Source organism: Bacillus rossius, chromosome 1 (assembly GCF_032445375.1).
Source record: "Bacillus rossius redtenbacheri isolate Brsri chromosome 1, Brsri_v3, whole genome shotgun sequence".
Classification (NCBI taxonomy): Eukaryota; Metazoa; Arthropoda; class Insecta; order Phasmatodea; family Bacillidae; genus Bacillus; species Bacillus rossius.
In genome coordinates this window covers 369,907,817-370,051,995 of record NC_086330.1, presented here as the reverse complement: position 1 = coordinate 370,051,995, position 144,179 = coordinate 369,907,817, and the positions used below count along the sequence as shown (strand labels likewise).

At 40.7% G+C, this 144,179-nt stretch overlaps 2 protein-coding genes across 2 annotated transcripts; both read left to right on the top strand.

Moving 5' to 3' along the window:
- Nucleotides 1-7,286: 7,286 nt before the first annotated feature.
- LOC134528433 (abl interactor 2) lies at nucleotides 7,287-31,138 on the top strand. Its single transcript, XM_063362041.1, has 8 exons — nucleotides 7,287-7,379; nucleotides 8,670-8,836; nucleotides 11,143-11,310; nucleotides 12,362-12,509; nucleotides 13,114-13,370; nucleotides 16,906-17,122; nucleotides 22,075-22,299; nucleotides 27,209-31,138. The coding sequence occupies exons 1-8, from the start codon at nucleotides 7,355-7,357 to the stop codon at nucleotides 27,370-27,372; spliced, it is 1,371 nt and encodes a 456-aa protein (XP_063218111.1). The 5' UTR covers nucleotides 7,287-7,354; the 3' UTR covers nucleotides 27,373-31,138.
- Nucleotides 31,139-42,760: 11,622 nt separating this feature from the next.
- LOC134528432 (disintegrin and metalloproteinase domain-containing protein 10) lies at nucleotides 42,761-132,231 on the top strand. Its single transcript, XM_063362040.1, has 14 exons — nucleotides 42,761-43,085; nucleotides 91,354-91,492; nucleotides 108,614-108,732; nucleotides 112,646-113,062; nucleotides 113,382-113,522; nucleotides 114,179-114,303; nucleotides 115,132-115,260; nucleotides 115,787-115,955; nucleotides 117,549-117,718; nucleotides 121,107-121,274; nucleotides 121,638-121,765; nucleotides 122,900-123,014; nucleotides 124,854-124,988; nucleotides 127,924-132,231. Exons 1-14 carry the CDS (start codon nucleotides 42,998-43,000, stop codon nucleotides 128,959-128,961), a joined length of 3,081 nt encoding a protein of 1,026 aa, XP_063218110.1. The 5' UTR covers nucleotides 42,761-42,997; the 3' UTR covers nucleotides 128,962-132,231.
- Nucleotides 132,232-144,179: the final 11,948 nt, after the last annotated feature.

Genomic DNA, 144,179 nt, shown 5'->3' with positions numbered 1-144,179 from the left:
TAGGGTGACATCTTCAGAGACCAAATTTTTTCCTGGGAATGTTGTTCTCCGTATGGTGTCTCGGTGCACTTTTCGCACCCACCGTCCATCCAGGCGGACTAGGTAGGTGCTCCTACTTAGCCCTTTAAGGATCGGGTGTGGTCCCGACCATCTGGGGCTCAACCCAGCACTGTAGTTCTTCGGCGCGCTGGACAGAGGCAGCGTGCGCATGTATACCAGTTCTCCAGGTTGGAGTTCTGGTGGCATTCGGGTCGTCTGCAGTGTTATCTGGCGAGTATAGGCCCTCTGGTGTTCGCGCGCTGTTTTCATTTCTGTCTCTCGCCGTTGATGGCGCATCTCTGAGTCTTCTTCTTCATCGGCTATCCCGTGGGCTGTCCATTCTCCTGGCAAGGGCAAATTGTGGCCTTGGACCATTTCCGCCGGGGTCTTTCCTGTGGCTGCATTGGTTCTGCGACGGATGCAAAACAGAGCCTCTGCAAGATGGTCGTCCCACTTAGTATGGTCGCTACCAAGCCTTATGCGCATCTGGACTTTCAACTCTTGGTTTCGCCTCTCCGTCGAGTTGGCTTGGGGGTGGTAGGCAGGTGTGGTCCAGTGTTCGACGTGCCATGAGTTGCACATTTCCCGCCACTGCCTCCTGACGAATTGGCTGGCGTTGTCTGTCAGCAGGTCTCTCGGGTAACCCCAACGCGGGAAGAATTCCGTTTGTAATATTGTCCCAATGGTGTTGGCCCGAACGTTGCTAGTGGGGTAAGCTTCTACCCAACGGATGAAGAGATCGGTCACTACCACCAGGAATCTCTTGCCCCGAGCTGTGCGGGTATATAGCCCCATGACGTCCAGCGCGATAGACTGGAAAGGGGTAGTGGGAATGCGAGGCTGTTGTTGTTCCATCCCGTCGCTCCGCCATGCTTTCCGCTCTTGACACATCTCACAAGTCCTCACGTACTCCCGCACGTCCCGGGCCATTCTGGGCCAGTGGTAGTGCTGACCGATCGCCCGCCGTGTTTGGTCCGCCCCAGGGTGTCCGGCCAGGTCATGATCATGCATAAAGCGCAACACCGCTTCACGTGCCTCTGGTGGGACATATATGCGCCACTCCTGATCGGGTCCCATTCCTCGTGTGTAGAGCACACCATTCCTCGTAGTCCAGGTCTCACATGGTTCCGCTATTAACTTCGCACGTCTGTGCTCAGCGTCCTGAGAGGTGCGTTGGGCCTCGTGCACCTGATGTTTCAGCTTGACCAGGTCTGCAGGAGGCGGGTCGTCGTCCACACCTAGAGCAAGCAGGCGGCAGGTTGGGTCCCTTGGGTGGTAGTGATCCGTCTCACGGCCAGATGGCAGTATCCCGTCCCAAGATACCTCGTCCTCCAGGCACGATCCCACATCAGGGTCCCGTGACAGGGCATCCTGCAGCTCGTTTTCTACTCCTGGGACGTGCTCCACAAAGAAGTCGAACGACTGTAGAAACAGCGCCCACCTCACGAGTTTGCTTTCCGCCCCTGGAGGATCCGCAACCACGTGAGGCATTGGTTGTCCATGCGCAATACAAATTGCCTACCCTCAAGGTGGAGACGGTACTTCCTCAGTGCCCATACCACTGCCAGGCACTCCTGTTCATTGCTGTGGTAGTTCCGTTCAGCGCGGTCGAACTTTGTACTGGCGTAGTCGATTATGCACCTGTCCCCATTTACGTCTCGTTGGTAAAGCACCGCGCCCACCCCCTCGGTGCTCGCATCCGTCTGAATGTACAGCGTTCTCTCGGGGTTTATCTGTGACAGAGTATGGCATCGGAGAAAAGCCACCTTCAAACTGTCCAGCGCCTTCTGTGCAGCAGGTGTCCAGTGGTAGCGCTGTCGTGGTGACAACAGATCTGTCAGGGGGGCAGTGAGCGTGGAGAACTGCGGGTTATAGTTCCGCAGCCAGTTGGCGAGGCCCAAGAGCTTCTGCAACTGCTTGCGAGTTATAGGGGGTTCAGCTTCTGCAATTTTCGCCAGGTGCATCGGGTGCGGGCGATTACCCTCAGTATCCACCACATGTCCCAAAAACTCCACCTCTCTCCATCCAATGTGACACTTCTGTGTGGCACAGGTCAGGTGGTGCGTCTCGAGCCCCTCCAGGACCAGGGACAGGTGCCGCACATGGTCCTCCCAGGTCTTGGAGTACACGATCACGTCGTCGAGGTAGGCTGTTACGAACTGGCCAATGTACCCTTCCAGTACGCGGGCCATTATAGCTTGAAATGTGGCCGGCGCGCACTTGAGCCCGAAGGGCATGGCACAGAACTGTATGCGTCTACCATCGGGCACCGTGAACGCAGTCTTTTCTCTGTCACCTGGGTGTATTGACACCTGTCAATAGCCCGAACGTAAGTCAAGGGTCGTGAACACTCGCGCATTGCCCAAGCCTGCCAAGGCCTCGTCCACACTGATCTGCGGTGGTAGAGAACTGATGGTGACACTATTCAGGGGACGGAAGTCCACACAGAAGCGCATGGTCCCATCCTTCTTGGCAGCTAGGACGATGCGTGACTTGTGTGCACTGTTGGAGGGTTCAATGACACCATCTCGCAACATTTCGTGCACTTGCTCACGTATCACCCGTTGCTCGCGGACACCATATCCCCTGGGGGCCTCATACACTGGTTGGTCGTGCATAGTGGGGATTCGGTGTTCTGTCACCGTTGTGTGCCTGAGTGGGTCGGCAGTGGCGAAGACGCTCTGCCTTTCCCTTATGAGCCGCCTAAATGCGTCCTGATACTCTGGGGGTACATCATTGTCCACATCTTCTAACTTCGTGGGCTCTCTCGGGGGAGGTGGTGCTCTACCTAGTGCATACACTGCCAGGCGCTCATGTTTTCCGACATTCACTAGCCCAGAGGCCGGCGCTATCACTGTGTCATGCTCCACCAACCAAGGCTGTCCGAGCACTAGGTCCTCCCTGAGTCCCTCTACTACAACTGCTGCTGTCTGTATAACCAGCTCCCTCACACTCACCGTTATGATGGCGTCCCCGATGGCTGTCCCGACTCCGGTGCTCGTGGCCAGGCGCAGCGCGCAGCGTCTCGGTGTAACGTCCTCTGGCGGTACCAAGTGCTGGGCCACAAACACGTGGCTCGCACCTGTATCTACGAGAGCGGCCGTCGGTCTCCTGTTCAGAGGGATGGGTACCCGCATCAGCCGGTCGTCAGGGGTGGTGAGCTGTCCCAGTGTTATGCGTGTTTCGGCCGTGGCTTCCGGAAGGGGGTTAGGTGGTGTGGGGGGCAGAACTGATGGTCCTACACCCCCTGCTGCCCGTTTCCCGCCGGTTGTTGTTGTTGTTGTTGTTGTTGTTGTTGTTGTCGTCTTGGGCAGTCCTGATGCCAATGGAACGTGTCCTGCGGGCATCCAAGGCGACACTGGGGTGGTGGGCCTCTGTCCCACCGATTCCCCGCGTTCCGCCACTCTGGTGTGGTGGTCTGTCGGCTGCCACTCGGTGGGCATTCGATTGCCCGTGCTACCGTCTGCCGTGGACGTTCGGGCTGCGTGTCTGGGAGAGCGGGCGCTCTGTACTGGTGTCTGGGCTCTCGTCCGGGAGTGGTTGTAATTGTCCGGCGCCCCAGATCGCGTTGCAGGTTGCCCTCCGTGGCTACGGCCTGTCGTACATATTCTTCAACAGACCCATTGCAATACGGCCTGAAGAAGGGTTGTAATTCTTCCTGCACTAACGCGGTCACGTCCGGCAATGCTTGCTCCGGCGCTTCCCCTGGGGCTATGCGACGATAAAGCTGCAACTTGCCCGCCAGGAATCTCTCCACCGACTCCGTGTCCCTCTGTGCCTCGCCATAGAAACGGGCCTTGCAGCTCAAGACTGCCTGGCGGTCGTCAAATCGCTGCATGATACGCGTGGCGAACTCCCGCCACTGCATATCGTATCGCCCCCATAGAGTCCACCACTCACGAGCTCGCCCACGCAACTGTTCACTCGTGCGTTGTGTCCACTCCTCTACTGGCACACTGCACTGTAACATACACCTCTCACACCATCGCACAAACTCCCGTGGGTCTTCGTGCACGAGCCCACTAAACTCCGGCAACACTGTGGCAACCCGCACAGCGTACGCGACTGGCGGCGCTGCCGAGTTCGTAGGTGTGTCCCAATCAATTAGGTTCGGCGACGGTGTATTCTGGTTCAGTAACATCGATCCGATGCGGTTGCCTGAGCAGCCTCTACACTCGTCATATCCCCCTTTTTCCCGGTACACGGCACTCGCTGTGTTCGAGGCTTCCCCATGCATCTGCTCTGATGCTGTATCCCTGTCCCACAACAACACACCTTCAGCAGCTTCTGTCTTCACCTCACTGCGCCTCAGTGGCACGCACGTGCACGTGTTCCGACACTGCCACTCTCCTGTCACAAGGTCCATGCCTTTCGGTAGTTGACACGTTGCGCACATAACTGTCGATCCGCGCGGCAGCATTGTTTACAAACACTGGGCCACGTGGCTGCTCCGTCTGCGCAGCCTGCCCGTGCAGGCTATCCCCGCGCCCGCCCGCCCGAACACCGCAGGCGCGCCACGAAGATCACCGATGGCAGAATGGCGAAAGGGAGGAAAAGAAGGGGGTACCATGGGGCGTTATCCCGTGGAATGGGGAGGGGGTGGGTAATCGACTGGAAATATAATCCGGTTGCGGGACGGGAGATGGCGATGCATTATCAGCTGAACCATGAAACTGATAGGTGTTGGTAAGGTGGGAAAGGAATGGTTGCGTCCTCGCGTTGATGAGATCAGAAGTACTGTCTAGGTGGATAAGTGAATCAATTCATTGTCCCAGGTGGATTTTCACGCTGTCTGATCACTCACTGTATACTCTTTTACTGCACTGCACGCACTCTCTTGTGGACTTGAAGTTCGCCACACGTACGGGCGCCAAATGTCGCGTACCCGTCTCCGTAGAATACGTGGAGACGTGGAGGACGTCTCTCGGCTGTTTTCTTGTATTGCCTGGCGCCAGCTCTCTCGCGTAGAGCAGCCTCCTGCGGGGAGGCAGGGTTGGACTGTCCGGCCCGTGTAGCTGCCGAGGGACGTCTCGCGCGCTGGAGAAATGTGCGGTGCAGGCTAGTTGTGGTTAGTCCACGTGTTTTGGCCCGCGGACATGCCAAAAACAAAACAATACTCATACACACGGTAAAGAAAACGATATAAGAGATTATAACATACTATAGTACATAAAACAAAAGCGATAATAGCGGCGAGTTTATGGAGAGTCTCGCGGCCGCGTCTAGCCTCGAAGGTGGCTCGCACGGGACTGGAGACCCGGACGCCGGCGCACTGCTCTCGCGCGCACGGAGCGGAAGTGACGTCATTCCCAAAGCCGCGGCGCGCTGCGGACAGGGCCGTGATCCGGGCTTTAACGCCGAGGCACGGATGTACGACGTCAACATGAATCCATACTTTTGATGATAGATGATAAATTTTCAAGATATTGTCTTCACACGCAGTTTCGTAGCTGAAACCCAGGGTGAGCCAAGTGGGATGACTGTTTAGTATGGTTGAACTCTATCCGGGAGTCCACCAGACTAGCTTGCAAACTAAAAAATTGCGGTTGCTTGGGTCGTCAGCCCCAGTGTGGTCCACTAGGCTCGCGGCTGCTGGATGTTGTTGAATAAGTACATGCTCCTTAAACAACTCTTTAAATATAATTGTATAGACCGGAACAATTCCCTTGACTTTTCCAATCAGCAGCCTTTCCTTGAATGCATTGAATGCATCACTGCATCACTCGCCACACCTTTTTTTGATTTCTTTTTTCCTAGATCCCCTCACCAAGGCTTTTTCTTAGAAGAAGAAATCTATCTTCTGTTACCTCCTTAATTCTAACCAATCACGAACGAAATATTGAAGTTTTACACAAATTTTAAAATCAGATTTATTAAGTTGGGGTTTGTAAACTACGCAACGACGCAACAGCGCAACAATAACCAACCAATGCAAGAACACACTGTAATCTATGATATGTGACACAGTTCGTCCTCTATCTTTGTAATGCAATTAACGATGGAGTTAGGAACTGCCAGGAGACGGCATGCTGTGGCGTAGGTAAAGTCACTTTTAAACCTCACCATCACCATATTGTATACGCCCAAAAATTCGCATTAATGGTGCTTGGCCACGTCTGATGATGGTTAGTAAGTTTGAATGAGAATCTCCGTCGTTAAATACAGCCACTTTCATGAATAAATTGTCGCGGCCTCGTCTCTGGTGAAGTTGTGGAGACAGGGTGGACGTCGCTCGCTCGTTCAGTTGTTGTGTTGTTTGCCCAGCGCCAGCTCTTGGGTAGTGCAGCCTCACACTCCGAGGCAGGAGTGGACCGTTCGGCCCAGTGCAGCTGACCGAGGACGTGCTGACAAGGAGTGGCTAGCAGGAAGATTGGGAGTAGAAGAGAGGGATGCCCACTGTCTCACAAAGAGTCGCTAGCAGAAAGGATAGAAGTTGTAGAGAGGGATGCCTGCGGTCTCACAAAGAGTCGCTAGCAGAGGATTGCCCGCGGTCTCACGAAGAGTCGCTAGTGGATGGATAGGCAGAGAGAGGTAGAAAGAGAGAGTGAAGGAAGCCCGCAGTCTCACAAGGAGTCGCTAGCTGAGATGAATGGGAGAGAGGTAGAATGAGAGAGAGAGAAGGAAGCCTGCAGTCTCACTAAGAGTCGTTAGCTGAGGAAATGAAGATAAGGAAGGCAAGCCAATAATACCAGGTGACCAGTGGTGGTACTACCAGGGCCATGGCTGGAGTGTTGCGCCGCGGACAGGACTGTGACCCGGTTTTTTGTTTAATAAAGAGGAGGTACGACGTCAAAATAAATAAATATTAAATAAATAAATAGATAGTTTCAAACTTTTCCTTGCTGCAAATACTACACTTGAGACATTGCTTTGGGCGTCTAACTAATATGGCGCAACAATTAGCTGAAGGAAAAAAAGGTTTCACACACAGCATGTAATCATGCAGACATGGCCACCCCCTGTAATTAAAGTTAAGATTGATTTTATTGGTTCGTTCATATGGTTGATGTATATCTGACTTTTGTAGCGTAGTTTGATGCATGCCGGCTTACCTTGCGTTGAGTCCTCGGTTCTAATCCCGGGTATAAAATAATGATGCGAATAATTGATTGGTAACGAAATGATATAGAGATTGCATACGACAAAAACTGACCTATGGCCGTGGTGTTAGAGCCGTAGGCCACTTACTCCCTTCCTCGTTAAAAAAAAAAAAAAAAAAAAAACCAATATAAATCACAGAATACAGAGGTGATAGCATAAAAGTTACCGAAGAAGTATTTGTTTAGTTGGATAATTGTTCGTTTAAACTGTCAAGATGTGGAGTTCCTTTATGACTGGTGGTACGATACAATTTAGTATATTTTCGGCATATTTTGATTTTATTGGAGGGGATGACCATTTTTAGCTGAAAATATCCGTTAAGGGCGTTGTTCTCTCTGTAGTTGAAACTGTACTAAACTAGTTATTAAACAGAATCTCGCTAAATATAATTATGATAATAATAATTATTATTGAGTTTGCGTTTTGCGTTGTTACAGCGTTTATTTAACTTTTTTCTATGTTTAACAGTGCCGACAGATTTTGGTAGCAGAGTATCCGAAATTTATAATTTTTTTTGAGGAACTGCATTTTTGTATCACTTGCTAAAGATCTTTTACCTGGTGGCGGGAAGTTTCAAACCGCATGTTATTTCTCACAAACCCTTCAGGTTATTACTAAAAACGTTCTTCCCAAACACCTCCATTGTTTGTTCCTCCCTCTTTTTTTTCAGCCATACTCTGCTCATAGCTGTCTCCTTCCTGGATCATATTGAACAGTCCTACTAGCCTGTAAACCTTCCTTGTACTCTGCTGTAGTGTTCCTAATGCTTCTGACATCTATGATGACTTGTATGTTTCGCCCAGGGGAGGTGCCAGGGGGGGGGTTTAGGGGTTCCAACCCTCCCCCCCCCCTTAGCACCAAGACTTTAATTAATTTCGTATTCATCACTCAAACAAATTTCATATTAAAATTAATAAAATTTTTACCATTACAATATTTAAATTTAAGTACCGAAAACTGCTAAATTGCACTATTTTACACCTTAAAATCCAAATTTTCCCGGGGGAGGACCCCCGGACCCCCCGCTTTAATACGGGGGGGGGGGGGGGAGGGGGGAGCCATGCTTCTTAACACCCCCCATACACAAATCCTGGCTACGCCACTGGTTTCGCCTCCCTCTACCTTCCCGTACCTGTGACTCATCACGCTTCCTTCTGCCCTATACTGCTGCCCTTGCTATGCCCTTGGCTTGATGAGCATCACATGAGCTCTGTTTCTTGGCCCATCCCTCCCGAATTGTTCTACTGCTGTTAATGTTACCACCTACTAAACTGTCTATAACATTGATAGCATGGTTGTAGTCCACAGTATTTAACATTTTTAATTTGCAAGAACAGTATTTCTGTCAACTTAACTATGTCTTTGGTTAACACTTCAATTTAAAATGTTTGTAGGTTACCTAGTTGAATTGGATAACGAGGAAAATTCTAGCTTTAGCCTATGTTATTAGCTACATATTGAAAATAGTTATGCCAAAATATCCTTATTCCTCACTGAGTTGCCTCACTAAAGTTGTGTCTCGTGCAAAGGGATCATGGACCCCAGCCGGGAGTCTGGCTTGGGAAGCGACTCTGACAACATGGCAGAGTTGGCAGCACTGCTCACCACAGAGATACCGGAGGGCCGCAGCAGCCTCGCTGACAGCCACACCAACCTGGAGCGGGTCGCGGAGTACTGCGAGGACAACTACTTTCAGGTAATTTTTGTGTTAACAGTCGGCAAGAGTGGTGGGGTGTTTGTTCTCAAACAATTTTTACACGTGAAGTGTTTGGCCTCCCTAGATGTTAGGCTATTAGCAAGCAGAACTGGTTGTTTTTATTTTTTTTTCCTATCAATAAATTTAATTACAACAAAAATGCCTAACTGAAATTAACATATTTCTGAAGGGGAGCCACTTTTCTGAAGAAAAAAAATTTCTAAAATACTTTTTTTTCTTTGTGACGTATAATACATGTATGTATAATATAACAAGGTCTTCTCTTAGAAGTAACTTACCAGTAGTTAAATATTTTAATGTGTGGTTAAGTTAGATTTATATATTCAAAATACTTGAGAATTGTGTGAACAATTGGGTATGTTAGGTTTGCCACATTAAAAAAAATAAGTAAATAGTTGATCTGTTGGTTATGCGTTTCCAATTCAAAATCTGGATAAATTATATAAAAAAAAAACTTTCATTTTTTTTTAAAAAAAAAGGGTCTTCTTCAGGATTATTGAAATCAGTAATTTTGTACGCCTCATTTCTGACACACAAATTTGTAGCAACCTACTTTAAGATTCTGCCTTTAAGTTACTTACTAATAGTTAATGTATGTGTTGAATTTTCCATATAAACATATTTTTCATTAAAATTGTTCATATAGGTAAAATATAAAATCAAAAAGATTTTACTAAGCTTTAAATTACTTACGTGTTTTATCAGATATAACCTACTAAATGCTTACCTGTACGTATGCAAGAAGTACACGTGTTTGTTTACTTGCACAACTGCAAATCACTTTGAGTTCAGACAGTCCTCGTGAAGTCACTTCGTGATCAAGTGCATATAAGCTTATATTTCAGTCGAACTTACCCCTTGCGGGTCATGACTGTGGAATTGTATCAGAGGGAGCTCACCAAAGGTTTTAAGAGTTGTGTTTGTGTCTGACAATTTTATAGTTGCACATGATCAACACATTGGTACAATTCACTCCACCAACGTCAATGCTTTCTATGACATGGCAGAAGATGTTGAAACATTACTAAAGGACCATTAAATTTTGTTTTATTTCATTTCAAATTTTATCTAATGGACTCGAGAGCATTAATTATAAATGGTGACATTGTCCAGTGACTTTCCCATTCCTCATTTGACAAGCCAAATATGTAAAATCACCGAAAGGAAAATCATATCCCGCTATCATGAATTTGGTTAACAAATTATAAAGTGTGGGTTTGATACTTTTTTTAGTCATAGATTGCAGTGCTAAAATATTATTTAATTTTTTTTTTGTTCGGCAAACCACAGGATCTAACTTTGTACCCTGGTAAATGCCCAATGTTCATATCCTGGTGTAAATGTTGTGCAATCTAAAGTTGTCAGAGTGAAATAACTCCAGATAGCTCCACTCTGGAGCATGATAATAAAAACCAGGCGGTAACAGTGCAAGCATAAGAAATATTATGTTTGTAGTTTTTTTTATTACATCTCTAAATACCAACGTATGTATAAGGCTCTGAGTGAAAGGCTACACACACAGATAGGTGAAAGTAGATCTTCGACAAGGCTTCCAAAAATGTTAATTTAAGAACCCCACCTACGGTGTGCAGATCTTAGCCATGCGATTTGAAAATTGGTCAATATATCCTAGTGGTGTCTGTTTACGAAAAGCATTTAAAACTACGGTTAGGATGGATGCGTAGTCCATTTTCCACATGTTGTTTTTAAACTTTATTTTCAGAAGATTGAAAATGGCTAAAACATGTGTTCAGAATAATTGTTGGACATGAAATGCCAAGAACAGATTGTTTCGTACTGAAACTGTTACCAGATAACGAGATAACATGAAAGTCAAAAACGATAGCCGGACGTCCGATGATGCCGGTACCAGATGAACCAGTGAGTCTTTCCTGGTGGCCACCAGGATCGCTTGAGTTAATGGCAGAAAAATGGCGCCATATTTGAATTTTGAAGCGTCCAACACTTGGATTAGTTAATATAAATCTAGGGTAAGCACTATTTACAAATCCAACACAGATTCTCAAAAGCACTGAAGGGTGTGCATTATAACGTTGTCTTCAGTTCTCCACTATATAATTTTATGGTTGCCACTCGGATCTCACAGTAACCCTATTCACGAGGAGGAGAATGCGCTCCAGTCCACAGAGGTGACACCGAGCTTAAAGCACCAGCTCGTCCCTCCTCACTGACACAGATGGCCCCTTCAACACCCCGCAGTAGCTGCGGAGGTGGGGGTCGGGGGCAGGGAGCGGGAGTGGAGCTGGCGGGGCGTGTCTTCGCAGTCGGAGAACAAGCGTGGGGCGCTGGAGGACACCAAGAACTACACGACACAGTCGCTGGCGAGCGTGGCGTACCAGATCAACACGCTGGCGTACAACTTCCTGCAGCTGCTGGACTTGCAGTCGTCGCAGCTGGCCGACATGGAGAGCCAGATGAACCACGTGGCGCAGGTGCGTGCCATACAGGCGTACCAGTAAGTTACGGGGAAAAATATTTTTGTACCATCTTGGCAAAAATCGGTATTAAATAATATTAACTAATTCTCGGATTAGCTGAATAATTGCCGTATTGCAACGGCAGCACGTAGTAGAACACCTTTCTGTAAGTGTTTAGTAATCATGTATCACAGCCTAACACTTTTAAAAGCACAAAATCACTAAACATGTGGATAATTACATAAACCAATTTTTAAAATCCAAAAAAAAATTGATTTTTTAAATATTTTGTTTCCACCCAGAAACTTGTTTGGATTAGCAGTGTTTGGATTAACGGGACTCAACTTTAGCTGTTTAAAAAAAAATCACAAGTCATTTGATCTAAAACTTGAGGTAAACGGAATTTAGAATTTCGGAAAAAATAATTAATAAAAGGGACAGGATTAGAAATGCCTTGTGGTTTCAGAATAAATTACAAATTACGTACCTGTAAATCATATATAAAAATAAATGGAATTATGTTGATTTTTTTTTTAAATTATTAGCTACTGCAAGTCTCAACTCTTAACAAATTTTGCTAGTGGAATGTGAAGATAATATGTGCAGAGAACGGTCATATTCCGTCTTAAGGGTTTTGTAGTTTGTTAGTGTACATTTGTGTATTTTATAATAACTTTTTCATTTGTACATTTTATAATACGTAGTTGAGTTTAAGTTTAATCTTTAACACTTTTGTTTTTAGCAATTTCATTAGTTTATTTTTATATCCACACAGTAGGGTTGTGAAATAGAATTAGAATTTGAATTTATTTAGATCTGACTTAAGTCGTGCCGTGTGTGTGGTCATAGTGTCCTGTAGTGTGCGTACATGCATAAACATTAAATGTCAAAACCTTCTTTACCTTTAAGGACATTGTTTGTCAATATCGGAAAACAAATTTTCGTAGACATTAAAAACGTGTATTTTCTGGGTACAATTTATTTAGTACATGTATTGTTTGTGTATTTATTTGCTATGTAATAATGGTTCGCAGGTGGGTGTTGAAGTGTGCGAATGTGTTTCCAGACTGTGATGATCCACAAGGAGAAGGTGGCTCGCAGGGAGATCGGCGTGCTCACGGCAAACAAAACCACTTCTCGACAGTACAAAATAATTGCCCCGGCTAACCCCGAGAAGCCAATCAAATACGTACGCAAGCCGATTGACTTCACTGGTGAGTTTTTAAACTGTTACAATCAAACTTTGCCTTGGAAAATTTGTGTGTGTGTTTTTTTTAAAGCTCAATTTGGCTAGCAGTGATTATTTGACCTTCAAGGTTTTTTTTTTTTTTTGTAATGTTTGAACCAAATCTAATGAGTTAATATATTTAAGAAATGCAGGCAAGTACTAATTGGAATAACCAGTTTTTACAACATTTAACTGTGTTATTTTGTAATTATTTATTTATTTTTTATTGTATGAAGTTTTTGAGAGTCCATTATTTGTATATTCTGTTCGAGCACATACATCAACATTCGAACAAACGCCATGATGATGCATAACTGTCCGTTTAGTCCGAAGATCGCAGCACTGTTCCAAGGTCCAACGGATGGTGCAAGAAGGCACCAAGTCGCACAAATAAAAAAAGTACACAGCAACCCTCAACATATTTTGAGATTAATATTTTTTTTGTTAGGAAATTATATTTTTAATTCTTAAGGAAAATTCCTTGAACTTATTGTATGTGTATTCTAGAACACGTAATGTAAATGTGGAGTGCATGTTCATTGTTGCACGCTGGTAGTAGCACCTAGTTGAGGGTGTGGCGTTGAGCGCAGCCCTGGACGACATCGGGCACGGCGTGAAGAGCGGCACGGGCGGCACGCCGCGCATCAAGCAGCGCGGCTCCAGCCAGGGCAGCATCCAGTCCCTGGGCTCCGTGTCGACCAGTGCTGTGATGGGCGGCGTGGCGCCCGTGGTGGGCCCCGCCCCCACCACCAAGCCCCCCACGCCCCCGCAGGCCACGCGCACTGGCGGCAGCCTCAGCAAGGGGTCCCGGGAGTACCGCACTCCTCCCGCCATCGCCCCACCCCAGGTGCGTCACACCTTGTTGGTTTGGAGCCTCTGTACGTTATCGTTCATCATCAATCTCTTCCCTGACAAGTCCTGTGAAAAATATTATTTTGCAATAAGAAAAACAAATAAAAATAACCCATGAAATAGCGAGTTATCATAATCAAATACAGTAGAACCCCGATTTAACGAAGTGCTATGGTTACCGAAAATGTTTACTCTAAATCGATGTTTCGTTAAATCCGATTTACCGATTTTCAATGACCCCCGCACTCATAATCGCGTCCCTACGTTTCCATATCGTAGACAGGGTCGACGGCGATATCTTGTGCTGCCGTGCTATCTCAGACTTTGTCAACTTTCCGTCTTCAATGTGTTTTATCTCGCTCGTACGGCCCCCGGTTCGTACGAACACCTCAGTCGTACGTACAGATTTTCAGAAAACGTGAAAAATTAGGCAAAAAAATATATGAAAAGTGTAAGAAATACGTTAAAGTTTATTAAAATACAGTCGCAACCTGCAGCGTTTATAACAAATACGAACTACATACACATTGTGTCACAGTAAAAAAATTTTTAAAAAAATGGCCGCAAATTGATGGAAATAGCGCGCGTACGCGGAGAAAGGTAATTAATTGTACTCAGTCAGCTGTTGTTACGGCGTGGCGTAGCCGCCGGCTGGCTCTCTCTGTTCGCTGAGCTGCGCATGCGCTGTATAACTCACTCAACTCTCCGCCCAGACTCGTGACCTTCCATCAGCAGCCAGCCAATAGACGCGAGCTTAGCGGAAAAAAAAAATAAAAGCTCCACCGCCCGTGTCCCAGTTTTGTCCAGTTCTAATACCAGTAACATAAACGAATCGTCAAAAAAACGTAACAAAGCCGATATCCAAAAACAGTAAATAAAGTCATGTACAGTAGAATCCCGCCGATGCACACGGCAGTGTCTAGCTGAGTTCGGCGTTTCCACTATCGCACGAAAAGCCGTCTCAGCTGCCATGTTATCTTACCTGCCCGCACACACGAAAAGCCGCTGTGGTAGCTTCTACCGTCCGGCCAGGCTGGCGGTAGCGGTGGCTTGACGTCATATGACGTGACGCTTACCTCTCCCATCCCCTGCTAATTCTTCAAGGCTCATCCCTCCCAGAGCTACAAACCATGTAACCCCCCCCCCCCCCTCCCTTTTTATCAACTAACATTTCAACAAATTCCCTCCCTTATTACAAACTTCTGTGTGAGAAACTGTCAGCATCCTCCTCCCCTCCCACACCGCGTGCGACAAAAGCCAGGTTGTATAGTCCATTCTCGGTAAAATAAATATTTTTATGGGCTTATACGACTGTCCTTCGCCGTTAATAAATACTTTATAAGTTTAAGTTATTATGATACAATTTGTTTATTAGTCACACAGCAGTTTCTGCTGAAAAATCACTAATACCTCGAATTTTATTGAATAGAAAAATTTAGCAGGGCCGTAAATATATTTATTTTAATGCATAGTTACTTTTCCATCTGCATTCCAACGTTTTTTTTTTTTTTTTTTCCCCCGCTGCGAAGGGACGTGAGAAAGATAATTGCTTGAGCTGTCAAAATAAACATCGTTGACGGCAAGGGCGGGAGCGCATCCTGTCGGTCTGTCGCTGTGATTATCTACTCCAAAACATCAAAGTCCGAACAGCACTTATAAAAAATGTATTCCAAATACTAAACACCCGCACAAAGCTCTTACTGAGAATAATAATGGCGTATTGGTGTGACGTGGTCACAAGTTGAAGAAACCTGGAGGATGGGAAAAGGAATATTTGGAAACGTGTGATTATTGGCTATGCGGGCGTGATTGGAAGATAACGTGGTGAGTCAAGCCAGGGTCAAGGAAGGGGGAGGGGGATGCGGACAAAGAAACCCTTCATGACGTCATGTGTCGCGGACAGTCTATCTGTCCAGGCGCGCGCAATGGCACGCACCTACGCAATTCAGTTACAGCGCCCGGAGTTTTTAAGCAATTTGAACAATTTTTTTTTATTTTTTCGTGATTGGACAGATGATGCAAAGGCACATATTAATATATAGTACCTCCATTCTATTACTGACACCACAGAGTGTATTTTTTTAATAAGTTTCCGTTACAATTTACTTTCATTTTTTGGAAATCTATATTATTATTTTAATAAATTGGTGTTTTTTGATGGTTCCTGAAAACCTTTACGTTAAATCGCTGTTTTCGTTAAATCCGTGTTCGCAAAATCGGGGTTCTACTGTATACTTATATTAGGTACAGTAGAACCCTGTTATAATGTTCCTGCATATAATGTTTTCCTGCTTATAGTGTCATATTTTTAAAGTCCCATTATTTCTCCCATAAGGACAATGTATTTATTTCCTGCATATAACGTTCATAAATAGTGTAATTTCCTGCTTATAATGTTTGCTTTCTAACATTCAATAAATGGGGAAAAAATGTTTTAAAACCAAATTATTCCAACACTTACGATAAAAAGTTTCCTTTATGTATGTTTATGTTTACAATCACTGCCATACAATACATGAAGTTTGTTAAAATACAATTTTATGCAATATACTGAAGGTACACAATGTTCATAGTTGTGTGTCAGTTGGCACCCTTAGTCAACTCTTCTCTTCCTTGCCATTCCAGTGGGTATTCAGATGCACGTACATAGTCCTACGATATTTAAGTTGCCAACCATTGAGCGAGGGCATAACTAAAAGTGTTTTCTATTGCTTACAAATTTTTTTTTTTTTTCATTCATACGTAGGAATCCCAAAATTAAACATTTTCTGGTGGTGAAAGAGTAGACGTTCTCACTCTTAATGTTGTCATCATGAATCGTGAGACAATTTTACAAAAAATGTGGCAGTGTATCTTTAAAGACAAACAAAATTTAACCAGGGAACAAGACGAAGTTGAAAAATTGTTGGCTTGTTTCAGAAAATTCATGTATCAAGTATACTATCTTTGGTTTTAACATTAAAGTTGTTTACATAGCTTGGTGAGTCCATTGGTACAAAGCTCGAACATTGTTAAGTGCTAAATTGAGATTTCCTGCTTATAACGTTTTCCTGCTTATAATGTTTTTTTCTTTTGCTCCCTTGAAAAACATTATAACATGGTTCTACTGTATAAGAATTTTGAGTCTCCAGTTGTGTGTAATGAAGTTAGAGTTTTGTTCACTGGTTATATGTATATCAATAGGGATTCTTTCTAAATGTATGATTTCCTATTTCTATGATAGCTGTCCATTGAAGTTTGAAAAAAGGCAGCATTTGCTCTGTTTTAATTAGATAGAGTAAGTTCAGATCTGTATATAGAAGGAACTGTTCATTTGTACCAAGCACCAGTGTCGTGACTTCACGGGTGACCAGACCATCGCTAACCGCTGTAACCAAACTCGATGGAGAAAAATATTTGAATGAAAATTAAAATTTTGTTGTTATACGCAAGGCTGTATATATGAAGCTTTCCTTTCCGATTGAGAAACTGTGTTCTCGTATGAAGTGTTCTGAAGCTACGGAGCTTGTACTCACACAAGTGCACGGCAGGTTCCGAGCCACTACGCCCCGAACTACCCGCTGGGACATCCGCGGCGGGAGAGGGGCCCCGGCTACAGCACGCTGCCCATGCCGCCCTCCGCTCACCAGCACACCCTGGCCCACCCCTCTCCGCCCATGTCGCCGCCCCAGGTGGGCATGGTGCACCCCATACCGCACCCCCCGCCACCGCCCGCCTCCTACGCCGGCGACCACAGCAGCCTGCCCCGTGAGTCCAGCTGCACTGATACTGAACCATGTTTTAAAAACCAACTGTACTTTTCCTACAACTTTATATTTAATAGTGATAACATATCCATTACATCCAGCAGCTCAACAAATTTTATGCAGATAAGCAATTGCGTGGATTTATTTTCATGCCTGATAGAATCATTTGTGGAAGTATTTTTACAATGGCCTCTTCGTTATTCAGTGATGATTAGGGCCTGGAAAATTTCGGTGTTTTCAGTATGCAAAAAGCGGTACTTTCAAATTAGAAAAGCGGTGGTTTAAAGTCGGTATTTTCGTTATGCAATGAAAATTTTACCGGTATTTTAAATGTTAACTAAATTGTGCAGTTATTGAATATAATAGTTTACATATTTAATAAACAATCCATGGATACTAGGAATAAGACTAATATGCATAATAACAGCCAATTAAATCCAAAACAGTTACACAAAACAGACACGTTGCTATAGATGTTTGCAACTACAAATTTTCTTTTTTTTTCGGCTGCCGATGCCACATGCTTAGCCGAATTTAGGTGTTTGTCAATGGAATTTTTTGGGTTAAATGATACTTTAACCTTACGTGAGTATAAGTGATCTGCAAATACGTAGAATCCAGCTGATGCGACCCCTCACGGTTCCCGGAAAAACGGACTTATAAACGGAATGGCCGCAATAGAGAATTCCGGCCAATTCTCTCTTCCCCCCCCCCCCCCCTCGATATATCCAAATACATAAAAAAATCGCCTTTTTTTCGCATAGATTTCATATTCAAATAGTCTATGGAGTAAAAAAGACAACTTTTTTAAATTCATTTTACACCTCGGACTCGCATACCCTGAACAATGGGTTCCAATAAATACTCACACTAAGTGATTTCACGTCACGTGAGTTCGGCTATGCTAGCCGGCTGGTGGTTATTTTCGTTCAAAACGTGGCGAAGGAACTTGTGTGGATCAGGTAGAAAACATTCGGCTATAAACAAAAGATATAAGAACAATGCTATCCTAAAATGCTGCGACATGTTTTTGGAGTAGATAATCACAGCGACAGACCGACAGGATGCGCGCCCGCCCTTGCCGTCAGCGATGTTTATTTTGACAGCTCAAGCAATTATCTTGTCCACGTCCCTTCACAGCGTAAAAAAAAAAGATGATAAAAACACATTGGAATACAGAAAAAGGAACTATGCAGTAAAATAAATATATTTACGGCCCTGCTAAATTTTTCTATTCAATAAAATTCGAGGTATTAGTGATTTTTCAGCAGAAACTGCTGTGTGACTAATAAACAAATTGTTTCATAATAACTTAAACTTATAAAGTATTTATTAACGGCGAAGGGCAGTTGTATAAGCCCATAAAAATATTTATTTTACCGAGAATGGACTATACAACCTGGCTTTTGTCGCACGCGGTGTGGGAGGGGAGGAGGATGCTGACAGTTTATCACGCAGAAGGTTGAATTAAGATAGGGAATGTGTTGAAATGATAGTTGGAAAAAAAGGGGGGGGGGGGGAGGCGTTGTTACATGGTTTGTGGCTCTGGGAGGGATGAACCTTGAATAATTGGCAGGGGATGGGAGAGGTAAGCGTCACGTCACGTATGACGTCAAGCCGCCGCTACCGCCAGCCTGGCCGGACCAGTTTCTTATGCTCTCGCAGAAGCTACCTCAACGGCTTTTCGTGCGGGCGGGTAAGATAACATGACAGCTGAGATGGCTTTTCGTGCGATAGTGGAACGCGCCGAGCTCGGCTAGACACTGCCGCGTGGACAGTCTAGAGGGGTGGTATCTATTTTTAGCCGTCTTTTGTATGCCTGCCTGCTTACAGTACAGCTCTCGCCAAGATAAACGTGAACACATAGCGCCCAACAAAGTGTAACAGACTTGTTTTTCAGCCGATTTTACTCAAATTTTCGACTTTCTCTGCTCAAATTTTTCACGGTTTCTCAAAAAACGGTTGTATAAACGGAATGGACGCATCAGAGGGGGGTCGCATTGGCCGGATTCTACTGTAATGGTACTTTTCGGGGATATATTCGCAGTGTAATATATAAATGTTGTGGTTTTCGCGAATGTACTTACTTTTCGCGTTTTCATGCGAAATTCGCGCGAATTTTCGCAAAATTCGCGATCGCGAAAAATTCCAGGCCCTAGTGATGATGAATTTGATTATGACTAAATGCTAGCAAAATACCATTAATATTGGAAATACATGATCAGTTTGAAATTTTTAATGCATATTAATTTTGGTTCCTTTCAAGTCTATGATTCTAAAGAAAAGAGGTTTCCGAGAAATAAACTCCCTTGGAAATGTTTTTTTCTTTTCGTTTTTTCCTGTTTTCTGGTTATTCTGTAAGAGGGTATTGTGATACTTGAAAATGTTTATCATTTTATCAAATGGTTTAGTTAGGTATGATTACAAATATATTGATACTGTGAAATAAGTCATTTGGTTTAGGTTAGCTACATTAAAAAAACTGTAAAATCATTAACTTCACCAAACAATTGCTATGAAGAAGCGTTAAGCTTTTTATTTTATTTTATTACTTATACATAATTTCATTTTTAACCCTTGAGACCTAGATTCAGATTTGAGGGGTGAATTTGAGGCACTCTTTGGAATTTGAAATCGAAAAATTTGGGATGCGAACCATTACTAATTGGTGCTAAACTGAAACTTAATTGCAGATATTATTCACTATGTATGCTATTTATGTTCTGAGCTGTGAATTAATTGCACATTTTTTATTCTTCATAATCATAGGCTTCAAAGGTCAGAACTAGCTGAATATGTATTTATTGAGAGTCTATCATGCTGTTCTATGATGTTCTGTTTGTTATGATAGTACGTAATAATTATTTGTAGTTATTGCTATTTTTTTTTCCTTCCCTTGCTAACAATTGTATGCTATGGTAAGTTTTTACATTGTTATTTTGTACTGGTAGTTGGTTTTTTTGTAAATACATTAAATCTCATTATGAATCACACTCAGTAACTTCCATTTTTATACGTATTTGCAGGGAACATGCATACTGCTTTTTTTTACTGAGCCACAGTGAAATGTTAGTTCATATTGAAGTCCTTTTGAATAATGATAAGTATATTTAAACTATTGAGGCTATTTAAAATAATTTTATATTTGAGTTCACCTTACATTACAGTGTGTTTTATTCAAAATCATCTTATACTAAGGTTTTTATATTTGAGTTCACCTTACATTACAAAGTGTTTCATTCAAAATCATCTTGTAATAAGGTTTTTTTATGCTTTTGGGATGAGATCCACTTTGAATTCCAGGTCTCTTATATTTGAAGTGGGTTTACATTCAACATCATTTTACATTTGGGATAGTCTTTCATTCGATATAGTCTTAAATTTCAAATAGTCTTACATTCAGGTTAGTAATACATTCAGAACAGTAATACATTCAGGACAGTAATACATTCAAGATCATCATACATTTGGGATCATCCTATACTCATAATCATCTTAAATTCTTGGCCATATTGTACCATGTTTTATTGCATAAGCTTTGCACATTTTATGCTAAAATCAAGTTCGAACAGTAGGTGTGTGATTTTTATGTGAGAGAAGTATTTTTTGAGGTTAAGTTTTTCATAAAATCAAAACATATTGCATGGAATGTACATTTAATTAAAAAACAAAATATACTTAACCATGCCAAACAAACTAAATTAATTAGCAATGCAACAAAAACATATGTTCAACTTAAAATATAAAACCGAAATCGATGAGCATGAACTAACGTGTGTAATAACTATTGTTGTCGTACTCACCACGAAAGTATTTGGGCTATTATCCTATTAATATTTGACTAAATGTGTGCACTCTGTACGGGCATGAACTTAACCAAACATGAATGATACCAACTAGCGCTGGCTACATTTTTGTATGTGCTATACAGCAGCGACAAACGGAGAAAGGTTATAACGTTTGAAAACGTCTTTAAAAGAACATTTACACATAAGTCAACTTCTTATTTCTGTTAATTAATTAAGTAAGTGGTAATATCCTAATGAATAATGGATTTAAACTTTAAAATACATAGTGTTATACGGGAAAAAACGTTCATGGGAAACATCTTGCATGGGAAAAAAATAACGTACATCTTATGGAGAAAATGACGGGACCAAAACTTTTGACCGTATTGGACGGGAAATCGTTTTGTGCGTGTACATCTTACAATAGTTTTACTGTAATTGTAATTACTGTATTTTCCCATTATAACTAACACACTGCCTGACAGTAACTTGAAAACTGATTGCTGTTGCATGGTGCATTTTCCTGTGTTCAATGTTAAGTGTTTACCTGCTCAAAGTGCTCGGAATTTAACAGCAGAACCAAAAACATCATGTGATTTTTTTATGCAAGAAATTTTGAGGCCCTAAAATAACAATGTGGTGATCATGCGATAAAACCTTTGTATTCCTTATGTGCCTGTATATTAGAGGATGATCTAAAATGCAGTAGACATATGAGAAACTGTTTTGAAAGGCTTCAAAGGCTTAATATTTTATTCCCCATGAATTCTTGCACCACTTTGGATAACACAAAGGTGTGTAGCTGCTGATTGAATGAACTCGGGCAGTGTCTGTGAAGGGAATATCGGTCAGTCAACGCTTGCTAACAGCACAGAAACAAATTTGTGATCCATCATAACTCAGAACTTTTTTTTTTTTATTTATTTATTTTTTTTTGGCAATATGTAACTGTTAAAGTTATTTTGTTTAGCTTGCAGTCGTTTAATCACGTTGCGGTGTCCGAGTAGCGAAGCAAACAACGATTTATAAATTGCAACATTTAACAAAATGATGTTTGACTGTAAGTCTTGAATACCCATCATTTGCAGCTGTTGCGCTTAAACTGTGTATTGGACGGGAAATCGTTTTGTGCGTGCAACTGAACTTAACTGTGTGGTGCTTGCAGCGCCGCCGTCGCCCCTAGCCTCGGCCGGGGAGGTGCTGCACCACGCCCACACGCTGCCGCACCGCGCGGGCCTGCACGGCGCCGGCAACGCCTCGCCGCCCCTCCCCCCGCCCCCCGACGACGAGCACCTGCACTTCGGGCGGCCGCAGCCGGGCCGCATGCTGCCCATCGTGCCCGACGACGACCACCTGCCCGGCTGGGTGCCCAAGAACTACATCGAGAAAGGTATGTGTGCCCCCCCCTCGAGTGCCGGTGGCCCGGTCGCGTGTCGCAGCCGGGAGGTCGGGTTGCCAAGCAGTGGGCCTGTGCGATCCCCCAACGTTTCACTTCCTTTCAAATAGCTGATCAAACACCGAATTTTTGAAATTTTCAGTTTCGGCTGTGGGTTAGTTTGTACTTCTCTGTAACTAATCACTTAGCGATCTGTAATGTTAATCGATGAAAAGGTTTAAGGTGGGTTTACGATTGAAAATTAAAGAATTATGAATTAAGAATTAGTAGCGTACTTCACATATATGCCTCTTGTGTATACCAGTGGAACGGTTTATGATTGTCGTGTAGAAATTTTGACGGGGCGCGCGTGTGTGAATCAAATGATGACTTAAGACTTTAACAGAGATGGGTTTTATTTTATCTTTTTTCCCTAAGAATTAAGGGAAGGGCCAATCAGAGCACAGTATAATGTGTTGTTGGCATTACATTTCACAATTGTAAACAATAGAAATAGTCTGGTAAAATGGTAAACGGAACACATAAAATGGCAATAAATAACATAACATAATCTCTGTATCAATGTACCATTACACCGAAATGCAAGTTAATACATCATGTAAATAAAAACAGTGAGATCAAATCAGCAATTTCACAAAACACAAATTACAACAGTTTTATCTTTTACTATGGTAAATTCATTTAATTTAAGGAATTTAGCATGAATTTCGTACCAAAATGTATGAACCAAATGAATTGTAAAGAAATTATTTTGCACTGCTTGATCTTGCATTTCTTGTTAGTACCTAACACGTTTGTACATAAAGGACAGTAAAACATTTTTCCAGCACACAAATATTTGCTAATTACTTACTTTTCTTTTTTTAAGTACAGTAGAACCCCGATTTTACATTACCGCTTTTTACGTTTTCCCGTTATTTGCACCATTTTTTTTGGGCCCGTTTTAACCTCATTTGATGCAATGCAATTAATTCCCGTTTATTACAACAATCCCATAACCTACTTCCCGCTATTTACGCTGTTTGTTTTTGCAATGACCTCCATAAATTCGTTATTCCCGTGTTTGTCATGGACGTCTTACCTTTGAAGATATAACTTTTGTATGAAATACAAAATCCTAACTGCTGTTGGGAATACTAACGCTATATCTCGTCGATGTTTCGAAGTTCTCTTCTATTAAAAACGGTATTAACAGGCTGCCAATACTGGTATAATCATGGACTTCACGAGAACGTTAGCACGTGACGCTAGCGCTATAGTTTATAGAAATCCCTACTGTTAATCAATAACTTATACATTCAGGATTTCCGGCATGTATCTTTGTCAAGTCTGTTATTGACAACGTGGTCGGCAGTATCGTGAAAGGAAAAACGTATTTTACCCCTGTAATTACTGTGTTTTTAAAAAGATGGCAACAGGTAAAAAATGTAAAACATTATCGATTGACGAAAAACTTAAGTTTTTAAAGTGCGTGGACGAACATGTCGGTACTCGTGTTTCACTCGCTGAGAGGTCAGGCATCCCGATTTCAACACTGAACACAATTGTGAAAAAGTCGCGACATGATAGAAGAAAGTGCATCGCAGTGTGGTAGTTTTTCGAAGAAGCGAAAATACGTTCGTGCATCGAAATACGAGGAACTTGAAGTACTTTTGAAGGAATGGTTTGTTGGTGCAAGGGCCTCAAATGTACCAATAAATGGTGTTTTGTTAAGAGAAAAGGCACTATTTATAGCAACACAGCTAGGAATATTAGATGAGTTTCGTGCATCTAATGGTTGGATTGACCGTTTCAAACAAAGACATAACCTTGTATATAAAGCAGTATGTGGTGAAAGTAGAAGTGTAGACTCTACAACTGTAGAAGTGTGGAAACAAGAGCAGTTACCCAATTACATACAAGGGTATGCACCGAAAGACATTTTTAATGCGGATGAAACAGGCCTGTTTTATTCTCTACTCCCAGACAAAACACTGTGTTTGAAAGGGGAGCAGTGTCATGGTGGAAAACTTAGTAAACAAAGGTTCACTGTTTTGCTAATGAGCAATTCAGATGGCAGTGAGAAACTTCAGCCATTGGTGATAGGGAAGGCACAAAAACCAAGGTGTTTTAAAAACATAAAAACTTTGCGAACAAAATATTTGGCAAATCAAAAGGCCTGGATGACGTCAAAAATCTTCGAATGCGTGCTCTGGATGCATCAATGGGTGTTAATGGAAGAAAAATTTTGCTGTTTCTTGACCAGTGCCCAGCTCATCCTCAAAACTTGAATGTAAGGAATGTACAGCTTGTTTTTTTCCCTGCGAACTGCACCAGTGAGCTTCAACCTTTGGACTTGGGCATCATTCATGCCTTCAAGTTAAAATACAGGAAAAGGATTGTCCAAAAAATGTTGAATCTAATGTTCTGGATGCAGTGCATGAAATTGCCTATGCATGGAAACAAGTTGCATCAACAACAATTTCAAATTGTTTCAGGAAGGCAGATTTCCCAAGCTCAGGAACAGTGTCTACAAATGAGGACATTGAACCAGGCAGCAGCATAGAGGAAGAAGACTGGAAGAAAATTCAGACAGGTAGTTTGTTCAGCGACTTTGTCAATATTGACAGTCATGTGCAAACAACAGAAGTACAATCAATTGATGAAATTGTCAGTTCGCACATGAGGGAACAGCAACCTGAAGATGATGATGGTGGTGAAGATGAAGATGAAGAAATCCCTATGCCTCACAAGCATGAAGCTCTCGAAGCAGTTTCTGTTTTGTGAAACTTTTTTTCTGGGTTAAACTGTCCTGACAGTTTGTTTGACCAGCTGAACCATATAGACAAAAAAAATAGAAGAACTGAGCAGCCAACAATTAAAGCAAACAAAAATTTCAGATTTTTTCACATAATGTTGATATAATTGTAAATTCTTTTTTGTGACCTATACATACTTATTTGCTTTTACTGAAATTAATTTTAAACCTCTTTCATAACCTATATTGTAGTAATTGTAAACTGGAATTTAATATAGTATGTAGTTGTGACTTTACCTTGTGTGTGTGTAGGTAGACTGTATGAGTTGTTTCTTTTTTTTACATTTAAAAATTAAACTTTTGCATTAGTAAACTTTTATTACTATCTGTATTATTTTTATTAATATTCTTAGCCTATGAATGTCTAATGTTAGTATGAATTGCTAGTTAAAGTAAGTAAGTATGTACATAGACTGTACCAATTTTTACCCTCTACAGAATATATATAGTATGGGACTTAAGTGTTAGTATTAGTGGTGCACCGATGCGGATACCGATGAATCGTAATCGGCGATTATGGTTACTTACCGATTAATCGTAATCGGCGATTATCTTAACGATTACTTTGCCGATTATTTACGTCCCGGCGTAATTAAGTAGGTTTTTACCGTGTAATATTTTGTTACACATTTTAGGACGAAATACAGTAATATTTGTATATATTACAAAATTCATCTAACTGCGTCATATCATAATTACAGATATTTCGTTAAGTTTAATAAATCTCATTGCCTCAAACAATAAAAAAATGCATTTTTCGTACACGTTTATTTACGTTTCGTCTTTTGTTTAGTGGCCTTGTACATTACGTACACCCAGAGAAGTAAAATAGATGGCACACAATCAAAATACCACAAACAGTTGCAGTGGATTCTATGACAATCGATCTTTTCGAGTCGTAGTAGCGGTTCAAAATCGTGGTCCCGATACCTTCTAGTTTTTATCACTGCGTTTTACAAACTCGTTATGGGCGTCTTTGGTAACATTATCAGTTTGTTATTTGTATGTGACGTGAAAAGTGAAAAAGTATTTATAATTTTATATATTCAGTCAACATAAATAAAATCACATGTGCTAGAATTGGTTTTTAGTCATTTTTATATAATTATAGTGAGATGGCGAGTAGGGAGAAAAAAAGTGAAGGGTGGAAACATTTTTCTATAAACTCAAATTAACAAAATAAAGCAACATGTTTACATTGTTAAACGGTAATTTCTCGATGCAACCTTATGTGATAGTCGATAATAATGCTAGTTTTCCGCAACAAAAACTTGCCCATTGTAAATTACAATTATTAGACTGTAGTTCAAGTTGTTTACAATAACAATTATTTAAATAGAAGTTAATTTAATTTCCCATTTCAATGACTTAATAGTGTATTTTATATATTTTTATACTGTTTTTATAACGGTATTCTCAATTTTACCTAATCTTGTTATTAAATTCACATGGGAATGAAAAATTTTGTGTGCATTATTACACTTAAAAAAATTTCTTCATTATAATCGGTAACTGAATCGGTATCTGCCGATTATTGCTCTCATAATCGGTAATCGAATCGGTAATCGGTAAAGTCATATCGGTGCACCACTAGTAGTATAATAACCCTTTTTAGCTATGTATCAGACACTCATAATGAATAATTATGTGTATACCAGAATACACTGTGTTTAGGTCTTATAATATAACAGTTCTTCAGGCAAAAAAAAAAGAATTTTACACATTTCCCTTATTTTACACTTTCCCGCATTTTACAACATTTTCATACACCCCCTTGAATATTGTAAAAAAGGGGTTTTACTGTAGTTCTGTTCGAGCCATGCTTATTACTAGTGATTTTATTTAATAAGAGCATTATGTGTCAGTCAAAAGGAGAATTTATTGAGAAATACTTTAGTATCTTATTTTTTTAAATAATACATTGTTTTTTATGAATAAAAGTGATGTACAAAAATAAAATAAAAAATGACAATGAAATCTACTGTTTTAAAAAGGAAACTGCCCTGAAAATAAAACCATGAAATATTGCCCCTAGCAATAAGCCAACATAACACAGGGTTAAAGAGTGGATGCAGGAGCGTGGACGAGCGTGTGTGTGTGTCGCAGTGGTGGCCATCTACGACTACTACGCAGACAAGGAGGACGAGCTGAGCTTCCAGGAGAGCTCCGTCATCTACGTGCTGAAGAAGAACGACGACGGCTGGTGGGAGGGCGTCATGGACGGCATCACGGGCCTCTTCCCGGGCAACTACGTCGAGCCCTGCGTCTGAACGTCGAGGCACTCTCACACACAGTTAGGGATTGTCTTCAGGTTTATTCTCCGGACTGTTGTCGTGTATTGCCGGAGGGGCTGCCTCTTGTTTCCAACTGTCAAACAGCGATGAGTACCATTCTAAGAAAATTCAAATTCTCATTTATCTATTTCAATTTTAAAACTATTTCCATCAAATGGAAACTCAAAACATTGTATTTTGCTTTCGTTACAACATTTTATTTTTTTATAATTCGTATCAATTTTCCGCACATATTTGTAAGGTCTGCGAGTGGCCCATATTATGCAGACATTCATTATGCTCTCATGCAGGTGCTATATTGGCGTATCAGAATGACAGTACCTTATTTACCCACGTATGGGTTGCATATTGTATGCAGATTTTTAGTTTAAAAAAGGTTAGAGCGATTCTTACGCAAATTTATAACTTTGGGTAAAACAAAAAGGTCTGTGTAATTGCGGTGTGTTTGGAGTATGTGTGTAAAAATAACTCTCCTGTGTTGGTTTTTAATAAGCATGTTACGAGTAAGTATAAATTGATTAGTTAAAATATCTCAGCAGTGCTTGAATGGCACCACTGTGGTACGTCTAGATGGCCGCCGCGTCAATTGGCCAGCCGGCATGGTGGCAGCGGGTGACGTAACTTGCTGGGCTGGCGTTTGGCTGAACGAGGGCGAATGTCAAAATAAACCCGCCAGTCTGTGTGTGTTCTCTGTGAGTGCACGTGGCCATGTAGTGGTGGTGACGGTTCTCCCCCCCTCCCAAACATGCTCCACTCTTGTACATGTCCGTGAACTGGCACAATCTTCATGTATCTATTAAGACAGGGGTTTTAAGATGCAACTGTGACTCAACAATGTTTTTTTGCATGTGATTCCTCAGCTTTCAAATGTAACATTCCATGACAAAACTACAGCCATCGTTTCTTTGAAAGTCGCACTTTCTTCAGCTCCCTATGAATGAATTTCTCGTTGTTTGTAATGTGCTGCTAGTTTTTATAAAAGAAAGAGACAAAAAAGGGTAGCTTGCTGCCTTTTTTTTCTATTCTGGAAGAGAACTGGTTAAAAAAAATACAATAGCAAATAGCTGGTAAGGGATACAGGGCTGTCTTTAGTCATTAGGAAGGGTTGTAAAGCAGTAGGGGAGAGGCGGAGAAAAGTGGGCTGGCCTCGCTCCTTTCTACATAGTAATAAAGCAGCACAGGAATCAGACAAAAAGAGGGCTGAGGGTTAACAGAACACCAGTGCCGTATTTATTATGCATCAATAAGCTGATACGTAAAACAAAGACTTTACTTGTACTTTATTGCAGACAGATATATGTTGTGACTCTTACTTGAGAGCAACCCTTACGGGGAAAAAAAAGTTGTATTTTTATGACCCGAATTATAGTTGCGATCCATACGCAGGGGCGACTATTCTGCGGGTAAATACGATACGTTCGAGTTGGTGCGTGCGTAGTACAGGGCAGTTACATGGTAGCTGAGGCCGTGTTGTGCTGGTTGCGGTTCAGTCGTGTGTCTATGTCTGCTACCATTTCTTGATCAGTACTGGAACAAGCACCGTTGTGTAGTGGGGCAAGGCAGCTTCTCAGTGATGGTTTTGTGACCATTTCAAAGCAGAACACCTCATTTATAACCAACAAATAAGAAGTACGTATAAGAACAGAATGCAGGCAGTAGAAATGGGGTTTTTAAGGAGTGTTGAAGGGAAAAAACAACCTGGTGACTAAGGTAATGGAACCGTTGGTAATGATTGAAGGAACAGTTGGCAGTGGAGTAAAGCTAGAAGCAAGGGGTGTATATTGTCCAAGTAGGAATGTGTCGAGTAACATGAGGGATAAAGGATAATACGGAGACAGCAATGGCTGAAGATGTGCATCAACGAATGCACAATGTGTCACAATGAGCAATTCGCTCAGCTTAGGAGTGCAAGCTCTTACCGGGTAACGTAACTCTGAAGGCGCTAAGCATGTGGCTCATGCGGCAGACACAGCAGTCTGAGGTGTCTTGCCTTACAGTAAGGCATGTCTGGAGCGCTGGAAGAAGTACCTTCTAGTTCCGTCCCACTCTCTTAATTATCCAGCTTGGCTGATGTAGGGTGTGCTCTTGTATGGTTCCACCTGGCTTAATACCCAATGTTAAATGAGCAAATTTACTATGGTAATTTTTTGCTTATCATTTTTGGTGTATTAGGGCAAATAAGAAAAACATTTCATTTTAAACTACAACTTTTATGCATATTTTCGAGTCCTTTCTTTGCAAAAAGGTTAATTTACACTTTATGTTAACAATCTTATTTATAAAAAATAACTGGTTGAAGCAATTGACAGACCATTGTGACTAACTGATTACAAAAGATAATAGTCTCTCTACTGCATATTTAACTGACACACTGTTAATATCATATATTGTATGGACAAATATTGTATTTAGCTTGTTCTGAATTAATTGTTTGAAACCAAGTTTTAACATGTTATATTGAATGTCTGGAAATTAAATGTTAATGATTTTCACTTGCTTGTGCAACTTAATATTTGGTCTGTGTGGAGATGTACACAAACATGGTGCTACCTAACTTTTTATTTAAAAATATTTTAAAAAAAATAGAAAACAGTATAATAATTGCTGATAAAAGACTGTGTGTGGGTGTGTGTTTAACTTTATTTTAATGTGTAAATTTGTTTCTTCTCTCAAAGAAACTTTTTTTTTCACACTAATGGAGCATCATTTGTACTGGTACTGGTACTGGTAACTATCAAACCAGTTGAATGCTGTATAATTAATTTTAAAGTTTAAAGTTATTGGTGTATTTTCTCGAGAAGCTTTGACAGCAGGTACCTACTTGTAAGGAGGGAAAAATGTTTAATGAATAATGACTTGTAATATTTATACGTGTCTCGACATATCACGTGAAGTACGAAACAAAGTAGGGCCGGCCTGATGCTACAGTACTGAAGCATTGACGTTGGCTGTCTCGGACAACCGTGGGTATCACAGGGCAGGGGACCAGTGGGGGTTCTTGTTGGACAAGCGACTGAGCCCAGAAGGATGATGGTTCCAGTATGGCAGCAGTGACGGGAAGTATGGCACGGATGATGTTACAGTTGCTGATGATTGTGTAGCCAACTAGCCTTTAGCTACGTACTCATTGTTATCCTGTCTGAAGTCAGGCAAGCATGTGGTATATTGCATTTTATCTCCTGTTCAGTAATTTTATAAACTACCTAAGAAACTTTGATACAAAGAAATAATATGGTACCTTAACATAATTTTGACTTATTTTGCAGGTATGAATGCTGTGTAGAATGTCGAACTGATTTATCTGTTAGTGCCTGGCTCAGCTGTCCAGCTAGATTCTTAACTGAAAGTAGCGGCAGCAGGAATAGATTGCAGTGTGTATCTAGTGTTGCAGCTCATTCTAGGTACCAGGGGATCTGGAAAACCAAGTGTTAACTCGGTCCGTACAATGGTATATTGTTGTACGTGTATCTGTTTGTGCTGGTTTTGCAGCTATATTACTCGATTCGTAAAGTGTGCCGTTTTCATACTTGCCATGTATAATTCTGTATGATCAGCTTTATAAAAAAAGTTTTTTGGCATTGTAATAATGTAAATACTTCTTTAAACTATCATAATCAGTGTAATGTAATCTAGGAACTGCACTGTTTACATGTTGATCCATTTATCAGTTATGAATTGTGAGCATATAATATTTAATTGTGGATTTCTTATGATTATAATAAAATATAAAATGATTTGATTACTCCATATGTATTTATTTTTTGTCTATTCCATGTGTGTTCAGTCACTTCTAATATTAAAATGTTTTACTAGACCAGATCCTATTTTTACAATATTTTCCCATTAGAGAAATGCATACATTTGTGTGTTAAATTTTCTAATTTAAATGTTTCCTGCTTATGATAATTTTTTTAATTGATGCTAAGTCACGGAAGAACGTTTTGTACCTCGTCATTAACGCAGAAAAATTAGGAAAACGTTTGGAGTACCAAAACTCAAACTCTTACCTTTATAGAGAACATCCAACAGTTAAACAGTAGAGCAAGTGAAGAAACAAGAAATTGAATCAGAAAGATGCAGAAGCTTGTGGAAATGCTAGGGGAAGAACTTTACAATTAAATCAGAGCAAGAGAAATTATTTCAACAGTACGTGAATTAAAAATTTATAATCAGAACCTATTACAAGATATTAAAAGTTTTTTTTTTTATTCAAGTAATTGAATTCTTGAAATTTTTTGTATTTTTATTTTGCCAATCTATATTTTATGGCTTCTGTGTTAGACTCACACAGATGTCCAAGCCATTTGCTTCGGAACTCCCCCATATAACTGTTGGTGTAATCAGTCAGACTGTTCACAGTGTTTGTTTTATTATCTTTATTATTGTTTCAAACTAATTTGCATCATTTTGTGATAAATCTTATTTAACGTGATGATTTTGTATGTTAGGAGGACAACCATTTTGCAGTCAAATAGCACAGCACTTCATCTCATAATATCTATTTAGTTTCAGGGTCTTCCGAATTATTATTCCTTGAAATTTCATTCATTTTGCCGTAGCTTTGCACACACACACATTGATATACAGATGGATCCACTACAGAACTCGAAAACCAAAAATCTATTCTAACTATAAAGAAGTGAAAGAGAAGAGAGGTAGCAAAACTATTTTTCTTTACATAGTGGACTCGTAGGCCTAGTGTTGAAGGGTTTTTATTTTAACCCATATTGTTCTCTTGGAACATTCACAACAATCTTAACCGAGGTGGACAGGCTGCAGTGACTGAGTAGTGAAAGAGTATCTTGTTATGCCTGTTGCAGACGCACTGTTCATTTCATAATGCCCAAAACTGAATAGGTTTTTGGTGAACATTATCAGCTACTGCCATGCAGTGATCAGTGGCGTAGCAAGCGGGTGGCAGGAATGGCCCCCGCCAGGGGCGCTGTCGAAGGGGGGGGGGGGGGGGTCGCCACGAAGGTTTTGCAGTTACTGAACCCTCCCCCCTTCTTTTTTAATCCAAGAGGGGGCGCCAGTCACCTTAGCTACGCCACTGGCATTGAGGCACTGTTCTGCAGCATTCCTGGAACTTGTGTGAATAGCAACGGAAACAATACTTTCGTGTACGGTATGTGGTAAGTTGAGTGGTGCTGGTATATTGCTTTTGTGGAGCTGTTCTAAACTCAGATTAGTGTTGCAGTACAGTGAGTGTGAATTATAAAAACCAGAGAACAAAAAGAAAGAGGTATAAACCTTTTTATCAGAGAGTACACATAACTCACTTTCTACTAGGGATGGGAAATATAGTTCTTTGGAAAGAACTAGTTCGTTCGGAACTAGTCACTTCAAAGACTAGTTCTTTAGGAACCGTTCTATTGAACTACATCGGTCGCGGACTGTATTGCGGTTTCCAATGTTTAAACAAAATATTCCATACATGACACCAACACAATCGTTACAGACTTTTTGTTTTATGGGCATTTCTTTTTCTATAAATAAAAGAGGCACACAGTAATCCGATGCTTGTAAACAATATCTCCCATTACAAATGAGCGACTATCATATTGTTTTTCTTTCACACACTTCTTACATTTTTGAATGTGTATTAATTTATTTTCTGCGAGTAAAGTGCTTATTTTCACATGTGTACAAAACAAAATAATGGTAGGAGTGTTTTCTCATCTGTGACAACCTAAGCTGATTTTTTTCGTATTAGATAAGTTTTATTATGTTTCTTTAAATTTTAGTGTAGTTTTGTAATGTGTGGTCTATGTGTTATTAAAGTTTAATTTCAGATTGTATAGGCTATCTGAAATTTAACGTAATTACACTTATTTATGTGACACGTTTTTTAATGCCAATATGTAATGTAAATGTCTAAAGAATATTAGATAAAAATTTAGAGTTCACGATACATCATTGCGCAAGAAAGAACAAAACGAAAATAATGACCGACAGCCTAACTTACTGTGTGAACTATCTATGTCTTTGAACTAGCTAGTTCAGTGTGTATATGTACTCCCTTTCTCTTCGGTCTTCGTAGTTCAGATGAGTACTTGGAACGTCTCTGCTTGGAACTGACGAAGCGATGGGGAAATAATGATGGTAAGGGGGGAGATGAGACAAAATAAAGAACAAACGTAAGAGAGGGAAGAAAGCAAGAAAGAAAGACGTGGCATATTGGGTGACAGTGGTTGGCTGGGGGGGGGGGGGGGGGGGGTTAATCGTTTGCGCATGCGCAGTAAGGACCAAACAAAGTAGGAGAAGAGAGACACGCAAAGAACGAAAGAACGATTGTTTTTGGTAACAGCGAACTAGTCACCTAATTCGCTCGTCAGAACAGTTCCAAATGAACTGGTAGTTCGCGAACTACCCATCCCTACTTTCTACCCTGCACGGTGCTTGTCAACATATGCAGCCATCCCAGATTGGTCAGGTAAGTCAGGGTAAAGCCAGGAAATTTTATTACAGATTTGCATGGACATCTTGGTTGTATGTTCTAGTAGCTTAGATAATTTAGTAAAGTGTAATCTCCATCAGTGGCGTAGCCAGGATTTGTGTATGGGGGGGTGTTAAGAAGCATGGCCCCCCTGTATTAAAGCGGGGGGTCCGGGGGTCCTCCACTGGGAAACTTTGGGTTTTAAGGTGTAAAATAGTGCCATTTTAGCAGTTTTCGATTCTTAAATTTAAATATTGTAATGGTAAAATTTTTATTAATTATAATATGAAATTTGTTTTAGTGATGAATAAGAAATTTATTAAAGATTTGGTGCTATGGGGGGGGGGGGTTGAACACCTAACCCCCCCCCCCCCCCCACCACCCCGCAGGCTGCGCCACTGATCACCATACACTACTGAAGTGGTACTGACATTACTGAATCATTAATTGTAATAAACAGCAAAACTGAACTGGAGTGACACCAACTGCCTGGCAGGTGGCTGAAAATACTTACATCACTTAAAACAGCAGGGGAAAAAAAAACACTCACTCACTAGTGTGTGTTTTTGTGTATGAAAAATTATATTAAAAAAATTATGTAAGTTTGCACCGTGGAAACTGCTTCAATAGGTATTCTTTCTTCGAAATATTACTTTAAAAAATATCAAGGAGTATATTTTACATGAACTTCGGAGGCTACCTGGTTTTCAGTCAACAATGGACTTCCCAGTTTGCCGGTGGAACAAGTTTTTTTAATTTATATTATTTAAAACTTAAAAAAAAAAATTCAATAAGGTAGTCATTTTTTAAATGTAATTCCTATCGTACAAATTAACTGCAATTACTAATTTATTAAAACTTAATTTTGTAGTTACGATCTATCTGTATGACCATTTAAGCTTTAAGGCTTTGTCACACTGTCAAATGTTCGTTTCCAACACCTTCCAATATGTTGTTTCAAATAAGGTTGGATGGCTATGACGTCAACGAAAACGTCATTAGCGTAATCATGTATGTTTGGCAAGTTGGATGACGTGAGTTTTCATAAAATATTTTGAATTCAGAATGGGTTTCAAAATATTATATTGAATGTAGGATGGAATCTGCCAATCGAAATTGTGTGTAGCAAAATTGGAAATGACATGTTTCCGACACAACGAATCTTTAAAATGGCGAAGAATGCATGAACGATTGGTTTTAAAAGAGAAATGTCATGTTGATAATAATGTCGTCTAGGAAAAAAAATTGTGAAAAGGCAATTATGATTCTAAAACTTTTTAAAACCACTGACTATTTATTTCATTATACAGCGACTATTATTGTGAATTAGCGTTATACATTTAAAAAAAAAGTGCACAAGTTCTAACATTTTATCCAACACTGTGATGCATTATTATATTTCAAAGTTGTAATAAAAATTAAAAATTTGAAATACCTCTGACCAGAAATAAACTTTGATGGTGTGACATGATTAAAATTATATTTGAGGTTATCTGTCCAAATATATTTGTTGGAGAAAGTTGGAAACTATTTTCCGTCCAATATTACCCCCTGAACTTTGTCAAATATATTGTTGACAAATATTTGACAGTGTAACATGGGCCTTATAAACATCTTAAAATATTAATTCGTCATTCATTTTATTGGTTCGAGTAAAAAATTAAAGTGTAAATAATTTTATGAGGTTAAAGTTAGAAGTAATGGCAAATACCTTGCATGGCAACATAGCATTATAGCCATCTTGACATTTAATATTGTAAAAAAAAACTATAGAGTTTCAAAAACATTAAAGAATTAACAATTTATCTTATTTATTTACAGGAATATTTCGTTTTCTAATTTTATTAATACTTTTACTTAGCTCAATAAAAATATAAAATATTTCGAATCACTACAAAGCAAGCAGCAAATTTTTTTTAAAATCGGTTAAATATGTGATGAGTAAATCTTAACATTTTTTTTAGATATGTAATATATTTCCCTCAGTTTATAAGTTTTTTAATTTATTTTATCGCCGATAAATCTCTTCTGCACAGAGAGAAATGTTATCTACTGACGCCGACCGCCAATGCTCCTCTATGTCGCATAGACCGCTATGCCTCATCAACGTCTCGCAAAGGCGTGTGCACCGAACACACTCGTGCGCGCACCAAAGTGTAGATCGTGTAACGAGGCGAACGCCAGGCAACAAGTGCTACGTCGGCGGAAGGATCCTGCCGGGTGTGGCATATCCCTCCGCCGAACTACAACAAATGTAACTATGTATATTTTCCACAGGTTTTTATAAGACATTATTTTCATCATTTAATATTTCAGTCCTCTCAAAAATTATGTTTCACTGTGCGCCTTGTCCCGAACCTGGCCGGTTCAGTTTCCCGCGAAAATCAAACGTTTCCGGGAGAGGGCCGGCGGAGGAGGGGGGTCACGCGCGGTGTAAGCGGCAGTGTCCTTCTGGAGCTCGGAGAGGCCGGCAGCTTCCGCGCAACACGGAACCAGCAACTTTTGTTTTCACCGACATGTAGTTTCAATAGTCGTAATCCTTCTCAATCTTTTTCGTTCAGTTCCGTGGTCGGCCTCAATTTACCATGTGGTATTTCACTTAAATTATTCAGTGCTCCAAGACAAGTGTTCAGCATTATACGTAAGTACTGTGGGGAATCTACGAGAAGTCACGTCGGTGCTTCACGCAACAACCTAGCCAACCGGCTAAATAGTTTCAGCCCGCACGGGGCAGCCAGTAGGCGACACATGCCACCAAATTTACTAACGAGTCAATATCTGGGACAAGTCTAAGAGTCAGGTAGAGTCGCCAGAGTTACGGGCCTACGTGTCATTAGCCCAGTGTAATACGTAATGCCGTCACCGCGGTCTCGTTTTCGAGATCGGGCGCAGGTCCTAGCGGGGTGGCTGGCTTTCTTAGAGATTTCTGTTCCGGGAGGGCGCCAGGCTAGCTCGGTGTCTAACCGTGTGATGGTCGTGGGTTCGTTGCCCCAGCGTGGTCCGCTAGAACCGTCGGCGGTGATGGAATTTGTTTCCTGATTAGGTTGGGTTGTTTAGGTTAATTTACATACACTGTTCTGGTTGTTCTACGGGTCGCACGTCGAGCACGGGGGGTGCGGGGTGGACTTTTTATTGTTCATGATTGACACTGGTTCGTTACATTGGGCGCGAGGTTTACTCGGCGGTACATGACTGCCAATGAGGCGTCGGAACACGTAGAAGTTTTGATTACACTATTATTACAATTACACTTGATAAAACGGCACTCTGTGGTGCTTTTACGTACACGATTACACTGCACACGTTATCAGAGAGGGACACCTGCGTGCCTCTACGTGCGTTTACTTAAGTCCTCACGCCAGTTGCAGTCGAGGGAGAGCGTTCGATTAGCATCGGCTAATCTCGTAATCTGTAACTTGCGACGCGCGGGCCCACCTGTGCGGACCGCGGCTCGCTACTAAATTAAAAATACGTTTGAGCCTGAATGTAGCCTGTGCCTGTGCACTGGGCGATTAAATAAAGTTCTGGGGTGGCGGGAGACGGCCCGTACCGTATGCTGCACGGCCCCACGTAATGCTTTGTGTGGGGCGTGTTAAATTGACGTGGCTGGGTTAGGCCCTACACCGGAAAAAGACCAGGCGCACACGGGGAGTATTTAAAAAAAGGTTTTGGTTGTGACTATAATTACCAGATGGACGTTCAGTGAAACAAAGAAATGCTGGCTCCCCGTGGGACGTGCGTCCGTCCCGGTCCGCGAGTCGAGCTGTACTGGCGTGCAGCCCTGGCGCGAGGGGAGAGGTGAGCTCCCTGTCGCGCCAGAGTTTCTAAAGTTCCGTTATTCGTAAAAATCTATATAATTAACTAAATTTAAGTGGCTCTAAATTCACATAATAAAACATAATGATTAATTTAATATCTATATATGTTATAGAATTGACATTTAATAAGTTTGTCTAAAATAAGTTTGAATATTAGAGTCAAGCTGGAGACTGTCTGTTTCTTGAAAACTACTCCAGTGGCGAACGATAATGCTAATTTGGGGTGGTTTGAATTACGTCACACGTTTCACTACTGAATTTAGGCTGAAGGCCGCAAGGGTTGCACTCACAGCTGTTTTAGTAGAAAACTACACGTGAGTGACCCGGGCACTCCTACGTCGCACTTTATTAATTAGGGGCTTTTGTTTGTTTCTGCTTACTGTATTATTATGTGGGGGATTTTATAGGCACGGGGATTGCGTTGCATGCATAATTAAAAATGGTTCGCTATTCTCTACCTTGGGCTGCGGTCCACTCACTTGACTCAGGTGGGCCATGGCTAGGGGTGCTTTCCGTTAGCGGAGCCGAGTACTGGCGGGTGCAGGTCGGGCTTTGGGGTGGCCTTCGGCCGTACGATGTCAGTAATATGTAATAGTGAAGTGTTTTATTCGTCAGGGTACAATATGTCATATTAGGGTTTATTCTGTAACCGCCGCACGGTATCGTGCCACCAAACTTACTAACGAGTCAATATATGGGACAAGTCTAAGAGTCAGGTAGAGTCGCTGGAGTTACGGGCCTATGTGTCATTAGCCCAGTGTAATACGTAATGTGTAATAGTGAAGTGTTTTATTCGTCAGGGTATAATATGTCAGATTAGGGTTTATTCTGTAACCATCGAATCATGTGCAAGAATATGTCCTTCACGCGTAGTAAAATCGTGAGACACCACTGAGAAAGTGGTTGCGCGTGTGACTATTCAATTCGGGACAACCGTTACGGCCAGGACGGGCAGCATTATGTATAGGGCTGTGCCATAATAAATTCATCATGCGTCAATCAGTAATTTGATGTTCTTCTTCAGGCATCCCGAGTGGCCATAATAGCTCGGGGGGCCCTTCTGCGTTATCCCCTACCTCTAGCCACAAGGCCGAACCTACCCTGAGATCACAAACCATATAACAATCACGTAAAAATCAATGGAGGTAGTGGGGACGGCATCACTACCTTTATAATAGTTGATGCCGCCATCGGTGCTCCCTCTGAGAGCACAGGCCATTATGTGAACCAGTGTCAGTGCGACGAACACGCCCGTGCGTGTAGCATAGTGCAGTGCCTCGAACAGCATGACGTCAGTCACGGCCGGCTAGGTGTACAAAGCGCCCGGCTGGGTGTGGCGATGCGCATAAGGAATCCAGTGCATATGTAATTCAAATAACAAACACAAACTAAAACTTTTAATAAGCCTAATAATTCTTGTTAATTAATTAATGATATTGTAAACTATTTCCGTTCACAAAACTGGCCGGCATCATCTTCCCGTGCTCCGTCGTTTTCCCGCGTGTTTTCCTCCCCTCCCTGGCCCGGTTGCCAGGGAGAGTCGTCAGTAGCCTTCCAGCACTCACCAGGAACTGCAGCCCCGCGCACGGGTAGCATCCAACTTTCGCGCCAGTTTCCACATGCAATGTCCATCGGTAATATTTCTGATCTTCTTTCGTCAGCTCCACGGTCGGCCCTAACCGGCCATACGATGTATCGTACGGTCCTTAACTAAAATGTGCGACTCGACTACGAGTCTTTCACGTGGTATACGTAAATGGTAGTGTTTTTAGGCAGCCCGCCGAGGTGCCTGCGCTCCACGCTTTTTTAACTCTCTACGGAGAACTTGTACATTGCCCACGCAGGGCGGCATTGTGGCTAACACGAAACTGAACTTGAGAACGCATCATTCCCTGGGACGTGCTACGGTCGCGGTTGAGATACCACGTAGCCGCCGCGCCCGTACCCAGCTTTACGTGGCCCACGCCACCACGAGGACGAGTCTCGATTTACGTAATTTCTCTGAGCAGGGGCCTGAAACTACCCCGAGCCCGGGACTTGCTCGCAGTGACTTTAGTGTTAGATTTCCGTGTTAATGTTAGTGTTCGCCATCAATCTTACGTACGTGTCAATTTCAGTGTTATGTGTAATTCACTATTCAGTTATTAGGGTACCTTCTGTGTTACGCACCATACAGACTGCCACGTGCTAAGCACTAGCCTTGCCACTCACTCGAATCATCGTCACCGTAGCTCTCAGGGTAGCCTGCACCCCTCGATGTGGTAGTCTCCCGGAATACCGTCAGACGCTAACCAGTACCGCCATTCGAGGGCCATGTGGGCGGAGTGGAGGTCGACGATGATACTGCCAGTCAGGTGAAAGTGCCTTATGCGAAGTGAAGTATTGTAACGTGTGCTTCCCTAATAAATCAGTTAAATTCACGTGTGTCATTTTAATAGCACGGCGTCCTGGGTGGCCTTAACAACCCGGGGGGCCATTCATAGACGCGTCCCTGCCTGCAGCCACGAGGCAAAGAACCCCGCCCTCGAGACCAAATTTCCTTTCACGTAATTTAATTATCATCTTTTCAGGGCAGGCAACGGGGACGGCGTCAAAGTAACTACCATTTAGTTCTATAAAAATGTTCTTGATTTTACACTAAATTGTATAATCTATTTTAATAATGTATTATAATTTAACTATATAATATGACGCCGTCCCCGCTGCCTGATTTGAATTTTGTGTGAATTAGAAATGTTTTGATTAATTTTGATCTCAAGGGCGGGGTTCCTGGCCTCGTGGCTGCAGGCAGGGACGCGTCGGCAAAGGGCTCCCCGGGCTGTTATGGCCTCCCAGGACGACGTATTAATAAAAACACACACGTACTTTTAACAGGTTTATTCCGTCGCACACTTTACACTTGACACGCTCACGCGACTGGCCGCTTCATCGTCGACCTATGCTCCACGCACGCCACCCTCTATTGGCGGTACTTATTACGGCCACACAGTAACCCGGTGACTAGTACGTTAATAGGGGTTGTTCCCGGCGAGTTGCGAGTTGGATGCTCGGGTGAGCGGTAAGTCTGTTCCTACCTACGTGAAAGTTTGCGGAACACAACGTGAAATACGTGGACGACTGGTCATACAACATTACTTAATACAAAACACTACACTACAGTCGCTGTGGTTAGTCCCGGGTTCGGACCAGGTCCGGGTGTCCCACACAGGTGGTTACACAATGGCGGCTACTCCGCGCGGTGGCTAGGGCCACGTTATGATGGGTACGGGCGCGGCGGAATCCGGCAGGATATCGCACCCGCGACCGTGGCACGTCCCAGTTAATGACTCGGCTGAAAACTTAAGTTCGCATTTGGCGTAGTGCCGCCCCGCGTGGGCGATGAACTAATTCCCGATGTGGGATTTCACTAGCGTGAGGTGCAGGTGCCACGGAGGGTCACCTAATTAATTACATAGCACACGAAAAGCCCGGTGTCGGGCTACACATTATATTGAAGGACCGTACGAAATCTCGAACGGCCGATTCGGGTTGACCGGGGAGCTGAGTTAAACGGTTTGACTATAATTACCTATTGCAGTGAATGGTGAAGTTGGCGCGAAAGTTGAGAGCTCCCCGGGCGCGGTCTGCCGGCCCTGGCGAGTGCTGGATGGCGACTGACTAACCTCCCTGGCCACCTCGGCCAGGGAGGGGGGAAATTCAGCGGGTAACTGCGGAGTGCGGGAAGATGATTTCGGCCAGTTTTGTGAATGATACCAATTTACAAAATGATTATTGAATTACATTAATTATTAGTTATCTTACAAGTATTAGTTTTTGTTTGTTTTATCGAATGCATGAACAAATTATTTAGTTGCGCAGTGCCACACCCGGCCGGGCGCTTTGCACACGTAGGGGGCCGTGACTGACGTCACGCCGTTCGGGGCACTGCACTACATTGCACGCACGGGCGCGTTCGAGGCGCGGCACTGATCAGGTGTTGAGGACACATAACGGCCTGTGCTCCCAGAGGGAGCACCGACGATGGCGTCAAATAAACTCTTAAAGTTGGTTTTAGTAACATTTTTTGCTTTTAATTTTGTATTTCATGTCTCAAGGGCCATGTCACACAGTCAAACATCTGTCTCCAAATATATTTGACAATAGAGTTTAAAGATAATATTGTAAGGAAAATGGTTTTTAATTTTTCCATCAAATAAATTCGGCCATATAACTTCACATAATGTTTAATATCATCTCACACAATCAAAGTTTATTTTTTGTCTCAAATTTTTCAATTTTAAGCTAATATAAGTTAGAACAGAATAAATTTAAATCACAACCATATTCGTTACATAATGAAATAAATTTTCAGACATTTTTTAAAGTTTTAAACACATAATTTCATTTTTACACATATAATGTTTTCGCATCCGACATTTATATATGAACATTATTTTAGTTAGGTATTTAACTTTGTTAACCTCTTCAATTGGCAAAATTGCTCATCGCCATTTTAAAGAATCGTAGAAAAGGAAAGTTTTCGCTAGGCAAAATTTTGTTTGGCCGATCGCTTCCAACTTATTTTAGATCCCATATTTTATGCAAAATATTTGACGCAAACTGGATCCACCCAACTTGTCAACAAACATGGCTGCGCTATTGAAGTTTTCTTTGACGAAATAACCTTCTAATTTTATTTGACACAACATATTGGAACGTGTTGGAAGCGAAAATTTGACAGTGTGACAGGTACTTAAGCGAAAGTTTAAGAGCGTGACAGTACCTATACCAGGAATTACATTAATGACAGTATGATGCGTGATCCAGGTCATCATAAGGAATAGTTAATAGCTTTCAAAATATTTAAAGTCAGTAGAATGTTTAACTTAAAGTTATAAATACTTTTAAATCGAATGAATATATCTCCTGTTGAAAGTGAATGATATTTTGGACATATGTCTTTTACTCTTTTAGAAAAAGCGATGTTACTCCTACCATAATTTTCTCTACCATTATACAGCGTATGTCTATCGATATATTACCATCGATTAAACCTCAGTTCGCCCATCGATCGTTGGTGCGTCGTGTGGGTTCTGTTTCGTGACTGTAGATGGCAGCATCTGGTAGTCACTGGAGCTGGAGTTATTTTCTTATTCCCGTTAGCTACTGACACAAGAGATGAGGCGGCTTGCGCGTTGAAAATCGGATGTCGTCACGTCAGTAGAGGTGCTAGAGCGATCCGCATAGGAAGTGAGGATGGCGTTTTCACTGGTAAATGTTGACACGGGAAGCTAATGCAAATGATAATACCGAGTGTGGATCTGTCAGGGGATGATGGTGTGAGATCGCGCGTTTTTATTGCCCCGCGATGCTTATACGGACGATATGTGTGGTGCTTGTGACCCAACACCTGGCTGGGAATGTGACTCCTATCCCGCTGTCTCCACTGCCACCAGGTAAGTGGATTATCCTGTATAGCGAATTCAGTCTCCACGTTTACAAACAATATTATTTCAACTTAAATTTATAATGTATATATTACAAATACTGTGTACCCTGTACCGTAAATTCTAAGTATTAATGTTTAGTACAAGTGATTTCTCCTATTTGTGTAGGTGTTCTGCTGTAATAGACGTGGCGTAATATCTCTGTAGGACGCAAACGTTATTTTTATTGTTAAGATTGAGTGTAGTAACTATATAATTTTATATTCATTTTTAATTAAAAACTACCCTTATGTATTTATAATAGTTTCTCAATTGGGTATGGAAAAGATTTGTTTTCCTTCCAGGTAGGTATCGTATTTTCATAATATTAAATTAGTATACAATTTTATTTAGGTGTTTTTCAGGGTCATTGATCAATTTGAGATTTCATCGAGGGTTTTTCTTAAATTCTGAAGTGCTATGTTGTCGCAAACACGAATTGGAAATTAAATATTTCGTTTCTAGGGAGAAGTGTGAATATTTACGTGTTCTTACCTGACATGCAGAATGGCTGCGCACTCAGATGACCAACCTGCGGTAATTGCGTTCATCGAGATGTGGACAGCACTTTTTTATCATATTGAAATGTTCCGATACTTATCTAGTTACACTTAAGGTATTTTCTGATACTGCAGACAATCAGTTTGCATTTGCCGAATAATTAAATACTTACATTTTATATTGTGCACTAATGAAGCGGTTTGTGGGATGTGCCGTACATCCGTAATTTAGCCGCCGAACGACTTAGGCCCCTCTACAATAGGGATGTTCCAAATCGTGTACCTTCGAATGGTCCACGTAAACCTCTGACGTCATGGTTTTTTTTAATAGCTATTCGGAGAAGGCAGTCCCACACAGCTGAAGTGTTTGTGGGCCCTATTAACCAAATTGGGAATGATTTTAATGGAGTTTGTTAATCCACGCCAGGTGGAAGGTAGTACGGTAAAATAATCGTCGGTAGCTGTTCCCCTCCCTCCATTAGGAATGCGCGTGCGTCCGAGCGCTGATAATCAGACACCAGGGGCTGCCAATGACGTCCCTGTTGGGGTTGCCTGTTGGGGTATAGCAAGACTTGGTTGGTTGCAGTGAACAAATTACTCGAAAGGAAACCTTTAGCCCGACTGCAGCAATGCAGCAAAGTCAGCGCATCGTGTGACATTTGAGTGTGCTGGGAGGTTCAGAGGGTAGAGCTCTTGCGATGATGTTCATCGTCAGACCGTACGTAGAGGCTCGGTGGCCTGTGGGGCGACTGGTGCGTCTGAAGTGAAGTAGATGAGTCCTGGACGTAACCGACGTTAAGACACACGTAAATGTAACACGAAAGGATGTGTGTGGGCATCCTGTTCGATCTGTCTGCTCCGAGTGTGCGAGGCCAGTAGTTGTGGGTTGGTGTATTTGGCATCGGGTCTGGCATTGGGAAGCCTTCTTTTCACAGACGAAAGAGCCAAAACCCGAATTTCATGCTTTTTTCCGTATCTTTTATGTAGCTATCCTAACCAAATCAACCGTCCACAATGTTTTAAAGTATTTATAATGTAGCTAACCTAACCTAATTGACCATTAGTATCCTTTTATCAACACCGCCATATTTATTTACAATGAACAAAAAAAAACCGAAGATGCACGATCTGACGTTTGTCTCTCTCGTCTGTGAAAAGAAGGATTCCCAAGCATTCGTTGCGTGTCAGCTGGGGTCCTCTGGCAATTGGGGGTGGGGCGAAAGCCGTTAATTTAGACACTTAAAGGGATATTATTAATTGCAATGACACTGAAACACTCGGGTGGCGACGAGAAGTGAGGGGCAGTGCTGCGTTGTGTGGGCACGCACTGTGGCTGTCGTCCTCACAGGTTATTATAGAAGAATTATAATTTTTATTTATTTAGATTCTTAAGTATGTTTACTCAGGTCGGGAAAGTCTAGTGCAGACGCGTCTCTCCATGTTCCCTCGGGGCATTGTTGCCCCCACTGCTCCCTCGCGGCTGACGACGGAAGTCGGGTGAGGTCGTGCAGTGTTGCGGACGGTCGGAAAACTGTTTCGATTGGAAATCGCCGCAGCACAATTTTCTTTTCGCCAAATTTTGTAGGATATTAGTCCGGTTAAAATAAACTTGAAATTCTGGCGAAGCAGGGATGTTGCCTTGTAGATGAGAAAATTTCCGCAGCTGGGGCTGCGGTTTTATGGTTTGTACAGACTAAAATAATAGCCGAGAGCAGTTTCTCGGGTGTTTCGTTAGGTTTGCAGGTTGTTATTTCGTAGTGCGCCATGTTGTTGTGTGTGTGTGCAAGGCGCTTGTTTCGTGAGTGCACCTAGTGTAATTAAGAGGCCGTGTCAGTAAATGTTTATTTCCAATATTCTGCTCTAGAAGTTCTCTCTTTTAACAGTGAGATTTAGTGGCTTTTTCAACCGAAGGAACTGTAGCCGCAGCGCGTGATAAAGCTACTATACCCTTATCACAGGATTAGTGGGAAGGTTGACAGCTCGAGTTTACTCGACGAAAAATGTATCTGGTTCCTCGACAATCTGAGAGGATGACAATCTGACCGGCGGCTCACTAGGAAATTGCAGATGCAGGGATTCAGAATCAAGAAACCTCACTTTAACAAATGTAGTATGAGTCGTATCTAAAACTAAAACTAAAAATTTTAATACTTTAAACGTATCGGAATACAATTAATCTTCAAACATGTGGTAATTATTCTTTATCTGGATGTAATAGTCCGTGAAAAATAATGTTAGTTGACATTAAAAAGTCAACGAAATTCATCATGTAACGTTTTAAAAGGATAATAACATAAATGCATATGCTTAGATATTGCATATGCATCACACACAATCTAAATACAATCTCACTTAAGTCAGACTACCTAATTTTTTACAATGCACCATCATACAGTTTAACAGAGGTAGGTGAACCTCTTATCGACGTTGTTTCAAAGAATTTAAATTTACAAATATTACTATTTATCTTAATACGATATGTAGCCTACCTTTATGAATACGAACATACAAAAAAAATATTGAATTTATCACATTACACAAGACTAAAACACTAACAAAACTTAATTTTATACATTGCTGTAGCATATTAGAAGACGAAATAACTCACAAGACTAACATTAAGAGGGCTGCATTACAAATTTACTTTACAGAGAAGAAAATATCCTTTCAGGATATTTCATTACCTCATTGATTACATAATACTGCCGTTGATGTGATCGTAGATATAAAGTATTTAAAAAATATATTCCATTATGTTTATGTAAATATTTTGAAAACGTTATTGCTTAAAGATGCTCATTATTTAAATAATAACGAATCTTTTACTTTTATGTACTGAACAAACAAAATACTTATAAGTTAATAAGAATAAGCTTAGTTGAGTAACATCTTCAATTTGTATTGAATTCAATGTACATATCGAAAATCATGTACAATGAATGCAACAGATTGAATTCAATAAATATTTGATCTTGTGAAACGGCCATAATATTGATGTAGATTAGGGACCGGAAAAATTCGCGGTTTCGACGGCCTTCAGGATAGACTGCACATTCCCCTGTACACTCGGGCAAATAACGGCAGTTCATTTGCTGCTGACTTGTTAGTCGTCTCAGCTTGTTTGTCTGTGATTCGATCCTTCTTTGGTTGGTGTTTTATAATTGGTTGAGATTCGTCCAGATGAACAGTAAGCCAATAGCAAAATCATCTAAAAGGTATATGTATTTGACTTCTAGCCTATCGCCGAATGAATCCGCGAATTTTTCCGGTCTCTATTAATTATAGATGCTCACATGCATCGTGAGAGTCCGTATAAAGCCTATTACAATTCTATAAGTATACATTAAAATGCTTTTAAAATATACATGTGTAATATAATTAAAACTTGTTTAAGTAAGATCATCACAAAAAAAAATGAAAATCCTTCAACAGTAAGTGATGTTTTATAAGATTTTAACAAAACACATCTTACAATAAGAGAATACTAATCATACCACATAATTCAACACAAAATATACATTCCAGTAGGCGCTACGTAAAAACAACTTCTATTTTTATGCTGATTACTCTGCATTGTTTTATATATATATATATATCATTATTTCTAACTTTTAATATTCTCTACACATTAACTGAAATTACTTATTTACAGAGTCTTAGCTAATGTTGGTCTGTACCACATACAGTTCGTACGATATCTCTACGCAAAACACATACAGTTCATTATTAGTAATATCAATTATATTTCATGAACATAATGAAATTAGTATAGGCCCTAGGTTGTTCACTGTTAATTGAGTACTTCTGAAGTATTTTCATTGTGAGTTAACATACATACCAAATGCCATTCTTCCAGTAAAGTTACAAAGAAGACAACAAGATAATATAAATATGTATGTAGTACCATATTTTAAACTCCTATTAAATGAATAATAACTCAATCTCTATTCTGGACTATTAAGTAATAATTTTTATTACTGTTATTTATAACTTAAATAAAATGACAACTAACAAATTAGTAAAAAATAGAATTACGTGCGATATAGTGTGACATTTGTACTTGGACGGCAAACGAATATAATAAAATGTCTATGACAATGTTAACTTTACTCATTATTATGGAAAGAAACAAAATGGGCAGATAAGCATATTCTACGCTGACATTTAAAAATGCTCAATTCAAAATGAACATTCCCTAGCAAGAAAATTTATTTTATATCACCACAAAAAATCAAACTGCGGCGTCATTTTCCCGATGACAAACAAAAAATTTGTATGGTCGCGAATAATACATTCGTATAGCGTCACATCAGCGGAATATTCCCTTGGCATAAATGTGTGAAGTCTGTGGCACTTATGGAGAAGTAAACCTTCGCTCGAACACAAAAACAAATGAACGAACAGCTTTTTTTTTTTTTTGATAAGATGTGCAATCGGAGACCCCTGGGGTGGTTGAAGAGTGTCAGGTCCGTCGCCAGACCAGATAGTAAAAGCTCAGGGGCTGAGGATAGAAAAGGCATATCTCCAAATTATTAAGTATAAATGTTGTCATGTAATTGTTAAAGACTTGATTACACCCAGGTTTATAAACCCATCATGATCATGAAGACACTGATCGGAAGGTAATGTGCAATACATTTCAATGGCGTTTTCAGTTTTTGCTAAATAATTATAAATATAAGCAAAATTTCAATGTATCTGGACAAATCAAAATATTGATAATATTATTTTCATCACAGAAATAATATATGATATGATAACTAAATTTGAAAAAAGCGGTTATGTTAAATGTATTGTATACTTTCAGTAGGCAAAATTTCCGGCCCCTACCTCTTATAGACTTTGAGAAAAACTGCCTTTTAAAATAACATTGATATAGATAGGAGCGCAAATTTGTGACACGGCCTCTTAAGGGGGTGCGGACACCAGTAGGTAATTCGGCCTCTTGTGCTGCGTCGTACTGCCCGAGTGCACGAATGAATGGGTTTTCGTGCAGCGATATTTGTTTGTAAAAGTGTGTGACTAGCTTGATGGTTGCCGGGTAGCTCTGTTCTGCGCTATTTGTAGTCTGCCCCATGCTGGGGCTGCGTAAGTCATAATTGGCTTAACACAGACAGGTTTTGTACAGTAGGGTACAATTTTGCTGGGATAGAGCACTGTTAGTTTCAAGCAGCGGATACAGTTGTGCCATCCGTGTGTACGTAGATGCTATTTTAGTGTTTATGTGTTTTTTATCCATGCCACTTTAGACATGATCGGCATTCAGCTTCATAATAAAAATAATTTAAAATACTTAACAAGTGAATAATTATTCAAATTAAAGTAACAATGAAAAACAGCATTTGATAATGTAGCTACAAGCACATTACCATATAGAAAGTAAGGGTATGCAAATTGCGGCATGCCTTTGATGACAAGTATTTTATCCTCGCGCACGCGCAGAACAATGCAGCCATCACACAGTCCGCTCGCGACGAAGTTTGAGCTAACATTCGATGTTGTCGCCTCGTGTCTGATCGCAACATTATTTGAGGCGTCGGGTCGCGTCTGATTCTGTGTGCATTGCTTTTACGTAAATACACGAAATTCAACTTCTATCAGACGAAATGTCGCGTCGTGCGTCTCTCATTCCGTTTGCGCCCGGCTTTACTGTGGTTGGCTGAGTGTCTTACTGTGATTCGAAACAAAAAAAAAAATCTGGTTTCAATCTGTTATTAAAATAAAAACCCGTTAACTCCTCCATAGAAGTTAAGGTATTTTGGCTGCTCAAATTTAAACTGTTCCTGCACCCGCATTAATTAATCATGACTAAAAAACTGTATTAAACAATGAATTTAATCCGCCCGTAATTCCTGAAGAAACAAGTATCCAATGTCTGAACTAAACCGTCACTGTGGAAGATTCACGTCTGTCACAGTGAATCGTGGAAACAGCCTCCACTTAATCCGGACACGACAGTGGTAGCCGATGCTTCGTATCCTGTGGCATTTTCCGCAATGTTTTCTCGGGGACCGCCTTGTTCACTCGGAGCAGCAGGGGTCTGGTCTGGTCCTGAGCTCGCCTGCTTGTGAGGGCCATGTTACGCCATGATTTTGAAGGGGAAAAAAAGTCTTCCGTCAACTTGTTGAAGATTCGTCCTTAAACATGGCTGTATACTATTACGTTGAAGAGATTGAGGCCGGTGTAGGCACCAGCCCAAGGGCCCGCCTCGTCAGGGGCATGTGTGTTACTGAGGCGGGATGATAAGCGCGACGCTCGCTGGTGCTTCTAGCGCGGTGACTCCTCTGGACTGGCGCGCAGTCTTCACGTCGTCACAGGACAACTGTGAGATTTGAGCGGTGACCTTAACATTATATTGCTGAGAAATGAAGATAAAGGTGTAATGCAAGTCCCTTAAGTTCTTTCAAGAATCTGTACCGGTTGTTTTACGCCTAAAAATTACCCCGAAAATGCGCTTTAGCCATGTTAACTCTTCTAAAAATACAGTTAAAAAACTAAATCCAAAATCAAAAGTACTTTTCGGCCCTCCGTGAACTCTTAAATGCTTTTCGTAAGCAGACCCCACTCGGATATCATGAATAGTTTTGAAATCGCGTTGTTCTTTTTGAAGCTCTGCGCACCATGTGTGTGCCCGGGTAGGCGGAGCCCTTAACCTCTTGTGAATGCAGGTGATTTTAGTGGAGAAAATAACGTGATTCACAGCTGAACAATAGCTTATCTTTTGGGAGTTATTGCAACCAGATAGGTCGTCCGTAAACCATGTATGGCTAGAATATTAGGTAACGCTCATGCTTCAGTAACTCTAGTTGCTTCAATTCCTCGACAGCAACAACTCGGTGTGTTCGCAGCGGGGGTTTCTTTGCTTCCCTCTGGCATGTTCCGTATGAATAGTCTGTCTCCTGGCCTGATCTGTAGTAATCAACTTTCACATTGTCGAAACCATTGTTGGCTTGGTTGGGAGCATTCCCACGCCGAATTCTGTTAGATATGCCTGTTTCGTTTTAAGCAAGCCAATGTGTAATCCAGTGTTGCTACAGCACATGGTTGAGCTTCCTACTTCACGTTTGCTAATGCGACGAAGTCGTCTGCTCCCAATAACAACGGATTATAAATCTACAAAGCAACAATTCCAACAACTCGGCCTCGGCCTGTGTGCCTGCGAAATGCAACTGCCCTACGGCGATCACCAGAGACCGGGACTGCAGACTAGGCGTGATGATTGTGTTCCTTTCAACCAGTCAACTGTTCATAGACTACTGTCATCGAAATATATCATTTAAGCCTTTAATGACCTGAGTGTGATTCGATCGCCTAGTTGTTGGTTCAGCAACTCGGTCTCATCGAAGGCTTTCAAGGCAGGTTCCCACACACATTATTTGAGGACTTCTCCTGTATTTTTACCTCTATATATCTCTTTCATTTTATGTTTTGTTTTGTGTCCAATTGTCTCAACAGATGTTTACCAAAGGTTATCTAATAGCGGTAAGAAGTCACGCAAGTCTCTAGGATTTATGGGATCACTCACGCGACCTTTCACAGATCGAAAATAACGTTTAGTAAGTGTCTAGTGAGAAGACTTGTGACAGGAACAAATGCAAGAGAGATATCGGAACATATTCGCGGGGAAATGAATCAAGAATAATGCCAAGAACGCGGAACAACCACAGGCTCATGTGGCCCCGTGCCTAACCGGGGAGCGTATTTACAAACCCTAGGTTGACTCGCGTGCTGGTCCATGAAGCGCTCTGGGATTGGCCGAGGCACTTTCTTTGGGGGGGGGGGGGTGTTTGTGTGTTTACGGCTAGGGTCACGTGGAAAGGGGGTCGCGCTCTGGTGAATTTTTATGATGGTAAATGTTTTGATTTTGTAGGGGGAAGGGGAAGAAAGGTGCCATCATGACGTGGCTAAGGAGCACAAAGCCAGAGTCTGCTTGAAAAAAAAAAAATACATGCAAGTTAACAAATAAGTGAGGGCGTGTACTGCTGCAGATTCTAAAGTAGACTTCAAAAAAAATTATTTCAGAAGATTCCGAGTGCTATTTCCAACGCCGAGGAAACTAAATGTGACGGAAATTTGGAGTGAGAAAAGCAATTGTTAGGTGAAGAGATTCTCAGACGTTACTAAACCAGATTGTATTTAAAAATAAATTCAAAACGCACTTTTTTCAGAATTGGTGGTTTATTTTTATATATTATTGATTCAAACAAACAATTAGTTTTTAATCTGTCTTTTGAAATGGAAACATGAATCTGCATGAAAAACACAATATTCACAACTTAAACACACGCGTTAGAATTGATGTAATAAAAAAAACTAACTTTTATATTGCGTGCAAATAATAATTATAAATAAAATAATAAAAGGATGGTTAGTAAAATATAAATTCAATCAAAAAAACTTTAAATAAATACTCAGTAGTCAACATTAACATAAATTAGTGTAAATTTTAATTTATAGTGAAAATCCAAAGATATGACGAATACATATATTATTTTATTATTTTTTTAAAATTTTTTATTAATTAAATATTTTTTATTAAAATTTTTTATTAAATAATAATGTATTAATTTATAATGAAAATAAATTATACAAACGCGTAAATAACCTCACAAACACTCCCACAGGAGACTACTACACCTTCCACAGACACTCCCTGACAACGACAATGGAAGCTTACAAGCAGATGACATCTTTGTACATACGGGAACATAATCTCACTTATATAAATACCATTTAAAAAAATTATAAGCACTATTTGTATCATTAATATTCACAATAAATAAATGTGTTTAATTATATGGACCAGTATTCATCATCAATCACTAAAGTATAATATTTAAAAAATTATATATAACAATATAATTAATTATTTGTAAGTACTTTTATTTCATGCTGTCGATATTTGATGTGCAACATCTTAGCTCTCGGCATACGACATTTAATGGGTGTAATTTCGTGAAATGAACGGAAAAGTGATCTGTGGCGGACGACAAAGGAAAATGTATAAAATGAACTGTTTAATTTTAATAAAATTCACTGTCGAAAATCATGTTCATAGCCGGGGTTTAGTATTTTTTCATGTCTTTATCGCTTTTATCGGGGCGATTTCATTATATAGTTTAAAATTTAGCTCTGAAAATGGAATAAGCTTCTTTACTAGGGCTCCCCATGCGGAGGCCATTAGGGGGTTTCTCCAGGGTCGCGGAGTTTTGAAAAAATGCCACCATACTTATTTTTTATTCAAGACAGTGAACTGGATTTATTGTAACAAAAAATTATTAATTATTTTATTCAGTAGAATAATTGAGTTAAGTTTAATCAGTAAATATGGTGAATGTTTATCCTAATTCACTAATTGATAAAATTTCTAATTGAAACTTATATAGATTTACTGCCATAAGATTATAAACACATTTTCTATTACTAATATTCACAATAAATACACAATAAAAACGAAAAAAAAAAACCTTGAAAAATAGGCTACTGTTCTTCTAAAAAAATAATACTTAATAGTTTCCGCACATGTTTGACTATATGGTTTCTATGTAATAAGAATTATTATTAAAGGATGGTTGTAGAATAAAGGATATTAGAGGATAGTTTTTACCTATGCGAAACGTAATTCATTTAATATTACTTTAATTAATGAACTGAGCTAAGTATTTAATAATATTATAGCAATATGATAAATAAAAATTAATCTGCAGTGTAAACAAAATTTTCCACCACCGAGTTATGAACCATGTTCCTATAGCTTGTGACGATTGTTAGGTTTTTTAAAAACAACTCTTTACTATGACTATTTTAGTTTACCAAATATATTTCATTTGGCACACGAATACCTTTAGTTCCTTGTTCAAACACGTGGATACGCCATCTTCCTATGAAAATTCCCTTGCACGTTACTTTGCGTGCGCTTGGTACAAATACACTCTCATTTTTCCATAACGCGCCTAAAGAAATATAACTTCAAAAAAATTTAACAACCAAACAGCAGTTTTTTTTTAATTTTAAATTTTATTTTTATTTTAATAAAATATTTTTATAAGCTTTTGTTCTAAATATGTGAGTTATTTCTATGAAGTAGACAGCTCAACCTGAATTAAAATGATGGCATTTTACGTTACAAGCATAATTAAAAGTATTAATTTATACACTTTTCTTTTACAATGTCGTATATTTTATACAGGATGTTGTATGGGTTTATAGTAATGTCAAAAAATCCAAGAATCCAAAAATAATCGTGGCAATTGTTGCTCTTTGAGATGACTTAACAATGTTGCATTGTTCTGAGGGTATGCCTACTGGTTATGCACTGAGTGGACCGAGGGAACTCTCCTGGAGCGAGCCCCAGCAGTCGGGCCGTCGGTTAAATCATTTGAAAAAATGTAAATTATTGTGCGACAAATACTAAAGTCAGTTAAAGGCTAAACTACTACATAAATGCTGCGGCATGTCTATGTTAAGCATTTGAAAGTTATTGTCGAGGTTTGAACCCCGCACTTAATCAGATACCTACTCATTTCTGTTACTGTGAAGTTGCAGAGATGACTAACATTATGTTATGTAAATAGGTACATGCATATATACAAACACATATATGTATATTGTTATATTCTCGTCGCCTAGCGGGATTGCTTCTACCCGACCCCCTTCCCTCTTGTTGCGTGTTCCCCCCACCCCTCGGTCATCTTCCTCCCCTCTCCATCCAAGGCGCGGCCAATAAGAGAGCAGTTCAGGCACGCGTCGGCGAGTCATGTAGGGGCCCAGAGTGGTCGAGGCCTGACCACGGGGGGAGAAACTCTGATTACCGAGACTAAAACCTAGTTTTTGAAAGTAGTTTCAGACCCGTCCGCTAGATAGCAGCTTTCATAATATTATTTCTGTAGCTACATTTATGGTGAGAAGTAATGCATAAGCTGTTATCATGCAAACAAACCAGTGAACATTTATTCACTCTAGTTTGGTAGTCATATTTGTAGTGTGGCATAACAGAATTTTTTTGTATATCCTATTCATTTATATGTAACATGATATTTTTTATTACAAAAAGATATTAAGTGTTTTCCGCAAAACAACAATGGAAAACTGCAGTGTTTGGTGTGCATGCAAATAGTGTCAGTGCCGAAGAAATGTAATGTGAAAAGACATTACGATGCGTAAAGAAAAATATAAGAAATACGAAGGACAGTCTCGAATTGTGTTGAATCAAGATCTCAAAAAGAAACTCAAACAACAGACAGTTATGCTTGATAAAATAGCGAAGACACAATCCTTAGCTTTGCATGCATCATATGCAGTTTCCCTTGAGCTTGCTAAGGTAAAAAACCTTTCTCTGGTGGTAATATTGTTAAGAGGTGTGGTGTAGAGATGGCGAAGGCATTTAAGGATGCCAATATGGCAGAAAAATTTTAATCAGTGCCCCTTTCACACCAAACTGTGCAAAGGAGGATTACAGAAATGGGGGAACGGGTAGCATTAACTTTGTCTGATATAATACAAAGTAACACTCATTTTTGTTCGTGTTACTGGAGAAGATTTTTCTACAAAAGAAGAACTGTTGGATCTTTGTTCTCTTCACGGAACAGCAACAAGGAGTGACATTTATGAAGCAGTAAAAAAGTCAGTTGATAAAATCGGTGGTTTCGGCAAATGTTCAGTGATTGTGACAGACTACCAGCAATGGTAGGAAAAAGGAATGGCTTGGTAGGACTTCTAAGAGAAAGTGGTGTGAATTGTCCCTTTTTTTCATTGCATCATTCACCCGGAAGGTGGAAAATCGGTGAAACAAAATGAAGTTATGAAAACAGTGCTAAAGGTGATTAACATGATACGCCTTGAGCGTATTTTTTTTTTTTTTTTTTTTTATTAAGAAATTACTGAATTTCTTCATCATTTTGTTTCATCGGACACTAAAGAACTGGAAAATGATCTCTGAAACTCAGATTTTATTCGGCAACTGGCGTTATCGACAGATATTACTGGTTATCTGAATGAAATCAACTTGAAACTTGAAGGCAAGGATCATTTGGTGTCAGATTAGTAAGCCACATAAATGGATTTCGCAATAGTTGAATAATTTTTTTTTCAACAGCTTTGGAGAAAAATGACTTGACACACTTTTCATGTTGCAGGAAACTAACAGGGAAAATTGAAAATGATGAAGCACTGGATTTTTCTGAGTTCTGTGTAAATATTCAGAACATCATGGCCGAGTTTAAAACAAGATTTCAAGACTTCGAAAAAATTAAGAGCAGTATTGTGCTTTTTAACAATCCACTTGGAGTAGCAGTACAAGAACAACCAGCAGACTTACAACTTGAGCTGTGTGACCTGCAAGCTGATGCATTTCTTCAAACGAAAACAGAAAAGGGAGCTGATGCATTCTTCAAACTTATTCCCCACTTGTGTGATTTTGGACGTAATATGACATCAATGTTTGGGAGCACATACTTGTGCGAAAGTGTTTTCTCAGCCATGAAGTACATCAATAATAGCTACAGGAGTTCTCTCACAGATTCTTCTCTGCTGCATCTTTTGCGGCTAGCTACGACAGATATAGGTGTGGACATTCCTACTCTGGTAAATGATTCTGTTCGACTTTACTGGTCACATTGAATATATTTTTGTTTCCTACTTTAGCTGTGTTGGTGTACCTGCGATTTTACTAGTAGATAAGAATTTTTTTCGGAGAACATATTATTTTTAAATTTTTGTATATATTTAAAAAAAAATGTTATTATTGCCGCATTTATTTTATTTAATACACAACCAGAGAGTAAAACCTTAATTATCATCGTTGTCATTTATATAAATTGTCATCAGCCAAAAATTAAACAACGTGTATTATATGTGCGGCCCTTCAACCCAAAATCTGTCTCACATATACGGCCCTGGGCTTACTTGTGATTGGGCAGCCCTGGTGTAGAGAAGAGTGATAGTCTGGGCAGAAGAGTCTAACACGAGGTTGGATTGGGTACTTGGGACTCTTGGTCCGCTATAACAGTTTTATCCGGGTCTGGATTCTTGTGTGTATTCATTCACTCGTGAACGATTTCGCGGGAATCCCCGGATGTGTCGATGACTGAGCGCGGAGGCCGGAGTGTTGCTTCACCGGTGGCTGAGCACTCTCTGCTGTACCGCCCGATCTGGCCAGAGTCAGGGTATGTGAGGCGTCAAGGGCGCACGCCGTTCCGACAGGAAGCGGTAACTTCCACGATGCCTTCACGGGCGTGGTTCCGGGTCGTGTGGCGTTCTCTCCTTTCCCCTCGTTGAAATAAAAAAAAGCTTGTATGCGAGCGTGCGTTTGTAAAGTTTCTTTATGTAAAAAGAGGAGTGATATGTCTCCACTTGGGAAAAACGGGAAAACATCGGTTAAATGATTTTTAAAATATATATATTCACTTGGTAAGTGGGGCAGCAGGATACACCACGCCATGTGTTAGTGGTGCACTCGAGGCCCTGTGAGGCGTCGCCTCGTGGCTGTGTCTGTGTCTGTGGCTGTGGCAGTGGCTGTGGCTGTGGCTGGCTGCAGCCCGCTGACCCACTTGCCGGCGGCGCTCTCCCCCCCCCCCCTCCCCCTGACCGTCACGGTGCCGCATCCAGCACATTGTCTCGCGCTCTCACTGCCTGGCCTCTCAGCGCTCCAAGTGTCATTGCTAGAGACCGGAAAAATTCGCGGATTCATTCGGCGATAGGCTAGAATCCAAATACATATACCTTTTAGATGATTTTGCTATTGGCCTACTGTTCATCTGTACGAATCTTAACCAATTATAAACCCTCAACCAAAGAAGGATCGAATCACAGACAAACTAGCTGAGACGACTCACAAGTCAGCAGCCAATGAACTGGCGTTATTTGCCCAAGTGTACAGGGGAATGTGCAGTCTATCCTGAAGGCTATTGAAACCGCTAATTTTTCCGGTCCCTAGTAATTTTTCATTGTAACGAGTTTTAAAATCTGTCCAGCAATACTGTTTGTTGAATTTTCCAAGACCATAAATTAGTTTCCTTTTGACAGTATTATGATAACAGTTGTTTATATTCCTAAATTCTAAACACCAGTTATTATTTCACAGATGAAACTATTTCTTGCATGGGGTACTATTAATAACAAGACATTTCGTTAATATTATGCACTATAGTCCAACAGAGCCAAAATTTTGATTATTAAATGGTATAACAATTTTTATTGAAAAAAAAATTTGAAATCAAGATGGTGTCTTTCAACTACATTTTCTTTTAAAGATAGAATTGAATTTTATCAGACCATGCTTTTGATGAAATAAAAAAAAAGTATTCAGAAAATTCTCGTTCCAAATTTTTCTTTTAAAAAATAATGGTATTTTTATATTTATCAATTTTTTTTATTACATTATAAAGTTGTGTCTACAACTTTTGTGTTCTTTGGATACGTCTGGCAACAGAGTACACCGAAATAAGGACAGCGCTAGTAGCAGAGCGTAAACACCACGCAATCTGGATGAGACGCTATACCTCCGGCCAGCCTCGCTGTCGTGTGGCGGGACAGGGCTATCTCAGGCTAGCGAGTCAGTGAATTCGCATTCTTTGACTTAATAACCACACTGTAAAAAAAATCGTAAAATTACATACGGACAGGTTTAGTAATTTCACATTTTGGTAGTGTAATTTTTAAAAACTTGTATATTTGGTGTGATTGTTCACAGATGTTTCTAGGAAACAAAATTTTGCTAAATGCTTCAGTAAAAATACACGACTGTAGCTTACGTGTTTTATTTCAACAACTAAGGTGTTAAATTACACATTTGATTGCATATGTGAAATTATACATTCAAGTGTTAAATTAATCCATAATTTTAGGTAGATTTCGAAGAAATACTACCTATTTTTGTCCGTACACTGTAGTTGAATATGCACATTTAATTCTTTGCAGAAGTGTACAATATTTGTAACGACTATGAAACTGCTAAAATACAACGTAGTTTACAATTAGTACTGACAAAACCCCATTTAATTTACATTGATTTTCGAAAGTGTTACCGTGTACGATGATCAGATGTTAGGAAACTTACACTGTTAGTCATCAGGGTGTGGGTTGGATACTCCGCTAGTTCACTCAGATTTCGAGAAGTGTATACTTTATTTAGCAAGTTAAGGTAATTACATAAAATGTAATTAAAAGATAATCAAAAGAACTCGGCTACAAATATATATTTTTGGAAAGTAACAAAAATAAACATTTCCACTGTTAGTGTAAATCTACTCAGTGACGCAGTGATATTAACTGACTGTCGAGGTAAATGTACACATGAATATACACGTAAATTCGTATGCCACAGAGTAACAATACACCGATAGCTATTACATATTTGCCAAACCATAGCAGTTGTACTTCTATACTTTAGAAAGAATTTTATATAGGTACATGTGTAAATAATAATTAAATAAAAAAATTTAAAACTGTTTTTAAAAAATACTAAAAAGATTACAATAATTTCTCCTAGTCCCGTACAGATTTATATCCCCATACAGATGCCTAACCCGTACAGATTGTCCTGAAAATTTGTGATGGTTGATTTTTAACACCCATGTATTAACTTGTAAGTTTTAAATAAAATAAAAAAAATTGGCCCGCATGAGATCGATAATAGTAAGGAGTAGTTGTCGTTGGTAAAACACAAACATTTGAGTGTAATATAATATTAGTGAACTATTCATGCACCAATTATCTATTGCAGTTAATATCATGCAGTACAATAAAATTTTTAGTGAACTATTCGCGCATCAATTGTCTGTTGCATGTGCCCTACGTTTTTCCTTTTAAAAATTACCAGTTAATTCATAGGGGTTTATAAACAACAATCACAAATATTCAGGACAATCTATATGGGGCTAGGAATCTGTATTGGGTAATAGATCTTTACGGGGCTAGGAGAAATTATTTTATACTTTTTAGTTAGTTTTAAAAAACATTGTTTGGTAAATATTATTTTTTATTTTATTATAATTCCAGTTTTTAGTATTGTGTGTGAAATTTTACATTTAATTTAATTTTTAGTACAGATTAAGTACGCATATATGATTTTATTCGTAACCACATACAGATAGTAATGAAAATTTGTGATTGTGAATTTTAAATACCTATAAAAATATGTGGAAGATTTAAAACTAAATATGAGGGGCGCTTGCAGTAGATAAAAGTAAGGGGACAAGCTGTAACGTACTCACCAAAGGACTGTACATGTCAAATTCAATGCAACGCCATCTATTGATAAAGTTCTAATCTAAACCTTTATCAGCGCCATTAGTTCGCTAGTCGCCGTGAGTTTTGCTCAGCGGGCGGGCCTCGCCAAGGAGAATAATAGAAAGTTGCCTGAACTTACTGTATGGCCGCGTGGCGGACATTTCTCGTAGCCCAGTATGCGTGATATAGGCACCGCCTAGGAGTGCTGCGTTATGTATCCCGCAACACTGTGCTGTTCTGCTTGTAACCTAGTGCCTCGAATTCGGGGGTTTTGAAAACGAACCCGTAGGAGTTTTGAAACGATATAGAAAAATTTGAAAGCGCAGTGGTTAATGATTGGAAATGAATGGCGTAGAATCCAATAACACGCGCGATATTTCGAAGATTCTTTCACCGGGAATCTATGATTCGTGACAAAGGTCGGATTGACGTCACTTGTCGACGCAGACAATGCAATGGCATCTGTCCATCATTCATCCACGAGTCAACATGACTTTTATTTTTAAAATTTTGAAGTTAAGCTGTATGCAATTTTTTTAAAATGTTTAATTACTCTCTTCATTTGTTTATGCAGAAAATGTTTAAAATATTATTATTAAGAATTTAGGAAAACCACAGTGGTGCAGTGATTTCACGAATAGTTATGAGGGTAAGAAGAATTTCATTTGTGGAAGGGGAGGGGGTAATAGAACCAGCTTGCTTGCTTTCAAATTATTTCCTTTTATTGGTTGAAATGATATTTTTTTTGGGGGGATTTTGGGGGAAGGGGGATTATATCCTTATATCTACCTCCTGAGCACGGCTATAGAACACACTCACAGGAGTAGTATTTGTTTGTGGTTACGTGCAATTTGCTTTTTTTCTACTTATTATTATTATTATGTTACTGTGTGTTTGACAACCAGCGGCGTATGCACGTACTCTGTTGTGTTGGTCTACGTTGCAAGGCAAACACAGACCCGGAGAGCAGGGCTGCAGGCGGCCAGGAAGCGGGCCCGGGACACGCAGCACGCAGCACGCGCCCCTAGCTACGGCGGGGGTGTCGCCATGGCAACACGCGTCTCCCGGCGTGCACCGCGCGTCGGGGCCGCCCGCACCGCTCACCTGCCACCACCTGCATGCCTTTACGCTTAGCGTACACAATACATTATTACACAGATACGCTAAACGTTCGCATTGTTATAGTGAAGATGCATATGCATACGTGTAAATGTATTCACAGAGCATGATTGATGTAAACTAGTGTGCTCGTGTGCTTCCGGTCACGAATTTAGGGTTTATCCGCGTTTTAACGGTTATTTTTGAGCGAACAATTTTCACAGGATATTTTTTATGAGTCGTGCTATAAATTGAGAGTTTAATTTTTTTTTGTTAATTCCTGTTAAAAAAATATGACACTAATAATATTTAAATCATGCGGCAATCAAACACACATAAAGTTGTATTTTGCAGTCGATTATATGCCTTAGTAAATCTAAAAAAAATACAGTCATGTAAAGAGAATTATGCAAACCATCAAGGCAACTCCTTGAGACGTATCGAAGCTCTCCTCGTTCGTTCGTGAGAGAGTATCTTGGCATCTAATATTAAAATAATAGAAAAGAGTAAATATAATTTGAACAACGTGTGGTGAAATCTGTTGTTAAGTAGCGTAAATACTCGGAACGCGTATTATTTTTAATGAAAAATTAATCCTCGCTGATGAATTATTAAAAATAATATTTAATTATTTGTTTCAATTTAAAACTCTCAGTATGCATGAGGTATAAGTCGTAGAAGCTAATATGGATTCCAGATCGTTTCCTGCTACGGTATCGAAAGGTCAGCGGTGTAGTTATCGAAGCAAGGAGTTCACCTTGAGAAAAAAATGCCAAGCGCTATGAAGAGACCGAGTGTATTTTGGGTTCTTGCCGAAAATCATTTAACTGCAGCCAGTGCCAGAAATCCTGTGGTCAAAGATATATCTCGAATAAACATCGCAATATCTTCACAACTGACTAACGATGACGAGGACGAGTCTACGTCACCAAAGAAGTGGAATAAAGGCAAAATATTAGACGACTATTGTGATCTCGAAGAATGTGAAAATGCCGATGTTAACAACACTTTCTCAGGTCTCGCTAATGAGTTGGAATTGTAAGCTAACGAAGAAAGTAGCATCTTCATGGGAAATTAAATAACATTTACACTAAATTCTAGTCGCCTCCGCGAAATTGAGAACAGTATAGAAGCTGACAAGATTCAAGACTGTGATGAAGCTCTGAGACCATAAGAATGGAAAATACGAGTTAAAATAAATTATCTTGATCATGATTATGATGATCACTGGAACGATGGCGATTTTAATGACTATGAGACTGGCATAAGACAGAAGACTTTAGAGATTTTAAGATATTAATAACCAACAGTTAAGTAAGATGAGATTGATTACACTTCATGGGAAGATACTAATATATTGGTCGAAAGGTTAACATTAATACTTGCTTCGCAAAATTCCCGGAAATTTATCCATCACCAAAGAATGGACTAAGAAGTGCGGGCTACATACTATAATGACTTTATTACCTGCATGTTTATAAAATTGATAAATAAATTATATTTTGAATTAAAAAATAATAATTTCTAATAACTCAACTTCTAGCTTAAGGCTGATTCTAATTTATGAATGTAAAAAAAAGTTGTAAATGACTAACAAATTGGAGATTAATGAGAAAGCAATTGTGTTTATATTTGTCACAGTTTGTTTACTTACTGGTTATAACGGGTGAGAAAGGCTTTTCCACGCACATAGTACCAATGAGATCGCTGTTGATGACTTACGCCCATTGTTCGTCTTAAGATAGCTACGCCCGCATGTCAGACATTATTCCACCAACCATAGTAAGTGATGAATATCATTACACGAAACATTTTCGCGATACTGGAAATACTTCCTAAAAAATACTGTAATTTTACCATGGCTCTTTTATTTTTTACTTGCCTTCCCGCTAACAGCGGAAATTTTTTTTTATAAAAATTTATTTTAAAAGTTTTTTTATTGTTATTTTATTCACGTTCTTTCACCATTTATTTTGTTCGTGGCTTGCAGGTATAAACAAAATATTCTGAAATTCGTTCAGTATGTAGGCCTACCTATTTTTTGGTGAAGATATTCACTAGCAGCTAGACTATAATTAAATTAGAAACTCCACGTAGTTGCAAAAAACATTTTGTGAGTCGACTGGACTTCCACGCGGAACTCTTTTAACGCTCGTGCCCGTCTGAAACCGACCAATCACATAAGCCGAATAGCGCTGCAGGGTTTTGAAGCACAGCTAGGCGATAAATATTGTCATCAAAAATCAGGGTACTGGCCATAGTAAAAAAATAATTTTAAGATCCGAAATGTTTTGCCACAATTAATGTGTTGTAAAATGCTTGGAGAGGGTTTTGAAAATAGAGAGCCATTTGGAGCATTATTCCAAACGTCCTTGTCTAATATCCCCATTACAACCAACTTCACTTAAGCCAAGGAGGAGATACGAGAGCGCAAGGGGTGTGTTTTTAGGGGCGGTTTACATTACGGCCTGGCATTTACATACCTACCGTTTGAAATGTCAGGGGTGGGACTCGGCGGAGCAGAGCATGCCTGCCAACCTGCGTTTCTTCCGACCGAGATGGCGGCTGTGATTTTCGGTAGTTTATGTTAATTTGTCTTCTAATGAAGGGCTATATGATAGACACGGAACAAAGTCATCTGTGCATGCTGCGCCCTTCTTGATAGTGGTTGTCCCGCTGTTAGTTCCTGGAGCGTTGCGTGAGGTCGCTGTGGTCCTCGGGACTGAGGACTGCCGTGAAACGAGTACATAAACCAGCGTTTAATGTGTTACTGCCATTTAAACTGCTCCTAATACTGACCGTTTTTTTATACTCTTCAAACTGTATTGAAACAAAGTCACTCGATATTTGTCTGGAAAATTAGACAAACGAGCTCAATAATGTTCGTATACAGTAGAAACAAAAAACCTACCTACTTAATAACTAAACTATTTTGATATAACTATTAATGAACTTTTTTTGTATCGTTTATTTTGTCTGTTTGAAAAAAAATATCGGTATTTTGTTTGCTAGCGACTATCAGTGACCTGTGCACTGCACACTCGGGTGAATGCACATCGGGAGATCCTGTGACTTTGTCGCCTAATGATCACTCACTCTGGTCGACAACTGGTTTTTACTTGTATTGTTCTGTGGGAATGTTGCATTATTATCCTCACTGTCTGCACTTTTAGCGCCGCCTGTGTACGGATGGCCACGGGAGTAGATTTCTAAAATTTTATTTCAGCCTGAGGAGCCCGACTAGCCAGGGGTGTGTGGGGGTTCATGAGGCGGGATGACTAGCGACCGGAAAAATTCGCGGGTTCAGTGACCTGCAGGATGAACTCCACAGTTCTACATACACTCGGTCAAATGTCACCCACTCATTGGCTGCTGTCTTGTGAGGCGTCCCAGCGTAGCAGCCTGTGATACTTATAAAGCTTTGGTCGGGCGTTTCTAATTGGCCCAGAGTCACCCAGGTGAGTTGTGAGCCAATAGCAGAGGCAGCACCGAGGTATAACTATTTGTATTTTAGCCTATCGCGAAATGAATTCGCGAATTTTTCCGGTCTCTAAGGATGACAAGTGCGACACTCGCTGGTGCTTCTGGCACGATGTCGCCTCTAAGCGCGAGGCTGTGGACTGGCGTGCAGTCTTCTCGTCGTGCACAGTGCAACTAAAAGATTTGAGCGGTAATCATAACATTAGGTGGCGGAGAAATTAAGATAAAAGTGTAATGCAAGTCCCTTCAGTGCTTTCAAGAATTTGTAACGGGTGTTTCATGCTTTAAATTCATACTGAAAACACGCTTTTTAGCGTTTTTCACTTTTCTAAAAATACAGTTTAAAAAATTGGTTGTCTGTAAAGTTGGTTTACGGACGATAGTTTAACGTGACAACTTCGTAACAAAACATTGATGAAATGATTGCATACTTTATGAATAAAATTGAATCCTTTTTATTTTAATAATAAAAGAATAAATACTTGAAATTATACTAGTAATCAGATTTTTAAAATGCAAGAATAATTAACTTTTATTGCCGAAATTGTTGTTGTAATAAGCAATGAAAACCACATTAACTTTTCACTTCATTTTATAAACAGTCGAGTGGAAGAGAGATAGATGCGGCGCAAGCGTACAATGAACGTAACGGGACATAGCGTAACGGAACAATTTGCCTAACGGGACACGGCGTAACGTAACAATGTGCGTAACGGGACACTTTTTCGTGCGTGCAGCCGGCGTTCATCGATTTATTAGACGTTGTCACATCAAAAAAGAAACACGGAAACATAACTACTCACCCGCCCTTTGCGTATTCTTAAATGCTTGTCGTACACAGGGCGCAAATACGTAGGATTCGTGGGTGAAGGGCGCCCGAGGGTACTGCACGTGTACCTGGCATACTGTACTTGCAGTAGGCGGAATACTTTATATTTTTTTTTTTAAATTTCCCTTAAAACATAGTTTTGGTGGTGTGTTACGATAGCTTTCACAGTGAGGGGCAGTTTAATTCCCGGGGGAAGGTTTTTTTTTGTTTGTGTTTGCCAGAGGTCATTCATTGATAGAGACCGGAAATTTCGCGAATTCATTTCGCGATAGGCTAAAATACAAACAGTTATACCTCAGTGCTGCCTCTGCTATTGGCTCACAACTCACCTGGATGACTCTGGGCCAATGAGAAACACCCGACCAAAGCTTTATCGAATCACAGGCTGCTACGTTGGGACGCCTCACAAGACAGCAGCCAATGAATGGGTGGCATTTGACCGAGTGTACGTATAACTATGGAGTTCATCCTGCAGGTCATTGAACCCGCGAATTTTTCCGGTCCCTATTCATTGAACCAAATTCGCACTTTCGATGACCTTCAGGATGGACTACACAGTCCTCTGTACACTCGGTGCAGTCTGCTGATTTGTGCGTGGTCTCAGCTGGTGCGCCTGTGAGTCGAGGGAGTGTCATTGGCCCCGGAGTCGTCCACGTGAACAGTGCGAGCAGCGAGCCGGTGGCAGAAGCAGTTGGCGAGTGTCGGGTGAGTGTGCTGGCGGATGGTCGCGTGGCTCGGGCGGCGAGGAGGACCGGCCTCTCGGCGCGCGGCTATCGATTGTCCTCGGCCTCGCCTCCACTGCTGGCCACAGTCCTGCCGCACTCGGCCACTCAACCCCTCACACACTCGGCCACTCTGCCACTTGGCCACTCAACCCCTCATCCACTCGGCCACTCTGCCACTTGGCCACTCAACCCCTCATCCACTCGGCCACTCTGTCACTCGGCCACTCAACCCCTCATCAACTCATCCACTCAGCCCAGCCATTCGGCCACTCAGCCCAGCCACTCGGCCACTCAGCCACTTGGCCACTCAACCCCTCATCCACTCGGCCACTCTGCCACTCGGCCACTCAACCCCTCATCAACTCATCCACTCAGCCCAGCCATTCGGCCACTCAGCCCAGCCATTCGGCCACTCAGCCCAGCCATTCGGCCACTCAGCCCAGCCATTCGGCCACTCAGCCCAGCCATTCGGCCACTCAGCCCAGCCATTCGGCCACTCAGCCACTTGGCCACTCGGCCACTCAGCCACTTGGCCACTCAACCCCTCATTCACTCGGCCACTCAGCTACTCGTCCACTCAGCCCAGCCACTCGGCCACTCAGCCCATCTACTCAGCCACTCGGCCCCACAGCCACTCGGTTCTCAGCCACTTGGCCACTCAACCCCTCATCCACTCGGCCACTCAGCTACTCATCCCAGCCACTCGGCCACTCAGCCCATCTTCTCAGCCACTCAGCCCATCTATCAGCCACTCGGCGACTCTGCTCCACAGCTATTCGGCTACTCAGCCACCCGGCCACCCAGCCACTCGCCATCATGTTCCACTCGTGACGGTAGCTGTGCAGACTACCTGTGATTCGCGGGTTCCTTTCGCGACACGCTAGAAGCCAAACATGTTTACCTTATTCCTGCTTCCGTGATTTGACCACTGTGTGACCAGATAGACCCTGAGCCAATGGAAAACCCTCAACTCGGACAACAGGTCTCACAAGTCAATAGCCAATGAGCAGGTGGCATTTGTTCGAGTACGTGGAGGATTATGGAGTCTCCCTTAGATATCAACGAAACCGCGAATTTTCCAGTCCCTATTTATAATGGGTTTTTTTTTTTTTTTTTTTTACATTTTTCCTCAATCACACTAAGGTTTTTGGTAAAATAAACTCTGACAGAAGCAAGTTTGTGGGTAAGTGATACTAGTCTCTTTATACTGCGTGCCTGATATTCAGTATATTATCCCATGTAATAAATAAGAAAAAGAAGTGTTACAAAAAATACTAAAAAAAATTAAAATAAAATTAGTTTTAATACTTTTTTGAAGAACCAATAACTAAAGTAAGGAAAATCCCAGCATTTATTTGTCTGGAGTGAATCGCTTCGGTATTCGAATTCAAGTTCATAAAGTCCCCTAATATAATCGCTACAGGCGTTTCACATTTTTCGAAATCAAAAAACAGTTTACTGAGACATCCCATTTCTGATTCTCCAGGTAAGAATAGAAAACGTGCCACTAGGGTCGTGCGTTGTTTATCGCCAAATGTTTTTGTCTCGTCTCGTCTCCCACCCTCCGATTCAAAAGCGGGTTTTCTGCCGTTTCCAAAGCGTTGAGCACTGAGAATATGCTTGCGGCCTGGAGCGACTGGAGCTGCCCGTGTTGTGCCTGTGCTGTGCCATAGCTGTGCCTGTGCTGTGCACGTGCTGTGCTTGTGGTGTGTCACGGAGCCGTAGGTCTGCTGTACCAGCCCTTGTCGCCCTAGTCCTCGTCGGTGTAGGGTCACGTGGGACGCCAGAGACTGCCCCCAGCTGGCCAGAGACTGCCCCCAGCTGGCCAGAGATTGCCCCCAACTGGCTAGAGACTGCCCCCAGCTGGCCAGAGACCCCCCAGCTGGCTAGAGACTGCCCCCAGCTGGCCAGAGACTGCCCCCAGCTGGCAAGAGACTGCCCCCAGCTGGCCAGAGACTGCCCCCAGCTGGCCAGAGACTGCCCCCAGCTGGCCAGAGACTGCCCCCAGCTGGCCAGAGACTGCCCCCAGCTGGCCAGAGATTGCCCCCAGCTGGCCAGAGACTGCCCCCAGCTGGCCAGAGACCCCCCAGCTGGCCAGAGATTGCCCCCAGCTGGCCAGAGACTGCCCCCAGCTGGCCAGAGACTGCCCCCAGCTGGCCAGAGACTGCCCCCAGCTGGCCAGAGACTGCCCCCAGCTGGCCAGGACTGCCCCCAGCTGGCCAGAGACTGCCCCCAGCTGGCCAGAGACTGCCCCCAGCTGGCCAGAGACTGCCCCCAGCTGGCCAGAGATTGCCCCCAGCTGGCCAGGACTGCCCCCAGCTGGCCAGAGACTGCCCCCAGCTGGTCAGAGACTGCCCCCAGATGTCCAGAGACTGCCCCCAGCTGGCCAGAGACTGTACTAGCTGGCCAGAGACTGCCCCCAGCTGGCCAGAAACTGCCCCCAGCTGGCCAGAGATTGCCCCCAGCTGGCCAGAGACTGCCCCCAGCTGGCCAGAGACCCCCCAGCTGGCCAGAGATTGCCCCCAGCTGGCTAGAGACTGCCCCCAGCTGGCCAGAGACTGTACTAGCTGGCCAGAGACTGCCCCCAGCTGGCCAGAGACTGCCCCCAGCTGGCCAGAGACTGCCCCCAGCTGGCCAGAGACTGCCCCCAGCTGGCCAGAGATTGCCCCCAGCTGGCCAGAGACTCCCCCCAGCTGGCCAGAGACTGCACCCAGCTGGCCAGAGACTGCCCCCAGCCGCCGGAGGCTGCCCCCAGCTGGCCAGAGACTACCCCAGCTGGCCGGAGACTACTCCCAGCTGGCCAGAGACTGCCCCCAGCTGGCCGGAGACTACTCCCAGCTGGCCAGAGACTGCCCCCAGCTAGCCAGAGACTGCCCCCAGCTGGCCAGAGATTGCCCCCAGCTGGCCAGGACTGCCCCCAGCTGGCCAGAGACTGCCCCCAGCTGGTCAGAGACTGCCCCCAGCTGGCCAGAGACTGCACCCAGTGGCCAGAGACTGCCCCCAGCCGCCGAGGCTGCCCCCAGCTGGCCAGAGACTACCCCAGCTGGCCGGAGACTACCCCAGCTGGCCGGAGACTACTCCCAGCTGGCCAGAGACTGCCCCCAGCTGGCCAGAGACTGCCCCCAGCTGGCCAGAGACTGCCCCCAGCTGGCCAGAGACTGCCCCCAGCTGGCCAGAGACTGCCCCAGCTGGCCAGAGACTGCCCCCAGCTGGCAAGAGACTGCCCCCAGCTGGCCAGAGACTGCCCCCAGCTGGCCAGAGACTGCCCCCAGCTGGCCAGAGACTGCCCCCAGCTGGCCAGAGACTGCCCCCAGCTGGCCAGAGACTGCCCCCAGCTGGCCAGAGACTGCCCCCAGCTGGCCAGAGACTGCCCCCAGCTGGCCAGAGATTGCCCCCAGCTGGCCAGAGATTGCCCCCAGCTGGCCAGAGATTGCCCCCAGCTGGTCAGAGACTGCCCCCAGCTGGCCAGAGACTGCCCCCAGCTGGCCAGAGACCCCCCCAGCTGGCCAGAGACTGCCCCCAGCTGGCCAGAGACTGCCCCCAGCTGGCCAGAGACTGCCCCCAGCTGGCAAGAGACTGCCCCCAGCTGGCCAGAGACTGCCCCCAGCTGGCCAGAGACCCCCCCCAGCTGGCCAGAGATTGCCCCCAGCTGGCCAGAGACTGCCCCCAGCTGGCCAGAGACTGCCCCCAGCTGGCCAGAGACTGCCCCCAGCTGGCCAGAGACTGCCCCCAGCTGGCCAGAGACTGCCCCCAGCTGGCCAGAGACTGTACTAGCTGGCCAGAGACTGCCCCCAGCTGGCCAGAGACTGCCCCCAGCTGGCCAGAGACTGCCCCCAGCTGGCCAGAGACTGCCCCCAGCTGGCCAGAGACTGCCCCCGGCAGAGACTGCCCCCAGCTGGCCAGAGACTGCCCCCAGCTGGCCAGAGACTGCCCCCAGCTGGCCAGAGACTGCCCCCAGCTGGCCAGAGACTGCCCCCAGCTGGCCAGAAACTGCCCCCAGCTGGCCAGAGATTGCCCCCAGCTGGCCAGAGACTGCCCCCAGCTGGCCAGAGACCCCCCCCAGCTGGCCAGAGATTGCCCCCAGCTGGCCAGAGACTGCACCCAGTGGCCAGAGACTGCCCCCAGCCGCCGGAGGCTGCCCCCAGCTGGCCAGAGACTACCCCAGCTGGCCGGAGACTGCCCCCAGCTGGTCAGAGACTGCCCCCAGATGTCCAGAGACTGCCCCCAGCTGGCCAGAGACTGTACTAGCTGGCCAGAGACTGCCCTCAGCTGGCCAGGCTGCGGCGAGGAAGTGTCGCGAGTGGGCGAAGTCTCGTCTCACCGGGCGGCCTTGGTTGCCAGTGCTGCCACCTTGGGCGCCTGAGGCCAGCTTTGTAAACTACGCAACAATGCAACAAATGCCAAACTACTCTACGCTCAAAAACGTTAAATGATAATTTTTTTTAAACACATGTTGTGAAAGGAAATAACACTTGCAATTATTTTAATTTATAATTTTACATCTCATGATAAACGTATCGAAAGAAGCCAGAGAATAAATTCCGTTTTTACTTTTTAACAGTTTTAAATTGCAGGGGTTTGTGACGTCTTGTGTCTTTGGTGCTTCATCAACTATCGCGATCTTATTGCGTTGGTTACGCGTTTCGTTGTTGCATTATCTAGTTCCTTGCGTAGTTTATACACACTGACATACACCTGATACCTTCGGGATAGAACAATTGAGTTGCTATTAGGAAATATAGTTTTTTTTTCGTTTTTAATCTAGTTGTTTTGGTGTCATAAAAAATACGAATAGTTTTTGCTTATGTATGTCACTTTCGGGGAAGCTGCTTGGTTAAAAATTATGCATACAGTAGGATACAGAGGAGGAGAACTCCATTGGCTTAAGTGCACGAAGGAGAGAGAGAGAGACTCGCGTATACGGTATGCATAATGCAGAATTGTTTCCTGGCAACGTTCGGCCGGGGGCAGACGGAAACAGCTGAGCTCAGGCTCTGGTGGAACAGGCGAGGATCACATTAGCACCAAACTGTGCCTTCTGTACACTTAACAATACTAACCACTTTAAGAAACTGGCAACTTGGGACAGAGGCTAGCAGCAGACTGAGCCATATTCAGAATTTTAGTGGAGCTTAATGAAGCAACCCCCAGCAGCCATTGCTGACCGACTAACCGGGATATCATCATCGCCAGTAGCGGACCCAGGGACCCAGCACCCGAACTGGGCATCGAACCCCGAGGTCCCACGAGGAGTCCCAGGCCGCTGAATGCGACCCCTAACCTCCTGTCTTGTGCCCATAAACAATAGGTTTCGACGGGGATTGTGAAATAACTGACTTTGAAAATGTGTTTACGTACATGTCTGAGCTTGTTATCTAGGCAGGGGCTTTATAGAGAGACTGATCATATTACCAGGATATAACTTCCACAGTGTATTGAGTTTGTCGGGAGCTATAATTTACCATATCTGTCTAACTTAACCTTCAAGCTAACGAATCTATGCTACCTACATCCACTCAGCTTATTTGAAAATTACTTACTTAGCCTACAAAGTGCATCACTAGTGTCACTTTTGACGGGTGTCGTTTATTTCATCACACCTGACAGTTAAGTAATCGATTCTCCTGTGCTTTTTTACTTCCCACAGATTAAAAACACAGATTATGCAGTTAGGCACAAAACTGCTACAAATATATGGTGATACTTGTTTTGACACATGACACATAAAATTGACGAACACCCTCAAATATGTCAAACACGTTTAGATAATGCACGTATTATTTTTCTCTTTCTTTTATTGCCAAAATCTCTGCCATATCGTCATGTCTGTGAGAGTGTACCGTACCAGAGAAAGACTATACATAGTTTCAGGTTGGCTTACTACCAGTATGTAATTCTGCCTGTTAAAATTGTTAAGTAGCGTAATAAATAGTGCGTTATGTAAAATAAGAACGGTACAACCTATTTTTGTGAATTTTCAAATTTTTTTAAAATTAACACTATTTTAGAAAACTAAATTTAGAATTTCCCACAATATTTTTTTGAAATTTTTTATACAGCGATCCCTATCAAGTTGTATGCCATTTGAAAGTTCATTTAAAAAGTTTACAAATGGGACCAATTCTAACAACAACTGCTCCCGAATGACAAATATTTTTGTAGATTAGAACCATGCAAAATTTGGGTTATTTTGTAAATTTCGTAAATTAATTTTTGAAAAACACTTAGCCTACTTGAAAATTTTCCAAAAGTTTTTTTTTTCTTTGTACTTTACGCAGGTAAACTATAAACCAAAAATCATTTAAATATTAGAGGGTCAGGTTTAATTTAAATTTAAACTGCGCTGATTTGACATGGAACTATCCGTCTACTTGTGTAAATCTAAAGTATTTTTTCTGGGATATACGTGCTAATTTATCAGACTTAGAACGATTTTCAGTCTTTGAGACAGTGATTACGATATAATATGAGTTAGTAAAATATCAATGATTATTATAATTTAAAAAAAATTAAGTAACTTATTTACAATGTTAGAATTTCTTGAATTATCACCTTCTAGATCAGATCTCTGTTAAGGGTGTACTAGGAGTTTTTCAGTTCTTTGGTTTCATTTCTGTAATTCTTATTTATCATTTATCTTTAATATGCTTGGTTTTCATTCGGGTGGCTGAGCAGGCCGAATCTAATATTTCAGTTATATGGTCATAGCTTGGTCCTTTTGTTCTTTGAATGGTTCTTGCATCGGGGGAGATAAATTTAATATGTTTTTGTGGACTGAAGCAGTCGGGTCCGCTGCTTTTGAACTTCGCGCGCCGCGGCGGGCGTTGGCGCTTCCTTCCTCCCTTTCCCTTCCCCTCTAATTAGTACATTGTCGGTCTTGGCCTCCCCTCCTGGGGTTTGGCGCATGCGCGCTGCATCATGCCGATCATTTATAAGGCTTGGTTAGCCATTTTTCGACCTTATTCTCATAGGTAGTCTGGGTAGAGCTCATTTGAGAGCTAGAACCAAATAGGTATCATGTAGTCAACTTTCTGTAATGTAGTAGTGAGAGCTTCTTCGGGGAGACGGAAATGTAAGTAGGGCGGTGACCCTTACCGTAATGTAGATTGCAACGTAATTCTTAAACGCTCCTGTTTTCTAAATTCTCTTTCGGATGTCAGCTATTGAAAATTCCTTTGAGTTAAATTATCTTTTGCCCTTTTTTGTTTGTGGGTTTGTTTAACCTCTATTTGTTAATTCTGGATCTCCCCGAGACGTTTAAAATATTCAGTAACTTTGTAATTTTGATAGTTATGTATAACACGTATATTATAATTCACGTGTTTTGTTTAACGCATAAGTGAATGATGTCTTAGTCTTTCATTGTGTCTTATGTAACGTGTCCCTACTTTGGTCGCGAGGGGTCAATATAACTCATACTTCTAGTTCTTATAATTGTTTTGTAACGCTTGCTAGCATTTGTTGTTTCGTCTTCTTGTTTATCGGGAATAGTTTCCCCTTGCAGATTAACTATTTGAATGTGTTCATAAATTACTGAATCGCTGCGGCGATAGTTTGTTATAATGCTCTGTTATATATTTTGTGTACGCTTGGTGCGTTTGAAACTTAATAACGTGAAACATTGCTACATTGTTAATCATGATCATTAATATATAGTATTGGTATTATTTATAATGTTGAGTTATACGTAAAGTATTACTTTTTTGATACTTATTAAAAATAAAAGGAATTGAATACCTGTTAAACCAGTGTTTCTCTGGCTTTTTTGTGGAACACATAGGTATAGCACCCAGTTATTCCAAATTCTAGTATTTGGCCCTCCCTCTCTGTTAGGATGTGCCTTCATTGGAGATGCCTTCAGGACATAGGCCAGCAATTGCGTTCGTCCAAAAAAAAAAATCTTAATTAATCCTTTCGCTTGAATATTTTTATCAAACATGCACTTTGTTTCTCCTAAATATCTTTTAATTCTCTTTTCTTTGTTCAGACATCGAGTATTAATTCTTAAGGGCTCGGTTCAAGGTCACGGTTGTGATTCTGTCCCGCTGGAGAGCGCTAGCAGTCACGATCAGTTGAACACTCGTTATCACAGACATATATTCTTCCCGGGCGCCGCTGTCATCCGGGTAGAAGCGGGGGGACACGATAATTACAACGCGGTGTTGCCAAGCGTTATCTGACCCGTGACGCTCGCACCAAGGGCTATGGGCTACCGAAGACAGGCGGTTCCGCGGTCGCTCTGCTGGCTATCCGAGGGCAGCTAGGCAGTGCCTTCTGCTTCCGAATGGGCCCAAATTGGCGGCTTGTGCTATTTGCTTTCTGGTTTAACCATGGATATATTGAATAGCAGTCCGTGGACCATTTGGCTGGCTGGTGGGAAACGCAGTCTGGTACGATTAAGGAAAAGTTAAATAGAATATTACCTACAAAATTATATTCAAATAAAAAAAACCACAGAACTAAGGGCAAAATCCTAATAATTAAAACAGAATTATTTGTTTGTGTATGCTCAGTTTAAAGTTATTTCCATAAAGGACATATATATTTATTTCAATGGTTTCAATTTTGGCAAACAATATTTTGATAAGTTAACGTAACTTTTTTTTTAGTTTCCTGATATCATCTTCCAAACGGTTTTACAATAAATATTTGATACATTCAGCAAAATACGTACCGTTTGTTTGATTCAAATGTTACTATATCTATATAAATTTGAAATTTTACGTTATTAGACTAACGCTGGATTGAAAAGAATATGTTGTGTGACAAATATAAATTCTTCAATGCAATATATACTAATCCAGGCTAATACTTTGTTACCAATAAAATATTTATATCTTTGAGACCTATTGACTCGCGTTTTGATTAGGCTGGGATATGTTACAAAACGCAAGCAGAATTAATAATAAATAAACGACATTTTAGCATTTTTTCTACGGTTTATTTTCATCTCGTAATTCCGGGTTATAAATGTCCAGAACATTTAATGCAATACCTTACTTGACCCAATATTTTTCACCCAAGATATGTGTAGATAGCGATTGCCTTGAGATCCTTACAATCTAGAGCCTCAGCTTATAACTTATATTAGACACAAAAATATTTCCTTCATTGCTGCGATGAACCTCCCCGTTTTTCACAGTCATTCGAAAGGAAACGACATTCGACTACTATAAACGTAAACACTGCTTTATATTAACATAATTCCATGTAAACAATTTAGTATTTATTGAAATATTTAGGTATTAAATGAATAACGCCCAAAAGCACCTCCTTTACTTTGAACCTCGGGAAAATCACGAATTCTACTCATTGAAAACAGAGACTTTACCACTCGAATCGGAACTACACATGCAGGTTTTATTTAATTCCAATACATGATTGATATAAACTTAACCACACAATGTAATGATTTATTTTCATTACCTACTTTCATTTTATTACTAAATAATGACTGAATTATTCACAAATATTCAAATACCGTAGTGTCACGTTCATCTGACCTTTTCTTATCCAACATTTCGTATTATCCGACATTTCACAAAATATTAACTATTCTATCGGAAACATAAACGACAACTTGTGTCATAATAATTTTTATTGATCCCGACTCTAGGTACTGCAACTTATTATTCAGCCAGATTATTTTTTTTTGGTTGTAAAAATGTTTATTAGGTTTGAAATGTTTAAAACATTAGCAAATTTTTACGTTTATAATATTTTTATATCATTACTTTTCTGTCGTAGTTTTCCCACTATTTCGAAACACACACGACCTTACAAATCGCAGTGAAAACATACAGCTATAACGAACATTTCTCTGCTTCGTAAAAATAAAAGTAGCTATTTTGTAGTGTTTTTTTCCCTGTGTAGAAAAAAATAATTAAGAAGTTGTGGTTCCCAGATAAAAAGGGAAATAGCTTCACACGAATTCTTAATTCACACCTTTTTCCAGCACTATTTAATTATATTTTAGCTTTTTAGCTAATTGCTTCAACTCTTTCAGCTCTAATAAGTATTGCAGTTGTATTTTGTATGCGCCGGCTTGAATGTATGTTATTTTTTGGGGGAAATCGTTATTTGCACTGATCTGACCTGAATAATAAAATTTAGAATACATTTAGATTTTAAATGCTCATACACATTATAAAATGTTCATAAACTAATTTGATCAGTTAAATAGTTTGCTCATGTTTATCTTTTTCAAATACATGGTGAACAGCGTGCGCTGTGGATGTAATAAACAACATTTATTATTTTATTTAACAGTCTGAAATAAAAGATGGAAATATTCAGTTTACCTATCTATTTACAATATTAAATGAGTTGTACAATTTGTCGTGCTTTGCATGTCATTTAAATGTTCAGTATTTTGTGTGTGTATATATATATATATATATATATATATATATATATATATATATAAATTAAGAGGTAAAAAAAATCGCTGCTACTAATAACTGTCCAAGCAATGTCACAACGACTCATCCATCTAGTTGCTCACTCAATGGTCCTCAGAAAAGCACTGTTCACCGTAGCTTAAATTGCTAACAGCTCGGCTGTAAGCAGACTATTACCAAGATAACGACTGTACATTGAGTCAGAAGTTCTTTGATGTCGTAATGCACAACATCGCGAAAATTCGCCCGCTAAGAAGTTTGGCACAAATTATACTGAAGATTATGGGAGAAAATAAACGTAATTGCAGTTACTAAGTGACAACTTCACTACATAAACCTAAATGTAACTTTTATATATATGTATATTCCAGCCTCATGAGCCATCTGAATTAACTTACAATTAACTTTGTCCAACGTATGCCTAATCATTGGCTACAATATCAAAATTATTTTCAAGGGTCTGTCGAATTACCTCAATTTCGTAAATATAGTTTGTAAAGAAAAATAATTTTTTCCTGTTGTTCGAATCAAATACAACCATGTTATAAAAAGAGCAGCATAATAACATTGTGCGTATTATAATTGTAGTCATTGGCATGTTGATAGTATTACATTCTCTTCTAAGTAAGAAATTGTTTAACTGATAACAATGTATTAATATCCTACTTAGTAATCTTCATTTTAAAACATCCAATATTTCAACTCCATTAATTTCAGCACTGACTAGTTTTAAAAACTTTGATACCTTATTTTATTTTACAGGTTCCCGTGTGCCGGCGGGTTTGTTAGGGCTCGGCGTATCAACTACCTAATCTTAGGAACACTAATGCCTAAATTTATTGGCCAATAAATGCAAGACAATGGCCAAGAAAGCCGGCGGAATCTTTATTACTAACGCCTAAAATTTATTTCAAAATCTCTGATCCATAGTTAGAAGTCCATAGGTTTTGACGTGACAACGTCTAATAAATCGATGAACTCCGGCTGCACGCACGAAAAAGTGTCGCGTAACGCACATTGTCCCACTACGGATGTCCCGCTACAGATGTGTCCTGTTATGCTCATTGTACGCATGCGTGGCATCTCTCTTCCAGTCGATTGGAACAACCATCGATTTGACTTTTCAATCATATTTTCGTCGTTTGAATTATTAATATTATGTAATTTAACGATCGTTCACCGATTTTCAGCACAATCGGTACGGTTATTAATAACCCGCCTAACACTATAAGAAATAAACATGGCGGACTACATACGTTTTCAAAACTTCCACAACACAAAAAATTTTTTATGAATATATATATATATATATATATATATATATATAAACATCTGAAACAATAGTTTCTAATATGGCCTCGTGGCCGTGCGGTAAGCATCGATGACTACCAATCCAAAGGTTGACGAATCGAAATTCCGGCCACTGCGATACCTTCACTTTGTACTTGTCAAAATAAATACGGCTCGCGCGACACTACAAAAGTAATAAATTTATTTGAATTAATGAATGCAAATAAAAGTAAATTTATCAATTAAATTGTAGATTTCATTTCACTCCTTCTTTGTATCCATACAATATAGTGTTAATTCAATAAAAATGATTCAATTTTATTCATAAAAGTATGCAGATGTAGATTTTATCATACAAAAGATAGAAAAATTAAAAAAAAAATTCTTCCTCAAAGAATATATTTTTAATGCCTAAATGGTTTGGTTGCAAAAACCTATTACGGCTCAGTCTCAGGCCGAATATGATATTTCATTTTCTTCTGGATCAATCATTTCATCAATGTTTTGTTATGACGCCACGTTAAGCTATCGTCCGTAAACCGACTTTACAGACAACCAATTTTTTTGATTGTCTTCTGCATTCCATATATGTATATTCACGTAGGTCAAGGATTTCTGCGACAAACAAATGCCCTACAACGACGTATGTTCGACATTGCTTCCATATAAACCTTAACAGCAGGTATGACGTCGCTCTACCTTCTTGGCTCTGGCGTAGAGCGTCTGACTTGTAACTCGTAGGACCCGGGTTCGCGCCCCGGCTCCTCCAAGGCGGATTGATCAGACAAATGGTGGCATTTGTCTTATAGGAATACAATCCCTTGTAACAAGTGAGGCTTATCCAAGAGGCGGTTTGGGTGGAAACAAAAAATCTGCTAAATTGGCTTCCATATGGGAGCACGTTTCTTTATGTGCTCCCATATGGAAGCAAATCTGGTAGGTTTCTCTGGGGTCGTGGAGTTGCAAAAAAAAATTTTTCATTTTAGATTATAAAATTTTAACGTTTGATACATTATCGCGTTGGAAAAATATTAACCACTTTTTAAATACGAGACAATGAAATGTAATTTTAAAATAGTTGTATCAAACGTAATAATTCCTTTTACAAGTTAATATTTACGTTACATTGCATTACGATATCTAAATCAAAATCTTATGCACGGGATTTGTAAAATTTATCTGTATATTATTGATTATAAAATCCTTGTATATTTTGATTTTTGTCATAATTTTTTTGATAGTTTAAATAGTTTAATCGCATTTTTATGCAATAATTAAGCTTAGCTAGTTTCTTGTGAAATTGTTGCTTTTCAACGCTCGCTCTTTACGTCTACCAGTCCGGGGCGGATGGACAAAGAAATTATATAAAAAAATTATACAATTTTACAAATATTCATGGCACACCCGGAATTCTGATCCAAATTCCTTCCAAAGGTACATAGCGACTTCAGCTACTGTCACCTGAAATAATACTGTTGAATATCGCATAGAGTGGTCATTTCATGTTGCACATTTAAACGGTATTGCTTGCAATCTTTTAAAAAGGCTTGCTGAATTTATAGGCAGGCAAAATAATAAAACTTACAATGTGTATTGTATTTCTTGTAAGGCTGTATGTACCATACACAACATATAAAGCCAATAAAAACATTTTACGAATGAATAATATATTGATTTCCCGCTGGAAATCTTTAGCCCTAAGCCGGTTGTAAACTACAGAATTATATACTGTACTGACTGTGTTACTTTAAAAATCATACTCTAGCCGTTAAACCCATAAAAATCATATGGACGAGTGGCCGCTATGCGCGTTAGAAGTGATGTATCAATATATGTAAGTGATAGGGGAATAATAATGTCTACGAATGTGTGGAATGTGTGCAAGTATGCAAGTGAGCAAGTAGACAAATGCGCAAATATTCAATTAAGCGAGTGTGCTATAATGCAAAAATTTCATTGAGCACCTCACTCCTGAGCCCCGTTCCCCTATCCTCCTTCGAGTACGACACTGCTGATAGTTACCCTGTAGGCATTACGCTTTTGTTATGCTGATTACAACATCGCCTTATCTTACTTTACCAGCTGTAAAAAAATTACAATTAAATTTTTTAAAATAATTGTTGCATCATATAATACATACCATTTACTTTGACGTTTAGATGCTAGCAGAAGCTTTATTAGATTTTTCATGGACTTTCTACGGTGAGATAAAGGTGGCGAGATCTTGGAACACTTACGCCAATTTGTTCCCATGGCTGTAGCGTAGCAACTGGAGAATTGAACCGAGGAACAAAATCACTTGAAGTGCGGGTTTACTGTCGCGTGAGAGCTGAAGATAAGGGGTGGGTGAGGGGGAGATAGACGAAGTGGCAACTAGGCCGTTCCTTCTCTCTTCCACGCGGTCCTTATCTCTTGTCCGCCGCCGGCGGAACACGTCATATTACCAGCGTGCATTGCAGCCTATACATCAGGCACTGCCACAAAATACATTTAAAAAAATTGGTGTTGCTTGTATATTTAACCAGATACATTGCCATAGCCAAGGACTTTTCGTGAGATTGAGATATGACCAACGTTGTTACGAGATGATTAAGGGGGTATAACATACTGACTGATAATTGTGACAAAATTAAAACTTAATTTTACAATATCAAACTTAAAAATTTAAATTAAATTAAAATTGTTTTCGTAGAAACATGTATGCTTATAATATCTACAATTTGGTGTTTGTTTTAGTTTTCTATTACAATAACTGACAGAATCGCGTGCATTTAAGTTTAACCTGTAAATCCCTATCCCGCCATTCGGCTAGCATGGGAGTGAACCGAGCTCTTAATCCTGAATTTTCCAGATCGTACACCATCCTGTTCTCCGACTGATTTCTTGTTTAACCGAACTTTTCTATCTTCTCGCTTCGTTTATCTTCTTTCCGTGCATCTTCTGCGTTTTTGGCTGCAAGCATTCCCCCACTTCTCTTAACTACCTTCAGCATTATTTTTTATCTTTATCTTCTTACTCCTCCGAGTCGCTCCTTGTTCCCTCTGTCGCAGCAGTTGTCTCCTGTTCTTGTGCCAGTATCCTCCTGTTCACCGCCGAGCAGGGTGTCCACAGTTAGTACTTTCGTACTAGATCTAGTACTTTTATAAGTTTTTTAGTGGTCTAGTACATTTACGCTCAGATCTAGTACTTTATCTTTAATATAATAATACTACAGTAACTCCAATATGTTTTATTATTAAGCGTAATTATTTTTTAAAAACTATGGAGTGTATGTGTGTGTGTGTGTGTGTGTGTGTGTGTGTGGTGTGATATTTAAGTTATAGCATTGCAATGTCATAATAACTTCCCAAATTGTTAAAACCATAACAAATTATAATTTAGTACTTTTTTTTTTTCAAATCTAGTACTTTTTTTCTCGCCTATGTTGGTACGGAATATTTTTTTTTTCCTTGTGGACACCCTGCCGCCGAGATCACAGCGGCTCGCGCGGTAACCCCCTGTGACGACGCGGCGCGTGTCTGCCCGGGCAGGGGTCGACCCCACGACCCGTCGAGCGAGCGAGTCGTCAGCGATACCCCCGAGGTTCCTTCTCGCTTCGTCTTCTTTCCCCGCAGATGGAACCTGTGTGTGTTTGTCCGTACACGTGGGAGATGTAAACAACTCCCGCAAAGAATCCGCACAGTTCCCTTCAGCTCTACTCTGACGTGCGGACACGACCCTGTAGGACCCGGCCGACGCCCTTGGTAAGGTCCCCGCCTACCCGGGCACACAGACGGTGCGCAGAGCTCCAGGAAAAACAACGCGATTTCAAAACTACTCAAGATATCGTGAGTGGGATCTGCACACGAAAAGAATTCCAGAGTTCGCTGAGGGCCGAAAAGTACTTTTGATTTCGGATTAAGTTTTTTAAACTGTATTTTTTTTAGAAGAGTTAAAATGGCTAAAAACGCGTGTTTTCAGAGTAATTTTTATTCGTAAAACAACCAGTACAGATTCTTGAAAGCACTTAAGGGACTTCGTTTCTCCGCCATATAATGTTACGGTCGCCGCTCTGTGACGACGAGAAGACCGTGCGCCAGTCCAGAGGAGACACCGCGCTAGAAGCACCAGCGAGCGTCGCGCTTATCATCCCGCCTCACTGACACACATACACCCCTGACGAGGCGGGCCCATTAAGGCCCCTGTCCACCCGCGCACAGACACACGGCGTGCATACCTTCATTCGAAAACTACTGAGGATATCCGAGCGGCGTCTGTTTACGAGAAACAAAGATGCACTGAGGGCGAATGAGCAGTTATGTTTCAATTTTTTAGTTCTTAAACTTTACTCTTAGGAAACAAAATGGCTAACAACGCGTGTTTTCAGAATAATATTTAGGCATGAAATGTTCTGTGCAGATTCTTGAAAGCACTCAAGGGACTTACACTAACTATTTATCTTCATTACTTCACATATAATGTAATGGTATCCGCTGAAATCTCATACTTCGCATTTCCTCCAGTCGTGTGACTAATGGTTTAATATTTATTTATTTTATTATTTTTTCAAAATTTATCCCTGTAATTTCTTGTTTTATCTCTTTGAATTTTTTATAGTTACTTTGTCTGCTTTAAATTAGCATGAAACGTTTGTTTTGGATCTCTCTCTCTTTTTTTAGATTTTTGCCTAGTGAACAATAGCAAAAAAAACGTTGTGATTTAAAAACCTTTATTTTTGAAGATTTGCAATTAATTTAATAATTTCGAGGTTTTTATGTATTGGAAAATTGCATATTTATAGAGATATAATAGTGTTTAGAAAATTGATAAATTTTTTAATAATTTTTGTGAATAATCAAGGATAGTTACTATGTGCGGCATATTTCCCAGGACAGTTTCTTGGAAATATCAGTTTACGAATAGCTTTAGTCAGAGACAGTTAATGCACTGCCATCTTCTTCAAATTTTGTACAATTTCTACGACATGAACGAATTGAAACTAAGTGAATATTGGCTAATAAGAATATATGTGCATTTATTGAAATAGTTGAGTGCAGAAAATTACATTTTCTATAATAATTTGTAATCGCACTGAGAAGATAAAAGGAATAACTTCACATTTTGAAACTAAAGCCATTTGACGTTTTCAAGAAGATTCAGTGAGAGGGAAGAATAAGTCTAGTTTGATTCTACAAACTACTGAAGCCAAAAGTTCATAAACTGGTGCAGAGTCCTGTGACCGTCCAACTAGAAATTGGACTTCAAGGCCTGTTTTTTTTTTTTTTTGCGTTATTCTTTGTCTTCAGGACTGAGCTGCGGAATTAGACGTAGCTGCGTTGGAGAAGTATCACCGGAGATTTGCTTCTGATCGCGGGAGTTTGGGACAACGGTTAGCCAGCGGGATAAATGTCATGAAAGAAGTTTTAACGTAAAAAAGAGTTACTAATTGGTGAACGTAAGATTCAACTAAAGCGTGGTATGCGAATGTAATATGTTAACGTGTTAATAATTCGCGTTTTGCAATGGCCATCAGCTCAGTTCGACGCCCAGAGCGAGTGCCAGTCGACATCTCGAGCAGCGCCGTGGCACAGTCGATCATCGAGACTATCGACCAGCGCCGGAGAGCGGCGAGGGACTGCAAACGGCCGCATTATGCAGACACGGGCCACGAGCCCCTGGGGTCATCCTCCCCCCTCCCTTGCCCCCTCGTGCCGTGGCTGCTTCAGAGAACTGCTTGGGAACATGCGCATTTGTTACGGATCACTTCATATCCACACAGGGGGGAAAATTCCGTACGTTTGAAAAAGATTTTTCTGGAAACCAGTCGCGAAAAAAAAAATTGTTGTAATACAAGAAATATATTGTAATTTTGTACAGCACATGGCTGTGGTTATTTTTGCATATATGGAATACGTTTTTCGAGATATTGAATTGATATTTCATTCAAGCATAGTAGTAGTATAGTTTGGGGGCTCCGGGGACAAAGTGTTCAGGGTGTGGTGGGGTCAATGACCGACCGAGCTCTGACGTCACGGCGGCCATATTGGATGACCTTGACCTGGAACCTTTGCCTTCAAAATTAGCCAAAATAAAGTCAAATATCGTCAAAATTAGCAAAAAAATCGCCAAAATTTCAATTTTTTTCGAAAAAAATCCCGCCAAAAATTCTCAAAAAATTTCACAATTCAAAAATTTGTCTTTCGAAAACCTCAAAATACTTTTTGCCTTAGAAAGAACACATTGTCCTAAAAAAGGCTTAAGCATCCATTTCTAAAGCCTCTGATAAGCCTCTGACATCATCTAGGATTATGACCGCCATATTGGATTATGACGTCGCCGTTGCAATTTCCGTTACGGTCGCCATTTTGAAAATCCGTAATTTCTATGTTAGAAAATCGGGATTTTTTTAATTTATAAAAAAAATTAAATAATCCAGTTTAATAATAAAAATTTAATAAAAAAATATTTAAAAAAAGTTAAATATACACTTACGCCATGGAGCTCGGAGTCTTGGTTCAAACCCGGTGAGGTCAAAAATTAAAAAAAAAGACCTATCTTTCCCCCACGGAAGCCGCTGGCAGACTAACCTCCCACCACTTATGGCAAGGTATATATGTATATCGTCATCGAGTATGACGTCATGTACGCCATCTTGGAAATCTTTATTTATTATCCGTTTTTAATTAAAAAAGTTTTAAAATTTATAAAATAAGGAATTTTTTTTAATAAAAAATCTTTAAAAAACCGTTGCATGTTTCGTTACGACCGCCATCTTGAAAATCCGTAATTTCAATGCTAGAAATTTCAAAAAAATTCCAAAAATTGTTTTAAAAATTGCCTACTTCAAATGGTTACTTATTTAAACGATTTCGGTCCTCGGATAGATTTCCAGCGAGAGTAAACCAGTAATTTAAGAATGTATTTAAAAAATTCTCAATAAAAAGTAATAAAAACGTCTTACGGCACACCCGACATTTTGAATTATGTCACAACTGTATCAATTATCGTTACGGATGCCATCTTGAAAATCTTTATTTATTATCCGATTTTAATGAAAAAAGTTCAAAATTCATCAACAAATTAACTTATTAGAATACTGATTGATTAGATCCATTCCCGTCCTTGGTTCGAAACCGGTAAGAGCAAAATTAAAAAAAACGACAGATCCTTCCTCCGCGGAAGCCACCTAGACTGACCTCACACCACCAATACCAAGGTATATATCGTCAACTGGTATGAAGACATGTCCGCCACCTTGTCTTCGTCCGCTGAAGGCCACGTCGATTACGACGTACATGAATTTACTCCCTATCCAAACCTTCCCATAAAGGTTTTCACTTCAAAAATAGAGTCTAGCGGTGCCCACGACTCGTGGAAGGTCCTTCCCAGGTCGGTCAAACAAGGCAACGACTCATCGACCTCCAATAAACAAGGAAACAAATCGCTGGTGCGGGTATAGGTACCTTGTGGCAGTCTAATAGGCGTTCAGATTTATTTATTTTTTCCCGCGCAAAGTGCATGCCCCTACTGATACGCGCCATACTCTCAACACATCTCCGTGGAGCCTCCAGTGTGCGTGCGTGTGACTAGCAGACCACGCCACTGCCTGTACCCTGGGCTCTGCACTGAGACCCCACAGTGGCCCTCCGAGGTCAGCCGCCTCCAGTCGCGCCTGTGTGTGTTGGCAGCCTTGAAGAAACCACCTATCTGTATCGCACTGTTCTGTAAAGCTTTATTGTTGTTCTACCACTCGGACGTCTACTACGTTAAATGATTCTCGCAATGAGGGATTCTGATTTAAATTCTTTGGACTTAACGTCATTGCAGTTTTGCACTTTATCTCGGGGATATAATTTCAATAATGCGGAATAAAAAAAAATTGGTTGTCTGTAAAGTCGGTTTACGGACGATAGTTTAACGTGACAACGTCATAACAAAACATTGATGAAATGATTGCATACTTTTATGAATAAAATTGAATCATTTTTATTGAATTATCACTATTTTGTATGGATACACAGAAGGAGTGAAATGAAATCTACAATTTAATTGATAAATTTACTTTTATTTGCACTCATTAATTCAAATATGTTTATTACTTTAACGAAGAGATTATTTTAACTATAACTTTTACACATGTTTGCTATTTAACTTCTTCCAATCTGTGTTATTCTGTTAAGGATAGGACGATGATAGGAAAAGTAGGAAACGAATGGGAGTGTTTAAAGTTTAATGTGCCTCGAAAAAGTCAAATCGATGGTTGTTCCAATCGAGTGGAAGAGAGATAGATGCGGCGCAAGCGTACAATGAGCGTAACGGGACACAGCGTAACGGGAAAATGTGCGTTATGGGACACTTTTTTGTGCGTGCAGCCGGCGTTCATCGATTTATTAGACGTCACGTCAAAAAGAAACCACGAGCCCACAGAGAACAAACCTAAATCAGCTGATGTGATCTGTTTGTGCCTGACGAAGGATGTCAGTTAAATGTTGAAAATGTCTCGTCTTGTGTTCGTCTGTGCTGTTACTTTTTTTCATGACTTAGTTCCTTCCCCGGAATATTCTGTGCTGCCTGTATCCAGTATTTAAAGTTTGACATCAGCTGAATTAGACTTGTTCTCTGTGGCTTTATGGTTTCATTTTGCATTATTGAAGATTTTTCATGATAAACAGAGCAAAAATATGAGGTTGTTCAAAGAATTTTATTAAAACGGATGCTTCCTGTGTTATTTCAATATGACGGATGTAATGCCATAATTCAATTTGGTGGGAAGTTCTAGAAAACCAAAATGGTGGAATCCTAGAAGGCGGAAAGTTCTATAAAACAAGATGACGGAATTAAAAATGGTGGTAATTTGTAGAAAACAAAATTGTGGAATCCGAAATGGACGCTGGCGTCAAGGTCATTCAAGATGGCCGCCGTGACTTCACAATCCGAGATGGCAAATCGGCTGCACAGTCTGAAACCTGGTGCTGTTCGTACTAAATTATACTACTCGGTGAAAAAGGCTCAAATGGGTGTTTTCATGGACGTTTTGAGGCTTGAAAAATTCTTAACACAGGGTTTTGGGTGATATAGAAAAGTGTAGGGAGCCTTCATCTTTAATATTCCAGCATAAAGCTATAAGTGCCATAGAGGCGCTTTACGGACGCGAAGCCTGTACGCCGGTTCTCTACCTGGCGCGTAGAGGTGCCTAAGTGTGTCGTGTACGAGCTAGTGTCGCCCCTATCGCCTCCGCGCTTACAGAGCCCGGTCGGGCGGCCTCCATAATCATATTTTTTAAGTTAGGTATATTTTCGATGTATTTTAGGTGTGGTTTTCGGGTAGGTGAGTAGTCTATATGCGATAATACGAACGCAAAGGATGGAAATAGTGATTGTTTATCAAGTAAAGTACGCTACGTTAGCTGAAACTGAATTCTTGTTTTTTTCATCCTCGATGAGGCGGGGCTTGTTGAATCAGATTATTTTGCTTGTAACCGGTTATAATTACGTTATACGGTTTCCAAGTGCATTGACTTCAAACCAGGAATTTTTTAACTTTACATCAATAATTTTCTTCTCCTGTTGGAAGGTCATAAAATTGTGACTTAAATAACCAATTTGTGACTTAAGTAACCAAATTATGCAGAAATATGCAATGGGATTTTTTTTTAATATCAAAAGATTTATGACACTTAAAGTCTGCGAGTTAAACATTGTTTCACGTAAACTACCAATCAATGAGCGGAGGAGATACGAGAACGGCTGTCGTAAATCAGGGGGAGGGATTACAGCTCTAGTGCGCTACTGCGAACCTTCCCGGGCTATGACGTCACACAGCGAGGAGCACCTACAGCGGTGTGAGGGGTAGCAAGCGGTCTGATCAACTTTTAGACTTTTCCAATTGTTTAACTTTCACGAAATGAAAAATATATACAGCGCTTACTTTTTGCATAATTAGCTGCCAAATCTGCCATTGTTAACGTTTTTGGGTTGTACAAATAAGGAGAATTTAATTTATTGCAGAACTGAAACTTTTTTGGTTTAACTGCAATGCCGCTGGCTACTTCATGATATGGTTTGCACTTCTATCACCAAAAACTCATTTCATGTTTCTTGGCTGTCAAAATCGTAAAAAAGTTGAGAATTTTGAAATGCCAAGTAAAATTAATTAATATTTTCTGAAAGAAATTCAAACCATTTCTTGAAGTAGATATTAGCATTGCAGTTAAGTCTAAAAAAGTTTCAGTTCTGCAATAAATTAAATTCTCCTTATTTGTTCAACCCAAAAACGTTATAAATGTAACTTTGGCAGCTGATTATGCAAAAAGTGTGCGTTGTACATATATTTTTTCATTTCGTGAAAGTTAAACAATTGAAAAAAGTCTGTACGTTTATCTGTAATTACTGTAAATGTAAAATCTTGACCTGAAATGGGAGGCACCCCCTTAAAGAAGAATAGCTGAGCTAGTAGGAGGAGGGCGGGGGGTTGTTCAGCAGCGCCGTCTCGCCTGTAATGGAGCGCGGCCATGCCTCACGGCGCCCTCTGCCGCCCGCCAGGCAGCTTTATCGCCGCGAGGCGCGCCCGGCGGAGAACAAATGCAATTATTCCGGCGAGCAGCGGCAATTATCTGCTCGTCGCCAGACGGGGCGGCGCAGCCGAGTGAGCGAGTGCGCGCACTTGCGCCCTTCTTACCCGCGGCACGTGCTGGTGAAACTGGGCAGCTGTCGCGTGGTCCAAGAACTGCGCTCTCGCGCGAGCCGTGTGACGACAGCAGCAGACGTGTACCAGCACGTGATGCTTTACCTGACAGCAGCACAGGGTGGGTGTGGGGTACTCTCGGTGCGATGTTTCACGGATACTTCTGTTGTCTGCGTTCTGCAAGACTCGCAGTTCGCATCTAGCACCTGCGCTTGAGAGCGAGTCTTGTGCTTTTGAGAGAGGAAATATAGTCGTTCTAATAATCTTTTCGGTAATAAGTAGGGGCAGGCATTTTTCGCGAAAAGATTTGAACACTTATTAGACTGCAACTAGGTATATCCGCACCTGTGGTTTCTTCCTTGTGATTGGCGGTCGTCTACGAGAGAAGTCATTGACTTATTTGACCGAGCCAGTCAGGACGCGTTAACTTCCTCATTGAATCACTGTGATTGATGTAGTTACAATCGATAAGTACGTGGGAGAAACTCACCCAAGCACGAAACACAGACGGTGCTATAGTGTTTTAACTTTCATATGGTCTCAAAATCTTTTCGCGAAATCTGCATGCCCCTAGTAATGAGTAATCAACACTCTGTAGACTACCATGTTATGAATATACCTTATTATTACGCAATGCCGTAAACACTTGTCGAAAGAAATGTAAAATTGGTCTAGAATATGGCATTGCTGATAAGGGGTAGAAGGGTGGAATACGAGAATTATATGGACTTGCTCAGCATGTAAGGACGACAGTAACGAGTATGGACGATGATAGCACAAACCTGAGTGAGAGCACTTTGGGTAACAGTAGTTTATAAAGACGTGGCTTGAGTTCAGATGTAGTTCAATGTGCTGAGAAATTAAATTTTGGTATCCACAACCCACAAGGACTTCTACTATAGATAAAATTATCTGATTGGTCGTTGGCATCACACAACTGTTCCTGCAACGCACGTTACTGCTTTAAACTGTGAGTTGAACTGTTATGTATGTGCATCATTCTTTTGCTTGTGAACGTGCTAAGGAACTGCTCTACTGTATTTTCTCTGCTCGTCTATCGCAGCGTTCTTGCTTAAGTGTGTGCTCTTAAGTGCGAGCCCTGGCGCTCTACGACACCCAAGTGCGAGGGGAACCTACTCGCTGCTTTACTGTTGTCCATGTCGTTTAGTTAAGAGGAGGGTTCATAAGTCTAATACACTATATTTGATCAACACTTTAATTTAAACGTCATGATGATGTTCGAACATTATAAGTTAAAAATGTTCGCAGGCTTTCGCGGCCATTGTCTGAAGTAGCTTGGCTTCTGGGTAATTCGCCGACGTTTCGGTCGACATTGAAACAGTAGGTAACTGCTCCCTGATGATGGCGACTGCAATGTCGACCGAAACGTCGGTGAATTATTCGCCAAGGACACGGCTACAACCCAAAAGTCAAGCTACTTCATTATAAGTTGAAATTGATTTCTTAATGACATATAACATGATTTAATGGAATGTCTTAAATTAGTGTTGCGCTGCTAAAAAATATTTTCCCTACAAGTACATTCTAAATGATGACTTAAACTGTAATAATACGTACTATCGATAGTCACTCTTTTGTAGTCTCAGAAAATTAATTTTATACTGAAACATTGTACTTACCTTAAAAACTGCTAGATCCTAGATCTACCTAGATCTCTCGCACTTCCGGAACTCGCGGAACCCCCGCGGAGGCCAAGGTAGTTTTCCTGTAACCGGCTGGAGTGGTTGTTGTGACGTGTCGCTTCATCCCGGACCGACCCGAACGCTCGTAGCATCCAGGATAACGGCGCTTATTCACGCCACTCCACGCAGTGGCCTCGGAAAGCCCGTGGAATTGCCAGGTCGCCAGAGGATGGATAGCAGCGCCGTGGGAGGATGGAGCATTGGCAAGGGGAGGGGGGGGGAGTAAGGGTGGCGAGGCCGAGCCGCAGTAATCCTCGAAGGTATGCGTGTGACGTCAGTGCCCGTTCTCCCGGGTACCTGGCGCGCGTCGCTTTCGTAACAGTATGTACATTTAGTTTTCATTGGTTTATGGCATCATTAATATTGTAAAGCAGTCACCTCTTAAAAATAAAATGTTAATATGTTTATTATCTTTGAAAGATTTGTGCAATGATGTAAGCTTTTGGACATACGCCATATGCCATACGTGTTTGTTCCGTCTTTTCGTTTTGTCGTGTTTTTGTCTCGTTTCAACTGTTGTGCTGAATTTTTTTTGGGTTCAATATTTTTGTTCTGTCGTCATTTGTGTTTTTTTTTCGTTCTGTTAGTCCATTTTTATTTGTTTTTCTTTGTTTGTTGACCATATTCCTGTTAGGGAATATTATGTGGTGTTTATATCCTGTTGAAAACAGCAATTTTTTTTTGCTTAATTTGTGTTTTTTGTCTTTTTTTTTGTAGTTTTCTTCTACAGACATACGTGTGCTTAGCAATGGCGTATGTCCAAAAGCTTACATCGAGTCGTTAATATGTTTCCCGTGATCGAAGCATCAGTGGAAACCAGTATGAAGGCAATTATTAAAAGAGAAGCCACGCAGCACTTAACAAGCATGTGCAGCGGGGTAGAGTGTGAGCAGGACCGTGGTAGTGGCAAGTTTGAGGATCTCTCCTCCATTTTTGATAACCCAGCCTTCATATCCTATAAGAACGTCCATGCTGGGGCCCCCATGGGCATGGATGCAGATACGCCGCATACGCAACCAGGAAGAGCGTTAGAGCTTTTAGCTATACACAGAGGCTGAGGCTACCCATCCCAGCTTATGCACCACCTCCGGCCCCCTACTCCACTCAGCTCACCAGCAAGTTGGATGCTCCCTTAGCCCTCTGGAGTTGTCATCACTTCTGGCGCCTACCCCGGTCTCCCGCCTCACACCGGGACCCCTCAATCACCCAGCGAACCCGCGGTCCGGTGGAGGCCTACCCAACCTCTTCCAGCTGACCAGGCTGGTAACCGGAGTAGTAGTGGCAGTGAGAGTGTGAGAGTGTGAGAGTGTGTTTGTGCCCGCAGGCCCGCCGCTGAGCGAGCTGATCAGGCACTACGAGCCGGCGCGCTACGACCGCCGCGCCCTGGCCGAGCACCGCCGCCCCAGGAGGGACCTGGGGCGCCCGCCCGCGCCGCTGCGCCTGCACTTCTCCGCCCTCGGCAGGTACCGTGCGCCCTTCCTCGCCCAAACCACGAGACATTACATACAAGGACGGCAAACAAAGACAAAAAAAAAACAATTGGTTGTCTGTAAAGTCGGTTTACGGACGATATAGTCTAACGTGACAACGTCATAACAAAACATTGCATACTTTCATGAATAAAATTGAATCATTTTTTATTGAATTATCACTATTTTGTATGGATACAAAGAAGTAGTGAAATGAAATCTACAATTTAATTGATAAATTTACTTTTGTTTGCACTCATTAATTCAAATACGTTTATTACTTTAACGAAGAGATTATTTTTTAACTATAACTTTTATACATGTTTGCTATTTAACTTCTTCCAATCTGTGTTATTCTGTTAAGGATAGGACGATGATAGTGAAAGTAGGAAACGAATGGGAGTGTTTCAAGTTTAATGTGTCTCGAAAAAGTCAAATCGATGGTTGTTCCAATCGAGTGGAAGAGAGATAGATGCGGCGCAAGCGTACAATGAGCGTAACGGGACACATCGTAACGGGACAATGTGCATTAAGGGACACTTTTTCGTGCGTGCAGCCGACGTTAATCTATTTATTAGACGTCACGTCAAAAAAATAACAGTCTAGGACAACACCGCGACAAACAGACGAACCCAAGGATGATACTCAACAGAACGACGACCCAGAGACACACACGGGCGAACCGAGATATTCTGGACAACACCGGTGTCTAGTGTCTTCTATAAATCATTGTTGCGCCCGAGGACGGAAACAGATGCCAGTTCCCGAAACGTAGCATCTGTTGTCTTAGAAGCCTTCTGTGTTCTTCTGTGCTGTCGACGTTGTGCTGTCCAGAATATCTGTTCTAGTCACATCGCTGGGTTCGCCTGCTTTTTTCTCTGTTGCCCAGAGTAGTTTTTTTGTCCTTGTGCGACTGTCTCGCCTCGTTTCAACCCACTATGACCGCCTGTGTTGTAATAATTTTCTGACTAATTCCCTTCCACGGAATTTTCTGTGCTGCTTATGTTTTTTTTTAACACGCTTTTATTTGCTTTAATTATAACTTACTAACAAACAATGTAAACAAATCTTGGTGGTCGATTTTAACCTACTTCTGATTGTTGTATTGTTTTGAAACGTGCCCGTATATGTAATCCGGATGACAATACAATAATTTGGTACCATCGAACTGATCTGATGATGGAGCTAGGAGGTGGACAGTGGAACTATTCAGTGGCTACTAGTAAACCGCTTAGCTCATTTGGTTTCTTTTGACGAGTCCCATACATTACACTTGGTAGAGTAAAATGTTTTGTTTTTTTGCCTTTCTTAACTTGTTTTTTACACTAGATAATACGGCTGGTCTTATTGCTACCATTGTGAATTTGTAACAATTTACACTCTCAGAAAACTAAAGGATTATGCGTTTTTTCAAGAATAACCTTTATCATTCAAATTCTGCCTGTAGCAAAAAAAAAAATACAAGTACCTTCACTTAAATGTCAATATTCTTACGATGTTTGAGAACTTTCACTCTTAATAAAATTTGAATCTATGTATCTGTAATGAATCCCTACTAATGTTATGAATGCAAAAGTATGTTTGTTTTTTGTCCTCTTTCACACAGCAACGGAGCGACGGATCAAATTTTTATTTTTTTTTTTGCAAATAAAGAGTTTATGGGCCTGAGATTGAGATAGACTACAATAATTATGAAATTCCATTCCTAAGGGAGTGAAAAAGGGGTAAATTTTTATAATAAAGTAAAGTTTTATAATAGAACATCATAGGAGGTAGGTCGTAGACACACGAACAGCGAGTTTGTGACATTTCTCTATGTCCGCCACACGGTCATATAGTAAGGTCTGGAAACTTCATATCCTTATTTTTGGCAAAACCCATCCACATAGTGAAGCTCGCAACTGCTAGCGAACTAAAGGCGCTAAAACAGTTTAGTTTAGAATCCCGTCAATAGACAGCGTTGCCTTGAATTTGTAACGCGCTATCGTTTGGTGCGTCAATCGCGTCTTGCCTAGGGGTTACATGCCTTCCCACAGAATGACGATGAAAATTGGCGTCCCGGTTTTGCCGATGCGTAGCCTTGGTGCACTGATATTGTGAAATCAACGGGACTTTAAAATCAAAAAATTTCCCGTTTTTTAAGTATATGTCCCAAAGACTTGAAACTCGGTAGTGATGTTCCTTATGTAATCACGTGTTTTGCCCGGGCGACACATATACATACACATATGCCATAAAGTAGGTAGTAGTATTGAATCATAACCAGGGACAGGAAAAATTCGCGGCTTCAATGACCTCCAGTATGAACTTCATAGTTCTACGTACACTCTGTCAAATGTCACCCACTCATTGGCTGCTGTCTTGTGAGACGTACCAACGTAGCAGCCTGTAATTCGTATAAAGCTTTGGTCGGGCGTTTCTCATTGGCCCAGAGTCATCCAGGTGAGTTGTGAGCCAATAGCAGAGGCAGCACTGAGGTATAACTATTTGTATTTTAGCCTATCGCGAAATGAATTCGCGAATTTTTCCGGTTTCTAATCATAACCTGCAAAGAAGCGGGTTGTGGTCGATTTACAATTCAGTTCTCATCTCGGACAGGCAGGTATGTGAACGTGAAGCTCAGGCGAGGGTGTCAGCTCGTGTACAGCCCTCTCCATGTGATGCCGACACACAGCGCGCTCGAGGTCTCTGTGCTGGCAGTGCTGTACCCGGGGATCGTGCGAGAGAGCAGAAATCCTGACCTCGGTGATGGATTCCAAAGTACTGTACGAACACGCTGCAGTTCGCGAGCACGCTGGTCGTCGTGACTGCATCACCGTGGAGAGGAGCGATCAACAGAACAGTGGCGCAACAGCTGGGGTGGGCGCGGGAGGCGGGGGAGCCCTGGAATGGAGAATTATGTGCGCCTCGATCCGTCGAGACGACGGCAATTCAGTCCACTCTCGACACCAACATCGTGGTGAATGCCTGAACACCATCGATCTGCATCGTAGTTTGTGAATAACGACTACCTACTACTACTTTAAAATGCTTGGAAAGTTATTTCAGATACAATAATTGTACAATTTCTACGTGTTACAATTGTTTAAATATTGGTGTAATGTATGTTACATGTAATAGGAACTGGAATAATTCGCGGTTTCGATGACCTTCAGGATAGACTACACAGTCCTCAGTATAGGTACTCGGGAAAATAACGCCTGTTCATTGTCTGCTGACTTGTGAGTCGTCTCAGCTAGTTTGCTTGTGATACGATAGTTATTTGGTTGAGCATTTCCCATTGGCCCAGAGTCGTCCAGATGAACAGTGAACCAATAACAAAAGCAGCTTTAAGGTATATGTATTTGAATTTTAGCGTATCGCGAAATGAATCCGCGAATTTTTCCGGTCTCTAGTAATAGGAAAACTAGCATAGTCAATCATTAAACTTTTAATTCGTAACCTGTGATTAAATAAAGTGTATTTATCTCCCTCAACCTCGCTCCTAGTTCCGGTGTCATCATCAACACATATCTGGTACGCATTACAACCATTTCTTTATCTATATTATGCACGATCCGTTTAGGTGTTGAGTGTGTTGGTGAGGCGGGATGATAGGTGCGACGCTCGCTGGTGCTTCTAGCGCGGGGTCGCCTCTGGACTGGCGCGCAGTCTTCTCGTTGTGCTGAGATCTGAGCGGTAACCGTAACATAGGAAAATTTCGCGGATTCTTTTCGCAATAGGCTAGAATTCAAATACGTGTACAGTTAAGCTGCTTTTGAAATTGGCTCGTGTTTTAATCTGGACGACTCTGGGCCAATGAGAAACCATCCACCAAAAAAATTTATCGAATCAAGGGGAAACCCAGTTGAGACGACTCACAAACCAGCAGTCAATGTACTGGCGTTATTTGCACGAGTGTACAGAGGACTGTGTATTCTATCCTAAAATAAAAGAAATGTGGTAGCGTCAATCGTCAGCCGTTAGGAAAACTGAGGAGTAGACAAAAACACAAGGAGCGTTACGGGCATTCCGTAGCATCACTGCTGCGTCATTCCCTACCTCGCCTATCGTCTCCGCTTCCGGCCGTTACTACCAGCTTATAGCATGCCACGCTCGGAAACAATCCCCTTCCCTTGGTGTCTTCCCCGCTGGTGCTTGCGTTGAAATGGCGTCGGCGCTGACGCATTCTTCTCTTCCGGTTCCCCCGCCCCAGCATACCTATCTATTCCTCTCATGCGGTCGGAATTTTCGTAAATCTCGAAAATTTATTTATTTATCGTCTTTATTGGTGGCGAAGTTAAGGCGGTACGCCTTTTCTTACACTTAACAACTTTTCTGCAATTACATCAAATAGTGGAATATTAAAAATTAAGCATGATATAAGCAGATGTTGACTAAATATTAAGAGAACAAATTAAAATTTTAACTTAATGTTCAAAATTACAAAAGATTCAACCATAACTAATTTAAAGTAATTAAAAATTAAGCATAGACATACACATAAAAAGGAAAGTAATTAAACATACAGCAAATAGTATCAAAAAATAATAGGTGCTACTTACTACATTAAAACCAGTCACTCGCACATTCACACACAGATTCAAGCAAAATTGTAGCCTCCTCGAAAAAAAAGTAGTTTCACTTCAAAAAGGCACATTTACATTTCGGTACATTGTGCAGATATTTTGAAGATAGGATAGCCTCCACGACCATATTCCCAACAGGGCAAATCTCCCTGTGTATTGACTGGGATTCGGTGCTTCTTTGTTTGACGGTTGAACGGCCCAGTCCTCCAGATGAAACGGGCCGCAGTAGCAGCAGCAGCACAAAGCCAATAGAGTTTGCATGTAATTTTCCCTTTTATCATTGCGGTCGTATTATTTTTTGAAGGTGGTTCACGCTAAAATACAATTTTTTTAGGCCTTGTTTAAGACCTACTTTCAGTATCCTCCCGCCGCGCCGTGAGTGCAGATAGTGTCACTGTTCAGGAACTCGGTTACGTGTCGTTGTTTCGCCAAACCTTATTTAAATGAATGTCGACAACAAGAAAACCATCGGCCCATATGCGAAGTATAAGAATTTTTTAAATACGTAGCTTTTCCTTGGCTGATGTTCTGCTACCGTACCTGGTTATGCATTATGCGTACCAGACAAAGAAAAATATATTTCTAGTTAATGAACTATGATAACCGCTCCCCCCCGCCCCCTTAAAAGGTTGATTGAGATGTGTTGAAATGAGCGCGGATACTCTATGACGCAGAATCATTGGAAGTGACGTCGCGTCTGCTACGAAGCTACAACGCTCGTAACCAGAAGCGGCCGTTCAGTAAAAACGAATTGATTTGGAAAACCGTTTGTCGCAATGTGTGCATTGTGTGAGTCATTGTTAAAAACTGTGTTGCATCGTCTGTGTTTCTTTCTGGTACCTACATGTCTACTGCCAGCACACCAATCACAGCCAGTCCGTGCGAACTCAAGCGTTTCCTGATTGGTTCGGTCAAACAAGGGCAATATAAGTATTAACTGAAATGTTTATGACGGAATTATAATTATGAATTAAATAATAAATAGCACTAAAATAACAAATTATTATTTGATATTATTTTCTGTTGAGTGTGTTTTTTACAGTAATATTTTACCACCTGATTGCTTCAATAATGACTGAAGAAAATGAAACTAGTGGGTATAAAATAGTCCATTCAAAAATTTTATCGAGTTGAGGCATTTATTATTATTAATAGTCTACAATGCGAGACTGATAGTTGTTTAGTGCCTCCGTTCGAGTATAAAGAAACCCGTTGACAACAGATTTTTTTAAAAAATACATTTTAGCGTCCCACACTTTCGATCACGTTACTTCATTTGCAGGTTAATGGCTGGCGGTGTAGTTGGCTATGCAGGGTTGCCGGTCTTGTAGGAATGTGACCAGCGGCGGGCAAGGCCGGGCCGTGGGCGTGCGGCGGTGACTCAGCGCCTGTCAATGGGCGGGCCTTGCACCGAGACATGGCGACCGCTACCTTCTCCCCTCCTCCCGCTCTGCCAGGGATCTCGTCCGCGCCGTGGCTTGCCGTGGCTACATTCGTGATGGGCTGAGTTTCAAATGCATATACCTGGAGGCTGAACACCTATTCAGCTATTCAGCATGATCACTTCCCTACCATAAGAATGTGTGGGAGATTTGTATTATCATCACACTATATCATATTGCGTAGAGACCGGAAAAATTCGCGAATTCATTTCGCGATAGGCTAAAATACAAATAGTTATACCTCAGTGCTGCCTCTGCTATTGGCTCACAACTCACTTGGATGACTCTGGGCCAATGAGAAACGCCCGACCAAAGCTTTATACGAATCACAGGCTGCTACGTTGGGACGTCTCACAAGACAGCAGCAAATGAGTGGGTGACATTTGACCGAGTGTACGTAGAACTATGGAGTTCATACTGGAGGTTATTGAACCCGCGAATTTTTCCTGTCCCTACGATATTGGCAACTTATGAATCTTAACCTTCAATTACATTTCAGCAGGTGTGTGTGTGCGCGCGCGCGTGCCAATTTTTCGAGTTAAATACAAAGTAGTTTTCTGTTTATCTTTTATCTTTGTATGCTTGGTTTAGTTCAAGTTTGTTTTGTATCAAGTATTATTTTATTATGCTTTTCTATCTTGTTTTTAATATGCAATGTTAATGTTGGAGAAATGTTTAATGTGTTTTAAGTGTGAAAACAGGCGTATCGCCTTAACTTTTGCCACCGATAAAGTCGATAAATAAATTAATAATATAGAGGTGCGCAAGTTTCGCGGATCCATTTGGTCGCGAGCTAGAATGCAAACCTTCATATCCTTGCACAGTGCTCATGATTGGACCGCAGTTACTTGGTCACGTCCCTCTGCGACCGTGAGCCAAGATGCCCAGCTAAGAGTAAGCGAATGAGGCCGTGCCGACTGACGGGAATTAAACGTTTCTCGCTAAGGAATCAGTCAATGTAAAAAAACGTTGGCAGAGCAAACATGAGGTTTTAATTTTAGCCTGACGCCAAAAGAATTCGCGATATTTCCGGGTCTTTACATATACCTATAACATGCGTGTGCTATTGGCTCACTGTTCACCGGAATGACCCTGGGCCAATGATAAACCCTGAACCCAAGAAGAATCCAATCACAGGCAAACAATTTGAAACCAAGTCAGCAGCGAGGCGCGGCGCTTTGTCGTGAAGGAGGAAGCCATTGATCCATTTTTTTTTCTGGTCTCCGATTCACAAGCAAACGCATTGCTCGAAATCCATGACCCGTGTTGCACGACACATACGGTAAACACAACCTCACTTGTCCGGTTCTGGAAGCCGACTTGTTCAACCTTGTCACTGACTATCTTAGCGGATCAGGCATCGTGCTTATTACTTCAAATAGATGTAGCGCCAGCAGTTGCCAATATAAAAACTTTTTCCCCGTATTTTTTGAGCACACTTCGTATAACCACATTGAAACGAAAATGTAGAAACTTAAGTCAGTGTACAACAAATAACACGTAATCAAGTAGACACTGAAATCACCAAACCTTAACTTCTAACCATGTTTAAATGTGTTCCAACTGAAATGTAGGAAGCGAATGTATTTTCAACTGTAGTTCGTCAGCTCATTACTAGGCAGCGCTGCTGAATGTCACCTGTTTTTGACCGGTTGTAAATGAGTTTCACGTAGAAATATTTAATAATTCACTAGAACGGTAGAGGTAAACAATAAAATCCACAATAGAGGTTCATATTTGTGGGTCGAAAAATCTGTGAAGAAGTTCCCTTTTAAAATATTCATTTCAACTATTAAATAAAATAATAAAATACAAAGTTAATGTTAACAATTGAAACAAACATGGCGACGAAAACTTGCTAAGAGTTTTACATTTGTCTATTCGTTATTCTCCTCCAACACTTTTTTTTAACCCCATCGAGCAATGTTCGTTACGTGCATTACACACGTTGATTATGTTAACTGCTCACTTTCGTCACCCTGTGATTCTGATAATACTATACCGGCTGCAAAAAGATTTCACGGGCCGCGACGCGTGTGAACCAGGCGAGAGGCAGCGCCGCGCCAGCGAGGAAGTGTTTCCTGGAGCGAGCGAGAGGCGCTGCAAGGACGAGTGAGTCACAGTCGCCCGGCCAGCTCTTTCTTTCTCTCTGGCCGTCTGCGGCAGCCTGGCAACGGGAAGCTTTCATTTCACAGACGAGAGAGCCACACCCGAAGTTCCCCGAAGTTCATGCTCGCTTTCCCCCCCCCCCCCCCCCCCCCCCGTTCTATCTCATTGTATAAACCGGTGTGGCATTAAATTTTGCGGAATAGGATAGGTTAGCTACATTATAAATACTTTAAAACATTGTGGATGGTTGGTTATATTAGGTAAGTATAGCTACATTAAAAATACTGTAAAATCATTTTATGGTTGCTTAGCAAATAACTTTTTAATATGTAGCTATCCAGGGCTAGGAAACCGTTTACATGATTTCACAGTATCTTTAATGTAGCTATCCTAACCAAATCAATCGTCCACAATGTTTTAAAGTATTTATAATATAGCTAACCTAACCTAACTGACCATTAGTTATCATGAGTTACAATGAACAAAAAAACCGAAGATGCACGATCGGGGGTTTGGCTCTCTCGTTTGTGAAAAGAAGGCTTTCCGCCTGGCAACAGTCTTCGTGCGCTGCATGGTGCAACTGACAGTCGTTGCTGTTCACGTATATCTATAACTCGGTACACAGCGGTAATTAGCGATCATTGCGTTTGCAAACAAAAAAAAATGGGGTGTGGCTGTGTCATGGACACGGCCGTGTGTTGTACGTGAATACGTGTACGTAACAGGTAATATTTTCTATACAAAATATAAAATACGCTATTTTATGTATTTTATAATCTTGCTTGAACACAAAGAAGTCATCATCCACTTACATAATTTTAACCGCCCCAGCTGCAGATGTACTGGCACCGTCGTTGATCCGCTCGTCCGCATTCATTCTTTTACGTTCCCGGCACTGCTTCACTCGGTCATATGGTGTTTTATTGGTATCATTCGATTGCTTTTGGGAAGCGCTTTCCAACCGTATACGATCTCTGTATTTGGATTTGACTTTTTGACGCATATAGGCCGACATTATTTTTTATTAGTTTATTTTAACACCATATATATCTATTCACTGTAACTATTTTACACTAGTGTTTTATATATGCAATCGATACATTTTGACGAGAGCTGGCGATTAAAACTCAAACGAACATCGCGTAGCTTCTCCGAGTTGAAAATTATACTAAATGGAAATCTCGAAAAGCAGCAAAATGACCTCAAAATGGTGGCGCTTCCCCCTCCACTGCGCGCGATGCGTCACAGTTATCACTTAGCGTAACGAGTTCTTTGATCGTTTAGCTATCCAGTGGTGTAATGAAATTTTGTATGGAGATGATAGATATGTAGCTGCAACACCAAACTGTATCCCCCGGTTTTGTTATCATTCGTTTTTTTTTTAATTGCCTCCCACTATGGAAGCAATTTTAATGACGTATTCACGTCAAAAAAAACTTGTCCGAAAATACGATTGAATTTTGCAATTTCTGCGTTTCTTCTGAATGAACATACAGTATTTAGAACTGCAGGTGACTCGAGTTAAACACCAAACTAAGCGTTCCGCAATTTCGTGGATGTTGGATCCAAAATTTTTGCTTAAAGCAGAACATGTCGTCTTGTGCTGCAGCTGTGATACAATATTGTTGAAATTTATAATCTCCTTAATCTGAAAACTTTTGTAATCTACATTTACTTAAACATTACTTTATATGAATCCAATCAAGACCAGTAAATTAAGAAGAAAATTGTCCATTTTATTATAAGAATAGTATATTTAAGTTGCTGTCCACTGAATTTTTTTCCCCTTAAACTGCTCTCGATATACAGCATTTGGTTGAAGTAATTTCGTGAATGGAACGTAAATGTGACACGAACGTTGGCGGACTCACGTGCATACCGAACGTAATGGTGTGCCAAGTGAAACTTTATATAGTGAAAATACCCTGTAATATGTTCGGTAAATTAAAATAGTCATAGTAAAAATTAATCCCAAGTTTTAAAAAAAATTGGTTGTCTGTAAAATCGATTTACGGACGATAGTTTAACTTGACAACGTCATAACAAAACATTGATGAAATGATTGCATACTTTTATGAATAAAATTGAATCATTTTTATTTTTTAATAATAAAAGAATAAATACTTGAAATTATACTAGTAATAAGATTTTTAAAATGCAAGAATAATTAACCTTTATTGCCGAAATTGTTGTTGTGATAAGCAATGAAAACCACATTAACTTTTCACTTCACAAGCGTACAATGGCCGTAACGGGACACCGCGTAACGGGACAATGTGAGTAACGGGACAATATGCGTAACGGGACACAGCGTAACGGGACATTTTTTCGTGCGTGCAGCCGGGATTTCATCGATTTATTAGACGTCACCTCAAAAAAAAACCTCAGGCGATGATAATTCCTGTTTAGGGGAAATGTCCCATGTTCACCGTCCAGGCATTTACATGCGACATGTATTTATGTCAGTCCTGAGCAATCAGTAGTTCCTTAATAGTTGTTAAACAGAATTGTAGTTAGTTTTTAAGAAAGGGTATACAATTTGGTCACTTTTTCTCTCTTAAGTGAATACTTTTCGTATATTTATCACTCTCGGCATTATTTTAAAGAATTGTTCGTTAAATTTGGTGTCGCGAGTTTTTTTTTATCGTGAGTTTATTTGCAACATGAACAACATTAGAACACGTTAATTTGCTCGTTCACCGAGGTGTAGATGTTCCCACATCACCAGCGAGTGCTGGAAGGCTCGCTCACATTCCGCACGCAAGGCTTTGTGAGTTTCTCTCTCTCCAGCTGGTGGGTGCGTGTGCTACTCCTGTCTGCAGTCCGCTGGAGACATGTCTCCTCTGCCGGGAGGCCCCGAGAGACGCTCCGCTCTTGTCCGGTGCAGTGCAGTCGTGGCCGAGTTGTTTCAGGAAACATCGCCCGGCCGCGTGTAGTTTATTCCCCCCCCCCAGAGATGGAAAACACTGCAGGAAAAAAAAAAAACAATTTCTACCTCATCGCGAGGTAGCGGGTGGGCGGGCTGGCCAGCTGTGGAGGGAGCAGGGGGAGTGTTCATTAGGCGAGGAAGGGAGGGGCATATTTTCCACTTTTTTTACCCATCGAACCAGGGGCCATCTCTCCAACTTCTCGCCTTTCCCCCCCCCCCCCCCCCGACGTGCAAGGCCGCGAGGGATCCATCCATCCCCATTGGTCGGCCCGCACCTTGCACACAGCTCACTCCAGCAGCAGCACAGTCCTCCGTGGTCGTGAGCAGGCTTCTGGGCTGCTCAGCACTGCCAGTGACTGAACGTGTAACTTATTGTCAGCTTGGTCAGCGAGGCAACATGTTCACTGTATTTTTTTTATAAGTATAACTAGAGACTGGAAAAATTCGCCCTTTCGATGACCTCTAGGATAGACTCCACGATCCCCTACACACTCAGGCAAATTCCACTTGCTCATTGGCTATTGACTCGTGACACCCGTCAACTGGGACGCTTGCGATTCGATACTTTTTTCTGTTGAAGGTTTTCCATTGGCTTAAAGTCCTTCAGATAAACTGTAAGCCATTCACAGAAGCAATATAAACGTACAGTTGTTTGGATTTTATCATATCGTGAAATGAATCCGCGAATTTTTGCTGTCCCTAAGTATACCGTTTTTAATTGATGACCGTTGAAACCAGGTCACATTATATATAATATATATTTATTAAAAATCATTCTCGTGACAGTAATGAAGTGTATTGTAGCGACAGAAGCGACGAGCTATTAGTCACGTGACCCATGCCGGTGGTTGCGGAAGGATACACAATTTTTATTTAGTTTTTTTTTACCTTAATAGCTTGAATGAACCAGTTAAAACTGTAGTTTGAGATTATAAGAAGTTCTACACACTGCAGTTTAAAATATTGAATGTTGTGATAATTGTGCAGTCTTTAAAATTTAAGATATTGTATCCTATTTCAATTAACATGAATAGTTGTGTCACAGTAAAATTTAATTTCTCTGTTACTTTGATCAGTTGTATGCAACAAATAATTGGTGCCACGGGATATTGTCATACGAACATACGTGTTTTAATTCTCACCTTCTTTGTCCCTCATGTTTAGTTCGCGATTTTAATACGTGGCTGCGTCGGAATCTTTCACACATTTGTGTTGCTTCAAGCAATTCTGGTGGGTAGATTCTTCCAACATCCAACAAAGTTAATAATCTGTCCCGTCCACAAACCATTGTTGGAACTTTTGTCATTCAACTTCTTCGTGCCTATCACTTCCCGAAGAAGGCATTGAACACATCTGCTCCACCGAGCAACTGTCACCCGCGGTCCTCGTGTCCCCTCGGCGCCATTAGCCTCCGCCCCTGAAGCTACCAACCTCGCAACAATACCATTATTAGAGCCGTTCCTCAACGTTTTCAATCACAATTACCTATATTTTGCTCGTAAAAATTTTCGTTTACTAAAAAACTTTTTTGACGTGACAACGTCTAATAAATCGATGAACGCCGGCTGCACGGACGAAAATGGATGACTCATTGTCCCGTTACGCACATTGTCCCGTTACGCACATTGTCCCGTTACTCACATTGTCCCGTTACGCTCATTGTCCCGTTACGCTCATTGTCCCGTTACGCTCATTGTCCCGTTACGCTCATTATACGCTTGCGCCGCATCTATCCCTCTTCCACTCGATTGGAACAACCATCGATTTGACTTTTTCGAGACACATTGAACTTGAAACACTCCCATTCGTTTCCTACTTTTCCTATCATCGTCCTATCCTTAACAGAATAACACAGATTGGAATAAGTTAAATAGCAAACATGTATAAAAGTTATAGTTAAAATAATCTGTTCGTTAAAGTAATAAACATATTTGAATTAATGAGTGCAAATAAAAGTAAATTTATCAATTAAATTGTAGATTTCGTTTCACTCCTTACAAAATAGTGATAATTCAATAAAAATGATTAAATTTTATTTATAAAAGTATGCTATCATTTCATCAATGTTTTGTTATGACGTTGTCACGTTAAACTATCGTCCGTAAACCTACTTTACAGACAACCAATTTTTTTTAATAAACGAAATTATGTTTTTTATGGTAGGATTGGCGAAATCTTATAAACAACAAAACTGCTGTTGTTGTTGTTGTTGTTGTTGATGACGATGATGTTGTTGTTCTGCCAGCCAACGACACTTGAACCGATAAAATATTTGAATTTGGTCAGCAAAATGTATGTTAAAACGAGCAAAATTGATCTAGTTTTTGCTTTTAAACAATTTAGTTTAGTCACTCAGACAATTATATATGTGTTATTTCAATATATTTAACATATAAATCTTAAAAAATAGTGCTCTGAGTTCTGAAATAGTTTTGATTTCTCCAAACCAGTGGAATTTTGCTGTGTTTGTGAGGTTATGTTCCCTTATGAATAATTAATTTGCATTATAAGTATTACATTATTATTTAATAAATAAATAAAATTAATAAATTAGGTAAACATTTATAATATTTATTGAATTTCATTATTAATTAAAATACATCTCGATTATTTCACCAAATTAAATAATTAATTCTATAATATTCTGAGTATTAATTTCAATTTTTTAATTTCCTTAAATTTATAATTACTAACCGTATTTATAATATCTGTCCAGTCATTTTATTGTTTCATTTCTATTAATTACTTGCATGCAAAATTAAATGTTAGTTTTTTATAATGCCAAGTAGGCCTAAGTATAACTTCCAACGCGCACACATAAGGACACACGCACATTTTTTTTTTATTTAAAGTGAATACGCAGGATCCTAACTGCAACGGAAATAGGAGTAGACATTTGTGAATATGTTTAGCAGTAAATATTCAGTGAGGTAAAATAGAGCCCGCTGTTTACAGTGTCTAGCTGTATAACATAGAGAGCCCAGAGATCTAGCGCCGGGAGATAGCCCAGAGATCTAGAGCCGAAATACTCTGTTTCTAGCTGTTATTTGTATCATGCATATTTACTTGGTTCGCATTCTCAAATAACATTCTGATGGGGTTGCTATTAAACAATAAAAAAAAAAAAGAATTTTATGTGTTTCAAATTTAAAATATCACGCTGTTTAATTTCATACAACTATCAAATGCCGCAAACACACGTGTTAACTTTGCCGCTGAAGATTTTAATTTAAATAAACGTTAAAAAATATTTAAATAATGTATTGTGACCTACAGCTATTTCTAGAGACTGGAAAAATTCGCACTTTCGATGACATCTAGGATAGACTACACAATCCCCTACACACTCGGGCAAATGCCACCTGCTCATTGGCTATTGACTCGTGGCACCCGTCAACTGGGACGCTTGCGATTCGATACTTTTTTGGTTGAAGGTTTTCCATTGGCTCAAAGTCCTCCAGATAAACTGTAAGTCAATCACAGAAGCAATATAAAGGTACAGTTGTTTGTATTCTAGCATATCGTGAAATGAATCCGCGAATTTTTCCGGTCTCTAGCTACTTCTAATTTCAGTTTCTATCACAACACACGTGAATACAAAGTAACTGGTGAGATCGTAATTGTGTATGTCGTTAAGTTTCTTTGAATACACTAGTTTCCGATTCACGTCAGTGAACTTCACGACTCCGAAGTGTGCCAGTAGGAAGCTGGTGAGGAGTTGGTGGGGGGGGGGGGGGGGGGGCTGTGCTGTTCATATGTTCCACTGTTCGCTGTTCGCTGTTCCCGCTCGACCTGGCGCGGACAGGAGTATCGATTGTCACCTGTCCGCGCCGTGACGTCACGCCGGAGATCGTACGGGTTCGCGCTGCGGGAGTCCCTGGAGGTCTTCCCTGCGTCGCTGCAGTCAGAGCTGAAACAGCATTCCACTCGATATACCTGCAGCTGTTCCCTTTACTTCATCTGCAATTGTAATAGTTGCCTTTTATATCCGACGAGAAAAAATTGGTTCTCTGTAAAGTCGGTTTACGGACGATAGTTTAACGTGGCAACGTCATAACAAAACATTGATGAAATGATTGCATACTTTATGAATAAAATTGTATCATTTTTATTTTAATAATAAAAGAATAAATACTTGAAATTATATTATTAATCAGATTTTAAAATGCAAGAATAATGAACCTTTATTGCCCAAATTGTTGTTGTAATAAGCAATGAAAACCAAATTAACTTTTCATTTCACTTTATAAACAGTCGAGTGGAAGAGAGATAGATCGGCGCAAGCGTACAATGAGCGTAACGGGACACAGCGTAACGGGACACTTTTTCGTGCGTGCAGCCGGCGTTCATCAATTTATTAGACGTTGTCACGTCAAAAAAAACTCAACGAAACATGTACTCGACTGCAATGTCGACCGAAACGTCGGTGAATTATTCGCCTAGGACACGGCTACAACCCAGAAGCCAAGCTACTTCAGACAATGGCCGTGAAAGCCTGCGAACAGTATTACTCGACAGTTAATCTCAAACCGTCAATTTCTTTCGTTCAACCAAATATAGTCTTAGAACTAAATTATGTTTTTTTTTTTTTTTTTCCCTTCAATAAAATCGATCGCTACAAATGCATTCGAGCCATTCTGCCTTCCAAGCAGCAGATGGAAAGTGAATTGTTAAGAAGTGGAGCGCCTAATCCGGAACGAAAATACTTGAACATCAACCATCCGCGATGACGTAGAGACCTGCAAATTCGCGGATTCATTTCGTGATATGCTACAATTCAATTAATTATGCCTTAGCGCTGCTTCTACCACTGGTTCACTGTTAATCTGGAGTAATGAGGGCCAATTAGAGACCCTCACTCATAGAAGTGTCGAATCTCAGACACTCGGTCAAGACGACTCGCAAGTCAGCAGCCAATGAACAGGTGGCATTTGCCCGAGTGTACAGGGGTATGTGCAGTCTATGCTGAAGGCCATCGAAACCGCAAATTTTTCCAGTCCCTACTAATAGCTAGAGACCGGAAAAATTCGCGTATTCATTTATGGTAATATTGTTGAATGTTTCATCTTAGTGGGCAGTGCAGGAAACGTAAAACTGCTGGAAATAAGTTAATGTATGCGAGTGATCATATCGCTAACTTCATATTTTTTAGCTTTAGCGAATGTCGGTTGGTTGCCAGTAGAAATTTTTTGGTTATTTCGATTTGTTAATAAAATGGTGAAATTTAGTATGTTTGATAAGATTCATTCTTACTGCGCACGTACAAGTTCCATCCCTTTCACTCCGTATTTGTTTTGGTGAGAATCTGCCAACATCTTAAAAGCCAACCGAGAACTCTCTGTGGCCAGTTGGAGACAAGCGAGGTTGGTAGTTCTGGAAAGAAAACACCGTGTTCTGGATCGCTCCTAGAAAGGTGGTGAGTCTGCCGCGCCACTTCAGAAGGGGGAGGGGTTTCAACAAAATGTAAAAATTAAAAATTTATATATATATATATATATATATATATATATATATATATAATTCAAGATTGAGAGTTAACGTACTCATAATTTTAAACGGGATCTGTAAAAAATGGAATACCGGGTAAGGTTCCCAATGAATTTTGTTAACAATAGTATTGTAATTTTTGTCCTAGTATCAGGGAAGACACAGGCATTTCGGAACTCAACCGAACCCCCCTTTGGGGGTTATGTTCCCCCCTCCACCATCTCGTCTTCTCTACGGCCCTGCGTGCACGCAATGTCATCAACGTGTTGATGTCTGTAACAATGGTTTGGTTGAGTTACATTAGTAGTTCGCAGATAATTAGTAACAAGAGTGACTTTGTATGTTGTAAACAGTGATGGCGTTCACCCGTGGGGGGGGGGGGGGTGTTTGCGGTTTGATGTCAAAACTATGTATTATGGAACAAACATTCTTAATATATGAAAGTTTGCTGCTCATTGCATGCCCTGCAGGGCGAGACACGGGCAAGCGCCGTGTCCAGGGATGACTGGTGTGTGTTAGCCCCGGCTGTGAGCCAGCTGGCGGCGGGGACATGGCCGGTGCAGCGCGGGCGTGTGTGCAGGCAGTTCCGGCTGAGACTGCGGCCCGCGCCGGACGTGTTCGCCCAGGACGTGGTGTTCGAGAGCACCGCGGGCCCGCTCAGCTTCCCGCGCGCCGCCGCCTGCTCCGGCTCGCTCGAAGGTACCGCGCCTGTCTGCCTGTCTGCCTGTCTGCCTGCCTGCCTGCCTGCCTGCCTGCTTGCCTGCCTGCCTGCCTGCCTGCCTGCCTGCCTGCCTGCCTGCCTGCCTGCCTGCCTGCCTGCCTGTCTCCCTGTCTCCCTGTCTCCCCGTCTCACTGTCTCTGTCTTCCTAGCTCCCTGTCTTCGTATCTCCCTGAATTACGGCCTTCCTGTCTCCCTGTCTCTGTCTTCCTGTCGTCCAGTCTTCCTGGCTTTTTTTATATCTCCCTGACTTCCTATCTTCGTGTCTTCTCCCTGTCTTCATATCTCCCTGTCTTCGTATCTCCCTATATTACGGCCTCCCTGTCTTCCAGTCTCCCTGTCTTCGAGTCGCCGTTTTCTTATCGTTTAATTTTGACAATTTGCCTTCTTCAAAGCATGTTCAAAATCGAACGATGGAAATTGTTGAAACCAAGATGGCACCCTTCGGTTCCTCTCTCTCTCCCTTGATCGGCCGTCCTTGATACTTAAATTACTACATAATATACTGCATTCCAGCAAATCTGAACGTCTGGGGTTTCATTTCCCAGCCTAACTGAGGACTAGCCTGCCTCACGCCTGTTCCAGCTGATAGACATGAGAAATGGTTTTATTATGTTTTTACTCCTTCTGGACCGAAAGAAAGCACTGATGGGAACTCTTCAGTATTCAGTTTTAGCTGGTCGTTTGTGTGCCCGACTATCTTCTCCCGTATGCAGGCTACTTATTTAAACTTTTCTTTTCCGATGATATATTTTGTCTTTTATTTTTGCGGCACTTCCATATATGATAGTAAAATATTTCATTGCACGTGTGTGTGATTTGGAAACGTGTTTGTTGAGAGTCAGTCATACTTGGGCACACTGACATTAATTCTTTCAACGGTCCATAGATATATGGAGAAGGTAAAAATATTATGGAATAAAGATTTGAAATACGTACAAAAATGAAGGTGCTACTAAATAAAAATATGAAACAACAGTGAATTACATATATCACCCAGTTACTTAAGCTCATGTCTAATAAGTACGTTAATGGCGGGTAAGTGAATGAAGCTAGTATGTAATAAAACATGATCAGTGACGTCCTAGCCGGCTCAGGACGTGCAGACCATAGAGAAGGGAAGGTGCAGACATCCGGGCAGCTGCTAGCACTCTTCGTTGCCAACTTAGCGCGCACAACTTCCCCCGCGCCGCGTTAATGTAACACCAGCTCGTAAATCTCGGCCGGCGCGGCGAGGGGTTTGCCGTCGGAAGAGCCTGGCTGGGGGGCTCTCACTAGCGTTTCAACCGCGGTACGGCGCGGATATATGACGTCGTGTGCACAGAAGGCTACGATTGCCCCTTTTTTTTTATCGCCCGTATAACTTTTTCACGCATTAAACTATCGCACAGTTTTAAATTCATTATTATTAGGGCCTTGTCACACACAAATATTTGTCTCCAGTATATTTGTCAATAGAGTTGGAGGGGAAGTATTGGACGGAAAATGGCTTTCAATTTTCTCCATAAAATAAATTTTGACAGATAACCTCAAATAATTTTTTAATCATGTCACACTGGCAAAGTTTATTTATGGTCTGAGCTCTTTCAAACTTTTCATTTTAATATCAATTTTTTTTAAAATTAAATAATTATAGTTAATAAATTATAATAAAAAGTAAAAATTTGTGCATTGTTAACATTTTTTAACATGTATAAATTAGCGTGTTGCGTCGTTGTGTTGTTACGTTACTTGCGTAGTTTATAGGCCTAAACCCGACCCCAATATTCAAACGGGCCAGCCAGTTGTTGATTCGCGGGAGAATTTGATGTGCAAAAACATCAATATGACAAAATAAGACAAAAAAATTGTGAGGGACGGGAAAATAATATTTTAATGTGCGGTATTGATTTAAATTAAAAAAATTGCATGTCAAGGGGGAGTGTTGGTTTATACTAACTATTGCAGTGCGCTTAAAAATATTAGGCCTTAAACCTAATACTTTAGAAATATATTTAAAACTCGTTTAACAATACTGCAGTATAATATAACTTGAGTAGTATGATTTGGTATGTCCGGTGCCAGGCTTCAGGCTGTGGTGCCTGTAGTACCGACCGCCATCTTGGATTGTGACGTCACGGCGGCCATATTGAATGACCTTGACCACGGCTGCCATTTTTGATCTGCCATCTTGGATCCGCCATTTTGGATGACGTCATTTTGTTTTCTCGAATATTCCGGCATTTTGAATTATGATGTCACCGTTGCAATTTCCATTACGGCCGCCATCTTGAAAATCTTTATTTATTATTTTAATGGAAAAAAATTAAAATTCATTTAAAAAATTCAATAAAATTTTTATAAAAAAATATTTTAAAAACATACATTTAAGACTTGTAATAATAACTCTGAACGCATTAAATATCAGTGCAGCAGGTGTTTAAGCAAGTTTATACACTATGGAACATTAAAACGACACCTCAGGAATTGTGATAGACTGGATGTACATTCATCAGAATCAAGCTGTATATTTTGTAACAAAACATTAGCAAATATTCAAAGTGCAAAACAACATGAAATATATCACTGTCCTTTTAATGAAATCGATAATTCGTCTTTGTGTGAAAATTGTGGTGTACCAATATGTCGACCTGATAAACTGAATAGAAATTTACAATCATGTAAAGGACTTACTTCGTACAATATGAAGACTGTTTGAATCGAGAAATCCTCAAGACTTTAGTAATTTGTCTATGTTTTTTTTTGTACTTGTATAAGTGTAGAATTTATGTAATTGATTTTTTTAAAGAACATGTGTTATTATTTTCTCAAACCTGTCACTTTTGTGGTAATTTTTTTTAAATTAAAGTTGTTTTTGTATCACCCAGGGATCGAACCAAGTATCGATTCAACATGTAAAGTAATGTGTGATTTTTTCGGTGTGTTATGGAATTTTCCCCGAATTTCTAGGTCAATAAATAAAAATTTCCCAGATGATGGACCTAACGGCTTACTGGAGGCTGGTAGTATAGGATTTTAAGCCTCCTTAAGAATTTTGAACATGATTTATTGAAATTATTATATTTACATAAAATTACAATGTTTTGCATCGGCCAGGTAACGAACCAAGGACAGGAATCGATCGAATCAATCAGTATATTGATTACAAATTTATTAAATTAATTTTGGAAATGTTCCCGAATCTCTAGCATTAAAATTACAAATGTTTAAGATGGCGGACATGACATCATGCTAACTGACAATATATATGCTATGAACAAAGCGGTGGGGAGTCAGTCTGCCGGTAGCCACCATGAGGGAAGGATCGGTCGCCAATTTTATTTTTTGCCCTCACCGGGTTCGAACCGAGGACTTCGAGCTCCATGTCTTAAATGTATGTTTTTTTAAATATTTAGTTAAAATTTTATTATTTGAACTTTTTTATAAATTTTAAACATTTTTTCATTAAAATCGGATAATAAATAAAGATTTTCAAGATAGCGGCCGTAACGGAAATTGCAACGGTGAAGTCATAATTCAAAATGGCTGAAAACAAAACGTCGGAATGTTCGAGAAAACAAAATGACGTGTCCAAGATGGCGGTCGGCACCACAGGCACCACAGCCTGAAGCCTGGCGCCGTTCATACCAAAACAGACTATTAACTTGTTTTATTACGTATAACAGCCGTATAAATCAGCAACAACCGTTTATTAAATTTAAATAAGAAATAAGACCAACGACCTATGTCTTTGAAAAACCTTAGTTTTTAGTTGCATAATGTGCTGTTTTAAAGCGGATAGTAAGTAAGGTTGAATTTGTAAAACTGTGTGATGTGGGAAGTGGAGGGCTAGAGCCCACGCCGGGCTTCATGCAGTGTGGGGTCATGCGTGGAGCGGGGCCGGGGGCTGTGCAGACGACGACCAGGCGGCCGTGGAGGGCGTGCTGACGGCGGACGGCCTGTTCGACGGCGCCGTGGCCACGGCGGGAGAGCTGTACTACGTGGAGCCGGCGCGCCGCTACGGGGACCTGGGGCGGGCCGTGCACTCGGTGGTGTACCGCGCCTCGGACGTGCGCGCGCCCCCTGGGGCCCCGCTGCTGCACGAGCCCGACGAGCCCTACGACGCCGTGGTCGCCCCGGGGGCGCGCCCCACGCCCGCCTCCTGGCGCCAGCACGTGCAGCGGCGCGCCGTCGTCGACCCCAGCAAGACCACGTGCATGCTGTACCTGCAGGCCGACCACCTGTTCCACCGCAAGTACGGCAGCGAGGAGGCGTGCATCGAGGTGATGACCCGCCACGTGCAGCGCGTCAACGCCATCTACAAGAGCACGGGTGAGTCCAGTCAGCCTCTATCCTCTAGTCCTAGCTGCCGCAGCACCACACCATTACATTGTTGCTGTAATGTATTCAGTACATTGGGGGTAGAGCCACTTTTCCCGCTGTTTGATTTTAAATTACTTCTATTAGTTGGTGGGAAGTACAAGTTTTTTTTTTAGTATTTCGCCTGAGTCCAAATCCAGGCATGTAGATGTTTCCTCACAGGAAAGAGAATTAGCGAGGAAAAAAATACAATTGCACCTTGTACGTACATCTTGCCACCAGAAACAGCAGTGGCCATACGTGTATGAATGCTGTTTGTGGCTGAGTGCAGATTTCAACCAAGACGGGAAGCCGGACAACATCAGCTTCATGATCAAGCGCATCAAAGTGCACACGGAGGACGCCCTGCAGGATCCCACGTACCGCTTCCCGCTCAACTACGGCGTCGAGAAGTTCCTGGAGCTCTTCTCAGGTACATGCCTCGCTCCGCACTATGTTGGTCATGTAGGTTCCGCAGTGCGCTGTTGTCCCCATAATATGAACTACTTCTGATTAGTATTATTGAATTTGAAATAAGTCATGACAATTCACTTACATCAGAATAATGTCGTTCTTTACTCATTGCTTAGGATATAACAAACATATTTTACAAATTTATTATTATATCAAATTATATATTCATAAGTAATTTGTTTGCTATTCCAGATATTTTTAGTAATTCACAACCAATTATAAAATAATTTTTAAGAGACCAAATTGTTTCATATCAAGCATGTAAACCATTACTATATATAATCTTACATATGTTCAGGGGTTATGTAAGTAGGTATAGTAAATTTTTATGTTATTTTTAATCAATAATTGTAGAAGGGTTTTGATGTGTATACTTGTCCATTGTCCATTGTGTTTGCCCTTATTTTTTTGTGTTTTGTATTGTCTACATATGTATGTATTAGTTGATTGTTTTTATGTCATGCACACCCAAAATTGTTTTTCGACTGTTGGTGTGCATGATACAAATTGTAAATAAAAAAATTATTGTTCTTTTTTAATAATAATTTTTTTAAATTTATTTCTTTGAACTTGATGTTGGTGGGTTAAATAACGAAAGCACTGTGCAACTTGCAGAGGAAGACTACGATGCGTTCTGCCTGGCCTATATGTTCACGTACCGGGACTTCGAGATGGGTACCTTGGGGCTGGCGTGGACTGGAGATCTGAAGAATGCCGGCGGCGTTTGCGAGAAGAACGGGGTGAGGGCTTCACCAGTCTCGACTTTCTAATTGAGTGTGTAGAAACAAAACTATAGTTAACATTGGGAAATAAGAGTGTATCCTGTAGAGAAGTAGCACACCACTTGCCCATTTGACCGGCAAGTGGCTGCTGGCTGACGATGTGGCAGCTATAGGTACCGCCTTCAACTGTATCCACATCTGGGGACCATACTGAGGATGTATGCTGTAACTCCTTTTAAATTAGAATTTCAAAAGGCAACCTTCGTAACAAAAATTGTTAATCAGTGAAATAGTGAAACATTTGTTTTTGGAGTGTATCATCTTTTTGAATTTTAATCTAATAAATTTTTTTGCTCTTTTATTGCTCTTCTAGTTTGAAGTACCTGTAGCCGTACTGGGGTTGGGCATGGCCCATCAGATGAAATAACTTTCAAAGTTCAAACATTTTTTTGGAGGAATTGTCCCGAGAAATATGTCGTACTGTCGTACCAGAGGTGATGGGGATACCATCTTTTATAGTTTTGAATCTGGAATCATAAAATGCATAAAAATATAAATAAAGTGATATGTATCATAAAAAATAACAATAAAAATATAATTTCAAAATATTCAAATTATAAAGTATTAACAGAAGAAATGATATTGAAGTAAATAAATAAGTACGTATATGTTTTATTTTAAGTATTTTCAATGCAGAGGGCATTGAAATGCTAAGGCAATCTCTGAGCACCAATGTGAATGCGCTGGCGAGGGTATACTGAACAGTAACAGCATAGGCTATTGACTGACTGGGTTTCCCTCGAGGGAGAAGTGGCGAGGTCGATGCGAGGGGTGTCGTGTTGGCAGCACTACCGCGGGAGCATGAAGAGCCTGAACACGGGCATCGTGACGCTGCTCAACTACGGCAAGCACGTCCCGCCGGCCGTGTCCCACGTCACGCTCGCCCACGAGATAGGACACAACTTCGGCTCGCCGGTGAGTCCCGCACGCCCGTCACGGCAGCTCGCTCTGGTAATGATACATGCGTATGTTTACATGTTATGATTACATGAGTCAGAATGACGCAGTTGTAAGGCACTGGACTTGAGTTCCAGACAACACAGGTTCTGGTCCCTGACGTTGGTTTCCTGTGGTTCCCCGAAATGTCTCCAGGCAAGGCAGGCATGGTCACGGTGGACCACTTGGCTCTCGCCGTCTGCATTGTGTCCCATCTCTGCTGGTGGGACGTTGAGCCTAATCAAAATTAGAAATGAATAAAACTGGCATTTCAAATTTCGATAATTTTCAGATGCAAAAAAAAAAATGTTACTAATTTCTTGATTAAGTTAAAATTACTCATTAAATTTCCTAAGGTTAATCGACTGGAAACTTGAACACTGGTGCGTGCTCATGACACGATCATGCCCGTTGGTACGAAGGCAGGAATGGCACCGCAGAGTGATGAAGCGGACTGCCGCGAGGAGACATGACGTGACGTGTGGCTTGTGGTGCCGTGTCGCAGCACGACCCCGAGCAGTGCACGCCCGGGGGCGAGGACGGCAACTTCATCATGTTCGCGCGGGCCACGTCCGGGGACAAGAAGAACAACAACAAGTTCTCCCAGTGCAGCTTGAACAGCATCAACCCCGTGCTGAACGTGAAGGCGCGCAGCACCAAGGGCTGTTTCACAGGTACCGCCTCCTGACGCTGCTTCCTTCTGGCTTCCACGGCCAGAGGGGTCGTGCGTCCGTAATTAATATCTAACATCCAGCTGAACTTGGCAGTTTGTATCGTAAAAAAAACTAGCACCGAATTATTGTAGGCATTGGGGATTCAGTGATCATGGCCCTATTCTTAACACTGTTGGAATAATTCTACTAGAGGAATGACTGAAATTCAATAGAAATTTGCTAAACCTTATTTTTGAACACTCGCTACCGGAATTATGTATTGGATTACTTCACAAAGGTCGGAATTATTCCACGGAATCGCGATTCCGCTAGAGATTTGAGAGTTTGTTGTTTTTCTTAACTTTGATTTGTAGAAAATGGAGGCTCTGTCGGGTTTCTGTGATACTTTAAAATGGTTTAGATGTTTGGTTAAGTTAGGTTAGCTTCATTTAAATTTTGTAAAATATTGTGGATCACTTTAAGTTACCTAGCTACATTTAAAACCTGCAATAACTTATTCACTTCGTTATATTATGTGATGTAAATTAAGATAAAAATATGCAATGATATACTGTAGTAGGTAGGCCTATCACCAAGTTGTAGGTTATTTTATTGAAATTTAATTTAATCCCAAAGAAAACAAAAACATTATTATTATATAATCTCATAAGCAATGAGTACCATTCCAGCATTTAATATTTGTGTGTTCGTGAGAAATAACTTGTAATTGAACTACAATTTAAAGTCTAAGAATATTTATTTGTTTCTGTGATTGGCAATGTCAAACAGTTTCTTAAAAATTAACTAATAATTAATATTATATTTGCAATTTTTTGTTGCTTTACATTTTATCTAGGTACTGTACATGATAATAATGGAAATTTTCGATGTGTAGATATTTTATATGTATTTGTTAATTCTGTTTTGTGATAAGTACTATTACATAGTTTCCCTATAACGTAATTCATTTTTCACACTGAATATTGCACAAAATATGTCATGCTTTGAGTTGGTAGGCTTATACATATAGTCTATTCAAATTCATTCGTAAAAATGTATACCTATCCTGAGATTTAAATACACTCAAAATGAGTCCAGTTGTATATGAATTTCGTTCAATTACAATTGATTGTGAAAGTAAAGGTTGTCCTTTTCACCCCTGCCTATCTCGCAGACCTAGCCAACATTCCTGCAATGCAGGTAGACAGACACGTGTAGAAAAATATCCTTGGAAACAACATACTCCAATAAAAACCCACACTAGTATTATTGAATTAAATATTGACAAACAAGAGTCAACAATTTTTTTTATATAATTTGATTGGCTCTGTTAAGCGTACAGCACATAATTTAATAGAATGACTTGTTACTGATAGTCGCAGGCCAATAATATCTCCTGGAAAAATAGATAGTATTTAGCATTGAATTATTATTATTATTATTATTATTATTATTATTATTATTATTATTATTAGTTAGAATGACTGCAACTTTAATAATAAATACTGTCAATAGAAAACTCAGCAATCAGTGAAATAAAAAATAATTATTAAAAGTAATTACGGTGAAAGATGTTAGCGTCGGCACGGCAAGTAAGCGACAGCGTGGTTGCAGAGCCGCAGGCGTCGCTGTGTGGCAACGGCGTGGTGGAGCCGGGGGAGGAGTGCGACTGTGGCTGGGAGGAGGACTGCCGCGACTCCTGCTGCTACCCCCAGAGGAAGCACGCGGCCCCCGACGAGCCGCCCTGCCGCCTCACCCCCAACAGCGTCTGCAGTCCCTCGCAGGTCGGGCCTCCTCCCTTCCATCATTGTTGCCATTCAAACTGTGTTCATGACAACGTCATTGGAACAATTATAAAGCTTACAAAGAATTGTTAACTTGTAAATCTGGAAAAAAAAAACCTGAAAAATTTCAGTTCGAGCACTCAAAAACATAAAATATATTCTTAATAAGTTGGATATAAAATAGGATTATTTACATTTTTCTGTATTTAAAGTATGTATTATTTTCGAGATCATTGCATTTTGTGTTGTTCTAGTTCACCTTACATTCAACATTGTCGTATATTCAAAAGCTTATTATATTTCGTATCATTATTTATTAATTTTTTTTTTCAATATCATAGTATATTCTAGATTGTCTTACCTTTTAAGGTATGATACTAACATCAAAAAATTATAAACCAGGAGTCACAACGTGTGTTCATCCATGATTACCGACCAATATTGAATGACATTGACAACAGTGAAATTTAATCAGACACCTGACTATGACTTTGAATGAAATATAAGCCAGTAAAGTACTGGGATTGATTGATTGATTACCAACAGTGGCTGAATGTAACTCTACCAAGAGATCCTTAAGTTTAAGAATACAGATAATTTTTTCGTAGGTTTGAAATAAAGAAAAAATTAATAAGATTGGAATCTGTGTATTTAAAAAAACTTACATCAAAACAAGGGGTTTTGACTGTTATGATTCCATTCTCAACATGAGCCACTTCCTAATTAGCTTGCTGTTCCAGGCGTTGCGACAGCTCACCCTGCATCACCGAAACTAACTCACCGCCTTCACCGAAATATCACAAATGTTTCCAAAACTTTGTGCTCGAGGGGACAATGTATCCCTTCCCCCGCCCCCAATTCCTTTCCCCCCCCCAATTCCTTCTCCCCCCAATTCCTTCTCCCCCCCAATTCCTTCTTCCCCCCCCCAATTCCTTCTCCCCCCCAAATTCTTTCTCCCCCCCTCAATTCCTTCTCCCCCCCCCCCCCCCATCTTGCACCAGCACCATGGTGATCCTGTAGCACTTTCTACATACAGAAACTTTAAATGGTTTCACTGCTCTGAGCTTTTTGAAGTTACACTTCTTTAGGCGCGTTATGAAAAAAATTATGAGTGAATTTTTACAATGCGCATGCACCATGCAGCAAAATTTTCACAGGATGTATAAAAGGCTACATATAAATAAAAATTATGTGCATGTGCTTTTAAACTTATACTTTAGTGATTTATATTGAATACTGGTCCATATAATTGAAAACCGTTATTTATTTTTAATATTAGTGATATAAATTGTGTAATCAAGTGTATTTGTATAAGATAGGTTATGTTCCCATATGTATAATTTATTTGCATTATCTACTTAACAAAATTCTTAATACTACTGACTGACAACACAGCTTAAACGTAGAACCATGTAATTTTCCACAGGAGTTCTTTATATAACATATGTGAGCACTAAGAAAGGATTTTTAAAAAATTATCTCCTAAGGGGGGTGAAAAGGGGTCGTAAAGTTTTTGAGATAATTAATTTTATCTCCGAATCTAATCAAGTATAAGATTGGGTACCCAAGAATAAGCATACGAAAGCTACCAACCACAATTTATATATTTTCCTTATTGCAACCCCTAAGGGGTAAAAATGGTTTTATTTAATGTAATTAATTATATCACTGAATCTAAACAAGTATAAGAAATTATATTGGGTACCAATTATAAACACAGAAATACTACCAACCACAATTGTACCATTTTGTGAAATTCAACCCCTAAAGAGGTTAACAAAAGGTAAATATTGTTTTAGAAAAACAATGATATCTCCGAAGCTAATCAAGCATAAGAATATATATTAGGTACCAAGATTAAGCATACGAAATCTACCAACAACAATTTTACCATTTTGTGAAATTCAACCCTAAAAGTTCGAAAAGCATTAAATATGATTTCAATATAATTTATTATATCTCCAAATCTAATCAAGTATAATTAAAGATATTGGGTACCGATAATAAACAACTGCTAACAACAATTTTGTGAAATTCAACCTCTAAAGGGGAAATACTGTTTTTAGTTCATTAATTATATCTCAGAATCTAATTAAGCATAAAAAAAATGTTAGGATACCAAGAATAAGCACACAAAAGCTACCAACCAATAGTTTTCTTTTTTTGTGTAATTCAACCATTAAGGGGTGAAAAATGGGTAAATATGGTTTCAATATAATTAATTATATCTCTGAATCTAATAAAGCATAAGCATACGTACTACTACAATTTTACTATTTTGTGAAATTCAACCCCTAAGGGTTAAAGAAGGAGTGAATATGTTTTTAAAATAATCTTTAGTAATTATAAAATAGGACCGTCATTGACTGCACCCCTTTTACCGGTGACCCTAAAGATTTGAATTTTGGAGCAAAGATTACATTGTCTTTACCTTCTGCATCTCCTGGTGATGTCTTTTACATTTTAATTCTTTACTCACTTTCAGATCTTAGTAATCTACCAACGCAGGTTGCGGGGTTGCTAGAGATCAAAAATTTCCCATCTTTCTAGTATATGTCCTACAGACTTCAAACTATCCAGTGATGTTACTTGTATTAAATAGCCATCAACCTGAGAACGGGGTTTTCTGAAAATCAGCTCCAAGGGGTGTTTAGCCCAGACAATGCCAGGTACTTCAGCTAGTACTTAATTATAAATTATTACATTATTATTTAAAATTAATAATTTAGAACAAACAGTCAGATATTTATTGATTTTCATTGTTAATTAAAATTTATCTAGATTATTTTACTAAATTAAATAATTAATTTTATACTAATGTTTATATTAATTTTGAATACTCAGTATTTATTTAAATTTAATTTAAATTGATTGAATTTATACTTTACCTACCATATTTATAATATCAGTCCAGTTCTTTTAATATTTTATTTCTATTAATTAATTGCATCAATAATTGAAGTTAGTTTTTTTCATGCCAATAGGTATAACTTCTAACACGCGTACATAAGTACATGTAGCCCTTTTTTTTATTTATTATTTATTTATTTATTTTAAAAAAATAATGCTGTGTCATTGGAGACCACTTCATGTTTGGTGCGGTACTGATTTTTCTTTGTTGCTCTGCAAATTGGTAACAATAATGAACCATTATTATTATTTTATTTTTTTTATTTGAGTTTTTCATAGTCTGATGTTGTAAATAGAGTATTGATTGACAATGGTGGGGTTAAACAGTGAAATGTTTTTTTTTTTTTAAATTGAATTATATAGAAGTTTCATCTTGATAAATAAAGTTGTATTAAACTTAAAGGTACCGTATCGCAAACATAAGCAGATGGTTGCTACTATAAATATGGTACCGTCAATGGCGTGTTGTGTCGCGCAGGGTCCGTGCTGCACGGCCGAGTGCCAGCTGAGGTTCGGCGACAAGTGCCGCGACGACAACGGCTGCCGAGATGCGAGCTTCTGCGACGGGCGCGGCCCGCAGTGCCCGCCCTCCGTCAACAAGCCCAACAAGACGGTGTGCAACCAGGAGTTCGTCTGCTTCATGGGGGTGAGCCAGTCGCAGCGTGCGTTCAGGACTACCCAACCCTAGTCGCAGTACTGATGATAGTGCATAGTTTTTTTTAAACACATATTCGTATAATGCAAGTGTTAGCTTTCAAGGTGGGTTTGATATTTTAAGAAGTGATACGAATTTTGCCAGCAGCTGTGAGATGCACACCCTACGTTTGTGGCATTGGTAGATGTGTTTATTCCAGGAATATGACTAAGCAAACACTTTACACATGAATTTTAATTTTCTAATTTATGTTAATGATGTATCAGAGCATGGCGTGAAGGTGTGCTGGAACTGTGTAAGGGAGCACCATGAACACGTGACATGGGGCGGAGGTGACGTGCTGCCGTGTTGCAGGAGTGCACGGGCTCCATCTGCCTGGCGTACGGGCTGGAGTCGTGCCAGTGCATCCCGGCGCCTGAGGACTCCAAGACGAAGGCGTGCGAGCTGTGCTGCAAGCTGCCCGGCGAGGGACAGCCGTGCATGTGAGTCGCGCCGCCCGGCCACTTGGCTGCCTCGCCTCCGCTTCACGAGTCCTCGCCAAACAGTGTTATCCCGTACGAGCGTTATTCGGGACTACGGTGGAGGGGGAGGGGTGGTTGTACTGTGTTTAATGCTACAATAATTTCACAAGAATAAATTTTAAGATTAATTCAAGCTAGAAAAAGTTTGTTTCTCTAGCTCAGGACAAGCAAGCTTGCCTGAAGTCATTCTACGAACGCTCAGTTTGTAGCGTGCTCTCTCAAAGCAAAGTACGTAAGTGGCTTGATCGGAGCTTACATCAAACTGGCCCTGGAACACATTAACGCTGCTAGCTGGGTACAAGCCCTGCAGTGAACAATTATGCAATGCGTTAAGTGTTTCGCGTCTTTCCCGAGCGCTACAGGGATGTGAAGATTTGACATGAACTCACATAAACACAGGAAGCCAACCTAGATTACACTGTTAATCATAATATATAATTGAACATGGCTTTCTCGTTGATAGTTGTTCATTTTATACTTTTCTTTTTGCTTTCTTGATTTTCTCCTTGATTGTTTTCTTCTATGATATTTATCTCAATATTTCACAATAATTACCTTTTTTTTTTTAATTCTGTTTTTGTGAGATTTCATGCCAAATCCTAAGTTTTGTCTTTCATACTTAATAAGAATGCATTGGCGTATAAATAAATCTTCTTTTATATCATGTAGTTTTACTTAAAATTAAAAATGCAGAAAAATATATGTGCAAATGTTATTTTTTTAAGTATTAGTACCTACTTGTGATAATTATTCAACATATCCTTTCCAAATAATGGGAGAGCATTTGTACTTGTGAACTACATACCTGTATTTATTTACATACAGTTATTGTTTGCTACTTTCAGAAGCTTTTAGACAATGTCCACCTTCTAATGTTATTTCTCCCACAGCCCTTCCTACCTTTCTCTCGCTCTATCTCGTTCTCTTTATGTCTTCACTTCTAGCCTCACCCCACGTCTTTCAGTCTTCATTTCTTATCGCACTGTCGTACATCTTTTCATGTCTAAAGTTCTCAACTCTTGCACGTGCAGCGATGTGATGTATTTGCACCCGGACCCTCGTCATGCGCTGTAATGCACGTGACCATGTCTGCAGGTCCTCGTTCGCCTGGAACGCTGCCCCCTTCGACATCCCGGACATGTTCTCCAAGCCCGGGACGCCCTGCAACAACTACAACGGCTACTGCGACGTCTTCCAGAAGTGTCGCGAGGTACGTGGCACAGGATTCCCGCCCGGAGAGCGGTGGTCGCCGGCTCGACGCCCGGTGCTGCGCGGTGCCGTGTGGCCGTGCCGGGCGAGCACTGGGCGGGACATCACCTGGGGCAGTGGGTACCTCGGGCTTCCCCCTCGCATACCTGCTGCAGGGATCAGTGGAGTACACAGACGGAGCGTTAACCTCCTGAACAAAGTGAAGCCACAGTTTTATGTCATGGCCAGTTTCGATTAACTTGGTAAGACTGTCACACAGCAAGGTGCTCAGTCAGGCCTTGTACGACTGGGCGTGTCCTGCAGTTCCAGCTGTTGCTCTCGGCTGCCAGGTCACATCACTATGCTGTGGTGTTTTAGTTCAGTCAGAGTTGAGTGTTAGCGTCATTTTTCATTCCAGGGCAGTCTTTCCAATTTTCTAGTGGTTTACTTTATCTAAATTATTTTTTTGAATTAAGACCAACACTCATCTGCATTTTTGTTTCTTATGACAACTTATGTATATTGCACTGTATATAAATTTTTATTTGGTATTCCCGTTAAATATATATTGACCTCAATAATCTGGAAAAATCGCTAATCCGACATGTCCGTGGTTCCTAACTTTCTGTATTAAAGACGTTTCCCCTTACTTCACTTGTAAATGCGTAGCATCCTGCCTGTGCAGAACGGCTGATGTGTACATAAACAAACGGCAGTGTCTGACTTTGCTCTCGCCCTGAAACAGGCATAATGCTTTATCTGTGTACTTGCCAAAAAGAGCGACTACATGGTGTGCGAGTCATCAGACACTCTAGCGCCCTCCCACCCACCACCTCGGAGACTGCTCTTGCTTGCAGGAGTGTTTCACGACAGCAAAATCCTCATAAGAAGTTCTCACTTAAGAAGTTTTCCTGCTTAATATATGTAAACCATTTGAACTTAACCCATAAGAGTGATGTATTTTGAATGTTTTAACAATTTTATTTTTTTCTGTTTTATAAGTTTAAAGCTATATCACAATGATATGTTGCTTCTGCCAATTTTTTATCCATCCGTCAAAAGCATTCATGGCATTAACTTTTATAAATGAAATTTTAACCTCCAAAATATTAGCGAGGTATTGCCGACAACATTTACTATCTTAAAAGGTTTAGCAGTTTATTTGTTTAGCTGCTTCCATTAAATGTTTTTAACAATAATTTGAACATATTTTAAAGTTTGATGTTTGATAACAAAAATTGACAGAGAGATAGGAGTGTAATTAATCACGTGTGGTAAAACTGAAATTATATTACTAGATATCAAGGCCAAAAAAATTTGAGTTCAATGATTTATAAATTTTAAGCTTCATGATCATCAATCTTATCTACAAACAATAGAAATTGTCACCATTTTTTAAGGCCTGTAATCTGTTGGCAGCATCCAAATGAGAAAGGATTTGAGTGGCGTGCGGATCATCGTGAATTTCTCGGCTTTTTGACGGACAGACGGGTGACAACGAACACAATGGACCATTGATATTCCAGGGAGCATGGTGGCAAAAGTGGTCAGAAACTCGACTCCAGAGGTGTCCGTGTTTGACTCCGCGGCGGGGTCGAAACCCAGTGCTCTCAAAGCGAGAAAACGTGGCAGACATTGCTGTAAGCCAGTGGTTTTCTCAGGATTCTCCTGTTTTCCCACCTATTCATGCTCCGTCCTCATCTCGTCACCCCTTGTCATCTCTACGGACCTCATCAGTGAGACGTTGTGCCTATTCATTCGTTCATTCAAAATTTTTGGTTCCCTCGAGAAATGTGTTGGCGGTTTAGCTGTGTTGTGTTGTGGGAGAGCGTGTTTGTAACGTGGCCAGTGTGTGTGTCAGGTGGACCCGTCGGGACCGCTGGCGACGCTGCGCAAGCTCCTCTTGTCGGACGAGAGCATCGCGTCGTTCAAGCTCTGGGTCAGCGAGCACTGGTACGCCGTGATGTTCATCGTGTTCGGCCTCATATTCGTTTTGGTGAGTTGCAGTCGTCACTGGATTAAATAAACATTTACCATTACAGTTGTTTAAACCTTGAAATGCAAGTTAAAACTTGTAATTTTACTACTTATATGTTTGTTATTATCAATTTTCTTTTTAATAAGCAATACACAACTAAAAAATAATTTTATCTAGATAGTTTTTGTTGTATTTGATTCTTGTCACCTTTTTTGGTTTGTTATTTATAGCCCTTTGCAGTTAACTTACACTCTGCAATTCTACACCCTTCACTGATACGATGTGACAAATATTTTACACTGCATAGACATTTATTTGAGATATGCTGAAGTTATTTTTATTTGTTTAGTGATTTTTTTTGTATAGAAATACAAAAAATATTTATGTATAACCATGATCAACATGAGATCAATATTTTATGTTGCTAATGAGGGCTGGTGAAGATGCAGATGAATACAGAGTTAAAATATTCTTAGACAAACTAGGATGGATGAAATTGTATTTTAACTGCCATTGCTAAAAAGGAAAGTTAAAAGTATTGCCTCAATAATATTAGTTTGTATGTCTCAATTTTTTTATTAGGCTTATGTACAGGATAACTAAATGGAATGTGTTTGTTTTTAGCATATACCACCCATTTGTTTCAAACATAAACGTAAGTTCCAGCATAGCTCCATCAATAACGCAAGTAACATAGGTTCCCATTGTATTACATTGGCTCCAAACCTGATGTAACAGTTGTTAAAATTGTGCTTTATGGCCTGTAGTCAGATCTGCAGTGTAGGACTTCCTGTAAGTCATTATTTATTGTGTGTACTCAACCATAGGACATATACAGATATTGGTAAACCAGAATAACCACACAACTTTTTTTAAGCTTTACATTTTTATGCTCTTTTTGGAATTCTTGTTAGGGTATTAAGGTAGGTACAGTAATTGTTCTGTATCGGTTATCCAAGTTTATCCCTGATCCTGTGGTACATGGTGCTTCAGGTTTTAATTTAATACATACATCAAAAGATTCCTTCACATAACTAGTGATACAACAATGAATTTTGATCTGAAGTTGAATATAAAAAAATTATTTAGTATTCAACTTATGATCATAATTTATTGTTATGCCCAGGATCTTTTGCCATTGGGATCAAAGAATAAAATTGAATACGTGATATGGTACAGTTACCTTAAGGTATTATACTATGTGTATTTTAACTGTATGCAAATTGTTTTTGACAACAGTATCCAGCTGTTATACGTTCATGTGTACATTCTTTGAATGGTTCTTGCTATCGGGTAGATTGAGTTAATGTTTTTTAGTCACATACCATTGTTGATTATAGTGTAGTTCATAAGAAACCTCAAAAATAGACAAAAAATATATATATATATAAAATATGCAAGCACACAGAAAACAAGCCAAAATCAGCCATGTAAAAGTTACAAAATATAGACAGGACAGAAAATTCCATAAAAGGATTTAGTCAGAAAAATAATGTCACACAGACGGACACAGTGTGCTGATGATGAGACAGTTACAACAAGAACATTAAATAAAGAAAAAAATCTGCCGTGGACAACACACTGACAATGGCACTCTTAAGACAACACAGTTGCAAAGTTTCGGGAACTGAGATCTAGTCCCGCCCTCAGACACAAACAGGCTGTTTTTACATGAAAGCCTTTAATTTTATCCAGAATTTGATAGATGGGCTGCTAATAAATCAACTAAATTTTACTGGAAAAAAAACATTAATAATTATAAAATATTCTAACTTTTAATAATAAATGTCAAAAAAAAGGGGAAAGATATCAACACTTTAATAACTCTTACGTACATATTAGTTTAAGTGTAATTTATTGTGTGCATAAATTGATTACAAATGTCATATATTTTACTTGTGTTAGTTATTGTGTAAATGTAAGCCTGTACTTTATGACTCATGTCAGAGAAGCATAGTTCAAAACAACAGTATGAGCTGCAGTTTTCTTCACCGGCTTGTTAGCAGACACTATAAGTGAAACTCAACGAACATATTCTGCACGACTGATAGCTGCGAGGGAATGTAAACTTGTGGTAAACCCCTCGCTAGAGACTGCTATTCGAGAGAAAGCCGTGCTGGCATTCCCTCATGCTAGACACAAGCTAATTGGCAAATGTAGATATTGTATTGTAAATATGAACTAGAGTGTACAGTGACAACTCACTAATACCAACCTCATTGACACAAGCACTCATTTATGCCCAAAAAAAAAAATATGGTTCCAGTACTTCAAAATGTAGGCAGCAAGTACTCAAGCAGAGGATTTGTTGCGTTTTGATTCTTTCTGTGTAGCCAGTTGACTTGCTTAGTGTGTTTGTGTAGAATAGTGCATAGTAGTTTCCAAGAGTAAACATGTTCGAACTGTGCTTTAGTTGGGCAGACAGTGCTCTGTACTGTGAGAACCTCCGTTGGAGGCAGCTTGCTGGTTGACTGGCTGTCCACATAGCATTGAATACCGAGTACTGTCACAGTAATTAATTGAAATACTAATTGAAAGCCAAAGTGGTAATTAATTATTTTCTTGGTTAATTGACTGGTTTTAATCCTCTTCTAATGTCTAGTAAAATTATTGTATTCCAGTGTTAATAACAGAAATATTGTTTGAAAAAATTTTCAAACACTCAGGAAAATGTATTTTTGATATCTAGGACTTTTTTTTTAATTATAATTATACTTCAGACGTTTTCAGCAGCCTGCTTCATGTCTACATCATGCATATAGGCTCCACACTGACCATATTATTTCCTAAATGATATGTGTGCAAGAAAAGTGTCAGGAATAAGAAGTAGCTTGATTTTCTTAACATAAATATGAGATAAGGTTTCAAAAACAATAATTATTTCACATATTAATTTTTTTTTAGTATCGGAAACTACAGTTGTTTGAATGTGAGGACGGCGACTGTGTTGCAGGTGCTGAGCGCAAAGCTGTTCTCGAAGCGGCCGAACCCCAAGCTGAAGTCCATCACGATCATCCACAGCTCGACAACGGAGACGGTGCGACTGCCCCCTGATGGGGAGAGTGGCCAGGTGACGGTCCACCCCGCCGCCGTGCGCTCCAAGCTGCCGCTCAAGCACAAGGTGCGCGAGGCACGCGAGAAACACCGCCTGCACAGACAGCGCGCCAAGGCCAAGGACGGCGCCGCGGGGCCCGCCCCCAGCAAGCCGGCCAAGAGGAAGAGGAAGAAGAAGGCGGTGGGCGACGCAGGTGCGGCCGCGCCCAAGAAGCCGGCGGTGGCGAGCGAGACCGCGCTCAAGCGCAAGCTGCAGAAGTCGAAGCAGCAGCTGCGCGTCAAGAAGCAGAAGAAGGAGGTGATAGACTACAGCGCGGCTCAGGGGCGAGGCTCGGACAAGCCGGGCGAGGTGCCGGTGGACGCCGCAGAGACCGACCCCGTCGGCAAGGTGAAGAACTGGCTGTTGAGCTCACAGCAGCCGGCGTCCGTCGTCAAGTCCAAGTCGACCCCCACGGGGCTGTCCAAGCCCGTGGTCACCACGCACGCCCCCCGGGGCCAGACGGACATCCCCAAGTCTCACAGCGCCGGCAACATCCTGCTGTCCGGCAAGACTGCCCCCGCGAGCAAGGACGGCAGCAAGGTCAAGCTGCAGGTCGTGTACAAGCCTCCGTTCAAGTTCAGTCTCAAGCTGCGCAAGCCAGACAAGACGGGGAACACTTCGACGGCCGTGGTGACGGACAAGAACGATCACCGCAACTTCGTGGAAGTGCGTAAGAAACCGGCGGGCCGAGCGAGCGGGGCACGCGCCGCGATACTGACCACCTCCAGGGACCACAGACGAACTCGAGCGAAGCCCCGTGCCGTCGAGACGCCCGCGACGGCCTCCGTCCCGCCTCCCGCGCCCGAGCCGCCGGACGTCGACTCCAACGCTCACACGGTCCCGTCCGACCTCGAGGTGCTGCTGTCCGAGAGCGAGTTCCTGTTCTCGGACGCGTGACGAAGGGCACTCGACCCCGTCCGCCCAGCGTGTCTGCTTCCGGCCCTCTTCCGTTACATCGGCTCTTTGTCGTTCCTCTGTCCTGCGTGAACCTGCGGTAGACGCACCTCGTTCTTTGTCATGTGCCAAATACGAACAGTTTCCAGCAGCCATAGCTGTGTAAATAGAGCTTTAAAAAAATTGAAAAAGTATTTTGGCCAAATCAGAATGTAATTTGGTCATAACATAGTAGAATTTGACGAGTTAGTATGAGGTTGTAATAAATGTAGACTTTAACAGAATAACTGCCCACTGTAACCTTTGAAACAATTCTTCTCAGGAGTTTCACTTGTTAAGTAATTCAGCTAGTGGTCTGTGTTTCGAGTATTATTTTATATGCTACTTTTAAGGCTGTGTATATAGTCACACCCCCTGGTAGTTTAGTTCTAGTGGCGACTAGTGCTTCAGTGATGAGGCAACTCACCATTTCACTACAACTGAAATCAGTTGATTTAAGCTTTATCCTTGATGCGTGTTCAACTCGAGGATACATGTTCAACACTGAAACATAAAACAGGTCAAGTACACCAAAAGTCATGTGACAAGTTTTGCACGGGCCAGTAGTAAAGAGTCATCATGAACCCACAGAATAGTAAACGGAAGGCAGGAATGAACTTTGGACGATGGCATTAACATTGTATTTGCTGGTGTGCAAGAAAATGAATCAGTATAAATAGATATTCCAGCTGTACAAATCGAGCTGCAGTGGTTGTTCTAGTCTTCCAGAATGCTTTCTATCACTTCTCTACTCTCCTGACCTGCAGTTTTTGTTTTGATCAGGTGTGGTCAGTGAGGCGTCTATATTACTTCACGACTCACATTTTACAGATTCCAAAAATAATCATCAGCCAATACTGATTCAATTCATCAATTAATTATTGGTAATTAATGATAATTATATACACTGATATCAAATAAATTTTAATAACAATGATGTTGGGTCTATATAGATGAGAACTAGCAGAATTTTATTTTTGTGGTGAAAAAGTTGATTAAAAAAATGGGAGAATCAGAAAGGGGAGGGTGAATATTTTTATGATCCTTTCTTTAAATAAAACACAATAATCTTCTTTCACTTTGACTATCGCAAGTCTAAATTTTATTTTTAATGAGAAGAATAGTACGAAGAATTGATGTAGGATCATGTGAGTGTTGGGTGGAGGGGGGGGGGTGTTTATTGGCCAATAACTGCCGCGGAGACAATTCACAGTTTAAGGTGCCGCTCCTCAGGTAGTCAGGATAAGGTTACAAAATTAAGAAGAGCAGATCAGCAGTCTTCAATAAAACTTGGTTCTGTGCCTTGAATCTATAAATGAACTGTGGATTGCACTTGCTGAGGTAGCGATGTCATGCTTGTTTCTCGCAGTAGTCGCCACTAGAGGTCTGGATAGCCTCAGGGACACTGGAAATGGTCGGCAACAGATCTACAGTGGAGCACATTGGTGCCTTGCTTATTTGTGTTGCACAAGTGGTCAAGATTTGGTTAGTTCTGATCTGATCATCTTCTTATCTTTGTTCTTTGATGATACTCATAATACCTACGAAAAATGAGCTTGTAAAAGTGCAGTTCATCATATTGTCATTACTAACATTGGCTTACTGAAACTCAATTCTCACTCTCACATACCTTTGTACAGTAACCTACTTTGCAAGGATGTGATTTACCAATGAAACGTCATTTAGATTTAATAAGTAAGTTTATGGTAAGTATCAAAGCTAAAATGCACTGTTTGATGAATTGCATAAGCTGTGATGTTAAGGTCAGTTTGATCTAAATAAATGCCTAAGGTAACTAACAGATTTAATAGAATAAGGTTTAATACCTTGTTCGTCAAAATAGCTTCGCAAATAACTCATTTTTTTAACCAATTTTGAAAGAGAAAAATGGTTTCTGTGAGTCATCCTTAAAAGATAGACATATGCTATCACTGACTTTTCTGTAAGCCTTTTTAAGACCTACAATTTTGTAGTTCATTAATTTGATGTATAAGTCAGCATAAGCCATGTAAGTACTCTAATAGCATCTTTTTACAACTTAATTACAAAACATCAAGATTTCTCTACTATCTTCAAATTTAACATGAATCTATTAGGCACATAAACCTTCCGGGAGAAATTCTTGAAATGATAGTATAAACTGTATCATAATCCATTGTGTAGTTTAGACAGACAGACATCCAGACGAACACAAATAGCAGCTTTTTTTTATACTATTTAAAGTGAAAGGTGGAAACATTTCATGTAGTTTTCTCATTTTCATTGAGGAGCTTAAAAAAGTTCTTAACCTTAATGGCATTTTGTAAAATGTGTGCCAAACCATTTTCAGGGTCCTTGCAGTTATTTATTTATGAAAACTGAAATAATAAAGTGTGATCTTAACTAGTTAAGTCTAAATATCATCTTCCTGCAGTCTACAAATTACTTTGTTTACAAAGTTAGAAACTGTTACAATTTTTGTAGATTGTTAATTATAATTAATTTATTCATACATTCCAGTGATGTCATTTACTTCGGAAAATGATTGTGATAATTTATGAAATTTTGTTGGTATATTAACATATATTAGAAAAATGTAGTTTTTATATTTAATCTTCATTTTTTATCAAATGCTGTTTTGGAAGTGTTAAATTTTTATATTGACTGATAATGCTTTGTTTTTATTTGTACTTAAAGAAGTATTAATTTAATCACTAGAAACTGTAGCAAAATATATGTGAAATAATGTTAAGTATTTATGTGGTGTAGTCGTGATATCCTTGGTATGTTTACTTTACGAAAATATTGGCCTCTATTTTAGTGATATTTGTTGAAACATTGTCAGCAGCAATGCCAGTGCTTTGTTTCAGGCCTACTTGCACACTTTTGTTCACTTCAGCTCTGGCGACAGTATGTTGTTGTTGCCGTGAAGATATTAGCAACAGACAGTGATTTGTGAACGTACCTTTTTACTTACATCTGCGACCTGAGTCCTTCACTCTGATTGCTGTGAAGAAACTGCGTCGGAACTGTACATTGCTGTCGTCCACAGAACAAAAGTGGTAATTATTTTGTCGCCTAGCTTGGAAATCAAACGGAAACTCAATTCCAAATCCTGCCAAAGCCACATGAAGCCTTCCTGCGTTCAGTGCTCGGGATCGACCGAGCACCGACCGAAAAAAAAAAAAAAAGAACTTATCTTTGAAGCTGTTTTTTCTAACTTATTTTGCTAGAAGAATAAAATTTTCTACCATGCTTTTTGCTCATTTTCCACGTGTTGAACCGACCCAGCGCGGATGGAAGGAACTGTCGGCCCGACCCTGCGGGGAGTCTCCGCCGCCCGTGTGCGACGTCTCAACTGACTGTACATAACGCCAGTTCTCTTTTATACACATTTAAACTATTTTACAGATCTGTACCTGGTCGCTATGATTCTCCTGTGCGCAAGTCTCGGGGATGGAAGTGGTCTGCTAGCGAGGTGTGGCAAGACCTGTTAATTTTATTTCAGTTGATGAAAAATTTTTGATGGATTTACTGGGACATAAAAGCTGGGCTTAAGACCAGTGTAAACAAACATGTTACAGTTGTAACTGTGATTAATAAAAAAAAAGGCACAAATTCTATTTGTTGAGATTTAATTATAACTTGTGTAATAAAATAATTTGATCTTACAAATTTTTTTAATGACAGAATTTAACTACAAAAATCTGTCCCCTTTGTGTGTGAACGAATTCTGTTTGGAATTGTATTTTCGTATTTCAAAACATAATGTAGCATACCAGCATACGTTATTCCTCGTTGCCTGGTAATAAAAACTGAATTTATATCCAGATTAGACCGGCTTGCCTTCTGAATACATATTAGGTTTTCCTTTTTATGAATTAATTCTTGTACACTTCAGTATAATTTGTATTATTTATTTGCATGTGTTACATTTGTTTGATAGTGGGAGATGTTTTCCTATGCCTAACACAAGTCAACTAAAGTTACAAACATGACAACACAACTACTAACCCAAAATCCATAGGATGATACAATAAAGAAAGATTCTGACCTGGTAACTCAGCAGAAACGCTGCCAGTCAGTAGCTGTTTTAACAAACAGCAGACATGAACACAGAACAACCCAGCTGCATTCACAGTAATTAAGATGAATCCTTTGCAAAAAAAAATTGCAAAAAATAAGATAAATACTTTCAATCCAGAAAACATGACTTTCACATAAAAGTTAAAACAGAAAAAACTAATGAGAAAACAAAAGTTCAAACAGAGATGACACAGCAGGAATAAACAATGAAGTTAGGCAAAGTAAAACATTAATTTAAATTCTTATTCAGTGGAATCCTGTTGATCCAGGCTCTGGCGGATAATCGAAAGTTAGGATTAAACTGGATTTGTCTCAAAATGTATGTAACACATGGTTTAAATGGGTAAAACTATAAAAATCTGGTTTTTTAAATTTTATTTAAATACAACTTTTCTGCAACCTTATTATATAGCATTCCAGTTTTAATACTATTGTTTACTTAGATCTAATTTTCACCTACGAAATAACAGATTCAAAAAAATCTTTGTGATGAAATTCTGTTTGGACTAACTGGATGTCGGACGAGTAGAGTCCGGATTAGCAGGACACTACTGTAGCAGTAATACATTGCTATTGCCAGTTAACTTTAAAAAAAAAAAAAAAAACATAATGCTGCAAAAGTTACAAAAATTGATTATATAACTTTTTAAGTTTAAAGTTTATGTAATTGTTTGCCTACCTATAGTTTTAGGGTGTTCATTTTCAGTTTAAAAAAAAAAAAAAAAAAAAAAACATTTTTCTGATTTTTAGTAATCCAAATATTGAAAAAACCACTACCTACAAAAAAAATATATTTTTTAATGGCTGAGAACAACATATGATCATTACTGCTGCAAGAAAACTCGTAGCCTACTTAAAAATTTGTGTGCGCCTTAAGCTAATTTTTGTTGAGAAAATTAACTTGAATACATGTATAAACTGACCAACATAAGTAGCTGATATAAGGGTTGTCCACGAAATTGTCGAAAGTAAGTGTGCACACTTTCTTTTGTTCCTTTGCTGTCATCTCTCACATGGTTATACTTTCTGTTTGTTATTCATGAGCAGAATGCTAAAAAATTGAAAAATTAAGTATTCAAACCACTGACATCTCATTGTCTTCCATTGAACTCTAAAATACACTAATGTAAATTGTAGGTCACTTCTTTTCCATAAAAAAAAAAAAAAAAAAAACAACTTTATTTTGAATACTTTAATGAAACCTTGTTCTAAGCTCATGTAAGTAATTCAATATAATAATTTCTAATTTCATTAACTAACTCAAAAGACATGAATTAGGTTCATTAAAAATATCCACGGGCGCCAGTGCTAAATGCCAAGTATGTTGATACAGCGAGGTAAAAAAAGTGCCGAAGACTATGTCTTTTGAAATTTTAAAATTCCTTTCTAAATCAAGTTTAACAGTTGGGTACATAGAAAGACACACTGAATTCTTTTTAAAAAAAAAAAACTTGGTCCAGTTTATTAAAACAAAACAAATATATATTTTGCAATGACACTTAAATTTACAAAAAATCAATAACAGCATACTAATTTCTTTTGTACCTGTGTTACCATATCATAACATGTGTGTATATGTATAGCACAATATTTCCAACACATGAATTTTCTAGAGTTAATAGTCACAATTACTTCGACTAGGCAAGATCGAAGAGTAAACATAATGAGGGGAGACTTATCAAAAATGGTATCCTCTAGGAGTATTTTAAGAATGTAGCACATAAAGTTGTTGTGCACAAAAATATATAGCAAACATGAATTATAATGTAGGAAGCAGAATTATTACTTTACATACCTTTTGGTTTATAGATCATGAACCATGCAAATGCCTTTATTAGTACGGATTCATCTATTTATCTTACAAATGTTGACTCAACTTGAAAGTGTTCTCTAGATGATTGTTCTGAAAAAGCAGTAGTTTGTGTAGTCATAGTTTTCTGACCCGATGTGACGAATATTAATAGTTCAATAATCACCAATCTTCAATTTATCTTCTACAGTACAACGGATGTTTGCGAAGTTTTTTAAGTGGCCTTTGGAATGACTGGCCACTATGTATATATATTCATTACGATCCTCTTGTAGTCTTCACAATTCAGTGGTTCTTGATATAACTATCCACTATATATTTTAAATAGTTCACTTCTAATTTCATGACAATAACTTACAAACCAATTCAAGTCGCCGATCAATTGAAAGTTATTTCTAACAAAGGATCCCTCAGAACGTACACTGATAAGAATCTTTCACTTCAACATCTAGCTGTACAATAGTTGTATCAAATCAATATTCAAGGCGCTGGTCTAAATAATAATTCTTCATTTAATGAGTACTATCGATGATATTTCTGCTGTCAATTATAGAATCTCACTAAACACATCTTTTTCAGATGGTGGTTCTGAAATGGAACAAATACAATTTTGTTTTATCAATAAAACATTTTGTCACTTCTTCCACCGCCCAGCTGTACCATGACTGAGAACCTGGTTGAACTTAGAGACACGGAAGTAATTTACAATGATTTTAATATAAAATTGGTCCAGGACGACGCCAGGTTAGCCGAAATCTAACCCAAGCGTTGGTGTGTGTTGCCGGCACCAGTGTGACTCACTAGGCTCGGTGGCTGCACCTGTTGGAGAAGGTCCTAGTAACTAACCACACCCTTGAGCACTCCCTTCTTCACATAGGTAGTTGATTCCTAAGTAGGTTGGGCATGATTTTTATTCACACGAGCTGATGGAAAGGTATTAAGCTTAGTATGCTACAAATTACACTGGAAACACTGTTAATACGTGTTGCACTTCACATTACTCGTCTACGCCTTCTGGCGGCAGTCTCACCATAGAAAGATTGAAATCCTAATCAGTCAGCCCTGAACTCTTTTTAAAACTCCACGACGGGTTTGTGCGGCAAAGGAGAAGTTAACGCGAAGGTTGCGCACTGCACCGCAAACTGGTCCGTGTATTTATAGTGAATTAAGTACCAAAGGTTTCGGTTGATTAAAAAGATTTACCAGCAGGCAGATCTCAGTGATGTAAAACGTTGCAGCTTTCCAACCTCCCCCATGTACAATGGACTCGTGAAGACTGCCGCAAGAGGGGAGCTGCGGGAGAGGGAGGGACCGCTCCCTCGTGCAACACATCTTTAAAGCACTAATAAATTTATGTAAAACTTAACGTCTAAATAGCTTACAAATTACTTAAATTCCCCACGTGGGAAAACACTGACGGAAGGTCTAAATATGTGTCTATTATTTATTTGGTAATTTTTTACTTGAAATACACCAGTCAAAGAGACTGTTCGTTGCTTGTGGGCTTCACCGTTACCTGGAGCAAGAACATTTGTAAATTATTAAATATACTCAATAAGCACTACGTATTAAATCTGGCCTGGGGCCACAAAATATATTAAGCCATTCATCAAACCAGGTACGTAGGTACTGTGCCGTGTATTAAGTATTTAGGCACGTTTTATTTAAAAATTTTGTAATCTAAAATATTTTGGAAATATTATTTTTTTTTTCTCTCATCTTATTTTCTTTACGGCCAGGCCCTCAGCCTCTGTTCTCAGAGGCGAGCTGATTTTCTTTCCCAGCCTCATGCTAGGCTAGCATTCTGGCTAATATTTCCCCCGCCTTCAGTCACGCCTCAAGACTGTAATACCATTTCTCTTCGTGACCCTAACTGCAAAGGCAAGCCTGTAGCTTGCAGGCGACCAGTTCGCAGAGACGAGCTGAGATTCGCCTTTTTCATCACGTCGTAGTGTTATATTCGCCCCTCTGTAGCCACGACGGGGCGTAGTTTCCCATCAGCGTTGCATTTTACCCCCACCTCCCCCCCTTCTCAGTTCCAAGTAAGACCAATGACCGGTCGTAACCCCCTGGACACCGGTGACCGTTTCCAAGGTCTCTTCGCAGAACGAGTGCGCCAAAACTGATCACAAGTGCTTCCTAGCGGCCAAGTCGCGAACTTCTCCGCTTGCCTACCCTCTAGGGCGCCAGAGAGCAGCACCTGCTTTGCCTTGAGTTATATGGACGCCGTGGTCGAGTCGATTGTTTTCAACTCAGACCTGCTTCGACAGAGTTCGCTACGGTCGCCCAGTGTGGCCAACTTCAAGACTCCTGCTAGAGTTTTTTTCTCCGCCCGCGTTCGGGCAAGTTCGGTATTTTTCGGCGGGCCAGACACCCCCCCTTCCACCTGTTAGATCCGGGGGGCACTTTTTAATTACGATACGCGGACTGCCGCGACACAGACCAACTCGCGTCGCGTCTGCAGACAGACCTCCACGGCGAATCGGGTAGATTTCATCCGACCGTTAACGAATATGTAGTCGCCTTGTATAAGGGATGCTATCCCTCAAGTCCATTTTAGTAGATTAGTCTGTCTGCATAGTTTAGTTATTTGCCTTAGAAATTTTTCTCTTTGAAATTTATTATTATGAAGAAATCATCCGCGTCCTGCCGCGCAATTCGCGAGCTCCCGAGCCTGGCTGACTCCACGACGGCAGCGTGCTGGGCAACTCCCCTGTTTTGACAGGGTTCGATGACCGGGAGAGATTGATGCCCTCATCTCGTGCCCTCCTCCCCTTCCCTGTTCCGTGGGAAGAAACATTAGAAGAAACTTTTCTACCACCCGACGTGATTGTTTGAAGACCCCGGGTGCTAATGTAATTTCAACATTTCCCCTTTACCTAGCGACGAACTATCTCAGCCGGATGACCAACCCACCAGCGACCAGTGTTTTTCTCAAGAAAATGTAAAACGAATAGAACTAATTATCAATGTAATCGGATCCATCCACTCATAATGCAAATGTTTATTTTTCAAACTAAGAATGTAAATTAGTTTAAGTAAGCGCTGGCCAGCCCCAATTTCGTGTTCCTTTTGTTAATCTGGGAAAATGGTTAAATCTTTGTATGTATGTTAAAATAATTGAAACATGATATTCATCAGGTCAAATAAAACAGGGAAACTATAGATCAAGTTAATCGTGTAGTTTTTATTTTATTGATTATAACGATCCCCCAACTTCCCCTTTGCTTGTTACAGGAAGTTCCTAAATTGTGTTTGTTCCCACCTCGTGTCGCCTCTGGTAAATCATTTCATTTAACGTATTTTTTTTCCAGCTTGTTTCCAAGGCTCTTTTAATTAATTCCAAATAATTCTATTTTGAGGCACGAGGGGTGTTACAACTTGGTAGCAGAGCATGGTTACCTTGGTCTATAGGCATACCCAAATCGAGTAGGCATACCTAAATATATATATATATAGAAAAAAAAATTAATTAAATTTTGTGATAGCAAATTTGTAATAATAACATTGTGAACTGATCGCTGGTACACCAAGTAGTTATATTGCTTTTCTATTTTAAAATTTATATTGAGTTTTAAATTCCCGTGCGGACTTAGTTAGCGCGTAGCGCGCGAGACGTCTTTCAGCCAGCCAGCTGTCCTATCCCCACCGCGCGTCCCCGAACGTGATGTTGACAAGGCCGTAGACATCCCCCCCTCCTCCTCTGCACCCCGGGCGACCGGCGGTGTTATCTTATCCCGTACGTGTCGGCGTGCTCGTGCGTACTCTATCCCCCCTCCCCAGCAAGTCCCAGAGGTCGCTTACCTCTGCGGAACACAGACAGACGTACCAACTCATACGTCCGCCGGTAATAATAATAATAAACAGAGCACGTTGTGTGTTCGACCAGTATTTTGTTTACTAATGAGGCCCCCCCCCAAAAAAAAAAAATTACTATAATGTCCTTTCGGACTGTCGTGTTTGTTTGTATTTTTGTCTCTCTGCGCTTGTACGCGCGCCGCCATGTTATCTCGTCACCTCATGACAGGGCCGCCAACTGCGCGGAACCCACTCTCCTCTCCTGTGTGCTCCAGCCACGTGCCACGTATTTTGTAAACAAACCACCCATGCTTTGTATTTCCTATTAATATTATTTTTATGTCACCAAGACAAACACTATAAATAATCTATACTGCACTAAATCTAGCAGCGAAGTATTTTCTTAATCTAGGGGAACTTAAAATATAACATAATAATTTTATATATGTAACTTATAACAATATTGACTATACAAATAATAATAATAATAATATAATCAAGCATATTAAAATACGTATTTCCCGAAATTAAGTACCTACGAGGTGACTAGCCTCATTGTAATGTTTATAGTAATCACCGAGAGTGGTGAAATCCTTTCAACCTCCAACGAGAGGTCCCCTAAATTAATTTGTGTATGTTTAAGCATCCCGTCTCGAGGCTAGCCCACTCTATGTAATTTAAGATACTTTAAAGTTTTAATTTTTCCATATGTAAGTTCAGTCTTGAACAAGCTGCTTGACGTAAATTGTTTTATTTTTTTAACTTAGTAATACTTCTCTGACAGTTCTTTTTTTTAATCTTCATGAATTTTGTTCGACGATTTTATCTATTTAATTTTTGATTAAGTTCAATTTTTTTAATAATCATAATTCGTAAATTAAGCAAGAATAATGTTTGTAGTGTTTTTTGTTCTGATTTTTCGTTAATACTTGTACATGTTTATTTCTTTATTTTCCCTTGCACGTAAATGTGATGTACAGCGACGTACATAGATTCTGAGCACAGAAGCTGTCACATCTAGCCATTTTTTTTGTTTCCATTGCATTCCACCCCCAAAGCTGTATTTCTTTTACATCGCTATCGATGATATGGTTTACTTAAGTAAGAGCTACGTGACTTCCAGACGGTAAACTGGTTTCTTTTATGTGTATTTCTAAAATAGGAGCTAGGTCAAGCTAGCCAACGAGCGGCGCAAAAGTTAGGGTCCTCTGAGCCAACGAGCCATGACCAAGGTCCTCTGAGTGAAATATCTCATGACCATTTTCGAGTGTTCTTTGGGTTACATTCCCACCACTCATCTTTGGACGGCCTATGTTCAAACCCCCTCTCAGGCAGTGCGAAGCCTATCAGCAGTCATGGAAGATCTAACCGCTCCATTATAATTTATCCCTTTTTGATTTATAATTGTTGGTTTATTGTATTTTACATTTCTTTAAATAATTTAAATTTGAGTGCGAAGAGTCGTTAATTTATTGTTTTGTTTGCAGAAAACTTTTAAATAATAAATATTAGTTAGTTATATTGAACATCAGAGTTGTATGCGCTAAAATTTCTAAATTTGTCGAATATTTAATTTTTTTAAATTCATTCATTCATACGGATTGTTGATCTTTTAGGGTTTTCATCCCCAATCATTTAAAATTCCGCCAAGGGAATACCACCCTTAGGCCCTGTGTCACTCTGGGACTGAGGATCTGTTTTACCTTCGGGGAAGCAGCAAATTTGACCGTCTTCTCCATGGCCTGATTGTGCAGGGCAAAGTCCCAATGCCTTCGGCCTTTTATGGAAAGACAATTGTACAGGGGTTCCATTCCCAAATATATTTTGTAAGTTACGGGTTACCATACCCATATACAGGGGTTCCAATCTCCATATATCACTGAGCGCTCAAGGACGCATTTCCCTTGTTTCGGCCTCAGTGCTTTTCGGCCCGCCTCACAGCGCCCATCTTTAGAGTTTCGTCACGTGACACCATTCCCAACCTCTGAGATCAACTTTCCTCATTACATCATTCATCGTTAAGTGTTAATTAATTAATTATAATATACCTTCGATTTGATCAAGATATTTTTTATATGTAAGTAGTTTACAACGGTAGATCCTGGTACAGGGTAAGTTTCTGGAACCCAGGTTTTTGGTGGCTCAAGTGGGCCACCCTGACTCCGTCTTTCAGGGGGGAAGTATGTGCCGTGTATTAAGTATTTAGGCACGTTTTATTTAAAAATTTTGTAATCTAAAATATTTTGGAAATATTATTATTTTTTTTTCTCTCATCTTATTTTCTTTACGGCCAGGCCCTCAGCCTCTGTTCTCAGAGGCGAGCTGATTTTCTTTCCCAGCCTCATGCTAGGCTAGCATTCTGGCTAATATTTCCCCCGCCTTCAGTCACGCCTCAAGACTGTAATACCATTTCTCTTCGTGACCCTAACTGCAAAGGCAAGCCTGTAGCTTGCAGGCGACCAGTTCGCAGAGACGAGCTGAGATTCGCCTTTTTCATCACGTCGTAGTGTTATATTCGCCCCTCTGTAGCCACGACGGGGCGTAGTTTCCCATCAGCGTTGCATTTTACCCCCACCTCCCCCCCTTCTCAGTTCCAAGTAAGACCAATGACCGGTCGTAACCCCCTGGACACCGGTGACCGTTTCCAAGGTCTCTTCGCAGAACGAGTGCGCCAAAACTGATCACAAGTGCTTCCTAGCGGCCAAGTCGCGAACTTCTCCGCTTGCCTACCCTCTAGGGCGCCAGAGAGCAGCACCTGCTTTGCCTTGAGTTATATGGACGCCGTGGTCGAGTCGATTGTTTTCAACTCAGACCTGCTTCGACAGAGTTCGCTACGGTCGCCCAGTGTGGCCAACTTCAAGACTCCTGCTAGAGTTTTTTTCTCCGCCCGCGTTCGGGCAAGTTCGGTATTTTTCGGCGGGCCAGACACCCCCCCTTCCACCTGTTAGATCCGGGGGGCACTTTTTAATTACGATACGCGGACTGCCGCGACACAGACCAACTCGCGTCGCGTCTGCAGACAGACCTCCACGGCGAATCGGGTAGATTTCATCCGACCGTTAACGAATATGTAGTCGCCTTGTATAAGGGATGCTATCCCTCAAGTCCATTTTAGTAGATTAGTCTGTCTGCATAGTTTAGTTATTTGCCTTAGAAATTTTTCTCTTTGAAATTTATTATTATGAAGAAATCATCCGCGTCCTGCCGCGCAATTCGCGAGCTCCCGAGCCTGGCTGACTCCACGACGGCAGCGTGCTGGGCAACTCCCCTGTTTTGACAGGGTTCGATGACCGGGAGAGATTGATGCCCTCATCTCGTGCCCTCCTCCCCTTCCCTGTTCCGTGGGAAGAAACATTAGAAGAAACTTTTCTACCACCCGACGTGATTGTTTGAAGACCCCGGGTGCTAATGTAATTTCAACATTTCCCCTTTACCTAGCGACGAACTATCTCAGCCGGATGACCAACCCACCAGCGACCAGTGTTTTTCTCAAGAAAATGTAAAACGAATAGAACTAATTATCAATGTAATCGGATCCATCCACTCATAATGCAAATGTTTATTTTTCAAACTAAGAATGTAAATTAGTTTAAGTAAGCGCTGGCCAGCCCCAATTTCGTGTTCCTTTTGTTAATCTGGGAAAATGGTTAAATCTTTGTATGTATGTTAAAATAATTGAAACATGATATTCATCAGGTCAAATAAAACAGGGAAACTATAGATCAAGTTAATCGTGTAGTTTTTATTTTATTGATTATAACGATCCCCCAACTTCCCCTTTGCTTGTTACAGGAAGTTCCTAAATTGTGTTTGTTCCCACCTCGTGTCGCCTCTGGTAAATCATTTCATTTAACGTATTTTTTTTCCAGCTTGTTTCCAAGGCTCTTTTAATTAATTCCAAATAATTCTATTTTGAGGCACGAGGGGTGTTACAACTTGGTAGCAGAGCATGGTTACCTTGGTCTATAGGCATACCCAAATCGAGTAGGCATACCTAAATATATATATATATATAGAAAAAAAAATTAATTAAATTTTGTGATAGCAAATTTGTAATAATAACATTGTGAACTGATCGCTGGTACACCAAGTAGTTATATTGCTTTTCTATTTTAAAATTTATATTGAGTTTTAAATTCCCGTGCGGACTTAGTTAGCGCGTAGCGCGCGAGACGTCTTTCAGCCAGCCAGCTGTCCTATCCCCACCGCGCGTCCCCGAACGTGATGTTGACAAGGCCGTAGACATCCCCCCCTCCTCCTCTGCACCCCGGGCGACCGGCGGTGTTATCTTATCCCGTACGTGTCGGCGTGCTCGTGCGTACTCTATCCCCCCTCCCCAGCAAGTCCCAGAGGTCGCTTACCTCTGCGGAACACAGACAGACGTACCAACTCATACGTCCGCCGGTAATAATAATAATAAACAGAGCACGTTGTGTGTTCGACCAGTATTTTGTTTACTAATGAGGCCCCCCCCAAAAAAAAAAAAATTACTATAATGTCCTTTCGGACTGTCGTGTTTGTTTGTATTTTTGTCTCTCTGCGCTTGTGCGCGCGCCGCCATGTTATCTCGTCACCTCATGACAGGGCCGCCAACTGCGCGGAACCCACTCTCCTCTCCTGTGTGCTCCAGCCACGTGCCACGTATTTTGTAAACAAACCACCCATGCTTTGTATTTCCTATTAATATTATTTTTATGTCACCAAGACAAACACTATAAATAATCTATACTGCACTAAATCTAGCAGCGAAGTATTTTCTTAATCTAGGGGAACTTAAAATATAACATAATAATTTTATATATGTAACTTATAACAATATTGACTATACAAATAATAATAATAATAATATAATCAAGCATATTAAAATACGTATTTCCCGAAATTAAGTACCTACGAGGTGACTAGCCTCATTGTAATGTTTATAGTAATCACCGAGAGTGGTGAAATCCTTTCAACCTCCAACGAGAGGTCCCCTAAATTAATTTGTGTATGTTTAAGCATCCCGTCTCGAGGCTAGCCCACTCTATGTAATTTAAGATACTTTAAAGTTTTAATTTTTCCATATGTAAGTTCAGTCTTGAACAAGCTGCTTGACGTAAATTGTTTTATTTTTTTAACTTAGTAATACTTCTCTGACAGTTCTTTTTTTTAATCTTCATGAATTTTGTTCGACGATTTTATCTATTTAATTTTTGATTAAGTTCAATTTTTTTAATAATCATAATTCGTAAATTAAGCAAGAATAATGTTTGTAGTGTTTTTTGTTCTGATTTTTCGTTAATACTTGTACATGTTTATTTCTTTATTTTCCCTTGCACGTAAATGTGATGTACAGCGACGTACATAGATTCTGAGCACAGAAGCTGTCACATCTAGCCATTTTTTTTGTTTCCATTGCATTCCACCCCCAAAGCTGTATTTCTTTTACATCGCTATCGATGATATGGTTTACTTAAGTAAGAGCTACGTGACTTCCAGACGGTAAACTGGTTTCTTTTATGTGTATTTC

What these genes read in the sequence shown, in the direction of transcription:
- LOC134528433 (XM_063362041.1), top strand. Translation starts at nt 7,355, where the DNA reads ATGTGGAGTTCCTTTATGACTGGTG. An exon ending in GAGTTCCTTTATGACTGGTG is followed by an intron (nt 7,380 to 8,669) that starts GTACGATACAAT and finishes TCTCGTGCAAAG; the next exon opens with GGATCATGGACCCCAGCCGG. An exon ending in CAAGCCGATTGACTTCACTG is followed by an intron (nt 12,510 to 13,113) that starts GTGAGTTTTTAA and finishes CGTTGAGCGCAG; the next exon opens with CCCTGGACGACATCGGGCAC.
- LOC134528432 (XM_063362040.1), top strand. Translation starts at nt 42,998, where the DNA reads ATGCTTATACGGACGATATGTGTGGTGCTTGTGACCCAACACCTGGCT. An exon ending in CTGCTCCGGCTCGCTCGAAG is followed by an intron (nt 108,733 to 112,645) that starts GTACCGCGCCTG and finishes GGGGCTGTGCAG; the next exon opens with ACGACGACCAGGCGGCCGTG. An exon ending in GCGTTTGCGAGAAGAACGGG is followed by an intron (nt 114,304 to 115,131) that starts GTGAGGGCTTCA and finishes TCGTGTTGGCAG; the next exon opens with CACTACCGCGGGAGCATGAA.